We start from the raw sequence: 144,179 nt of genomic DNA, 5'->3' as shown, positions 1-144,179 counted from the left end.
TATTTGGGCTAAATAAACGACCATGGCTGGGAAAAACTGCTCACAGACAACATGATAAACCAACATGGCTAATTCAGAAAAGTAAACCATTATGACTTATTGTGTTGTGTGAACCCAGCCATTGTCTTCCATGTGAATAATGAGCAGCCATGAACTTAAATGGCAAGAGCAACAGAGTGAGAGAGGCTCTAGACAATTTAAAATGCCATAGGTGTAAATCCTATTGAACCCAGTGGGGCTGGGTTTATAGGGATTGCACTGTTTATCCTTATGTATGAAAACATGATATGGTCTCAACTTAGAGCAAGTTCAAATCTATTTGAAACTAATGTACATTCTGCTAATTTCAATGAACTGGCTTTTCTGTGTTAGGGCCAATGGGTTGATCCAGTCTAAGCTAGTCACACTTCAGTCCGGGCTCATAGCCAGCCTAAAATGTTCGTGGTGGGGGCGCCAAAAAGGTAGGGGGCAGTTCATCTCGCTTGCAGACCTTTTAAAGATAAAATTGTAAACTGTTTTTAAGTGTTTGCTTGTAAAAAAAATTTAATTGGGGCAGAGAAAATTTGGGGGGAGCAGGCCCCCCTACCCCACCCCTGGCAACAGGCTTGCTTCCGTCCCATTGAAATCAGTGGGATTTACGTTATCTGAGATGACTAACTTACCCCACTGATTTCAATGGGATGAAGGCACGACTAGTCTGAGTCCAACCCATAGGGTTTGTGAAAGGTGGGAGGAGGACTTCTGGACCGAAAGCAGTAAAGAGCAATAGAAAAAGTACATTGTGTGGAAATAACACCCCCAGCCAATGCTTTACATCTGTGTTGCGAGCTCGTTTGAAACAAAGCTGATTTAAGCCTTACTGGTGAAAATGGTCTTCGCCGTTGCTTTTTTTAGGAAAAGCAGAGGCTTTTGGGATCCAGCAGGAGTTTGTTCAGGGCATTGGCATCTGGCATCACTTCCCAATATTCCATTAAGGACCACATAGTCCTTGTGTTCCTCTTTGATTGTCTTTTTCAGACGTCTCTCTCGGCACCTGCCAGGCTCCCTGCCCCTCCTGATTTTTATCTTATTTTTAAAGATTTTAAAAATAAGATAAAAATCTTATTTTGATTTTTAAATTAACTGGGAGGCTGGCATGTTGCAAAGCAAAGTATCAGCCTCTCTAGCACCATCTTGATGTCCAAGAATGCCTCTGGGCCCCACATTTCTGAGCCTCAACACTCCTGTGAAATGAGCATTGGAGCAGAAAACTGTCGGTTCAGAAGAGTGGTTTTGTGTTTTGAAACTTCAGCCTTGTACATAGGCTTTTGAGCAAGTTACTTTTCTTTCTGTCTCACCAATTGGCCTTCTGGGAAATGGGTGTTCTATGCCCACCATGGCAGCCATTTTGTCACGGCAATGCCCTTGACATTCTTGACATTATGAATGTGGCCACTGACCCCAAAATGTCTGGGCTCCTTGACTTATTTGGTATCTGGTTTCTCTAATTTCATGGCCGCAAATTACTCTTCATCGTGCTGAAATATGCTACCCAAAAAGGTGACCTTTCACGTTGCTACCCAAATATAAATATGCTACCCAAAAAGGTGACCTTTCACGTTGGCTGGCTAGCTGTGTTAATTATCAAGTGGTCAGGAATCCTACTTTTGCTTTTAAAGACAAAATGGTTAACAAACAGCTGAAGTTGTGAATGCTTCAACTGTCATTTCAAGAAAAGCACTGGGCTATTATTGCTTTCTGTGTTCTTAGCCAGTGCTCTAGGATATCATGTGCTTCCAGGTAATAGCTATGCCTTCGTTCCAGGAGGAGAGTTATTGTTCTTGCACTAGGGATCCAGGTGTGCTACAAATTGTGTGTATTTGAAAACGGCAAAGCGACAGCATCCTGCAGTTTGAAATGCTGACAGGCAGACTGCTCTGACTTCTTCGGCGGTACTCAGCCTGAAAAGCAGCTTCCCGGAGCTATTCATAAACTACTTGAAGTGAAAGATTAGATAAATGGTAGATTTTTTTTTCACTTGTGGCTGGCTAAATGATTCTTTTGTTGCTTCTAGATCAGCCTTCCCCAACCTGGTCCCCCCCCTCTATAATTTATATCCTGCCTTTTTTCCTCTCGCAAGGAACTCAAGGCAGCTTACATTATCCTCCTCCTCTCCATTTTATCCTCACAACAACAACCCTGTGAGGTGGGTTGGGCTGAGAGTCTGTGACTGGCCCAAAGTCACCCAGTGAGCTACCATGGCTGAGTGGGGACTAGAACCTGGATCTCCCAGCTCCCAGTCCAACACTCTCGCCATTACACCACACTGGCTCTCAGAGTGGTGTAGCCTACAACTCCCATCAGTCCTAGCCAGCATAGCCAATGGTGAGGACTGATGGGAGTTGTAGGCCAAAGCACCTGGAAGACCACAAGTTGCTGATCCCTGGTTTAGTGCTGCCACATTTACAGTGCAATCCTTTGTATGTTTACTCAGATGTAAGTCCCACAGCCCTCCATTGGGCTTACACCTTAGTATATTAGGTCTGCAGCCTCAGGCTGCATTGCTATGCACACTTCATATATTTTTTTAAAATTTCAATTATAACAGAAACAGAAAGGGGGAGGAAAATAACTATATACTACAACATCAGCATCACAAAGAAAAAGAGGAGGGGGTATCCATTCCCAATAACATTTCACAACACCAATGATGAAAAAACAAAAGGAAAAAGAAAGACAAGGATTCTACACTTCTGTTTTAAATATATACATTAATAGAAGCAGTCCATATATCTGCCACTCAGTTTGCTTCTCTGGAAGAAGAAGGTATTTTAGCAGAAAGCAGTCAAGTGCAAGAACAGCAGAAATTCTGGTTTCCTTCCTCCCAGCATTTCAGTGTTCCAAGGGAAAAGCCATCCGAGAATGATGGGGCTGCAGCCTTTTGCCTCATTGCTCAGTGCTCTCTTGAGAAGAGCCGTGCGATTTTGTCCGTCTGAGCCATATGCTGCCACTCTGGCAGATGAACAAATGGAGGGGCCACGGGTTAAGCAGCTGAACGAAAACTTTGGCAACAGGGAGCAGCAGGGTTGTATGTTGGGTCAGAGAGTGGCCAAAATATTTCCTTATCAGAAGCAATTGAATGGTGACAGCCCTACAGGAGACTCTTCCTATGTTCTGCATGGCTGTAAGTGCAAAGCAGGACTTTCAGGGTGGTCTCCTCGCCTTGCATAATGTGCCATTTCAGCATCTTGGGGATGGGGGAAATGTGTCTGCATTAGAGCCCTGCACTGCGACATGTTACTCTGCTGCAAGACTAATTCCATAACGAGGCCATGCTGCCTTGTACGGATTGCCGTGTTGAAGGTTCTTCTGCAAATGTGTGTGTGCATGTTTGCTTTGACAGGACAGTGTTGCAGCCCACTGCTCCATTGTACAGAGTGAAGAAGTGATCTTTCCTAGGGGTAGGCAACCTGGTGCCCTCCGGATGTTTTGGACTACAATTCCCATAAGCCCCAGCCAACGTGGCCAAAGGTCATAGTTTATGGGAGTTTCAGTTGAAAGCATCTGGAGGTCACCAAGTTGCCAATCCCTGCTTGATGGGCACTGATGGTTGAACAGGCAGGAATTCTAAGAAATTAAAATCTTTAGTCACATAGACCAACTGTGATTGGAATAGTAGATTATTGTGTGGCTTAAATATATTGTGTTAATTCTGCCCTTTTAGTTGTTTAGGGTGTTCCCCTTCTATTGTCCATGCACCAACAGACTAAGTGCCACAGAGAGATTTTAATCCCCCATATTAATTGAACCTGAGCCAAATCCCAGTTGCCTGGAGGGCAGCAATGTTACCCCTTGGTTAGAGTATGCTTTTGTCATGGGATAAAGGCTATACACTATAAAGGGTTTGTTTTGGAACTTCAGACATGCTATAGAAGGAAATGAGTAAAACTTCTGCTTTCCTTCTGGTGTGCATGACAACCACATTTGGAAAAAAGTCTCCTAATGGTAAAATGAGTAGGTTTGACCTATTACTATTATTATTAGTAGGTTTGAGCCAGTGTGGTGTAGTGGCAAGAGTGTTGGGCTGGGAGCTGGGAGATCTGGGTTCTATTCCCCACTCGGCCATGGAAGCTCACTGGGTGACTTTGGGCCAGTCACACACTCTCAGCCCAACCTACCTCACAGGGTTGTTGTTGTGAGGATAAAATGGAGAGGAGGAGGATAATGTAAGCCGCCTTGGGTTCCTTGCAAGAGGAAAAAAGGTAGGATATAAATGCAATAATAAATACATACATACATACATACATACATACCTCTTTGTGGGTCAGGCCTAATGTACTTGCAAACACAGGATGAAGTGGTCCAGAAAACATTATGCTCCATCAAGGCCTGGTACAGGATTTGGGGGGACCTCACCTAAGAGAGTTGTCAGTGGGCTACCTTAACTGGTGAGGGATGCAACACAAACTGAGAGCACCCCAGTGTCTTCTGGGATCCATGCTCACCTTGAATGGTACTAGGGGGGAGGGGAGACCAGAGCTCAGTGGTCAAACAAATGCTGCACCTGCAGAAGGTCCCAAATTCAATAGCCTGCAACCCTAGTTGAAATGATCAAGTAGCAGGTAACGGATTGCCTATCCAATGTTAGTCCAACTCAGGCTAGCCCCATTGAAATGAATAGGACTTAACCTAGACCAACATTGGATACAACCCAAAGTGAAAGATCATCTGCCTGAGACCTTGGAGGCTACCGCCAGTCAGAGTAGGCAATACTGAGCTAGCTGAGACGTGGGCAGAAGGTAGACCAGGATCTACTGGTCGATCTCTAAGGGCTCCTTCACAAGGAGCTTTTATTCTGTGATTGGGATTGCTCCTTCACGGAGGTTTGTGGGCTCTTTACGTGACGCCGTGACCCTCCTGCACTAAATGTCTTTTGTTCCATTTTTAAATAGATTGCAGATAATGAGCTATCAAATTACGCCGTTGTGTGCTGCTTGAGTTCCCTCCTTGAAAAGAGGAAAAGCGGCAAGAAGAGGAGCGAGATCAATGACAGATAATGGAAGACTCAGATACGGGGAAGACAGGGAGATGGGGGGGGAGGGGGGGAAAGGAAGCGTGTGTAAAGGGAGTCAGTTGTGATCCTGCATTTAAAATGGAAGCAGGAAGCCCCGTTTTAAATGCAGGATTTTAGGCTGGTAGACAGCATAGTAAGAAGCAGAGACATCACCTTGCTGACAAAGGTCCGTCTAATCAAAGCTATGGTTTTCCCAGTAGCAATGTATGGCTGTGAGAGCTGGACTATAAGGAAGGCTGAGCACCGAAGAACTGATGCTTTCGAACTGTGGTGCTGGAGAAGACTCTTACGAGTGCCCTGGACTGCAAGGAGGTCCAATCAGTCAGTCCTAAAGGAAATCAACCCTGAGTGCTCACTGTCCTGAGTGGAAGGACAGATACTGAAGCTGAAGCTCCAATATTTTGGCCACCTAATGCGAAGAGAAAACTCTCTGGAAAAGACCCTGATGCTGGGAAAGACTGAAGGCAAAAGGAGAAGGGGACGGCAGAGGATGAGATGGCTAGATAGCATCACCGATGCAATGAATATGGACTTGAGCACGCTCCGGGGACCGGGAGAGAGCGCAGGACAGGAAGGCCTGGCGTGCTATGGTCCATGGGGTCACGAAGAGTCGGACACAACTGAATGACTGAACAACAACAAAGAGATGCCTTAGGTGATTTGTAGTAGATCGGCCAGGATTTCTGGGTCTCAAAAGTTTAACAATAGCACCAATAAAATGACCCCCACCCCTCCATCCCTAAATAATGCTCTGTGGGCTGAAATGAAATAAGCACGGGTGATGGAGGGGTAACCAGGAGTGGAACTTTGTGGTGAAGGAGTTACTTCAGTTCTGGTTCTCAAAACAAACTCCTGGGCTCAGAATTCTTTAATTGTAAACGTATGACTTTTGCACCTGACTGTAGCTGGCACATTTTGGGGCTCTAGTAACAACAACATCAACCGCCAAGTAGATCCCACAAGCTTGTAATCTGCCTGCCACTGGCCTAGACAGGCAAATAATCTGACCTGGTGTAAGATAACTTCCTACGTTCCCTCTCCTTAACATAAATAAATATGTTTTAATTAAGATTTAGGTTTAAATCTGTATTTATTGTTAGCCACTTTGAGAGCCATTTTTTTTTAATGGAAAGGTGGGATATTAAATAAAAATAAATCCCCCCTGGTATGGCCCCTCTGAACGCTTCGGAAAATGTGGTCTCTGCTTTCACACGGGATGCTCAAGAGCAACTTTCCCCAACACATTGTCTTCCAGACATGTGAGACTACAACTCCCATAATCCCCAGCCAGCATGGCCATGCTGGTTAGGGATGATGAAAGTTGTAGTCCAACACATCTAGAGGGAAGTCTGCTTGAGAAGAGCAGAGGTGATGTCAAAGAAATTGGGTGTACCTCATAGGGTGGCCTTGTGTCCTCTTTTACAGAGGACAGTCATCTCTTTGAGGGCTACCAGAGGACTGTCCTATATTTTGAAGGTGTCCCCTATTTGAAGGGCTGTTGGGTCCAAGTCCAGTATAAAGCTAAAGAACCCTAAGAAGGAAGAGCTGGACCTTGAAGGTGCCCATCAACAGAACCTGGACAGGAGACTGAGCAAGGCATATATGGCACCTGGGGGGTGTCTCCACAGCAACAGAAGGAGAAGCAAATGGTGGCTTACCTGGATTGTTCAAGGAACCAGCCTTGGTCTGCTCAAGGCTCCACAAACGAGTGCACTGCGCCATTCTAGGTTGCTTCACAGGAGCAAACTTCTGGGCAGGGTGGGCGGGGGGTTGGAGTGAACATCATCAGACTGGCAAGGGCCGTTCAACCAATAAGAGGGGCTCCCCCACTTCCAGGCTCTACCCCCCTGTCTCTTTCCCCTGAAGCTCCCATAATGCAAAGGAGTGAAGCTTCGCATTAATTACTTCCTTACAGCAACAAAGCAAACAGTAAAGAAATGAAGCATCGATATTTAGGGAACAAGCTTTATTGACCACAGTGGGAGATACTTCTGAGGAGACACCGGCTTCCCCAACCTATGCCCGATTCTGCCAATTTTGTTTTTATTTATTTCCCTTTAAAACCACATTAGCAAGCTCTACCCCCTATCTCCCTATCACACATTTGGCAGCAATTCCTATACCCGCTATATTCCTCGCTGTGGTGAGATGTACTGTGTTTCTGTTTAAATGATAGTAAGCATTTCCAAATTTCTATCTGTCTATCATTGACAGATTAGCACATGTAAATCTTATGCAAACTGCTGGCCTCTTTTTTGGCAATTCTTAAGTGGCCACCCTAGGTACATCCACCTAGTGGAGGCTGGTGGCTCCGATGGCAGTAGAGCAGTGAATCTGCTCCGGGTTTCAGTCAGAACCAGGCAGAACTTTAAAAGAGCTATTCAGGGTGCTGAACCCATTTTGGGGATAGGGTTCAGCACTTTGGGTAGCTCCTTTAGAGTTCTGGCTGGTTCTGACTGAAACCCAGTGTGGATTCACTGCCCCACTGGTGGTGCCTTGTATGGAGTGAGAAGGTTTCCACAGTCACATCACCAGATTGCATACTGGTCCCAATAGGGGCCCCTTTGTTGAATGCTGGCTTGCACTGGCCCATGCACTCCGTAAGGGTCTTGTTGCTGGGCTACCTTTGGAACACTTTTGCCATTTGCCCTGCAGTGTGACTTGAGGCAAATCCTGGGTGCTCCAGACAAGCTTAATTTACTTCTTGGGCTGAGAATGAGAAGGCTTAGTCCCCAATGAGAGTGACCTGAGGAGAAGGTTTTCTTCCTCATCTGTTGGAACTGCCACCAGCTTCCTCTTCAAAAGTTTCACAGTTTGGTGCAAATCCTAAGCTCCGACATCAAAGAGAACCAATTTCCTAATATTCACCTCCCCAGTCAGCAGCTGAATATAAAAGAGAAGCAGAGGGAAGCAAATAGCTTTACAGCACATCACCCAGAGCTGTTATTTCTTTTTTTACTGATTTTTTTAATATATAAGATGACCGAACCTTAATCTTAGGTGAGATTTTGAAGAAATTAAATCAAACTTTGAAGTTGTGAAGAACTCAAAAAGGATTGTCAGGCCCAGGCCTTTGTACGCTGACTGAAGAGAAGTGTCATGGTGAGAATCAATGTTCTAATGAGCCTTTGGGGGAAGAAAGGGCGGTGGGGAGAGGGGACTATTGTAATGATTCCTTTTAACTTGGGAAAGAACGTGAAAGGTCTCTGTTGGTCCAAAGCTGCAGTCAAAGTCGTTTGATGGTCAAAAACTGCAATTGATATTTGTTAAATTAAAGCCCAAACTACATGTTATGGGGAGAAGTCTAGATTGTGCCAACCTACATGTTGATGGGTAACGGTAAGTTGAAGAATATGTGACATGACTGGGGAGAGAGGCTGGAGATTAAGGGTCTAACACTTTAAAAATCCAGTGTTGCTTCCGCATTTCCTAGCAACCTACCTGGCATGTTTTCAGCATAGTCTATGCACAAAGGCTGGAATTGTCCCCTGATGGTTCCATCTGTTAGGTGTTGAGGGGAAATCTCTCCCAGTTCTCATGTCTTACACCGCCTTCCTGGATTATTGAAAGGTGTGAATGGCTTATTCCCCCAGTCTTTTCTGTGGACATGCACTGTTTCCAGTATCAAAACTTTGCTCCTAGAGCTCACATGGTCATATCTGATTGAAGGATCCAACTCCCCTGTAATCTCTAATGTAAATTATTGTCTTCTAACCATCCAAGTTGATTGCCACATTCCTGATGTATTATGAGACTCTGGATGCTGCTTAAATTACTAACAGAGCAGTCCTACATATGTCCACTTAGAAAGAAGTAAGTCCTATTGAGTTCAGTGGGGGCTGACTTCCAGGTAAGTGGGCATAGGGTTGCAGCCTAAATGACTGGGTTGGCCAGCTTTAAAGCTTTTTATTAGATTCATGATGCTGTTGGTTTTATCTCTGCTTAACACAGAGACACACACACCACATTTGTAGCAGGCTTTCTTAAACTGAATTTGGGGATTTGATTGTGTTTTTTTAAACATTTGCAATTATAACAGAAGCAAAGAGAAAGGGGAAAAAACAACAACAAAACAAATAACACAACAAAAAAGCCATTCATAATAACTGTTCACAACATCATTAATGAAAACGAAAGAAAAAACAGAGGATTCAGCACTTCTGTTTCAAATACAGTCAGGGCCAGAAATATTGGAACAAGGATAACTGTTTTGGCAGTTGGCCTCTGTACACCACCACATTGAAGGTGAAAGGAAACACACCCAGATGGGAGCGAAGTCAGGACTTTCAGCTGTAATTCAAGGGGTTTGACAAAAGTGGGGCACTAACCATTCAGGAAGGACAGCCAGTGGCATACACATACACCCATCATTGGTGGCTCATAAGTAATGGAACGAATGGCTGACAAGCAGCTGCATGGCCAGGTGTGGCCTGTTTCCTGGGTACCCCATGACCCATCAAGCAGATAAAAGGCCTGGAGGTGGTTCTGAGTGTTACATTTGCATTTGGTAGCTGTTCACTGGAACTCCCAACATGAGGTCCAAAGAGATGTCCATGCGAGTGAAGGAGGCCATCATTAGGCTGAGGAAACAAAATAAATCCATCAGAGAGACAGCAAAAACAGTGGGAGTGGCCAATACAACAGTCTGGAACATCCTGAAAAAGAAGGAATTAACTGGCAAGCTCAGCAACAGCAAAAGGCCTGGAAGACCACGGAAGACAACTAAAGTGGATGACCGCAGAATTCTGCTCATGGTGAAGAGGAACCCTTTCACAACATCTAGCCAGGTCAAGAACGCTCTTGAGGAGGTAGGCATGTCATTGTCAACATCTACAGTCAAGAGACGGCTTTATGAATGTAAATACAGAGGCTTCACAACAAGGTGCAAACCACTGGTAACGCTCAAGAACCAACAGGCCAGATTAGCCTTTGCCAGCAAACACCTAAAAAAGCCTGCCCAGTTCTGGAATAAGATTCTTTGGACTGATGAAACCAAGATTAACTTGTACCAGAATGATGGGAAGGGAAAAGTATGGAGAAGGAAAGGAACAGCTCATGATCCAAAGCAGACCACATCATCTGTCAAACTTCATGGAGGCAGTGTTATGGCATGGGCATGTCTGGCTGCCAATGGAGCCGGGTCACTGGTGTTTATTGATGCCCTGACTGCTGATAAAAGCAGCAGGATGAATTCTGAAGTGTATAGGGCTATACTTTCTGCTCAGTTTCAGCTGAATGCTGCCAAACTGATTGGACGCTGCTTCGTATTGCAGATGGATAATGACCTAAAACATACAGCAAAGGCTACCCAAGAGTTTCTCCAGGCAAAGAAGTGGGATGTTCTTCAATGGCCAAGCCAGTCACCTGATCTCAACCCAATAGAGCATGCTTCTCACTTACTGAAGACAAGACTGAAGGCAGAAAGACCCACAAACAAGCAGCAGCTGAAGGCAGCTGCAGTAAAGGCCTGGCAAACCATCTCGAGGGAGGAAACTCAGCATTTGGTCATGTCCATGGGTTCCAGACTTCAGGCAGTCATTGACTGCAAAGGATTTTCATCCAGGTATTAAAGGTGATCCTTCAGTTTGAAATGATCCTGGTTTGTTCTGTTACTTATGAGCCACCAATGATGGGTGTATGTGTATGCCACTGGCTGTACTTCCTGAATGGTTAGTGCCCCACTTTTGTCAAGCCCCTTGAATTACAGCTGAAAGTCCTGACTTCGGTCCCATCTGGGTGTGTTTCCTTTCACCTTCGATGTGGTGGTGTACAGAGGCCAACTGCCAAAACAGTTATCCTTGTTCCAATATTTCTGGCCCTGACTGCATATGCATTCTTATAAGCAGTCGATATATTTAAATAAATGTCCTGATGAAATAAACGAATGCAGGAGATACTTTCAAATGCTGCAGGAGCAGTAAGATCTAAAGAACACTGAATGATAGGTGGTGGTTGTTTTTCCTTCTGTACTTGAAGTCTCTGTGCAACAGTAAAGGCTCTCAGAATCCACTTTTGCTGTCCATCTTTAATCCCCACATCACAGGAATGTAATTTGAAAGCACATGAGCATCCACAATTATCACAGATTTTTCAAGAACAAAATTTATATGACTATGACTTCCAACCACAAAGGAGCCACCACTGGGCATGTCCACATCATCTGCCTCAACAAGGCACGGTCTGGATTGCGTCACCAGCATCTAGCAGAGCTAGCCAGATTCTTAACAAGCCACTACAGTGTCCAATATTCATGAAACATCAATTTCTGTTGAATCAGCCTCATTTTGAAATCTATAAAAATACTACTGTGGTATTGTGGTAAGTGAACTGCATGTTGGGAGTTGTAGTATGGGCATGGAAAGAAGTGGGGAGGAAGAGGAAGTGAAAGGGAGGAGACAGGAGGATTGCAGAGGGAGACTGTTTGCTTGAGTTTCAGTTTTAAGAAAGGCCTAGTGAAGGCCTAGAATAAAAAAGCATTTAAGCAGCTGTCTCTGGTGTCTTGGGATTCTTGCAATACAACAACTTGGCGACGAAGGCGGGTGGGCTCTTCTACCTTTGACTCCACCACCACCTTTCCTCCAAAGCCCGGCTGAGCCAGTGATTCCACCTACTTCTTGGACTAGAATGTTTGAGACCTCTGTGCTGGCTATTCATGATAAGAAACTTCCAGATGCAAGGAAGGGTGCATTACTCATCCATTGCCCTTGGAGCAGAAGCTCAGAGGATCTTCTATAATTTACCTGTTGTGGATGATAAATATGAGACAGCTTTGGCTGCTTTAAGAAACCTTTTTGTGCCGAAAGTTAATGTTGTGGTGGAACACTATATCACCAGAAACAAGGAGAAACTACAGACGAATATATTGCTGCTTTGAGGGAAATGGTTGTTAGTAACTTGTTACTTGTAATTTTGGAGATATGGCAGAGGAAATGATTCGGGATCAGATGGTAGAGAAGACAATGATGCCCCGCATCAGGGAACGCCTCTTGCTAGAAACTGATCTTACCTTGCAGAAAGCCATGACAATTGCCAGCCAGGTAGAAAGTGCAGTGGCAGAGGCAAAGCTAATGGATCAAGGCAAGACAGAACCAGTACAGGTTGTGCAGCCTCCCCCAAAAAAATCCTGAGGTGTATGGACAAGTTTAAAGATGGTACAAATAAGTGCCTAGAGCCCTCAAAATGTGCACAGAGAGTATGCTATCATTGTGGATCAACACAACATACAGCAAATTATGCTAACTGCCCTGCAAGGGAGGCAGTTAGCAAAGGAAAGGACATTTTGCTAGGGTATGCCGGAGTGCCCAGTATCAACAATCTATACGTGAAGCTGCTGTGCCAGAAGTTGCTGTCGGGAAGACCTTGCTGAAGCTGCTACAGTGGACAGAATGACATGCGTTGTTACAGTGTATGTTCCTACAGTAAGGAAGTCCCAGGACATTGAGTTGATGTTAGATACAGGCCCTGCAGTCTCCATACTGCCCAAGTCTATTTATATACAATACTTCAGTAGCTCACCACTTAACAGCACCTAAATTGTATCTCATAATTTACTCAAGGAACCCAATTTCAGTTCTTGGTTGTCTATCAGCAAAAGTAGCATTTGAGACAAATTGTGTGGCAGCTGAGTTCTACGTTGTACCAGAGGGAACTCCCATCCTGGGCAGAGATCTTTTTGTTGCACTGCGCATGCAAGTACTTAATGGGACTATCACCTCCATACCACACAACAATACTACAGTTCATACTTCGCTTGCAGCCGTAATAGTTCACAACACAGAAGGAGAATTAGGCTGCGCAAAGGGCTCCATTCACAAAATTAAAATTAGACACAATGTGAGGCCAGTACAACAGAAACTGCACCGCTTACCATTTGCTGTGAGAGATGCTATATCACAAGAACTTAAGAAATGAGTGCAGAATGACATCATTGAGGCTATTTATTATTCTGAGTGGGTTTCCCCAATTCTTGTGATTACAAAGAAGACAGGAAATATCCGTCTTTGTGTGGACTTGAGGGAGCCAAAGAAGGCCGTGGTGGTTGATTGCCACTCCCTCCCTCACACAGAAGAAATCTTTACTGAACTGCGGGGAGCCACATTATTTTCTGCCCTTGACCTACAAAGTGCATATCATCAAGTCTTATTACATGAGGACACTGGAGACCTCACTGCATTCATCGCCCATGATGGCTTGTTTTGTTTTAAACGTGTCCCATATGGTTTAGCATCAGCCCCCAGTGCCTTTCAAAAGATGATGACTCTGATTCTTAAGAATCAGCCAGGAGTTCAGTGCTATCTGGATGACAGTATCGTATTTGGACAGACCCCAGCACAACACGAAAAATGTCTGCAAACTGTCTTGCAATGCATAACAGATGCAGGACTAAGTTGAACCTTTCCAAACGTGTGTTCAGACAAGAAGGAGTTACCTTTCCTTGGGCGTATTATATTACAAAATGGATTGAAACCTGATCCTGACCATGTCAAGGCAGTTACAGATGCTTCACCACCTAAAAATGTCCAAACACTGCATTCCTTCTTAGGCCTTACATCTTGGTATGCAAAATTTGTGCCACGTTATGCATCTGTAGTAGAACCCCTACGTCTGCTGCTTCATGGACGTACACCCTGGATGTGGACATCAGCTGTACAAACCAGCTTTGAGACAGTGAAATCCTTGATTGTACATAGCCCAGCATTGCCTTATTTGACCCAGCACTACCTACCATTGTGACTACAGATGCCTCTGACTATGGTCTTGGGACTGTACTTACCCAAGATCATAGAGACAAGAGTGAAAGGACAGCTGCTTTTGCATCCAGAACTTTACAAGGGTCAGAAAGATCTTACTCTATAGTTGAAAAGGAGGCACTGGCATGTGTATGGGCTACAGAGAAATGGCGGACCTATTTGTGGGGTCGTGCATTCACATTGCATACTGATCAGAATCCACTGACAACCTTGCTTACAACTAAAGGTTTGGGGAGGGCAGGAATGAGGATTACCAGATGGTCTGCTAAACTGTATTAATTACATTAATACATTAATTAAATGTATTAATTAATTAATTTATTACATTCTGTACTGCCCCATAGCCAAAAGTTAGGGCAACTTTCCACTGATTAGGCTGTATAGAGCATTCCAATTCCCTCTTCCATTCCTCTGACATTCCATTCCTCTGAACATCTACTTTCCAAAAGACATTTACAAACAGCTGTTGTAGGCTTAGTTTTCTGTAAAGAACCAATTAATTCCCCCAGCAGTGTAGGAGGTGCTGAAGCACTCAATGTCGATGGCCTGTATACAGACACAGACACCAAAAGGTGCTGTAGTTAAGTATATTGCCACCTAATACTAGATGGTGAGTAGTATCTGAGCCACAATCCTGAAAATGCTAAAAATGCTTCATTCAATCCTATTAACTGATCTAAACTATAAACTAATACTGTAAGTTCCTCTACAAAAAACACCGCCTCTGTATTTTCAAATCAGGATTCTCCCATAAAGTTCAACATGAGAATATGGATCAAACTGCAGCTGATGAGACATTATATGCCATATTTCTCTAGCTGCTGAAATTGCAGGTGGAGCATTTCATTCTTTTTAATATACCTAGATCCTAACGTCAACCAGTCAGAAAGGGGTGCCAAAAAATGGACTTCAGAAAACCCATGGAGGAGTATTAACAGGAAAATGTATCTTCCAATCATATGTACGACTGTTTGACTTCATACACTCCAGGGAACTCCCTCTCCTGTGTTAGGACAGCCTTCCCCAACCTGGTGCCCTCCAGATGTGTTGGACTACAACTCTCAGCTAACTACAACTGGGAGTTGTAGTCCAACACGTCTGGAGGGCACCAGGTAAGGGAAGGCTAAAGTAGGCATTCCTTGCTCATTCCTGCAACACGTGTAAATCAAGGACAAGAAAGGATGAGCTGGATTCACCTTGTGGTGTTGAGAGAATAGCAGTTGGAGGCTGCTCCTCTTTTGGAGCAGTATCCAAGAGCGTCACTCCGCAAACTCAGATAGCGCCAGCTCCACTGGTTCTTTCATTTGAACAAGTGGCTGCCCATTATGCTTGCAAGCAGTTGCACAACCAGTTGGACAATGGGTTCCGCAAGTGCAGGCACAACTACAACTGCTTGCACAACCACGCTTGCACAAATGTAACTTCAGTTGTTACGTATGTGCATAGTTTGGAACCTAGTTTCCACCAGCTAACGGAATGACGCCATTGGATACTGCCCCTGGTCTGTAAGTGTCCCGGAACCTTTAAGAGCTTCCGGCACAGAGGCTATAGGGTTCAAAGGAAATGGTGGCCACAGAATTCCAGAGTAAGCTGGCAACCTTTAGACGTGACGCAGGAATCGGCTGTAGCCCAGCAGCATTCCTGACCTGGCAAGTTCTTCACAAAAGAGTTTAAGGCCTTCAAAGACTACGGTTAGTACGTGGGATGGAATTAAGATGAAATCAGGTTTGACGTGGGGTGGCCACTTACACGTCGCCAAAAAAGAGGAAGTGCATCACCACCCACCAAAAAAGGGAACAAAAGAGGACACTAATTTGCATTACATATACAAAATTATATGTGTAGGAGCAAATTTAAATGTAAATATTATTTCCCTAGAAATAAATGACATCTCACCATAGTGGAGAGAACTGACGAGGTGAACTAACCAGGTACTAGCTGCTGATGGGCAACTTCAAGGGCCCTGATCCTCCTCCTTATGGTTCTTTGACTTTAAAATAGGCTTGGACTGGAACGCCCATCAAACAGAGGACATCTTCAAATAGAGGGCTGTCCTCTGCCAGCCCTCCACAGTAGAGGACTGTCTTCTGTAAAGTAGGACACCTGGCCTCCCTAATTTGACATGATCAAGTTACAGTACAGCTGGACAGTAAGGGCTTAAGAAACACATAGGGGTTCATCACACAGAGCTTTTATCCTGCTATTGAGATGGCTCTCTCTCGGACGTTTGTGGGCTCTTTAGGTGATGCCGTGACCCTCCAGTGTGTCTCCCGCCATTTTCCCCAGCCTATCCTGTGTTTTCCCCAAATGCAAAAAATGTGGCATTTTTTTCTAGCCCACGGAACAGGAGTGCCATGATCTCCCAGTGAAATTCTCCAATAGCGGAAGAAACCGCTATGTCTGTGGGCTGTGGGCGTTTGTTTTCAGTTGTTGGGGGCACGGTCAAGGTGACAAAGGCATTAAGGATGGGCTGCGGGGTGTGTTGCACTCGGGAGATCCAGAGTGGGGTTGCATGGAAGGAGACAGAGCAGATTTGACAGGCATGATGGCAAGAATCGCCTGTCAGTTGCAACTCCTGCCTCTGCTCAAGTCTTGCTGAGGAAGGACTTTCCTTGATTCAAACCACATGTTTGCCATGTAAATGCTTGAGCACATTTCTCAATTGGAGGGAGAAGAGGGCAAAATGCCTCCCTGCAATGAAGGGAGACAGATCTGATCCCCCGCCCCACCAAGCTCAGAAGCAACATCCTCTGTTGATTCAGAGCACCCCATTATGTTCAATGGGGCTTACTTCCAAGTAAGTGTGCCGAGGGTTGCAGACTTACAGCACAACAACAGCGGGGGGGGGAGCCAGCCACTATGTCTTCTCGTAGCCCACCTTACAGGGTCGTTGGGAAGCCAGAATAAAGGGGAAGAGCAGCAACAGCACAGGAGGGGAGGGGAAGAAAGCCAGTAGATGGGAAACCTCCTGTGGAAGCACCACGAGGATGCAAGGAAAAGTATCTGGAAGGGGGGTTCCCTCCACCTTTAAAGTCACTAGAAGGGCTTCTGGCTTCCGACTTCCATCCTGCTGGGAGGAGTGGAGAGATGGGCAGAACCAATGATCAGCCTTCTGTCCTGATTTTTCCATGCAGCTGTGAAAAGTCATAGGGCTGAGGAAAGAGCTATGAGAGAGTAGATTTGTAGCGGGATAAAATGCCAGGTGTGAAGAGAGCCAAAGGAGCCAATCCTAACTGCGCCTCAGAAACAGAAGCAAAATGGTCTGATAGGGCTGCGGGATTTTCTGTTAGTGTAGAGACACTCACAGTCTTCAATGGCTGTAAATCCCAGCCCCACCAGTCTAAAGAGCTGAATGCCTGTGGGCATTTCCACACGACCAGCCTAAAATCCTGCATTTAAAACGGGGCTTTCTGCTTCCGTTTTAAATGCAGGATCACCACTGACTCCCTTTACATGCGCTTCCTTCCCCCCCTTCTCCCTGTAACTGAGTCTTCCATTATCTTCCATTGATCTCGCTCCTCTTTTTGCCACTTTAAGTCTTTTCATGGAGGAAACTGAAGCGGAACACAACCAGGGGTAATTTGCTAGCTCATTATCTGCGATCTATTTAAAAACAGAACAAAGGGCATTTAGTGCAGGAGGCGCCCTGGAGGGTCACGGCATCATGTAAAGAGCCTGCAAACTTCCATGACGGAGCAATCTCAATCACAGGATAAAAGCTCTGTGTGATGAGGCCCTATGTCTGGTGACTTCTTAAAAAAATGGGAAGAGAGCTCTCTTTCCCCTCCTTCTGAAATTTGGAAATCCTGTTGCAATCCTGCTGCTATTGGGAGTGCAACGGAGCCTGAAATGCTGTCTCCCAACCCGCACGCCCATATCTGAGCTCTCCCTGACCCTTCCCTGCACCCAAGATGCACCTTGCAGTGGTGGCAACCAGAACGCCTCTCTGTGAGGACTCCATTCCTCACAGGTGATGGGAATGCTGAAATGGCAGTGTCTAAGGTGCCGGAGTCCCTGGGAAATGTATTTTTCCAGGGCACCTGTGGCTCAAATAGGGATGTCACTCTGGCAAAGAATATGTCCCAAGGTTCCTTGCTGGCCTGCACATGTTTAGAAGCTCAGTTCACATGAGCCGCAGAAGACCTTCTCAGGGAGATGGTATGTGATTTGTAATGCAGTCACGTGTTACAAATTGGAGAAACTTGTACAAGTTGGAGAAATTTATATTATCAAACAAGATAATTCACTTTGTGAAATCACTACCTGTGCTCTGCTCCGATGGGAGAAAGTTGCTAAAGTGCATAATGCTGGTGGGAAGGAACAGGACTATGCAAGGGGCCAAATAGGAAGTCCACTGGGGCTGAACTGAATCCCTGGGACAGTAGTGGCCAGTCAATGTAACATTTGTCTTCTCTCCCCCAACTAAGACCTGCACTGCATTGCACTTTTATGTATCACATTTGTATCTGGCCTTTCTTCCAAGGTTCTGGGGGGCAGCCATCATAGTGTTTTCTCCATTTTTATTGCTGCAATATAAAATGGGCAATAAAATGGGCTGTGATAGCGATGGGCCCAGAATCACCCATGACCTTCATGGTTTTCCTGGTGGATTTCCACTACTTCATCCCCTACTCCCGCTATCCCTCCAGCTTTCAATATATCAAAACATGTCTGGATGTTTTTTCAGGTTAGTTATGCCTGAGGAAATACTACAGTTCACTTCCAGAATTACAAACGCCTCTTTTACTGAATAAAACTGCTATTGTTGCAATCCTATGTGTCTGGGGTAAGATGACTTCAATCTTGCATGGTCTATTGTATTTTAAATTGACTCCCTGTGATGCCAGGTGTATAAAATATATAAAGCAAGTGTGCATACTCGGGATTTAACAGTTAAGGCATAACAACGAACTAAGTAATCTGTGTTAAAGTGATCTTGCTGAGAAATGTGACTCTTGCTGTTAAAAAGTGACTGTTAACTTACGGACATACAGGGCTGGCTGTACCCTGAAGCAAGCTTCTTCAGGTGGTGGAATTTAGGGAAACGGATGAAGGCAGGAATTGATATTTTATGACACCATTCAGATTTTTTAAAGTGTGTGTGTTAGAGTGGCCACATGTCCTACTTTACAGAGCAGTCTTCTATTTGGAAGGCTGTCAGAGGTCAGCCCTCTATTTTGAAGGTGCCCTCTGTTAGAAGGGCCATCCAGTCCAAGGTTGGTTTAAAAATAAAGAACCATATTAAGAAGGTCAAGCAGGGGTCTTGAAATTGTCCCTCAACCAGGACAGCAGACAGAGTAGGCACACAAGTTGTGATCTTCCTCACTGTGGTGAGATGTGGTGACATGGTTGACACAAAGTGACAAGCCAGAGTACGAGTTCAATATGAGTTGAGTGTGGGTTGTCTTGAACCATGGGTTGTTGTTGAATCATGAGTTGTTGTATTGTGTGAACCCAGCCATGCTAACAGACCATGTTTTGTTAATCACAAACAACCCAATAACAAACCATGGGTTCTCTTTGTGGGTTGTCCATGGTTAACAAACCATGGTTTGTTAGTGTGGCTGGGTTCACGCAACACAACAACCCACGATTCAATGACAACCCACAGTTCAATGACAACCCACACTCAATCTGTACTGTGTCTTGTCATGTTGTGTGAACCCAGCTATTGTGTTTCTATTTCAATTATAGTAATTATGTCCACATTTGTATCTACACCTATACATTAGCACCTCAAACGTTATGCAAATCACACCCCTCTTTTGTCCTCTTTTTTGGTGATGTATAAGTGGTAACCCGTGTGTGTGTGGGGGGGTGCCATTTGGTGTTCCACTTTAGACAGAAAAATGTCTTGGGCCAGCACTGAGAAGCTATGCCTTGCTGGATCAGACCAAGTTCCACCTCATTCAGTATTTTCCCTGAGAGTCACAACAACCAGCAGATGCTAACCTCTCCCAACAGCAATCAACCTTCTGCTCACCCTACCATTAAACACTAGCCATAAAACATCCACTAGCAAAACGGGGATACTTATGAATAAAAATAAGAGGCACACAGGGTGCTTGGTGTCAAAACATTTGTGTGTGTGTGTGTGTGTGTGATAAATATATCCACTCACTTTTGTATTTTCCTTTCGCATTCTCTACTTTGTCAGAAGGCAAGCCAAACAGTAGGAGAAGAAACCTCAGAATACCATGCTGTTCACCAAAGTTCAAGTTGTTTAAACCTTTTCAGTCCTGCTTGCATAATTTACCATCTCTCGTATAGGATTTCCTCCCCTTTTGCAAGGATTGGAGTCCTAGTTACTGCAGAAGTCTCCTTTTGAAAAAGAATTCCAGCAGCAAGGAAATGGTGCACTAACATTTTGGAAGAGGGCCAGTTAATTAGGAGAATACCATCTGTAGTTATGGTTCATTATCTTTGTCTGGTCCAGCAATACAAGTAATCAGCAGAGAATATTGCCTGAACCGGAGAGGACTTCCCTTCAGATTTCAAACTGTTCTACAGCCTTTGCACTTACATGATGTACCTTTAATTCTGCTGTATGTGGACATTATTTCATTCTCTCTCTCTCTCTCTCATGCAGCCTTGCTCTGTGTTTCCTTGTTTTACTGACATGACATCATCAATATGAGCCCAGAGAACAATGGTAAATAAATAAATAATGGTAAATTCTCCCAATGGAAGGATGTAAACAGTGGGGTCCCACAGGGATCTGTACTGGGACCAATGCTTTTCAACTTAAATGATCTGGAATTACGAGCAAGCAGTGAAGTGGCCAAATTTGCTGATGACACCAAATTATTTAGGGGAGTTAAAACAAAAAAGGATTGCAAGGAGCTCCAAAAGGATCTCTCTAAACTGGGAAAATGGGCATCAACATGGCAAATGCGGTGTAATGCAAGCAAGTGTAAAGGGATGCACATTGGGGCAAAAAAATCCCAACTTCACATATAAGCTGATGGGATCTGAGCTAGCAGTGACTGACGAAGAAAGAGATCTTGGGGTTGTGGTGGACAGCTCGATGAAAATGTCAACCCGGTGTGCAGCTGCTGTGAAAAAAGCAAATTTCATGTTAGGCCTAGTTGGGAAAGGAATTGAAAATAAAATTGCTAAGATCATACTCCCCTTATACAAATCTATGGTGCCACCACTTAGAATACTGTGTACAGTTCTGGTAACCACACCTAAAAAAAGGATTTTGTAGAGTTGGAAAAAGTGCAGAAAAGGGCAATTAAAATGATCAAGGGGCTGGGGTTACAACAGTTGGGACTGTTTAGCTTAGAAAAAAGGCAAGTAAGGGGAGACATGAAAGAGGTGTACAACATTATGCATGGTGTGGAGAAAGTGGATACGGAGGCATTTTTCTCCCTCTCTCAGTACTAGAACCCAGGGTCATCCCTTGAAGCCGATTGGTGGGAGATTCTGGAAAGAGAAAACAAAGTACTTCTTCAGCAGCACATAGTTAAACTATGGAATTCGCTTCCACAAAATGTAGTGATGGCAACCACTATGGACGGCTTCAAAAGGGGATTGGACAAATGGAGGAGGAGGAGGCTATCAATGGCTACTAGTTCTGATGGCTATATGCTACCTCCAGTATCAGAGGCAGTATGTCTATGAACACCAGTTGCTTGGGAACATGGGCGGGAGGGTGCTGTTGTACTCATGTCCTGCTCGTGAGTTTCCTGTGGGCAGTTGGTTGGCCACTGTGTGAACAGAATGCTGGAGCAGATGGACCCTTGGCCTGATCCAGCAGGGCTCTTCTTATGTTCTTTGAATAGAGCCTTTTCTGTGGCGGCACCTACTGATGCAATGCATTGCCCAGGGAGATCTGTCAACAGACATAATTGCATTCCCTGTGTTAGCAGATGAAAACTTTATCTTTTCTTAAGCTTTCCGAACTACCGTCTGGTGTGACATTACATATAAGTGCCTTATGCCAAATCAAAACATGAGTTCATCTAGCTCAATATTATTTATTCTGACTGGTCTTGGTTCTCCAAGTTTGTAGGCAGATGCTGTGCTAGCTCCAGATTTCTGAGGGCCCTTGGAGAAGACACCCTCAATGGGCCTCTTCCCTCACTGAGTCTACCTTCTCACTGTCATCACCACAAGTTCCTGTTCTTCCTGATCCTCTTTCTCATCATTGCTACCACTTGCTTGCCTGACAGGCAGAGACCCACTGAGGAAGCAGGTGGTGGCATCTATTGTTCCCCTTCTCATCACCACCATTGTCTGGGCCAGAATGAGAGGCAGGTGAACAGGCAGGTTGAAATGGTGAAGAGGAGGAGCATTTCCGGGGCTATCTTGTCATTGGGTCCCTGCTGGGGTGTGGGCCTTTGGCAGGTGCCTGACCATGCCTACTTTTGACGCCAGCTCTGGGCAGATGGTCTTTCCAAGCTCTATGCATGCTTATACAGAAGAAAGGCACACTATGTTTAATGGAGGTTACTCACAGGTAAGTATGCATAGAATTGTAGTCTCACGTATAAATACTGAAAACAATGGATTGTTGTATACAGTATATACAGGAATGATTCTCTAATGTTGTAGATTATTGTATATAAAAATTTTCATACTGCACATTTTGAGTAAGTAAAACCTTGTCTTAAACAGTATTTTATTCATTCCAAAAGAAAAAATATTTCACAAAAACTTTTTTCCAATGTTCCTTCAAATTCCTGATATTTCCATTGGAAACATTCAAAAACATTGTCAGGAAAAAATGGGATGGGGAAATTTCTCCAGAGTTTTCCATTCCCCCCTCCGAGGCTGCATGAGTCCCCTGTGTGCTACTTCTGACAGGGTGGTCATGTGTCCTACTTTCCAGGGGACAGTCCCCTGTTTGAAAGGCCAAGTCTCCTTTAAAGATGAAGAACAGTAAAAAGGGTGAGTACTTTGAAGTTGCCCTTCAACACTTGGCACCTGGATGGCACACTAGTAGCAGGCACACCGGTCATCCGGTCACGGTCTTCTCTGCTATGGTGAAATGTATTGCTTTTCTGTTAAAATGATAGTCATTATTTCTAAATTTGCATCTATACACAGAAATTAGGATATGCACATTTTATGCAAAATGTGGTCCCTTTTGTTCTCTGTTTTTGGTGATGCACAAATCGCCCCCATACCACCATCTTTGACATGCCCAGTGCAGTGAAAGATCTGTGCTCCCCACCTCTTTGACCTTTGTGTTCTGAAGAATCATATATTTGATTTTAGTTTGTGCTGGGTGACTGGAAAAGTTGAAGGCAACGTAAGTCACTTGAACAGAGTGAAATGTTTTGCTGAAACTCTTACGTTGTTTTGGCAGTACCTTATCCCTCTCTGCTTTTCACCATCGATCCATGGACTCCTGCCATGTGGCACTAAGGGCATATTTCCATTCCAAACTCTATTTAGTTTTTGTACTGGTTTAACTCCCATGGCTTCTTTCCCATATTCCTGGGAATTGTGGTTTGGTGATGGTGCTGATAATGATTTGAGAATCTGCTCTTCCTGCCCTCGCCATTACAATTCCCTTGCCAAAAGGGAATTAATATTCAATAACTATCATTAGTTGTAACTACAGGCATCTCTATCCTTTAGACTAAGTCCTTGTGGCACTTAGAAGTCCCTCACACTTGAGCTTGACTCCTTTGCTAGGTGCAACTTTAATTGCTGCAGTGTGTCCACATTCCAGGCGCTCTAATACCTTTGGCAGTCCTCAAAGTGGAAGGGGAAAAAAGGATGTCGGATGGTTAGGCCAGACTCAGTTATGTCTACTTGAAAAGAAGCAGGATGGTTTTAGGTTCACCTGAAAAGGAGGAAGATAGTATCTCCCCCCCCCGCCCCCAATTTTGAGCACTAACCTTTGGGTGCTCAAATTAACAGCTTGATAACAGATACAGGGCTGTCCTATGTCAAGCTGAAGTCAAGAGCTGATTATTATCAGTGGCTGCCATTATGCTCCTAGCATGGTGTTAGGCTAACATCGGGAGAGATTCTCACTTCATCCAAGACATAGAGATTATACTTCTTAAAAATATTTTTTAAAATGCAGTTGTTGTTTTATTAACCATAATCCCATTTGTATCCTGTTCATCAACTGAACTCACGATAAATTACATGTGGTTTCCCTCAACCCCTTTTCATCCCCCTCAGAGAGGCAGAGTATAAGGGATGGACTAAAACGAAGGACAAAAATCTTCACTGGAAACCACGGGAGCTCCCCGAAGGGCCATAGGAAATAAATAAGGCCAAGGGTGAAGGAAGAGGGTGGCTGACGAGGATAGAGAAGGGGGTCAGCTTGGAAGTCACATACTGCGCTTTGCATCCTATTTGCACATGCGTTTTGCAGATATTTATTCGTGTCAGAAGCATCACAATTAAGAAACATACTATAACACATAACATTTAAAATATAAAATGTAGAAGTTGAAATATAGAAATTAGACAAATCTTGCCCCCAAACTAGCAACATTAATTGCATTCTGTCGCGCTGTCATAAGGTCCTCATGTGTACATTGGTCAGGGCGCAAGGGACAAGTATACATATGTGTTGTTGACATGAAAGGTGCCTCCACGAAGAGTGTTAATGTACTCGGGCGTCCCCTGGGCAACAGCTTACAGCTGGCTAATCCTTTCAATGCAGAAGCATCTAAAAGTGTTTTGCAGAAATACATACTACAGTCATTTCTGTAAGATCTATGAGCCAGGGCAAATTGGATGTGGTTATTGGGGAGATGTCAAGATTAAATATAGACATTTTGGGTGTCAGTGAACTGAAATGGACTGGAATGGGCCACTTCACATCAAATGACCACCAGATCTACTACTGTGGACAAGAGGACTACAGAAGAAATGGAGTAGCTTTCATAATTAATAATAAAGTGGCTAAAGCAGTGCTTGGATACAATCAAAACAATGACAGAATGATCTCAATTCGAATTCAGGGTAAGCCATTTAACATCACAGTGATCCAAATATACGCCCCAACCACAGATGCTGAAGAAGCAGAAGTAGATCAGTTCTATGAGGATCTACAGCACCTCCTGGATAGTACGCCAGAAAAAGATGTTATTTTCATTACAGGAGACTGGAATGCTAAGGTGGGTAGTCAAACGACACCTGGAATTACAGGCAAGCATGGTCTGGGAGAACAAAATGAAGCAGGACATAGGCTGATAGAATTTTGCCAAGACAACTCACTGTGCATAACAAACACTCTCTTCCAACAACCTAAGAGATGACTTTATACATGGACTTCACCAGATGGTCGACACCAAAATCAGATTGACTATATCCTTTGTAGCCAACGGTGGCGGACATCTATGCAGTCGGTAAAAACAAGGCCTGCAGCTGATTGTAGTTCAGATCACAAACTTCTTATTGCACAATTTAGAATCAGACTAAAGAGAATAGGGAAGACCCACAGATCAGTCAGATATGAGCTCATTAATATTCCTCATGAATATGCAGTGGAGGTGAAGAATAGATTTAAGGGACTAGATTTAGTAGATAGGGTCCCGGAAGAACTATGGACAGAAGTTCGCAACATTGTTCAGAAGGCGGCAACAAAAAACGTCCCAAAGAAAAAGAAAACCAAGAAGGCAAGATGGCTGTCTGCTGAGACACTGGAAGCAGCCCAAGGTAGAAGGAAAGCAAAAGGCAACAGTGATAGGGGGAGATATGCCCAATGCAAAATTCCAGAGGTTAGCCAGAAGAGATAAGGAATTATTTTTAAACAAGCAATGCGTGGAAGCGGAAGAAGATAATAGAACAGGAAGGACAAGAGACCTCTTCCAGAACATTAGAAACATCGGAGGTAAATTCCAGGCAAAAATGGGTATGATCAAAAACAAAGATGGCAAGGACCTAACAGAAGCAGAAGAGATCAAGAAAAGGTGGCAAGAATATACGGAAGATCTGTATAGGAAGGATAATAATATCGGGGATAGATTTGACGGTGTGGTCAGTGAGCTAGAGCCAGACATCCTGAAGACTGAGGTTGAATGGGCCTTAAGAAGCATTGCTAATAACAAGGCAGCAGGAGATGATGGTATCCCAGCTGAACTGTTTAAAATCTTGCAAGATGATGCTGTCAAGGTGATGCATGCCATATGCCAGCAAATTTGGAAAAAAACAAGAATGGCCAACAGATGGGAAAAAATCAACTTATATCCCCATACCAAAAAAGGGAAGCACCAAAGAATGTTCAAACTATCGAACAGTGGCACTTATTTCACATGCCACTAAGGTAATGCTCAAGATCTTGCAAGGTAGACTCCAGCAATTCATGGAACGAGAACTGCCAGATGTACAACATGGGTTTAGAAAAGGCAGAGGAACTAGAGACCAAATTGCCAATATCTGCTGGACAATGGAGAAAGCCAGGGAGTTTCAGAAAAACATCTATTTCTGTTTTATTGACTACTCTAAAGCCTTTGACTGTGTGGATCATAACAAATTGTGGCAAGTTCTTGGTGGTATGGGGGTACCAAATCATCTTGTCTGCCTCCTGAGGAATCTGTATAATGACCAAGTAGCAACGGTAAGAACAGACCACGGAACAACGGACTGGTTTAAGATTGGGAAAGGAGTACGGCAGGGTTGTATACTCTCACCCTACCTATTCAACCCGTACGCAGAACACATCATGCGACGTGCTGGGCTTGATGAAGCCAAGGCTGGAGTTAAAATCTCTGGAAGAAACATTAACAATCTCCGATATGCAGATGATACCACTTTGATGGCTGAAAGCGAGGAGGAGCTGAGGAACCTTATGATGAAGGTGAAAGAAGAAAGTGCAAAAGCTGGGTTGCAGTTAAACCTCAAAAAAACCAAAATTATGGCAACCAGCTTGATTGATCACTGGCAAATAGAGGGAGAAAACGTGGAGGCAGTGACAGACTTTGTCTTTCTAGGCACAAGGATTACTGCAGACGCTGACTGCAGCCAGGAAATCAGAAGACGTTTACTTCTTGGGAGGACAGCAATGACAAATCTTGATAAAATAGTGAAGAGCAGAGACATCACACTGACAACAACGGTCCGCATAGTTAAAGCAATGGTATTCCCCGTAGTAACCTATGGCTGCGAGAGCTGGACCAAAAGGAAGGCTGAGCGAAGGAAGATAGATGCTTTTGAACTGTGGTACTGGAGGAAAATTCTGAGAGTGCCTTGGACTGCAAGAAGATCAAACCAGTCCATTCTCCAGGAAATAAAGCCAGACTGCTCACTTGAGGGAAGGATATGAAAGGCAACACTGAAGTACTTTGGCCACATCATGAGAAGACAGGAGACCCTGGAGAAGATGCTGATGCTAGGGAACGTGGAAGGCCAAAGGAAGAGGGGCCGACCAAGGGCAAGGTGGATGGATGATATTCTGGAGGGGACGGGCTCAACCTTGGGGGAGCTGGGGGTGGCGACGGCCGACAGGAAGCTCTGGCGTGCGCTGGTCCATGAAGTCACGAAGAGTCGGAAGCGACTGACCGATAAACAACAACAACAGCACTACAGTCAAGACGGGCCTGCTCTCCTAGAGCGGGAGAGAACCCCGAGCAGCTCTGCTACTCCGCGCTAAACGACCGCGTAAGCGAAGCACTCGAGTCAACAGCAACGGCCGTGCCGCAGAGGCTTTCTGGGAAATGTAGTCCCTCCGCCGCTTTTCTCCCCTCGGATTGGCTCTGCTCGCCTCGGGGCTGTTCGTCAGAGGTTTGTTCCGCAGGCCAGCTCCCGGGGATTGGTGCGCCGTCAGCCAATCGCTGGGCAGGCTTGGCGGTGGAGCGTCCTTTCATTGGCTGGCCTTTCCTTCTCTCTGCCTTCTTAGAGCTTGCGCCCGGCGGAGGCAGCCGCTTGCGCGCAGAGCCCCGGTCCCGTCTCGTCCTGCCGCCGGCAGAGGGAGGATGCGGCTGCGCTCGGGGGTCTTCGCCTCGTCCTGCCTGCTGGTGCAGGCGCTGGGCGTCGGGCTGTTCCTCAGGGGCTTCTTCCCGGTGCCGGTGAGGTCGCTGCCTCGCAGTGGGGCGAGCGCCGACCCTCCGCCAGAGCCGCCTCCCGCAGGTACAGGCAGCGTGCTCCTCCTCCTCCCCCAGCGGAGGCTGGCGGCTCCGAGGTCAGTGGGGCGGTGAATCCGCTCTGGGTTTCAGTCAGAACTCTAAAGGAGCTGTATAAGGTGCAGAACCAGTTCTGGAGCTAGTCCAGCACCTTGGGTAGCTCCTGTGGAGTCCTGGCCGAAACCCAGAATGGATTCACTGCCCCACTGCCATTGGAGTCACCAGCTTCCTCCTCCTCCTCCTCCTCCTCCTTCCTGGTGCAGATCTGCTCTGGCCCAAGAGGAAGTGGGGGGGCGGGCCTGTTTCTTCTCAGCCTGCCTTGTTGAGATTTGCCAGGTGGGCTTTGCAGGCCCTTAGTTGCAAGGTTACGCCAGGTCCTCTGCGAGATGCCTCTGGTGGGATCCCCACCTGCTTCCTGTCCCCCTCCAGTGGGCCCAGTTCTGCCCATCACAATACGGGACAGGGGAAAGAGAATGATTGAGTTGGCAGTTTACATGCTGTGTCTCTCTGTCTCTCTGGGGTGTATCTGATGTTAGTCTAACTTAAGTCCCATTCATTTCAAAGGCTCTAATCTAAATAGGACTAACTTTGGAGATCTCTCTCTGAACTGCATCACAGGGCCCAATCCTCCCCCCACCATGACTCCCAGAGAAAGAGAGAACTTCCACCTCTGCCCACTTGCGTGGCCTCTCTTTTTCTGAGTGGTACAGCAGGCCCCAGTCCTCACCACCCAGAGAGAGAGCGAGAGCGCGCGTATGCAGGTATGCAACAAGCCAAGGTGGCTGCTTGTGTAAGGAGTAGCTCCCTCATTGCTTCGTGGGCTTGCTTGTGCTCGCTCTCAGGGCACCACAGCAGCGGGGACTGGGCCTAGTGACCCCAGCCGTCCCTGCTGTGCCACCCAGAGAGGAGAGGGCAAACAAGAGGAAGCAGCATGGCTCACCGTCATGTAGCAACTTGTCAGGGTGCGTTGGCACAGTGATGGTTTTGGCAGAAGCGGCTGCTGCCACCTCTGATCACTTGCCTGACCTCTTCCTCTGGAAGGCTACCTGTTTGCTCGCCCTCCCTCTTTGGGCAGCATGGTAGGAAGGATTAGGGCCAGTGGGCTTGCCCAGGGGTTTTTAAATCATTATCACCCTCCCTCGTTCATGGAATTTTATGGCCAGTCCAGACATCATCATCTTCCACTTGTGACCCTCCTGTGTTTTTCCCTTGCTTCTTCCATCTTCTCGCCTCAGAAAATCCTTTCAGGAGAAAAAGACAGAAGAGCTGCACAATGCCTTCTAGCTGGCAGCACTAGGGGGGCCTCTGTCTGGAAGCACCCCTGGAATGAGCAAGTGAGCAAGAGGAGCTGTGCAACCCAGAGGGAGGATGCAAGCAAGGGAGAGAAGAGGAGGCTGTCCTTGCACAAGCAGCCACCTTTGCAGGTGTGCTATCTCCCTCTGGGCAGTGCAGTGGTGGGGAATGGGCACAGCAGGTCCAATCCATTATGATGGCTGCCCAGAGAGAGAAAACAAGTGGGCAGAGGTGCATGCATGCTCTGTGCCCAGTCCACTGCAACACCCACAGAGTGGCTGCTTCTTGCTTGCATGTTTTCTCTGGGCTTCCCTGCTGGGGCCAGTACTCCCTACCATTCCTCCCAGAGAGATGGGGGAAGCGGTCAGAAGCAGGAAGCAGCAGCCATCTCCTCTTCCTTACCTGCTCACCTGCACCCTCTTTGTGGGTGGTCCTTGCCACTGCATCTGCCAGAGGGAGAGGGCAGGTGAGTAACTGGAGATGCTCCTCACAGCCCCCATTCTCTTGGATGCTTTCATGGTGAGCAAGTAGTGGCTGGTTACACTCTGAATCTGGGTAGTGCTGATGGGGGAGGAGTTGCACAACCCAAACCTCCCAGGGGCTACTGCATCCTGGGTTGTGTAGAGTTGCATCTGAATCCAGACCTCTGGCTTGTCTCACCCCTGACATGCTTACTCGTTCCCAACAGCCCAGGGTTTAAAACACACACACGCCTGAGTTGTTGTGACATCTGAACTGGGACAGTGGGTGGGTCCTTACCCATTACCCTATCATACCTAGAAGACTTTGTGGTAGCAGTTAAGTGAACTGGCTCTAAGGAGTAGGGCTGTTCTCCATACTGCTTTTGCCCTGTAAGTTGTCATTTACCGAATGCTGTCTTGTGCTGCTGATTTGCACGCTTGCTAATGCTTCCTATCTGTAAACTCCTCTTCCCTGTTGTAGATTCCATAAACTATTGGTGCACTTGGTAGACTACCACTATTTCTGGTAGTCTGTGGGAATATATTAGAGTATTGAGCATGTTCAGTGCCTTTTTTCTCTTGCTGAAAAACTGCAACTTGGGCCTTCTGCACACGAGTAAGGAGCGAGGGTTACAGGACAAATATTATGGCTCTCTCCTGCATGTCTGAGTCCTATTAGGAGTTAAATGCCACCTCTATAACCCTTGCTAGCATACTGTACACTATCATAGAATGCAAGTCTTTCTCCCCACCAAAATCCAGTTCTGGTCTTCTGATAGTGTGGTTTAAGCTGCTCAGTACAGGAGATAGCTGTTACAGTCATATGAAAAAGAAAGTACGCCCTCTTTGAGTTCTATGGTTTTACGTATCAGGACATATTAAAATCATCTGGTCTTTAGCAGGTCCTAAAATTAGGTAAATACAACCTCAGATGAACAACAACACATGACATATTACATGGTGACATTATTTATTTTACAGAAATAAAACCAAAATGGAGAAGCCATGTGTGAAAAACTAAGTACACCCTATGGTGCAATAGCTTGTAGAGCCACCTTCAGCAGCAATAACTTGAAGTAATTGTTTTCTGTATGACTTTAGCAGTCTCTCACATAGTTGTGGAGGAATTTTGGCCCACTCTTCCTTACAACATTGCTTCAGTTCATTGAGGTTTGTGGGCATTTGTTTATGCACAGCTCTCTTAAGGTCCCGCCACAGCATTTCAATCGGGTTGAGGTCTGGACTTTGACTGGGCCATTGCAACACCTTGTTTCTTTTCTTTTTCAGCCATTCTGTTGTAGATTTGCTGGTGTGCTTGGGGTCATTGTCCTGTTGCATGACCCAATTTCGGCCAAGCTTTAGCTGTCGGACAGATGGCCTCACAGTTGACTCTAGAATACTTTGGTATACAGAGGAGGTCATGGTCGACGCAATGACTGCAAGGTGCCCAGGTCCTGTGGCTGCAACACAAGCCCAAATCATCACCCCTGCACCACCGTGCTTGACAGTTGGTATGAGATATTTGTGCTGATATGCTGTGTTTGCTTTTCGCCAAACGTGGCGCTGTGCATTATGGCCAAACATCTTCACTTTGGTCTCATCTGTCCAAAGGACATTGTTCCAGAAGTCTTGTGATTTGTTCAGATGCAACTTTGCAAACCTAAGCCTTGCTGCCGTGTTCTTTTTAGAGAGAAGAGGCTTTCTCCTGGCAACCCTTCCAAACAAACCATACTTGTTCAGTCTTTTTCTAATTGTACTGTCATGAACTTTAACATTTAACATGCTAACTCAGGCCCGTAGAGTCGGAGATGTAACTCTTGGATGTTTTGCAATTTCTCTGAGCATCGCATGGTCTGCCCTTGGGGTGAATTTGCTGGGACGTCCACTCCTGGGAAGATTGGCAACTGTCTTGAATGTTTTCCACTTGTGAATAATCTTCCTCACTGTGGAAATGGACTAAATTGTTTGGAAATGGCCTTATAACCCTTCCCAGATTCATGGGCAGCAACAATTGCTTCTCTAACACCATTACTGATGTCTTTACTCTTTGGCATTGTGTTAACTCACACCTGAATGCTCGAGACCAGCAAACTCCTGAGACGTGGGCTTTTATAGAAGTGGCCACACTTGCTGATGATCAGTTAATCAAGGGCATTTGATTAGCAGCACCTGGCTGCTACTTAGCCTCTTCATACCTATGGAAGCAGTAAGGGTGTACTTAGTTTTTCTGCTTCCATAGGTATGAAGATTCACCAAAAGGGCAGACCGTGCAATGCTCAGAGAAATTGCAAAACATCAAAGAGTTACATCTCAGTTAGCATGTTAAATGTTAAAGTTCATGCCAGTTGGAGTTAACATTTAACAGTAGGAGTCATGATTTCTGGAACAATGTCCTTTGGACAGATGAGACCAAAGTGAAGATGTTTGGCCATAATGCACAGCGCCACGTTTGGCGAAAAGCAAACACAGCATATCAGCACAAATATCTCATACCAACTGTCAAGCACGGTGGTGGAGGGGTGATGATTTGGGCTTGTTTTGCAGCCACAGGACCTGGGCACCTTGCAGTCATTGCGTCGACCATGACCTCCTCTGTATACCAAAGTATTCTAGAGTCAACTGTGAGGCCATCTGTCCGACAGCTAAAGCTTGGCCGAAATTGGGTCATGCAACAGGACAATGACCCCAAGCACACCAGCAAATCTACAACAGAATGGCTGAAAAAGAAAAGAAACAAGGTGTTGCAATGGCCCAGTCAAAGTCCAGACCTCAACCCGATTGAAATGCTGTGGCGGGACCTTAAGAGAGCTGTGCATAAACAAATGCCCACAAACCTCAATGAACTGAAGCAATGTTGTAAGGAAGAGTGGGCCAAAATTCCTCCACAACTATGTGAGAGACTGCTAAAGTCATACAGAAAACAATTACTTCAAGTTATTGCTGCTGAAGGTGGCTCTACAAGCTATTGCACCATAGGGTGTACTTAGTTTTTCACACATGGCTTCTCCATTTTGGTTTTATTTCTGTAAAATAAATAATGTCACCATGTAATATGTCATGTGTTGTTGTTCATCTGAGGTTGTATTTACCTAATTTTAGGACCTGCTAAAGACCAGATGATTTTAATATGTCCTGATACGTAAAACCATAGAACTCAAAGAGGGCGTACTTTCTTTTTCATATGACTGTAAATAGCCAATGCAAAAAACCTCTCCATCCTTTCTGGAGACTAGGACCAAAATTCTGAGTGTCAGAATTAAATTCCTAGTTGCTCTTGTTATCACAGTGACTGTATTGCTTCATACCTGTTTCTAAAGGGGTTTTTACGAAGTAAGAGAACATTGAGACTAGTATTGTGGTTGAAAACCAACCATGGGCTTAGATTAATGCCTCATACATTTCTTTTTTTAGGATTATCTTCCAACTGGACCAAGATTCCATCTCCTCTCTTTAAAAAAGCTGTCATAATGTTAATCGATGCCCTGAGGGATGACTTTGTGTTTGGCTTGAAAGGTAAACAGTTCATGCCCTATACAACGCAGCTGGTGGAAAGAGGAACATCTCATAGTTTTATAGCAGAAGTAAAGCCACCTACAGTCACTATGCCTCGAATTAAAGTAAGTTCTGATATTTGGAAAATGCAACGTGCTGTACCTGATGCTTTTTTGATTTCTTCATCCTCTGCAGAGTTGTCATACTCTAACACACACACGCTCCACAAAACAAGAATAACGACACTGAGCTGCTTTGCAGGTCTGGTGTAACCCACACCTTCTCAGCCACAGCCCTGCCTCCTGCAATATGGATCTAATAATTATGAACTTTATCTGCACATGTTGTCAAGGCATTTTTAAATGTTTATAAACTCAGAAAAAATATTAACAAGAACCTGAGTTAGTAAGATCATGGACTCCTCTCTTTGCTGCTACTGTTTGTTTTTTTTGGTAGACACACTACTATCCAAACCCAGCTGCAAGATACTCCTGGATTTCTAAATTGTTTTTCTGAGGCTGCAATTGCTTCCTAACAGGGAAGAACCCAAAAAAGGCTTAACACCCCCAGAAGGCTTAACACATCCAGATAGTGGGTGTGTTAGCCGTTGCGGTGACTTCATGCATAGGCTAAAAATGCTAAAAGGTGGGAGCCAGCTAGTTTCTCATAAATAAATAGCCAGTATAGCAGCTTCACATTTTGCCTCATCTCTTTGGTTCTGCAAGGGCTATAGACATACCTTTTTAAAAAACTGAAAGCTGGGAATCTGGATGCTATGGCTCATCCCCAGGGGATCACTTGCCCCTCATCTCCCTTCCTGTGGATGTCCGTGAGCATGGATGAAATTTGGAATGGCTATCCTCATAAGTTGGTAGTTAGCCATCTCTCCCTTTCCTTTATTTTTTTCCCCAGAACTTTCTGAGGCAACGGGGCATTAAGGTGCTTTCATATATCAACGTTAACAGCCCAATCCTATGCATGTTTACAAAGGGTGGGTTTAAGCCTCAAAAAGTCAGTGTATATAAGGAGTGCATCATCCCTTGTGATTCTGGGACTGGCAGGGATGGTTCTTTCAAGGAACACCCCCCCTTCCCAGATGGGTGACATTCCTGATTTCTCCCCCCCACCACCTCACCAGTAGGCTGGAAAATGACTCACTGGTTCACTTTAAAGTGAACTCAATCAGGGGCCCATGCCTGGTGGAACAGGATGGGAAGTCAGTGATTTCCATAGTCACAGCGAGTGGTGCTTTCGAGGCAGACGCTCCTGCAGGCTACCAAACTGAAGGCCTAACAGGCTGCGGTGCCTCCTGGCTGGATCTGCGAGAAAGCCAGCCTCAGTGATACTTTCAGGTCCACATTTATTTATTTTATTTCATTTCTATACTGCCCAACAGCTGAAGCTCTCTGGGCAGTTCACAAAAATTAAAACCACAAGGTGCAGAATAAAACAATATAAAATATGAAAGTGTAAAACCACAATATAACCTAGCAGCAATGTGGAGATTTAAAATACAGATTTAAAACAGAGCTAAAAGACTAGGAAGCTAAAATACTGGGAAAATAGAAAGGTCATCACCTGGAGCCAAAAGGAGTACAACATAGATGCCAGGCAAACCTCTCTAGGGAGCTCTTTCCACAGCCAGGTGCCACAGCAGAAAAGGCCCTCTGCCTGGTAGTCACCCACCTCACTTCCTTTGGCAGGGGCTCAGGGAGAAGGACTTCTGAAGATGATCTTGGGGTCCTGGCAGGCACACATGGGAGGAGGCGATCCTTCAGATAACCTGGCCCCAAGCCATTTGGGGCTTTGAATGTTAATACCAGCACTTTGAATCAGTCCCAGACATGGACTAACAGCTGGAAAAGTACTGGTGTAATGTGATCTTTTTGGCCAGTCCCTGTTAACAGTCTCGCTGCCCTGTTTTGGACCAGCTGAAGTTTCTGGACCATTTTCAAAGGCAGACCCACGTATAATGCATTGCAGTAATCTGGACTGTTTTCAAAAGCAGCCTCAGGTCTAACGCACTGCAGTAATCCAGATGAGAGGTTAGTAGTTGTTATACTAGCCTAAGCTGATAAAAAGTGCTCTCTGCCACTGAGTTCACCTGTGCCTCAAGTGACAGTTCTGGGTCCAAGAACACCCCCAAACTATGAATCTGATCCTTTAGGGGGAGCGCAGCCCCCTTCAGAACAGGTTGAATGTCACCTAGCCGGGCAGACGAACCACCCACTAACAGTACCTCCATCTTGTCTGGATTGAGTTTCAGTTTATTGGCCCTCATCCAGTCCATTACCGTGCCCAGGCCCTGATTCAGAACAGCCACTGCCTCACCTGGGTTTGATGAGAAAGAGAGGTAGAGTTGGGTGTCATCTGCATATTGATGGCACCTCAGCCCACACCTCTGGATAACCTCCCTCAGTGGTTTCATATAGATGTTGAACAGCATAGGGGATAAAATAGAGCCCTGTGGATCCCCATGCCATAGTTACCAAGGCACAGAGCAATAATCCCCCAGCACCACCTTCTGGAATCGGCCATCCAAGTAGGAGCGGAACCACTGTAGTGCAGTGCCTCCAACTCCTAACCCAGACAACCTATCCAGAAGGATACCATGGTCAATGGTATCGAAAGCCGCTGAGAGGTCCAGGAGAATCAACAGGGTTGCACTTCCCCTGTCCCTCTCCCGGCAGAGGTCATCCCACAGGGCGGCCAAGGCAGTTTGTGTTCCAGAACCAGGCCTGAAGCCCGATTGAAATGGATCTACCATTTGCATTGTATCAACTCTCAACTGAGCTCACTCCGCCCCCATCCCAGGTTTAATTTACTACCCTGCCCTGGCTGGACCTTGTTTGCCTGTGTTGCGGGGAATTGGAGAGTAGAGGTAGATGGGGCAGGCGTGTGCAGCATGGGGTACTGTTGCCACTCTCGGAATGGAGCTATTTCAGCGTGGAGGAGCCTGGTCCTCCTGCTACTACCTCTTTGCCCTATAAGGATGCGTTCCCGCGGCACCAGTTAAACCCAAGGGCATCCCCTACTCCTGTATTTAGTGTACTGACCTCCTGTCCTGTCCTGAGCCTTGCCTGTGTGGCTGGAAACTGGAAGTGGAGATGGATGGGGCAGGTGCAGCACAAGTAGCCGCTGTTGCCACTCCCAGAATGATGTCATCACTGGAATCGGGGGGGGGGGGCAGCTGCACCTCGTTGCCCCTGTGAATGGATGCCCATGCCCTTCACATAGAGCATGTTGCAGTAGTCTAGTGATTAAGGCACGGATTGCTGTGAGCAGGTCCACCTTCCCCAGAAAGTGGTTTGACAGGTGCACCAGTCAAAGCTGAGTAAAGGTGCTCCTGGCCGCAGCAGTCACCTGACACTCTAGGAGCCATGTTGGGTCCAGAAGCACCCCCAAGCGACAAACTTGGTCCTTCAGAGGGAGAGCAACCCTGTCCAGAACAGGCGATCCTGGATTTGCTTATCTACTGACCAACAATACCTCTGCCTTTTCTGGATTGGGCCTCAGTTTGTTAGCCGACATCCAACTCATCACTGAATCCAGACAGCGGTTCAGGACTTTCACAGTCTTCTGGGCATCAGTTGAAACAGAGACGGAGAGCGAGGCATCATCAGCATAAAGAGACCCAACCCTGAAACTCTGAATGGCCTCCCCCAGTGGTGTTGTTTGTTTATCTGTTTAGAGCGCAATCCTATGCAGGTTTAGACAGAAAAAATGTCTTACAACTCCCAGCATTCCCCAGCCAGCAGCTGGCTGGGGAACGCTGGGAGTTGTAGGACTTTTTCTCTGCCTAACCTGCATAGGACTGTACCCTTATTTATTTAAAACATTTAAATTCTACCCTATATCATTAGGATCTCATGTAGAGGTTAAAAAGCATAGGGGACAAAATAGAGCCTAAAGGAACTGTCAGGGTTGGATCCGGGCCATAGAGCCCCAAAGCAGTTCTGATTCTGAAGAAGAGATAGAAACAGTGGGTGAGGAACCCGCACACTGTTCAGAGGTGCCGCCGGAGGGAGAGTCCCTCCCTGCTCGCATTCATGAGAGCGGTAGTGACCCTGGCAGGCAGGGGGAGGGACAATTGGAGCTTCGGGACACTAGGCGCTGGCGAAGGGACAAGCGGGAGAAGGAGGCACTCAGCCCGCTTGGCGCAACGTCGACAGCTGCGCCTCGATGCCCCACGGGAAAGGGGCGGACTTTCGCCTCCTAGCCCTTAAATCCAGAGGTTTCCCACCTCTGTCCTCCAAACAGAGATCAACTGATTTCACTAATGCTAGAAACCTCTGGTAGGCAGCTCTCTAAAGTTTCCCTCATTAGGCTCATGCAGTTAGCTTCTGTAAGCATCATTAGGTTGAATGGAAATAAAGCCTTGGAAAAGAGCCCTATTGTCTCTGTGTTGATTCTGGCTACTTGAGGATTTCAGAAGGCAGCAAGGGCCTTCCTGACAGCAACCACATAGGTCAGGAGTGGGCAACTTGTGGCCCTCCAGATGTGATTGGATTGCAACTCCCACCTGTGGCTATGCTGGCTAAGGCTGATGGGAGCTGAGGTCCAACTATATCTAGAGGGCCACAAGTTGCCCGCCCCTGCCATAGGCCAACTGCCAAGGGGCTAAGTAATAGTCCCCCGGCACAACCTTCTGGGCACCTTCAGCCAGGTAGTATGGGAGCCACTGCCTCTAGGTCCCATACTGGCCAAACACTCCAGAAGGTTGCCATGGTCTATGGTATCAAATGCCGCTGAGAGGTCTAGTGGAACCAACCCGAATACATGTCCCCATCTAGTTCCTGGCCTCAGTCCTCTGCCAAAGCTGCTTGTGTCCCCAAACTGGCCAGAATGCAGAGTGCAAGTGGCTGGACCCCTTGTTTTTAGGTTGCTGCTTTTTAACATGCTGCACCTTCTCTGTGTTTCTTGCTTTGCCAGTTTTGTTGGATGTTATCATTGGAGCTGCCTCAGTGGCTGGGAGTACAAGGGTTGGGTGGGATTCAGTTCTTAGGTAATAAATCAGTACAGTAGTTTACTCCCTAGGAGGAAATTGAAATCCAGCAGAGGACAGGCCCAACCTCCAATGGGATGGAATGTTGGAGGCTCGTGGCTCCAATTCAGCCAGAACTCTAAAGGAGCTATCCAAGGTGCTGAACCCAAAATGGGTTGGGCACATTGGATAGCTCCTTTAGAGTTCTGACTGAAACCCAGAGTGGATTCACAGCCCCACTGAAATCAGAGCTGCCAGTGTCCACAGGTTGGGGAGGTAGGAGCTGTGTTGTCTGTGCAGATCTGGAGTTGCCATTGGCAGCCAGGCACATAGATCTATGCTTGTGGAATGAAAGTTTCAATTATCAGTAAATAATATATTCACATGCCCCAAAGAAATCTGCATAAGAGAAGATTGTAACAGATGTAACAGAAAGCTGTTGTGGAATAGCTTTCCCTAATCGAGCACCCTGCAGATGTGTTGGACTACAAGCCCCATCAGCCCCATGCCAGCTGGGGATGGTGGGAGTTGTATTCCAACACACCTGAAAGTTGCCAGGTTGGGTAAGGCTGTTGTGGAGTAATTCAGAGGATGTTTTACCTGATGAAGTGCACAACCACACAAAGCAGACAGTGTTGGCAACTAATTCCACTGGCAAGGCAGACTTCAGATTTGTGGTTGCCATAATGGCTGACTTATTGGGCTGTGAAAAATTTAGGAATGAGAAAAAAAGTACATACCTAGTACCTGATCCATTCTAAAAATAAGTAAAATAAAAATAAATAAATACAACCCTTAGGATGCCTATAGCAAGGAATATGGAACACTGTTTTGTGCATCAACCTATTAATTCTTTAGTACTAATGTTAAATGAGTTTCTAATTAAGTACTCCAACATTGAGAAGTGTCTTATTTTAGCACGTAATGAGCGGATGCAATTAATTTATCCTTATGCCCTTAAAAGCTACTGCGCGCTTCCCAAAATAAGACTTTGCAATCTGTATCCCAAAATAGATGTTGGTGAGGACTGATTTCTGTTTTAGAAAAGGACAAATTGTGCAAGAAGCCCTAAGTATTGCTTTATTTTATTTTGATGAATGGGTTCTGTAAGGGTTCTCCCAACACATTTGGAATTTGGGGGAAGTGTCATGGGTGCTATAACAGAATGACTGCCATGGGAATGGGGAGCGGAGACCAGATCGCAAATTCGCTCCTGTGGTCTGTCACAAAACACCCGTTTCCCAGTCTTTCCATCGAAAAATCCACTCTAGGGCATCATATTGTTGCTGATAATGTTAAACAACTGGGAATCAGAAATCCTTGCCGATCTATTTGATATCACCCAGGAAGCTACCAGTAGATCCAGATCTTACTGTTTCCCATCCCTGCTCTAGAGGGAAAGTCAGAATTTGCCCAGGCCATATGGTTTCACTCTGGAGGGAACTGTCGAGCTGGGGATAGCTGATTTAAATGAGGGGGTGTGAGCATCTGTTACCCAGCAACTAGCAGGGCTGGGGAGCAGGAGACCCTCATTCCTGCTGTTGCTCTCAGCAGACACAGTGGTGTTATTAAAAAGGTAGATTTATAAAAGGCTGTTCTTTATTTCATTGAATATTTGGCAGTATTTGATGATGGGCAAATGCTGACGATATTTGCTTGGTCATTTGACCACTGGCAGGGGTGGGGAACATGGGGCCCTCCAGAGGTTGTTGGGCTCTAACTCACATCAGCCCTATCAAGTATGGGCTAGGGTGATGGGAATTGTAGTCTTAAAACCTGGCAGGCCATAGGGTCTCCACCCCTGATGTAGGGCTGTGAGGTGGATCAGTGGTCAGGGATTGCTTGTGCAGTTGTGTTCTAATTAATCTGTTGACTGTTTTACTGAAGTTTCTTGGAGTTGGCTTGTCATCCACACATGCATGCCAACTTCATTGTCCTAAGGCAGGACTCTCCTCTTTTCAAACCCTATGAAACAATTTTTCCCTCTTCTTTTGGGACACCTATTTTTTCAGGCCCTGACAACTGGCAGCATCCCGGGTTTCATTGATATCATCATGAACCTCAATTCTACAGCCTTGCTGGAAGATAACTTGATCTGGCAGGCCAAAACAGCTGGGAAAAGGATAATCTTCTATGGGGATGACACTTGGGTTAGACTGTTTCCAAAGCAGTTTGTGGAATATGATGGAACAACATCTTTTTTTGTCCCAGACTACACTGAGGTAAGAAGTCAGTTAGGCATGTTGATGTAAGAAGGTGTGTAGTTGGATCAGTGTGCGAATAATTATTGGCATGGAAGTATAATTTTGTATGTCTCTTAAAAAGCAACCTTTTGTCTGCTAGTTGAAAACTGGATTTTTAGTTAGAAAATGTGTAAGTCACTGCTTATTTCTAAAACTGGTAATTACGTTTTCCTTTTCCATGTCTCAGTTGAGGGTCTTTTGCCATTTCTTTGGCAGTTGGAGGCAGCCAGATAATTGGCACCCCACCGTGGTGAGCTTCTAAATGTTCCATATGCGATCTTTACAAAATCTCAGGCCAAATAAGCTTTTCTTCAGCCTGGGCAAAACTCCCCAAAGCTTTGGAATGACCGTATAATAAGTTCCATTGGTCTCCATTTGTTCTGATGGGCAGTGGTTCTCCAGGCAGAGGCCTTTCCCAGCCCTTTATTTGTTTACCACATTTATATGCCACCTTCTTTTGCCAAAGAACTCAAGATGGCTTGGGTCTTCGGAGGAAAATAAGTGAGTTCAGGTATTGGCTCTTTCATATTGTTCCATAAAGACCAGGTAGAGAGGTCACTGCAGGAGATTCCTCTGGCAGGGGAGGATCCAAATAGTACTTGATTTTGCCTAACTGGCCTCTTCCCTTGCTGCAGCCAGATGGAATGGTTTTTACCTCGGGTCCTTTTAACTGGAGATGCCAGGGATTGAACCTTTGACTTTGTTTGTCCAAAGAATGTGCTGTACCATTGATCTCTGACCCTTTCAGAGTTTATGGACTGGACGGTGTATGTGTGGTATGTGCATGTGTGTGCTTTGTATCCTTTATTCTTTACTTCAATTTCATGAGTTTAAGGGTGCAATCCTATGCATGTTTAGACAGACGAAAGTCCTGCAGTTCCCAGCATGGCTGGCTGGGGCATGCTGGCGGTTGTAGGACTTCTGTCTGTCAAAATATGCATAGGATTGCACTCTAAAGCTACCACTGCTGTTTTGGCACACAGCAGCATGGAAATGAGCACCCTGAGTGTGTGGATTGCTGTTGATTGTGCTCTGATTTGGAGAACCAATTGCCCACAAAATGCAGTGTATAGAGCAGGAGTGGGCAATATATGGCCCTCCAGATTTTTAGCCAACAATACTAATCAGCCCTAGCTGGCACAGGCAATGGTAGTTGTAGGCCAAAACATCTGGAGGGCCACGAGTTGGCCTCCCCTGGTCTAGAGTCTTAAAGGTACCATTAGGTTCATATGGCATGCTTATTTAATTCTTAACTCGTGGCTATCTGGTGAAGGATCAGATTATGCAGCCAGCAAAACAGGTGGCAAAGCTTTCCTCGGTCTGTGTTACTTCAGGCTGCAGTTGAGGGGCAGGATGTTTGAATGCTCTGTTGTTGAAAACAACGCCCTGTACTTGGAAAGTTAGCATGTCTGAGAGATGTGCTTGGCCTAGCCTTCTCCCTTAACGTGCTAGTTTCCCTTTGCGTCAGAAGCTTTAGTTTCCATAAGGAACCATTCTATTGTACAGCATCCACCCTTCCATCAGAAGTTTGATGACCGAGAAAGCTTTTACTGCTTGATTCTACAGACTGTATAGACTGGAAGAATGAATTGTGTAGTGAGATTAAGTACCTTTGCTTTTCCTTTCTCTCTAAGGTTGATGATAATGTCACTAGACACTTGGATAATGTGCTGAAAAGAGAAGACTGGGATTTGCTTATCCTTCACTACTTAGGGCTGGACCATATTGGTCACCTGAGTGGACCAAACAGTCCTTTAGTAGGGCCAAAGCTTTCTGAAATGGATAACATCATCAAGAAGATTCATACTTCTCTCCTTTCCAAGGTGACATTTTCGGATGTGAATCTAATTAAATGTGAGAACTGGAATTGTGTGTGATGCATCGGGCTCCAGTCCTTACAGCAGGGGTGTTGAACCTCTTTCAACCCAAGAGCTGTATTCCATTTCGGAGAAGCTGTCAGGGGCTACACTGCAGTGCTGGGCAGACTGGAAGGAAAAAGGGGGCTGGGCCAATGGCAAAAAGGGCAGGCCCAAAATACCAAAGATACCAGCATATTTAGCTTCCAACTGTTACTGCCAGTAGCTAAGCTTTAAGAGAGGCATTCCAACCTTTTAGAATGGGAGAAAAAACTGCACAAAACCTGGAAGACCACCAAATGGGTGCTGGTCAGGGGAAAGGGGGTAGGGTCAGGGGGAAGGGGGCATCGCCCTCTGGGGAGCACTAGAGGGTCAGATTTTGCCCCCCTTGGGGGGGGCTTAGTTTTGCACCCCTGACTTGCAGTCTGACCTGGGGCATGTTTACTTGGAAGGAAGTTGCATTGTGCTCAGTGAGGGTTGTTGCCTGGCAAATGTACATAGGATTGCAGCCTTAGTGTAGTGAGTTGATACTGCCTTTGGGTTTTGGGGAAGCTAAACTGATGCCGTTGAATGGATTGAGCAAGATATTAAGAACGCGTGTTCTTATTATCACTGTTCTCCTGTGACGATGTACATAGCACATTAGAGCGGGGGGAAATTCAGGTTTGCCACCCATGCATGCACTCCACATGGAGCTGCGCCCACTTGCAGGTAACCGATTAGTGGGCCTGTACATCATGCACATGTTTGTTGTCTTCACTTTTTTTCAGTAAAACTATAATGTGTTGAGTGACCACTGGAGTTGCACAAGCAAGGCAGGCAGGGGGCTACCTCAAGAAGCCTGCAGTGTAAATTTTGAATGGGAGAAGTAAGCGAAGGCAAAATTAACAAGGGACAAATACGATCCAGGTATATTTGGGTTTCTAGAAAAAAAATGCCGCATGCTTATTTGTATGTAGAAAGTTAGCTTGTTTGAGACATGTGTTATGCCTAGCTTTCTCCCTTAACATGCTACATCAGCCTTCACCAACTTGGAGCCCTCCAGATGTGTTGGACTGCAACTCCCATAATTCCCAGTCCAGCACATCTGGGGGCACTAGGTTAGGGAAGTCTGTACGTGAAGCCCTGTAGATGTTGTGTGCCAGGCTAGTTGGGGTTTATTGCTGCTCTGGTGTCTTCGGTCAGGTAATTGACTTGGGTGGGTGGCAACCATTCCTGAAAACCTTTGACTTCCGATCTTAAATCTGTGAGGTAAGGAAACAAAATGGCTGATGAAGTATGTCAATGGAACCTCCTAAGCCCTTGGCAATTTCCTTCCCTTCAGGTGGAGGGAGAAGTGGCTTTGTCCCCTTTACTTGTTGTGTGTGGAGACCATGGAATGTCTGAAACGGGGAGTCATGGAGGTTCCTCAGAGAGTGAAGTGCGCACACCCCTCCTTTTGGTCAGCTCTGCTTTTGACAAGATAAGTGGTAAGATCTGAATTTCTTTGGCTGGTACTATTAGTTCAATAAAGAAAAGAAGGGCCTCTTCTGTCCCTCAGCCAGCAGATTTGTAGGCCTTTTTTCTGTCTAAACATGCATAGGATTGCACCCTAAGCTGCTTTGTTAAAAATTGTTCTGAAAGAATAGGTGACTGAGTTTGGGTTGTATGAATTCAGAATGCATGTGGGGGCTTGCATGATTAAACACTCCTCTGTACAAAAAAAAAAAAAATTCTCTGTATGTAGAAAATTAAATGTCAGGGAGAAAGCCAGGCTAACACCCTTCTCCCTGACTTCTAGCTTTCTATGTGTGGATTTAAAAAAAAAAATCATGTGAGCCCCCACGTGCAGTCAAAAGTGGTACAGCCCAGGTGCGGGTTCACCACCACAGTGAGAACTAGGCCTTGAGAGTTGTTTTATTTAGAAAAGTATCTGTTAGCCTAATTCCAGTATCCATGTTAAGGTAATGCCTTTATTAGGCCAACTTAAAGGTCACTGAAAATGTGCAAGCTTTCAAGATCTCTAGATCTCTTCATCACTCAAGATGTTACAAAAAGCAGGTTTGGTGGGGGATGGAATAGGGGAGGGCAGGAAAGGCTGATTTGATGTTGAAGTCATGAAGTCTGCACAGTCATAGTATTAAGATGAAAAAGATGAGGAAGAGGTTGCAGACATCAAATTACACTCTACCAGTTGATGTGATGCTTTCAGTTCGCACCTGCGACTGCCTCTAGAACTGCTGGGAAGGAAGGCTGTCTTCCTGGATGGAAAGCTGTGCCGAGCTTCCAAAGGAAGTGTAGGACAGAAATAAAAACTGGCATCTTAAAAATGACAACTGCCCAACCAGATGGGCTTGTGTTCCTGAACAGCTGCTGCCTCATGCCATACTTGTGAAGCTGAGGCAACTTTAGAGTGTCATCTTTTTCAAGGGGAGCAACTCCACTATGTGGGAAGGTTACAGCAGCTTGGATTGTTTAGTTTGGAAAAAGGGCTAGTAAGGGGAGACATGATAGAGGTGTACAGAATTATGCATGGTGTGGAGAAAGTGGATAGGGAGATATTTTTCTCCCTCTCTCATAATACTAGAACCCGGGGTCTTCCCATGAAGCTGATTGGTGGGAGATTCAGAACAGATAAAAGGAAGTCCTTCACACATTCACTACCACAAGACGTAGTCATGGCCACCAATTTGGATGGCTTTAAAAAGGATTTTGAAAAGGACACAGCTATCAATGGCTACTAGTCCTGATGGCTATATGCTACCACCAGTATCAGAGAAAGTATGCCTGTGTACACCAGTTGCTGGGGAACATGGGCGGGTGCCGTTGCACTCATGTCCTTCTTGTGAATTTCCCCTGGGCAGCTGGTTGGCCACTGTGTGAACAGAATGCTGGACTAGATGATCCAGCATGGCTCTTCTTATATTCTTAAGGAGTCAAAGATCTCCCAGGCCATGGCATGATAGCATAATATCATAGATTGTGTACAACTGTAGCACTTTCCTACCTTAAAAAAGTAATAATGGGGGGCAACCTGAGCTGTTTCACTGAACTGCAGCCCTGAAGGGGGGAAAACATTGTGTAACAAGTCTCTTCAGTAGAATGTATTTTTGGGAAGGCAAACGAATCCTAACCAGTAGTTCCCTCCTTTTCTTAGGTCCCCCGAAACCTCCAGAACTTGTTCAGCAGACTGACCTCGCAGTCACGTTGGCAATCAGCCTGGGCTTGCCAATTTCAAGGAACAGTGTTGGGAAGCTTTTGCTGCCTGTTGTACAGCAGAAGACAATGAGAGAACAGCTACGGTACTTGCACTTAAACAGCTTCCAGCTCAGCAGACTTCTCCGAGAGAACATGCCTGCCTATGAAAAAGGCAAGTAAGTTAATGATTGTGCTGGTAACTAGCAAATGTTCTCTACACTTTTTATAGTAAAAAGAAACACGTAATATTTGGATAATCAGGGAATTGAAATAGACTATTTACAACATGAATGGAGGGAGATGGAGCCAAAAATAATGATTGGCTATATAGTATATTAGATTTGGATGTCAAATCTTAATGAAAGAAGTGAAACTTTGGATTATTATGTTTCTAGCGCAATGGGCAAGAAAGCCCATTAAAGGTGTGAAGGAGTCCTTCTCAGTTCTTTTCAGGTTGTGCAGAACCTATTGATAGTCTGTGAATGTCAGTTTTTGGCCCAGTGCAGGCATAACTCTGCACTGACTCACAGCAAATTGGGATCCAACTTTGGGGGTGAATTTACCTCCCTTCCCTTGTTACCATTAACCATGGCTTGGAGTTGACATTAGCACAGACACATATCTGGGCTTCCTTGCAAACCAGGTATGGGCTTTCTTTGAGGGCCGTGCTGCTGTGTGACTGGATTCTGGTCAGTGATTCTGCTGGGAAACAAGGCATGTTCTTCCCACTTTCCCAGAATCACTGGGAATATGCAGAATTGCTGAGAATGCCACTTTTGTGGCAGCACAGACACTTATGGGGTGTGTGTGTGGCCCACAATGGATTCCTGGGAGGGGGCAATTTGGCCCACCCCTGTTGTAAACAATGTGTCAGATTCTGGTTTAGTGGATCAGAACCCATAGTTACAAGGAAATCATCCCAATTCTTCATTAAAAGTGCAATCCTGTGCATGTTTAGACAAGAAAAAAAGGCCTATAACCTCCAGCATGCCCCAGCCAGCATGGCTGGCTGGGGAATGCTGGAAGTTATAGGCCTTTTTTCTGTCTAAACATGCATAGGATGGCGCCCTAACAGAAGTAAGATGAATCCTTCCTATAGAAGGCCTTGGATAACTTTCTGATCTGCATTCATGTCTCGTATTACTAGATCCTGGATTCGAACGGTTTAAGGTGGCAGAAAAATCTCATGGAAATTGGATCAAGCTTTATTTGGAGGGGAGTACCTTGGAGGTTCTCGAAAATCTTGGCAAGAAAGTCCTTAAGCAATATTTGGAGGCTCTCAAGGTCCTGAGCTCTTCCCTAAGCAAGCAAGTGGCACAGTATGACATGTATTCAATGATAGTGGGAACAGTGATTATTCTGGAGGTACGAACTGGTATATTGAAGTCCTCGTCATTGTGTGTGTTAGCTCAGTTAAATAATGCCCTGCATTAGCCCTTTTGCCCTGTTTACAAGCATCCTGTTCATACTCTGAAACTAGCCTACACAACACCATACCCTTGGTCACATATAGATGGCGACATTTCAGCCAGGAGCACAGAATCCAAGCTACTTCGGGTGCACCAAGAGGCTTGGGCATGCCCTGTGAGGTTTTTGGTTTTTCTCCCGACCTTCTCCCGGACAACAGAGGCTGGATCGCAAACTCTGTCCACAGTTTCAAAGGCAGTTTGCCATGTGGCACTGCTTGGGCGTGGGTGTGCTCTTTGAGAAGCACAGGCCTGGAATTCTGGGGGAGAGGTGGAACTACTTGCGCTCTTCTTTTGGATCCTGTTTTTTCTTGGAGAATCTGTAGCTGCAATTAATGTAAAAGGAGAGGTGGTCTTTGCTCCTCAGAAGTTCACAGTGCTGATGGCAGTAACAGCAGTAGTAATAATGTACAGGACCAGTAGATTCAGAAGGATCACTATTGTATGCTAACAGTTTTGCTCAGTGGACTGGATCGTTAGAAAACTGACTGACCTGTATATTGTGCAGGGTATATTGCACTTGACGGGAGATAGTGCAAGTCTCTACTGCTCCCTCCTTCCCTGGTTTTGATTCATAGCTGCTCCATTGCCTCTCTTCCCACCCCCTCCTCTTCCCCTCCCCATAGGTGCTGCTGCTACTCCTCTTGAGCACTCCAAAAGCGCTGAGCAGCAGGGCGGAATTTGAAGTGCCCCTCTCTCCCTTGTGTTCTCTTCCCTTCTACCTGATGTGTCTGATGCTGTGTGCCATTCATGTCGTCGTCTGCACCTCAAGGGAAAGCTTATGCTATTTCTGCAGCATTTCGTGGCTGACGGCAGCTGGAGTGATCATGATGATTTCTGGGCTCCTGTGTGTCATTCTGTCCGCCATGGAAAAGGCGTTTGTGAATCCAAAGCAACCAGTGAAGGTAAGATGTGCAAGAAATATAACTGAAGCTGTTCTTGGCTGTTGTGCTGTAGCTCTTTCCTCTTGTGCCTCTTTGTTAGTCTGAAAATCGCCACACTTTCCTCATGCTGCTTTAACCTTTGCAGGGGAAAAGTTATAGGCACCCCTGTAGTTTCCTTTCCAGGGCTAAAAGTAGCTGGGTGTGTGTGAGACGTTGAAAAGAACCCGGGGAAAGCATCATGTTGTTTTTCTCCCTCCAGGCCAGTCTTGTGCCTCAAACTGCAGTGGTGGTAGCTGCAGTGTGCCTGTGTGTGCATGTGTGTTAAAGTCCAGAAAAAAAGAGTTGCAGAATCACCTGTAGTGTAGTTTCTTCCTAAGATGTAGAAAGAACAGCAGAAAACATTATTTAGAACAATGTCCTGGACCAGAACCACAAACCCACATCGTCAGAGGATCCTGACCCCTTGTCCTCTGAAGAAGATGCTCCATAGTTAATAGTTCAGGGAGAGGATTCAGTCATGGAAAGGTGTCACGAGGCTTCCAGCTCCCCAGGAAAATCCCAGGTGTCAGCTCCCCTGTGTCCAGAGGAGGCTGCCTTGGTATCTTCAGACCTTGAAGACTCTGGCCATGAGGACCATTGCATGCCACAGCCAGTCCCATGTCATCACAGCTTGAGTTGGCTAAAACAGGCCAAGAGCCTTTAAAAGACAAAGCCTCAGTCAGTATGGAAGTGGAGCAACCGAGCCTAAATGCAGCCAAATGTTAAGGCTCACTCTTGATCTGCTCCTTGTTGGAGCAACTTACAGGCGGCCCTGTCTGGCTTCCAGCCTCAGCACCGTTCATAGCTGTCCATGGTGCTGATTTCTTCTCGTCTTGCTTCCCTAAGAAACCTGGCCTAACCTAACCCCAGCGAAATATCTGACCCATAGCAGAACCCTGCAGCCCAGTTTACAGTGCAGAGCATCAACAGAATCCAGCCCTGAAATGGTACAAATAGGAAGGCAATCCCATGCCCACAAGATGTTTGGCATTACAACTCACATAATTTCTGCCCCTTGACCCTGCTGGGTGGGGCTGATGGGAGTTGTAGCCCAAAACATCTGGAGGACACCAGGTTGCCTACTCCTGACTTGGAACACTAACCATGGTAAATCGATCACACATCCACTTTACCGGCATAACAGTCCAAGTTCAATAAAACACATTTTTAAAATTTGCATTGCCTGTTGGTATCCTGTCTTTCCACCTCCAAGATACATAGGCTGTCCTCTGTGGGGCCTATCCCAGTCTATCTTTGTGATAACCTTGTGAGGTTCAGGCTCAGAGAGAGGCCAAGGTCACTCAGTGAGCTTCAATGAGGATTTAATTCAGTACATTGATCTATCCTGAAATCTGATGTTTTTAACTTTTTACTTTAAAGTCCAGTGTTTTGTCCAATTCTCATTTAAAATTAGTCAGTCTCCCCTGGAAGATTGAGTGGTATTTCCATCTGCCACCTCACCTCCATTTCTGCTCTCTACCAAACCTTGCATAGCTGTTCTTTCTCCTCAGGGCCAATGTTAACTGCGACTGCTACATTAATGGTAAAACAGCCAATCCTTTGCTCTAATATCCTTTTAAATTTCCTAACCAAACCACCACTTGATCTCACTCTCCTGTGCCCCCACCCCCTGTCTGTCACCTGTAACCAGTGTTAAAAGCTTGTGAATGGGGGTCGTTGTCCACCTGGTGGCTCCTCCCCCACCCCCCAAAAGCTGTATTTGGACATTAAAAGGCTCCTACTTCATTGGTTGTTCATTTGTCTGTATATATTAAAAAAAAACCACTGCACAAAACCTGTTAGGTTGGGGTGGTTTTGCACTCTGATGCTGTTAGAAATGATCTGCGCGTGTCAAATTCTGAACATTGATTTGTTATGGCGAGGGTATTGCTGCCGAAAAGGTAAGATGTGCTCAGTTGTAATGACTAAATTATCGGAGTCTAAGAGCATAGTTCAGGGAGATTAGTGGCGGGAGTGCTGCTGGCTAGACTGTCCCACAGGGCTTTGATAGGCATCTTTCAGTCTCTGAAAATCACTGCATGAAAAGCTTTTCTTCTAGTAATCCACATTATCCGAATTTTATAATGGAGCAATAATAGAAATCCCAGTTTTGAAGTGGCATTTATAGATTCAATTTAACTGGATAAAATGTGCTGCTTTAACAAGCAAGTTTATTGCAGATTACTTTCAGAATAGTTTCATATAAAAGTGGTATAGTCTTTTTTTTAACTGGCATATAATATGGGGAATGAGAAAAGGAAATAAACTTCTTAGCTGGAATGTGAACCCATTTTTATCTGTGTAGGCAGAGATATGAAAACTAGCTAGCCGTAACTCTTAACTGGTAGATGAATTAGTGAGGGCCAAAATCAGTGTTTCAGTGAGTTAAGAGCAAATTTTTAAGGCTAATTTGGTTCTGGTGTGTTACTGTATTAGAGAGTGAAAAGAAAAAATTGAAGATGCCTCCCCCCCTAATGGTGAGTGGTAGCTTTTCTTGACTTGTGAGATACTGTACACTTTCTTCAGTGTCTGATATGGACGTTTTGATAATATGGAAAGTGAAATGGTAGATCAGCCAGTTAAATCTTTGGCAACTGCTTATTTGTCCTAATGAAAAGCTAAACTTCATGTAACCTCTCCTGGGTTTCTTCAGGCCTCTTTAGAAACGGCAATAGGGAAACATGAGCAACTCATGCTTCCTTACCCACCACATCTAGTTCTTGTGCAAAGGGACTGGGGAAGGTGGAGGCTCTCTTGATGTGGAGATGGGATGCTTATGACACCTGACGTGATAGCAGAGGAAACATGAATCACTCTTGCTTCCCTGTTTCCACTTCTTTGGAATGTCTGAAATGCCCCCTGTCTTGTATCACGTCTCCAGTGTTCTGTGGATAGCAATGCATGAAATGATGCTATGAGCAGAACATGAAAGTAGGACGTATGATATTCTGGAGAACTATGCAAGAAATATATAAGCACACGTGCGCGCACACACACACGCGCACACACACACACACACACACACACGTAAAATACAGTTTGTATATAATATATATCCGTGTGTGTGTGTGTGTGTGTGTAATGTATGTGTGTTTTATTTTTAGGCACAAAACCATTGTAGGTCCCCTCTCTCCCCCTCCACCCCCCCCGCCCCCAACATCTTTTTTTAAAACGTTGTTTCTCAGTAAATCCTGCAGTCCAGTAACTGCTTGATTCTAGGGAAATCCAGAAGGTACATGTTACAGTGCAAGAAAATAAAACCCACAAGAGGACATACATTCTCCTTTTTGGGTCCCAAAGTGCATAGGGCTTTAAAGGTTAAGAACAGCACTTCGAATTGTACTCAAAAATGGACCAAGTGAAGCTGTTTGAAGAACAGGCATAATATGTTCCATCTGACAAGTGTTCTGCAGCTGCATGTTGCCCTATTTGCTTGCAACCTTTCAGAAGTGATGTAAACATTTAGTATCTGGCAATTTCTAGGGGACCTAGAGAAGCTGGAGGCTTGCAAAATTATATTTGTTTATCCAACGCCTGTCCTAATACAAGTGCACAAAATCTCAAAAAGCTAGCAAAATAATACTTTATAACTAACTAAGAGTTACTTGAGCTTATTGCCCATTCTGAACAAGATTTTTATATAAAAGCTACACAATTAATTCAAGAATGACCTCATAAAACTGACTCTGTCAGTGCCGAGATATTATATAATGCAAGTGAGAACAATTTACTCTTCCCAAGGTAAGATATTTGGTTTTCTTGAAGATGGTAATTTGTAAAACTGTTTATGTTTAGTGTTAACTTAATTATGAGCTTTAAGTAAGAAATATACATACAAAAGGGCGAAGTGATGAATAAAATCGTTCTTTTCAACTAGAAAAGTCCCATACTTCCAGACCTTCTTATGCTGTTTCCCAGGGGTTTTTCAGCAATACTGATCTGCTGCAAACAAGTCCCTTTATATGCTGGTAGAAGCTGCAGAGTTCCACATGGAATACAATGTACAGTTCTCAGAAAGGATATTGTAGACTCTGAATGTTGAAATTCAATGAAGTGTGTCAATATTCTTACTCCTTATCCTGCTTTTATGCTCAGATATTACTTCTCAAGGCCCTAGTTGTTTTGTACGTGTGTCCCAGGTCATACCTACCAAGAATACTGTAAATCTCATTGTGACTATTACAGAGAGTCCCCTTTCCTAGCTGGTACTTCCTATTTGTATACTGGATTTTAAAAGATTTAATTTGTAAGGGCTGGGACAGGAGTTACAGTGTCGACATGGGAAATGGGACTAGTCTAGGAACGGTCTCCATGTTTCCCTCATTCAAAATATCGGATTGTGCAAAGAGATCAGCTATAACTTTTGTGTGCCCATGAACAAAGATTGGAAGTGGTGGGGCAAACATTCTACTTGAGTTATTTCCCTGATGTCTTCTGACAGGCTAAATATTGAATACCTTCAGCCCTTGGGTAGATCAACAGTGTAGCAGGAAGTTCAACCCTTCTTTTCAGGATATACATCAAGATCTTTCAAGCTCTGTCTGTGCCAGTGGTTGGCAACCTGATGCTCTCCAGATGTTTTTTGGACTACAACTCCCATAATCCCTGGTGATTGATCTTGCTGGCTGGGGCCTCTGGGGATTGTAGTCCTAGACATCTGGAGGGCACCAGCTTGCCTCCCCCTGCTTTATGCTCTTTCTAAGTCTTCATGAAATGGGCTGATGGGCCTTCCATTGAGTGATGCAGTCTATGACATTTGGATGATTGAACTGCCATTTGTGAATCTTTTGCACTTGGTTATCTCTCTGTGTTCTGTAATACTATTATACAGAGATGATCCCTGTATTTTTCTTGATTGTGTTTTTCCTGAGTTGTCATGTTTTTTATGCAACTAAGTATACATCAATTTATTGAAAATGGCGCATCAAGGATTTTTGTAGCGTTTAGCTTTTGTTAAATCAGTCAACTCTAGAGCTATTAACATATACAATATCTGTTTCTGAGGTAGCCTTGCACGATGACAACTTATGAAATAAATGCATCGTTTCAGTATGTGTAACGTCATAACCAGCAAATCCATATTCTGCTTACAGTGGCTCTTAAGCTACATGAATGAATGAATGAATGAATGTAGATTATTTTTTCTTGCATTGCAACATGCTTGAAAGTCGATAGACTGAAGGAGATGAGAAAGCAGCTCTCTCCTTATCTCCGTTTGAATTTTACCATTGCAAAATGAGTTCTATTTTTAGCCCCACACAAGCTGCTTCCTACTCTGTTGCAAGACTAGAGACAATATGAACTTTAAATGTTACACTGGTTATTCAGAGAGAAGCTGCGTGCGGTCCTTGAAGGAGAATGTGCCGCTGTTTCAATGGCACAATTAACAGAGTGTTGACAGTAACTCTGAATTACACTGAAATTAACCTTGTTTCAGGCTAGGAATATAGGAGAATTACATAAAATACCACCAAAATACAGTTGTCATTGAAGCAGCAACTGTAAGCAATTTTATGTGCCGACGATTCTAATGATATGTTGGATTCTTCCAAATTATATCACCAACACATTTTTCTCTTCACAGAATCCAGCTGCCTCCACTTCCAGCTGGTCTGAATTAGATGTGCTCATCCTAGCAGGCACCATTGGCCATGTGTCAAGTCTGGCTGCTAGCAGCTTCATTGAAGAAGAGCACCAGACGTGGTACTTTCTCATCAATACTCTTTGCCTTGCCCTGTGCCAGGAGACCTGCAGACACTATTTCTTAGCCAAAGAGTGTGATTTTCAGCTTCTCTCTGCAGTTAGACCAGGTACTGGAGAAAGCAAGGGAATTTCTTCCCTCTGCAAGGCCGACGTTGACTTCTTACAGGGTGATTTGAAAATGGGCAAGTTCACGTCCTCTGCAAACATAACTGGCTCTGAGAAGTGGATGGCCTTATCAACTCCATGGGTCATTCTTATTTGCTGCCGGTTCCTTCGTTCGCTAAATCAGACTGGAGTTCAGTGGGCTCATAGGCTGGATTTGGGACACTGGTTGACAAGGTGAATATTTCACTTGTTCTGTAATTAGAATTAGATTTGTTCTGTAATTAGAATACTTATGGTTTGTAAACAGCTACTCGCCTGTAGTGATGTGTGGAAACTTTTCCAGGTGACCAGGCAGGGGGCATAACAAAAGGTTATGTCTTTAGGGCCACCTCACTTAAATTGGTATGTATGGGCAGGAGAGCGAGTAACTCTTTGTGGAATAATTTGCAGATATTTGTAATATGTAGTGTCTGTATAGTGCTTTGGAATGTTCTTTCATGTTTTCTTGGTGACCCCAAAAACAACGTAAAGTAGGTCAGTCTCGTTTATTTATTCAGTCTCCTGGTTCATCCCAAATTTCCTGAGCAGGTTACGCTAGTATTTATTTTTTTTCATTAGACTATTCTTTTTCTCTTTACCTTCTCCATCCCTCCATCCTTTGTTTTGGGGGTTGCTGGGAATGTGAAAGGAGAAGAAATATTGATGGAAGATGACAATCTCTCCGCTGACTGGTGGCTAAGGCTGGAGTAACATTCCCCAACCTGGTGTCCTCCAGATGCTTTGAACAAAGCTCCCAGCATTCCTGACCATTGGCCATGCTAGGTGGGTCCTGGGTCTGATGGGAGTTGTAGTCGAGCACATCTGGAGGGCACCTGGTTGGGGAAGGCTGCTCTAGCATTTGGGGAGTGGGGGAAGGGGGAGCAGGCTCCTGGCAGCTGTTGGTCTTCTGTCCAGCCAGACTCGATGGTCTTGTAGGCCCCTTCCAACCCTATGATTCTATGTCTATTATCTCCATTTTGCTAGTGGGGTAAAGAGAGGCACTGAGAGGCAGTGTCTTGCCTAAGGCTATGTTCATGGCAGATAGCAGATTTGAACTTGACTGCTATCTCATTTTGCTACACTAGATCAGGGGTGGGAAATGTCAGGCCTAGGGGCCAAATTTGACCTTCCTGGGGTTCCCCAGGGGGCCACACCCCTTTCCCCTAACTGCCAGTCATTAGATGGTTTCCTGGCTTTTGTGTGCCCTGCCCCCCCCATTCTAAAAGGTTGGCATGCCTCTCCTAGGGCTGAGTCACTGGCAGGAAGAGCTTGAAGTTACAATATGCTGGCATTTTTGGCCCCGCCCCTTTGCCTTTGGCCCTGCCCACCATTGGAACACAGCCCCTCAGAACTTCACTGAGATAGAATTCGGCCCTAGGTCTATGAACACTTTTGCTTGGAAGTTGTATCAGCCTAAAACTTTTCTAAGCTGTGGCTCATCAGTTTCTGCATCCGTTCCCGAAGCTTCCCTTTCCACCTAGCAAGGTGTTCTACGCCTTGAGTGTCAGAACTGCATCTTGTGACACAACATGCCAATTCCTGAACCACAATGTTTTGACACCAAACCTCCTCAGCTTTCAAAATATGCCTTTTTAGAGCGGGCTGCGCCATTGGTGATCCGCTACGTTGAGCGCCGTGTGCCAGCCATCTCTGGCAGCCATCTAAAGGCCTGATATATCTGCTGGGTCACTTGCCACTGCTGGGATCGCAGAAACAAGGTGGGTGGGTGTGCCAGGCATCCAGGATACTCCGAGCTCTGTGCTAAAAATAAAATGGAAACGATGCACCAAGGCCACTCGAGTTCTGTGATGCAAAAAGCTCCTCAGAGGGCTTGCTCCTGGTGGTTCCACATGGACCTATGGCCTGATTGGAGTCCACCAGGAGAAGAGCCTTCAGTGTGACAGCCGCCTTTCTTTGAAACTCCCTGCCCCTGAGGGTCAGGCCCGCACTGACTGGTTTTTAAAATCATAATTTTAATCTGGTGTTTTAATCTTCTTAACCTTTTACTGTTTTATCTCTTGTGTTCACTGCTCCGGAATCTGTTCTAGATATGGAGCAGTATACAAATATTGTAAATAAATTAAGAATAAAAAAGCTAAATTCTGCTGCTTGCATAGATGGTGTGAGCTTTGGAGATTTCTCTTGTCTTGCATAATTCTGTAACTCTGCAGTTTGATACTAGTTTTGTACTGTTTGCTCTGGTCCTGCTAGTTGAAAGGAGGACGGAGATGACGCCCTGAGATATGCAAGCATATCTTTGCAACCATAATGGCTAGAAAGTTGCTGCTCTTTAAAAAAAGAAAGCTCAGATTCTCAGGAAGCTGAGGATAATACCACTTTCGCTGCTCTTCTGAGCAACTGATGAATTGTGGCAAGCACAGATAAGTGCAGGACTGTTTGCTTGTTTGATGGGTCTGGCCTGTTTTAGAGAATGATCAACTCGTCTCCCTGGTGAGAAGCTGATCTTGACATCTTGTCATCACAAAGGAGGGACATTGCTTTTGAGGCAGTTCAGTGTATAATGATAGCTTCTGAATTTCATTCAGAGCAAGAGATGCCAAGTTTGCTGCAAATGGGATTCCTTGTATCAGACTGGGGGCACAATTCCAGCTTCTCCAGAAAGGAGGGAAATCCCTTCTCTTCCCATTAGATGTTCATCAAAACTGTTTGGGAGAATGTTTTGCATGATGCTGTTATGGAATATCATTATAGCTATCCAGATTCCCCAGGTGGCCATACCCCTTTCTACTGGCCCCACCCCTTTTCCTCTGGCCACTGATCATTTGGTGTTTTACTGGCCTTTGCATATTCCACCCCGCTTCTAAAATGTTGACATCCCTCTCCTAAGGCTTAGTTGTGGGTAGTAGGAGCTTTGAGCTAAAATATGTTGGTATATTGGTGGCTTTTTTCTGTATTTTGGCCCCACCCCATTCCTCTTCTGTCCCCCCACCACCACCACTGGGGTGTGGCCCCTGAGAGCTTTCCTGAAATAGAATTTGGCCCTCGGGTTGAAAAAAGTTCAACACCCAAGCTATAATGGAGTTGGGTGTGGGTTTTTTTCTCTCTTGCAAGCTTATCAGCAATTCCTCAATGAGATCAGGAATGACAGAGAAGCTTCCCTGAAAGACAGCTTGCCCACCACTGCCAACCTTCCCCTGCCACATGGACCTGCAGATCTTGGGATGTGTTCTAGGGGCACACTCCGGTTATAGCGGGTGATGGTAAGGCTCGAAGGGCCAGGCCGTTGTGCATCCCAGAATATGCCCCGGAATCCTCTGCAATGTGCAAGGGTTACATGACACTGATTTATGTTAAGTCTTCTGAACTTTTCAGTTTACAAAATATCAGGGTGACTTTACAAGAAGGTGTATAATAAATAAGAAAACATAATAAACTACAAAATAACACAACTAAAGGCAGCAATAAAACCCATCCATCAATGATTCAAAAGCCAGGGGAAATCTTTGCCCGGTGCCTAAAAGATAGAGGTGTAGGTGCTAGGTGAGTCTTCCTGGGGAGAGAACTCCACATGTGGGGCACCATAATTGAGAGCTCTCTCTGGTTGTCCTCTGCTTCAGCTTTGGTGGGGGCACCTGGAGGAGGACCTCCAAAGCCCATTACAATGCCTGGGCAAGTTGATGTGGGAGAAGATGTTCCCTCAGGGGCCTCTGGTCCCATGTCTTTTACAGTGTTAAGGGTGAGTGCCAGCTCTTTATAAATTGGTAGGCACTTCAGGTTTCCTGACAAAGTCATGTGGAAGGTGCTCACTGAAGTTAGGAAGTGTTGAAAGACCCCTGCTGTAATGTGTTGTGTGAGACTTGAGATGTTCAAGAAAACGTTTCTTGAAGCAAATACATGCATCCTTCAAGGGTCACTTTCAAGGTGTGGATATTATTGCACTATAAAACAAATTTGTTTTTAATTGTGAAGGTTCTAGAATGGTAACATAGACAATTGTTTGGTTCCTTCTTGTATAAAATGTAAAATGGTACATTGCTTACTTAAGGGACTTCATGAAAGCAGAAACGATGGGTATGAGGATTCTTTCTTTCTTTCTTTCTTTCTTTCTTTCTTTCTTTCTTTCTTTCAGGAATTGAAACTCGATAACCTGTCTCAAAGGTCTTAGCAGCCTGTAGTTGCAACAAATAAGTGAACTTGCTGTAGCGGAATCTTGTACAATGGAATTAATTGAAATTATTATTTTGTGTCTTACAGTTTTGAACATAAAGCTGAACTTTCACTTCTGGCAACTGTATCCCTAGTTCTGACCTTTATTCTTGTTCAGCGGAGATGTTCTCTGGTTTCGAAAATAGCCATGGCACTTGGACTCTTGGGAGTATACAGTTACCGGGCAGCTATTGGAAATGTGGAATTTCCATGGCAACAAGAAAGCAAAGATATTTCAAAGTAAGTTCATTAGCAGCTATGTAAATGTACTTACCACTGTGAGGTCTAAAAGGAATGTTATGAGCAAGGGCTGTACTAGTTCAGGCATGTGCTTTAAAACAGTGGTGGGTATATTTGTTGCTTTTGGGATCTACATCATTTTTTTACTAGAACCCCGAGGTCCACTGTTCAGAGTCTGGTGCAAAAGACGTACACTTAGAGTTAAAGAATTCTGAATCCACAAATTTGTTCTGAGGACCAGAACTGAATGCAGCTCATAATCTTTCCACACACAAATCCACCCCTGGTTACCCCACACTTCCTTCGTTTCAGGAGGATAATTTAGGGAGGATGGGGAGTCATTCTATTCCTGTCATTGTTAATTAATTGGAAGTTGGAAATCTTTGCTGATCAACTGCACAACACTCAGATCTACTGGTAGATCCAGATCTAGTGCAGGTTGGCAGGAAGCATGAAAAACTGGACACTTTCCCAAAGACTGACAGGCTGTGGGCTTCTTCATACAGAGCTTTTATCCTGCTATTGTGATTGGTTACTCACAGAAGTTTGCGGGTCCTTTATATGATGTTGTCAATCCCCAGGGCGTCTCCCACATTAAATGACCTTTCTTCCACTTTTTAAAAGATCAGAGATAATGAGCTATCAAATTACAGCATTTGAGTTCCTTCCTGAAAAGAGGAAAACCCTCAATAAGAGGAGCTAGACCACAGCACCATCTAGCGGTTGTGTAATGAAACATATCGAAGACTCAGATAAGGAGGAAAAGGAGGGGGGAAGGGGGGGAATGATCCTTTATTTAAAACGGAAGCAGAAAGCCCCGTTTTAAATGCAGAATTTTAGGCTGGTGAAGAGATGCTCTGTGACTACTTGAGGCCTGTTCAGATGGTACTTCTCCATGCCTCATGAGAAGGCAGGCACACTTGTGTGCTCCCTTCCTTGTCACCCCTCGGCTTGGAAACTGCACAGGGAGGAACTTGTGACTTAAAACCTACAGGTTCTTCTCTGCTAATTCTAAATCCCACACAGTTGCTTTTATTTATTATTACATTTATATCCTGCTTTTTTTTCTTGCAAGGAACCCAAGGTGGCGTACATAATCCTCCTCCTCTCCATTTTATCCTCACAACAACCCTGTGAGGTAGGTTGGGCTGAGAGTCTGTGACTGGCCCAAAGTCACCCAGTGAGCTTCCATGGCCAAGTGGGGACTAGAACCTGGATCTCCCCAGTCCCAGCCCAACACTCTAACCACTACACCACACTGGTTAGAGAGATTCAACATGTTTCCTGGTGCAGTTTTTATGTTCCACCCACAGGCCTGGATCCGAGTTCTTCCTTCTGTGAAGAGATTTCCCATTCGTGAAATGGGGCCTTCCTGCCTCCCTTCTCCCACTGCAGCTCCCTGTACCTGCCAAAAATGTGCTCCTGAGAGTTTGGGATGGTGTGGGAAATGCAGATAAAGGGGGGCAGTTGGTAGAAATTGCCCCTTTCCACATATATGAATGGAGGAGCAACTTAGGATCCAAGTTGTTTATTTATGTATTAGAATAATTGTATAAGCCTCCTCTCTGTTTAACAGAGTAGCACTCAGGCTGGCTAACAACCTTCAAAGAACAATAAAACAGTCATCAGTCATTACAGAATTAAAAAGCAAAGCTATAGAAACAGCATGGTAAATAAATTTTTTTTTAATTGAGAGTCGGCCTAAAATACCAATGTTAATAAAAAGCTCCCCTGAACAAAATTGTCTTATGTCAGAAGCTAGAAATGGGGGTGGGGGGTGGGGTGGGGGTGTCCACAAGCCATAGTGACCGGTTTCACACGATCACCATGGCAGCCCACATTTTGAATGTTCAACCCCCGGCGAGGAGTTGCCATGGTTTGTAGTGTTGTCTGAACCCAGGCAGCAGGCATTGTTTGAGGGCTAAACAACCCTCAAATAACCCATGGTCTGTTGTAGGGTTATTTGACAGTTGTCTAATCCTCAAACAGCCCATGCCGCCCAAGTTTGGACAACACAACAAACCATGGCAACCCCCCGCCAGGGACTGGATATTCAAAATCGCTTCCAACACATGCCGCAACCCACCATGGCATAAAGAAGCCACGGTGGTCTTCAGTGATTGTGCAAAATGGCCAGAGAGATGGACCAGCAGGGGCCACAAGGCATGCATAAGCTTGAGCTCCCTTCTTATTTATTGCTGCTTGTAGTGAAATGCCCGTTATTTCACTAGCCCTGACAGGATTTGTGTGTAGGGATGGCCTGTACACAACAAGAACCCCGGGGATGGTGCAGTGAGTCATCCTTGTCAGTGGGAAACAGGCCGGTGCTAGGGATAGGTGGCAGGCTTTGCGCTCATTTCAACAACATCCCCAAGTGCAGCGCGTTCTTTTTCCTCCTCGGAATGAATGGCAGCTGTTCACTTACCTAGGAGAAAAGTACAAGGGTGCATTCAAGGGCAGCACTGGGATGGAGATCACACCTCCTTCTTGCCAAGGAACCCAAGCCTTAAGAATCAAAGTTGCTTCTAACTCTATAGCTGCACTAAAATCTTGGGTTTTGTTTCTTGGTCAGTGTAGAGCAGGGGGCATCCTCTTTTGGTCTGGGGGCCGGATTGCCTTCCCCCCCAACCCTGGCAGGCTGGATGATGATAAGGGGGCAGGAGCCCACCCGAGGGTCACTCCTTTCCCATGATCTCCTTGACGGCGCCTTTACCTACTTCTTTCATGCAGAGAGAGATATGGAGCTCCATGCCTCTCTATGCACAGAAAGCAACTAAGCTGGTGCCTGCAGAAAGTGACTGAGCCAGCGCTTGAGTTGAATGCCTCATTCCCACTCTGCTTGTGTCCCAGTCGGGGTGGGAAGGGGCTCAGCTGTGGTTTGCAGGACCTGGTCCTGAAATTCCAGCTGAGTACGGGGGCATCTGCTTATCAAACCATCTCTGATCGGAGATAACAAAGGCATTCCCCCTTGTTATCTCCCATCAGAGATGAGATATTCCTCTCGCCCGGCCAGGTGGCAGGGCTTGGAGAGGGAATGTGCCCAACTCTCCGCGGGCTGGATTTAGCAACCACGCTAGCTGGATTAGGCCCACATGCCAGAGATTGCCCTCCCGTGCTGTAGAGTGTGATGGAATGTTGGGAACTTGCATGCTGTAAATGCTTCCGCCTTCTGCATATGTGTACTCTAGTTGTACAGCGCCATCTATGTTTCAGAATTTTATAGCCAAGGAGTCTACAACTTGCTTTATGGCAGGCATCCCCAACGCGATGCCTGCAGGCACCCAATTTGTGGTTTTTTATGTTTTATTTTTTCCATTTTTTTCACATACGTACATACAACTTTCTAGCAATTATACATGGACTGCAACAAAAGTGGACCAAATATCCAAATGAGTATCCATTTGAAGGTGACATGTATATGCCACCCCTCAAATACTGAAAGTGTTGTAAGGTCCTCAATCCATTGCACTATAGGAGGTGAGCGTTTATCCTTCCAGTGTTGTAATATTATTCTTTTAGCTGTCAAAAGGGTGCAGAGAATCCATTTACGCTGACCATATGTTTATTTCCATGAAGCAGATAAATAATTTAAGAGAATGTGTACATCAATGAATGTTAAAGACTATTCCAGTACAAACTTTTTCTGTGTAATAACTTCCCCACAGAAAGAAGCAACCATTGGACGTTGCCAAAATTTGTGTTTAAAAGAAGCATTAGCTGTATTGCACCGCCAGCAATTAACTGAATTAGACAATCCCTTATTAAAGAGATGTTGTGGTGTTCCATAGTCATGAAGCAAAGATTTTTGCTGAATAAGATGCAGCTTAAGATACATAGATGGGAAAGGTAGACAGATGCCACAGCGGCTGGCTAGGCATATTGTGGTGGTGCCCACAGCAGTATCTCAAATTCCCAAATGCGTCTACGGGTCCAAAAAGGTTGGGGACCCCAGCTTTATTGGGAGGAGCCATAGCTCAGTGGTAGTGCTCATGGTTTGTGTGGTTCCAGGTTCAATCCCTACTGTCTCCAGTTAATGGGATTGGGTAGCAGGATTGGGAAAGGCCTCTGACTGGCAGCAGCTCCCCAGGATGACAGGCAGAGTAGATAATACCGTGCTAGAAGGACAAAGTCTGATAAGGTATAAGGCAACTTTCTATGTTCCAAAACTGCAAATTGAGAGGAAAGTATAACGGAGTGAAGCCAGAGACTTCACAGAAGAAGAGTGAGAATTGGGGAAGGTTCTGGAGAAGGGGAGAGAGGAAGGGACCATGTTCCAGTCATAAGGGGCAGCAAGAGAGACTGTAAGGAGTCATTCCAGAGAACCGGAGGCACTGAGACAGCTAAGGATCCTAGAGTTTATCTGTGAACAGTATTTGTTTGCCGCCCTATAGCTGATGTTTTCTGGACAGTTAACAATAAAATATAAAACCATAAAGATTAAAACAAGTGAAAAATCCAAACAGAATAAAACAACCGGAATGCAAGTTAAAACAAAAGCCACCAGCAGCAAAACATTACTACATCAGAGCTAAAGGTGCTAAAAAGTCTTAAGGCTAAAATGTCTGGGAAAATAGAAAGGTCTTCTCTTTCTGTTTCACAGTGCTGAAATGGCCTGATCATGGGCACCTGGAAAGTCTCTGGGGAAGGGATTCCACAACTGGGGTGCCACCACTGAAAAGGCCCTCTCTAGTATCTACCCATTGCCTCTCATTTGATGGGGGCACCTGGAGAAGGGAAGATGATCTTAACGTCTGGGTAGGTATGTGTGGGAGGAGGTGATCCTTCAGCTAACCTGCCCCCAAGCTGTTTATGAGTGGTGAGAGTGTATGTCATGGGCTGGGATGTATTGGGAGATCAGGCAGAAAGAGAGGATGGGACAAGCCTGCAGAGAGCTTTGAAGATAAGAACAAACTGTTTGTGCTCAGTGTAGGAGGGGATTTCACTCATATAGAGAGGTGCTTTTCCATCTACACTGGCTTGCCTGTCTGTTTCCAAGCCCAATTCAAAGTGCTGGTTTTAATCTTTAAAGCCTTAAATGGCTTGGGGCAGGATACCTGAAGGAAAGTCTCTTGTCATATTTACCTACCCAGACAGTCTCCTCCAGGTGCTCCCGTCAAATGAGGCAAGGCGGGTGGCTGCAAGAGAGAGATCCTTTCCAGTGGTGGCACCTCATTTGCACAGTGCTGTCCCCAGAGAGTCTCGCTTGGTGCCTGCATTGTGGTCCTTCTGAAAATGCCTTCCCCACACATTTTAAGAACTATTTTTTAGAGCTTTTAGTCCTCCTAGGGAGCAATTCTGTGCCCCCTAGACAGAGTCTGGGGAGCCGTAGGACACTTCGGATTCCTGGATCCGAGGTCGGAGACAATGCTCGGAGCAAGGAGCCTGAGTGCCCCTCCCCATCTCCCTCCCCCTTGCAGCCGGCGCGGAGAGAACCACACAGCTGCCTGCCTCTCCAAGGCTGCAAAGGCAACCTCAGAGAGGGGGAAGAGGGGGTGTGCCAGTAGGAGGGGAGAGGACTAGGGAAGCCAGGATATGATGTATCCCAAGGCCTCCGCAGCATCCTTTGCTCCTGTCTGCCACTCCTCCTACTCTGCATAGAATGCCCATAAGCCTTTGAGTTCAGAGGCTGATGGGCCTTGCCATAGGATTGCACGCTTATTCTGCTGTTGGTTTTAATTTGGTTTTATGATGTTGTAATGGTTTTATTCGTTGCTGCTGGTTTTATCTTTATTCTGTGCTGTTTTTCTTTTGTTGTTGTTGTTGTTTTAATGTCTGTACTGTAAGTTTTTAATGTATTGTACACCATCCAGAAAACGTTGGGTATTGAGTGGTTTTAAAGTAAATAAATAAAAAATAAATAAAGGCTCATCTGAAAAAGATCCTTGAAGCATTGTGCATTAAACCTGCTCTTAATCTGCCAACTTTCATACAGAAAAATAGATTAAAGATGAGATTGTGTTTGCAGTCTCGTTGACCTGTAGTCTTGTCTAGTTCCTTAACAAGCTGGGCTGAATGGGCTTATTCCTAAGCAATGTGAAACAGGATAGCACCCTTAGAAAGAACTTCTCAGGAGGTGAAGGTCTTTCGTGTCCTAGCCCTGCCATGCTGCTGCCCTTCATTCTCCCCAGGAACTGTAACATGTCTCTCCAGATTGCTAACAGATATGGAACATCCTATGTACCCTTGTTGAATGAAGGGAGTGTTCTATAGCTGCTAAAATATATGGAGAGCCCTGCTGCATCATGCCAAAGATCCATCTAGTCCAGTATTCTGTTTCCAACAGTGGCCAGTCAAATGTTTCTGAGAACTTAGAAACAGGGCAAGAAAATGCAGCTCTCTATTGTTTGTCTGCAGCTTCCAGTATTCAAAGGCATCTTGCTTCTGAGGCTATGTTTGTGGCACACTCTTTCTCCCTTCTAGCCAGTGCAAATAGCTCTAAGCCTAGGAGGAAGAGAGCGAGAGAGCGAGATTTCCATAATGTAAAGCTCTGTATCCTGTGGCAGTGAAGGTGCGCCTGGTCGCCTGGAGGCTATTGTTTTTTGTCACAGGCGACCGGCCGAGTGTTAAATATCAATACTGTGTATAGTTAGGAATCAATTTGGGAACAAGGTTTCAGAAGTCTTTCAATTTTCTGGTTAACAGCTAACTGCTCCATGACAAATGATTGGCGGGGGGGGGGGGGCAGGTTTCTAAGCTTGAAGCATAATCCTCTGAACTTTCAAAGCTATAATTCAGAGCCTGGTTCTTCCTCCCTTGGAACTACTGGCTTAATATTGCCATTGCAGTGTGAAGGGCAGTTCACGGATGCATGCAGTTTGAGGCTTCTGAAGTACAGCTTGACAATGCTACTTCTGTATATCCACCAGAGCATTCATTCTGATAGCTTGACTCTGGAACCATTTGTGGCTGCGAGGTAAAAGTGTGTATGCAGTATAACGCTAGCATAGATTCCTATAACGTTTGGGACAGGGGATAGAATGGATGTGTATGTTTGTTTTTAAACTATACTCAGTGGTCACTTGATTTATGATGCCAGCTGGGTACATTTTTGCTCAGACTGGGAGGACCGTGTTCCAAAAGAAGTAATGAAATTCAAAGAGCGAATCTAGCTCTTCCTCTTTCCCATTAAGTGATTTTTCACCAAACATTCCTGTATACTTATGTGCTCCTCTTTCCCTCTTTTTCATGGCTTTTTGCTTGTTAAGCTGGCATAGTTTTGCTCAGGCAGTTGTATGCAAGACAGGAGGGGTAGGACTGGGATAAGAATAATGTTAGATTTGCAGTGTATTCATATAGTAGACATCTTCAGCAACACTGATTGTAGGAAGTGGAACTCCTTTTCCTCTTTGTAATTTTTTTAAATTGATAAATAACAATCTTCTGCTAGCTGGTAAGTTGAAAAAAGAGCGAATAACTGGAGAGGGGGAAGAGTTATTCTTGCTTGACACTTCTGAAAATAGTGTGCTTTAAATAGGGCTGGTTCACACGGGTCTGGGCCGATGAGAAGCCCCCTAGTGACTAGCCATTTTGACAGCTGCATGCTAAAATGCATAGCAAGTACACAGACCTGCCTCTGATGGCTCCAGTACAATCAGGATGTTAATTCCAGTTAGTCTAGACCAACTTTTCCCAACCTGGAACCTTCCAGATGTTTCTTATTCTTTTTTTAGACTACTACAGTTCCCAGCATTCCTGGTTATTGACCATGCCAGTTAGGGCTGATGAGAGTCGGAGTCCAAAACATTTTGAGGGAACCAGGTTGGGGAAGACTGGTGTAGACTAGAATATATGGTCTTCAATACCATCGTGCTTTTCCCTTTGGCATATAGTGATTCACTTCAGTGGCTAGTCTTTGATTATGCCAGGGGTGGGCAACCTGGTGCTCTCCAGATGTTTTGGACTACAACCCCCATAAGCCCCAGCCAGCATGGCCAGTGCTTGGGGATTCTGGGAGTTATGGTCCAAAACATCTGGCTGGCACCAGGTGACCTTGATCTGGAACATGCAGTGATTTTCAAGATGTCTTCTGGAAAAGCTATAGAGTGTTTTGCCATCAACTGGAGTTGAAAGAACCTTTAAATATAATGTATTTCATAAAACTGGGCAAGGTTTGGTATGTCTAGCAATAAAATATAACTACAGATGTGAGCCCCTGAAAATATTGAATTACTCCATAAGCTTCTGCATCTCAGGTCTTTGACCCCACATACAGGAGTTCATGTTTACCTACAAAACTGAACATTTTTGTTTATATTTGAAATTGAAATATTTTAGCAATTTCCATCCTGAATATTGTTTTTTTAATTTATCGCTTGTAGTTGGGGGATACACTTTTTTTCTGCTGGTTTTGATTTTCCTACGTACTATATTCTGGGACACCTGGCCACCCTAAATGGGGCAACGCGGAGGCCTACCAGGCCTGGCCAATGCTGCTCGTGAATAGAGTGTGAGCCGTAGGACATGCTGGCGGCGGAGTCCCACGACAGATTTTCAGGCTTCCTCAGCAAATGAGCTGTTGTGGAAAGCTTTTCCAGAAGGTAAAAAGCTTGAAAGCCTTAAATGTGACTGTTTAAAGTTTCAGCTCTTGTCATCTTTTCTTGCTCAAAGTCCCTTAAACTCTTAGAAAGTGCAGTTCATCAAGTCATAGTGTGTTACAGAAGAACAGCTCTGATTCATCGTTTTTGTGTGCGAAGTCCCAATTTCTGCTGGGGCTCAAAAGGCATGTGAATAGTGGAAATCACTCCCATCAAAACGGTCCCCTTATTTTTAGTCCTCTCATCCCTCTTGAGGTACTTGAAGGAGTTTGGCAGGGGTCTGATTGCCATCAAATGTCACACCTTCCTTGAAAGTGGTTTCTCCAGGGAGGGAGATGGGGACTGTGCAACCGTGACTCTCCTCCCCAGTTCTTTATTGGGAAGGACGCTCTGGACATGCCCTGGAAATCAGTCACCAGTCAGTGTACATATAGGATTTCAGCTTTGTGTTGTGACGGGAGCAACGTCCCCTTAACAGCTGTGGTGGCTCCAGCTTTCTGTAGCTGAATAACCGATGCAACTGTCATGAATGAAAGGGAAAGCCTTGTGTCAGCTATTGTAGGGGTAGTGGTGGTGGCTAGGCATCTGAGCTGTGGATCAGGAAGTCCCCAGTTCAGATCTTGCCTCAGCACCATGACGCTGTACAATCTGTGGTATGGGAATAATACTGACCTCCCTATCTGGATTGTGACCATAGACAATGTGGATTTGCCTTCTCTCATGCTGGGTAACTTTTATATAATGCGGACCAGTGAGTGTTCTGAGGTTGTATGATGCCCTTCTTATGTTACCTACAAAGAGTCTGTGTTGTGCTCCTAAAAGCTTTTGAATTATTTAGTTACCCTTCTCTCTCAATTTTCCTCAGAGAAGCTTAGTGTGGGCTTCCAGACACTGACCACACCAAGACCCACTTCATAGTTATTAGTGTAACAGCACCACATGCCCTTAGACTAGAACATTCAAGAGCCAAAACAGACATTACTTTAAACCTTTGTGGAGCAGGGTTTTTTGTTTTTTCATTTTTATTCCAGAGTAAGTGCAGGGCCCCCAATTTGGATCTTAAAAGCTCCCTCTGCTCACCCCATGCTAGAGTCCCTAACCAAATCGAGCCCCTGCACCTACTCTAGAATAAAAATGAGGGGGAAAAAAGTGCAGCCACAAGAACAGATTCAAAGTAATGTCTGCTTTGGTCCTAGATGTCATGCCCTACCTCTCCCAGGCCCTGCAGCCTTCAGGGACGATTTAGATTCAGATTTGGAGGAGGCTGATTTAGAACCTGTTCAAGCTTTGGACTGTAATGAAGGTGAGAGCCGGACTCTGACTGCCTTCCCAGAGGAGAGCAGGCCAGAGGAGTCTGATACTCCCTGCCAGCTGCAAGATTTGACTTTGAGTGAGAGGCCTACAGCTCAGGAGGCTGACAGCCTTTCTGTGGGAATCAAGCAAGCCAGAGACTCTGTTGAGGATGGAGGGGTTCAAACCTGTCTCCTTGGGAACAGAGGCATCTAAAGAGAGTGGAATAGAGATTGGAATAGAGACACCCACTTAGGTGTAATTCACATTTTCAGACAAAGTTTGCATGCAGAGATAGGTGGACTGGCGAAGAGTTGTAGGTGCCCTGCCTCTGTTTAAAAGCAGCTGCAGAGCTCAGGGAGCTTTGTGGATACAACATCTTTAGTACTGGAAAACTGTCTTGTTTGGACTATACCTGAACCTTGATCTTTTGGTTTGCTTCAACTTCCATGTTCATGGGACCTTGTCTTGGAAATTATTTTTGAATCTTGAACTCTTTTAAGTCTAAAAATCTGTGCCTTTGAAACTCTGTCTTAGACTATACTGCTGGCCTTCAGAATCCTGCTCCCAGCTTCTGTTTGTATTGTGTCTTGAAACTTAATGCTGGATTTTACAACCCTTTCTGTGCTCCTGACTGAAGTAACTGATTTCTTAGGGCTGTAACCTCTGTGATATTTCCATGCCACGGACTCTAAAGGATTGCTTGTGTTTCCATCTCACTATAATCGAGTTCGTTGTTTATTTCAACCTGTGCTAAGTTGTTGGTGTTACAAGAGAACTGGGCCTGATGCTAGGTTGCTAAACTTACAGTGCAATCCTATGCATGTTGACTCAGAAATGAGTCCTGTTGAGCTTAATGGGATTTACTTTCTGGTATAGGATTACTACTTTGATCTGTTCCTTTCCCCAGAGCTCGCCTAAGACATTTTACTGCCTGTGGTCGCCCACCGGGAAGTTTTCCTTGCAAAACTCTGTTTATTTCAATCATAGCATGATACTTCTTGATGGAACACACCTCATGGGTCAACTATGCAAGCAGTAATGGTGCCCCCCTCCCTGCCGCCTTTGCAGTATTGCTTTTTCTGGGTTCCTCCTCAGCCCCTTCAGCAATACATATTTTGGTTACAAACAAAAGCAGATCTGTCAGATGCTGAATTCATTACATCCTCTCTCTCTCTCTCTCTCTCTCTCTCTCTCTCTTTTCAGGGGCATAATTGAAGCACGTTTCGTTTATGTCTTTGTTCTTGGCATCATCTTCACAGGCACCAAAGACTTGCTCAAATCTCAGGTTCTCTCAACAGACACGAAGATAAAGTTCACAGGTTTGTGGGAAATATACAGTGGGCTGGTCTTGCTGGCAGCACTCCTCCTCAGGCCTCACAACTTGCCAGTTTTGGTCTTCTGTCTGCTCATCCAAGCCATGATGACAAAGTACATCTGGAAGCCACTGGAGTTCGATGCAGCTCAAGTTACTATAATGCATTACTGGTTTGGTCAAGCTTTCTTCTTTTTTCAGGTAAGCTAAGAACATCGTGTCTTTAGAAGGAAAGCTCAGTTAGTTATTCCTTAATTAACTAGTTTCTGGTCTCAGTTCGAAGTGCTGATGCTTACCGCTAAGGTAGGAGTGGGCAATTTGTGGCCCTCCAGATGTTTTGGCTGACAACTCCCATCAGCCCTAGTCAGCATGCCCATGGTGAGGGGTGAGGGGAGTTGTTGGCCAAAACATCTGGAGGGTCACAAGTTGCCCAGCTTTGTGCTAAGTTCTTGGTAGCAACTAGTGTTGCCAAAGGGCTCCTTTGAGAAGGGCTGGGTTGGCAAGTCCCATTACTACAGCTGCCATTTCCTCCACACCTCTCTCTTGCCTGATTTAGCCCAAACACCTTGAGTTGTAGATTCCTATCCTCAACTGCTCTAGAGCCAGGATACCGCATGGAAAGCTTTTTCCCCATCTGTGGTCCAGTATGTCCGAGTTGGGGGTGGGTGTCCAAGATCCTTGATCTTATGAGATTTGCTTGAGAGTGATAAGAAGCAGAGTCTTCCTGTGGAATTCTAGCCTGTCTGGGCATTCCACACTGAACGAAGGGGGAGAGTGGGAATGTGCAGGTTGGTCCCACCCACTCCACCGTGTTCCCTTTTCCTTGGCTGCACTGTCTTCCATGCTGTGTGGCTGAACGTCTGCAGTGGGGGGAGCCTGCGGGGCTTGTGTAGGTTCCCTGCACAATTTAAAATCTGCATGGCCCATGAAAGTTTAGGGCTTTACAGGTAAAAATCAGCATCTTAAATTGGTCTTGGAAACCTATTAGAAGCCAGTGTAGTTGTTTGAATACCACTGTTGTCTGGCATGTGCTTTATAGACACATATAAACAGTCTGGCCGCCGTGTTTTGCACCAGCTGTAGTTTCTGAACACTCTTCAAGGGCACCCCCACGTAGAGTGTATCACAGTAATCTGAGAGGTGCTCAATCACTGTGGCCAGATCCGCCTTCTCCATCAAAGGGCACAGCTAGTGCACCAGCCAAACCTGGGCAAAGGCACTACTGGCCCTCCAGAAGCATGGCTGGGTCTAACAGTACCCGCGAGCTGCAAACCTGATCCTTCAGAGGGAGTGCAACCCTATCCACTCTCAATCTCAGCTTGGCTTTGAAAGAAAGCCATTTGGCTGCTGTTTTCAGGCTTTTCATAAGGCATTTAAAACTTTCCTCTGTTTCAAAAGGCATTTGACTTGGTTAGATGACATGTTTTTCATTTATCTTAGCTAGCTGCCAGATTGTTCCATGTTTATATGTTTGTCAATTATATTTATCTGAATTTAAGTTGTTTTTTTGTTTTTAAACTGGAATTTTCTGGGCCAGAAGGCAGCCTTTAGAAATAAATGTTTCGATGGTCAATGTAGCATCGTGGGAGCCTTGAGTACTTTTTAGGCAAGCTTTATTTTTTGGTTAAAGCATGTCCTGTCGCACCCGAAGTCTCTTAAAACCACTTAGCAGGAGATTTCAGCAATGGCAACAATGTCCAAAACTTACCAGCTTAATTCAGTTTACAGAAATTTGGATGGAGTCCTTTTCAAACCTTAATTGTAGTGCTGCTATAATATTTCCTTATATGCAAGGGAGAGAAGTGGCATAAAGAATTTCAGTGGTGGTAATTGTACCTTTTGTATTTGAGAAACATTTGCTTGTGGAGACCGGCAATTTCTTTTGAGGAACAGAAAATCCCAAAATACAGAAAATTCCTTTTGTAGTGCAGAACACACTGATATCTGTGGGGCTTATGAGGAAACTCTCCCTTGCAAATTCCTTGCCTGCGGTTTCACTACTTAAAAGTTCTTAAATAAAGCAGAGACCTGTTAGCCCACTTGTCTACTCATGGAGGCACTTGGAACAGCTTCCAAGAAAGCACATGTTCAGGCTGATTTTATAATACCTGCTGCAGGATTAGCAATTCTCGCAAGGGAAAGGAACCCCTTGAGGTTTTATGCCCACCATTTCTACTTTAATACCCATCCTGGTTCCCATGCTGGTGGGTATAAAAATCCAAAATCCACAGTTGGGCAGTGCCTTTATTAGGATCAACCGAAATGTCACAAAACAGTGTGCAGGTTTCAGAACTGATGATCAGGCTAGAAGATGGTACAAAAAGCAAGTGTGCGTGTGTGTGGTGGGGAGGGAACCTGAAATAGTGTAAAAATTAGTCCAGGTCTTGTTTCCATGAGTTCTGCCATTTAGATGTGCTCTCAAGATGGAGGCTGCAAACTGAATGAATTAGTCGCAGGTGGGTGTTGTAACAATGCATTCTGGGACAAAGAAACAATGACTGACCCTAATTTCTGAAAACAAGAAGGCTGGCTGTAACTCCGTTCTGTCCCTTTCTCCGGCCAAAACTCACAGGTTCCTGGGGAGGCAGAGAGCAGACATAAAGAGAAAACATGACAGTCTTCACATTAGCAAAGCTGGAGATTTAATTTTAGGTGGTGGACTAGCTTAAAACAATGAATTAAAGTCAAAGTGTAGTTTCACTTAGTAGCTGGAGGGAATGGAACCCTCAAAATGGAAAGTCCCTCTTCAGATGGTAGAAAATCATCTTCCTCGGGTAGTAGATTCCATCCTGAACAGCTTAATACTGTACTCTTCAAGGCACTGGTAGGCCTAAGCTCTCTTGGTATTCCTTCGCTATTAATACAAGTGCATCCCCCAGCCCACCCCCTGGAAGTAATTAAGCTTTCTTCCCTTGTGTTTGCATTAAAAGAAGCTTGACGGATTTACAGGCAATCTGTTTTAGAAAAATAGTTCATGTGATCAATCCTGTAGTAGAAATTTGAAACTTTTAAAAGCCTTGGGAATACTATTTTTGGAATACTATTAAATTAAACGCTTGCATTTTCTCTTAGTGCTCTTGTATTGAACAGTTAAGAATTGAGCAGTGTTGACATGTATGCAGATTGTATCTTTACTAATTATGGAATTCTCTCTTTCTTTTCCATTAGACTATATAGATAGGTTTGAGTTCATACTTTGGGTTTAACTGAATTCCCCATTACTGACTGCCCCCAATTTCCCTGTAAACATTTTGGCTAGTGACCCTGAAATTTTGAGGTAGCAAGTAAGAATAGCTTTAAAGCAGACAATTAAAATTTCCCGTTAAAAGCATTGCTTCTATCCTCCCCCCCCCCCATCCTTTACTTCAGGGGTAAGCAACCTGCGGCCCTCCAGAGGTTTTGGCCTACAACCTCCATGAGCTCTAGCCTGTGTAAGCCAATGGTGAGGGATGATGGGAGTTATATACCAAAACACCTAGGACCAACACGGTGCCCACTCCTATCCTAGATTGATGGCTTTCAAACTTCTGCCTTCAGGGAAACCCTTTGACATCAATTTGCCAAGGAATCCCTGTGCCTCAGGATCCTGGTGATAATTTTGGAGAGTATTTCAGGGCATGCGTACAGAGGTGAATCCTGACCTGCTGAGCATCAGCATAACTCCAGGTGAAGTGAGTGTGCCCTGCGCTGCACTCAACGCCTCCCTGTGGCTGTGTGTTGCAAGGGGAGATAAATAGCTGTTGGCAAGCTGTGTTTCAGGAAAGCTTGTCCACCATTATTAATCATCTCCATTGAGGAATCCCTGATAAGCTTCTGAGGAACTTGGAGTTCCCCGAAACATTGTCATCCAAGCCAGGGCCTTTCAAGCTTTCTAGTTCCTTCCAGGCCTGTGATTTTGGCCCAACCCCTTGCCCCCCAGCCTCTGATCGTTTGATGGTTTCCTGGATTTTGCACGTTTCCCTCCCCTCCTCATTCTAAACAGTAGAAATGCCTCTCTCAAAGCTCAGTTCCTGGCAGTAAGAGCATTGAGCTACAATATGCTGGTAGTTTTGATATTTTGGCTCTCCCCCCTTTGCTCCACCCTATTTTGCCTTTGGCCCTGCCCACCCCTGGAGTGCAGCCCGCAAGGGAAAAGGGCAACCAGAATGAGCAAGGGGCTGGAGCAGCTCCCCTGCGAGGGAAGGTTACAACAGCTGGGATTGTTTTGCTTGGAAAAAAGGCAAGTGAGGGGAGACATGATAGAGGTGCACGAAATTATGTATGGTGTGGAGAAGGTGGATAGAGAAACACCTTTCTCCCGCTCTCATAATACAAGAACTCGGGGATCATCCCATGAAGCTGACTGGTGGGAGCTTCAGGACAGATTGAAGGAGGTCCTTCTTCACACAGCACATAGTTAAACCATGGAATTCACTACCACAAGACGTAGTGATGGCCACCAATTTGGATGGCTTTAAAAAGAATATTCACGGAAGAGAAGGCTATCAATGGCTACTAGTCCTGATGGCTATATGCTACTTCTAACATTAGAGGCAGTATGCCTCTGTATCCCAGTTGCTAGGGAACATGTCGCACTCACGTTGTGCTTGTGGGTTTCTGTGGGAATGTTGCAGCAGGGGATCATGGGCGGGAGGGTGCTGTTGCACTCATGTCCTGCTTATGGATTTCCCTTGGGCAGCTGGTTGGCCACTGTGTGAACAGACTGCTGGACTAGATGGACCCTTGGTCTGATCCAGCATGGCTCTTCTTATGTTCTTAAGAGCTTCTCTGAAATTGAATTTTGCCCTTTGGCAGAAAGAGGTTCAAAACCCTTAATGTAGACCACACTCACTGGAGTGGTTTGTTAAGTGACTCTTAAAGTAACATGATAGAGATGTTGAGTATTTTCCAAGACACATAAAAAACAAAAACAGCTGCACTGGCCTATGTTGCAGGTATCAGATTAATTTTAGGTGGTCCACTAGGTAAAAAAAGCCAATTGAAGCCAGCGTCTGTAGTATTGCCTAGCAGTTGGAGGGAATGGGCCCCTCAGGGTGGGATCTACTACTAGAGGAAGAGGGTTTTCTACCACTTGAAGAGGGACTTTGCATTCTGTGGGTTCCATTCCCTCCAACCACTAGGTTATACTATAAAATTTGGCTTCAATTGACTGATCTACCTAGGGGCTATGGTGGCTGGAACTGATGGAAGTTGTAGGCCAAGACATGTGGAGGGCCACAAGGTGCCCACCCCTGTCCTAGTGCAACACCTAAACTTAATCTCAGCTGTTGCTAATAAAAAGCCAGCCATACTTTCTCTTTACTTCTGCTCCTTGGCTACCCAGAGACTGGCTTGTATTTCGCCCAGGGCAAGATACAGACCTGAGTTACAGCGAGCCTTTATGTTTTCAGAAATGGGGTGGGGTGGGGCAGCCATTTCTTCTTTGTCCCGGAATGCCAGCTGTGATCTGATACCTCCAACAGCTAAGAGTGACTCATTCATTCAGGCTGCAATCTCCATTTTGAGACTTGAGTCTAACCTCAGGGCCGCCCACAACATCTTGCCTAATTTTTGGACTTTTCAGTTTGTTTCCCCGTCCCTTGCTTTTTGTGCTACCTGGCCTGATGGTGAGTTCTGGGGCTTGAACACTGTTTTGTGGCATTTTGGTAGGTCCTCAAAACAGTATTGCGCAACTGCGGATGTCGCGTATTCGTTATTACACACTGTAATGTGCTTTCCTTTCGGACGGTTTCAGTCTACCTCTTAATATAGAACCTAGTCCTTATTAAAAATGACTGCTCTGTTGATTTCGTTTCTAATGCACATTCCAAAATTTATAACGAACAAAAGAAAACATTTGTCTGCCCAGTTAGACCTGCTGTTGTAGCAGATAGATATTGTACGGCAGCTGCTTCCGTACAGTACTCCCATCTGGGTGGTTTGTCATCTGAAGGCAAGATTTGTATATGTTCCTGAGTTTAGAGTACAATGGCTTTCAGAAGCTGACATGCTCCTTGAAATGAAATTTGCACGGCAGAGCTTAAATATTTAAAATGTAATATCTGTACAGTACAAGGTATTCCTCGTTCTAAATACTTGCTTCAGGGTATTCCCAGTTCTAAATTGCAAACTCAAATGAAGACCAAAAAACAGATTTACTTAGGGGAGTATTTTAAGTCTTTATATAAAGAAAACTAAAACAACCAACAAAAATTAACACATTTGTTTGTGTGTAATACAGAACCCCGGTTTGCATGCCTTTTTTAAAACCAGAGGTTTTTAAAAATATTATTTAAAACCAGAGGTTTTAAATATTATTGTTTACCTGTATTAGCAACTAATTTCCATATGGGCCATATTTTCCCATATGGGCCAGCAACATGCTTTGCTCACTGACCCCCTTAATCCCCTAGTCCACAGTGTGAACAGCATAGCCCCCCCCCCCCCACACACACACACTGACTTCCATATGTGAGCCAGGACACAGGCAAATAGAAATGAGGAGCATAACAAGAGCTCCTGAAGGCTAAATTAGGAGGGATTGGAGCCAAATTGTATGCCCAAGCTGCTATTTACCCTCCATGGTACCTTTTGATTTTCCCTGTGAGACAAATATGTAGCGGGGGAGTACGGGAGTGGATTTGGATTGGGAAAACTGTAACAAAGGATTAACCCTCAACCTCTATAGCGCTGTGGTGCTAACTAGAGTAATCTTCCCCACCCACCCCGTTCTCTTTAGCGTTTAAAAAAATGGTTATCTGATCTCCTGATGTTTCATCTAGCTTAGCTCTCAAGGGCCTTTCTTGCTGCTCAGAGTTAAAGAGCCCTTTGCTTGTGTGTCAGCTTAAGAAAGTAACAGTGGAGGGTTCCCTGAGACTGGAGTCTGAATGAGTCCCCAGGTTGCTAGTTGCCTATTCCTATTCCTAAATGATGATGGCTACTTTTCCCTTTCATGGCTGTTCATTCATCTGGTATGTGCACTGTCTCTTTTTTATTCAGTATTTCCCTTTTCTTCCAGGGTAATTCAAACAGCATTGCCTCATTGGACATTTCAGCTGGTTGTGTTGGGCTAGACAACTATGTAGAAATCCTAGCCATCTTCTTGACTGGATTTGCAACATACTCAGGACCTTTGCTGTGGGCCATTCATTTGCTGTGCTACTTGAGTTCCGAAGTTCACAGGTAATCTCCTTTACATTGATTATTGCTTATAATAATCCCAGATGTTTAATTTCCATTCTCCCCTGTATCCGGAACGTCCTGTGAACTACATGTAGGAATGCACAAATCAGCAAGACATGACTTCGCTTTTTTGCGTGAAAATTTGTGCATATTTTTCCAAATGTATGCATCACTTGTGTGCATCTTTGAAATGCACACACTTTTCTCTCATTGATTAAAGCATGTTTGTGCGCATTTTTCAAACGTGCACATGCTGTTGAACACTTCTTCTTTTTTTTGGTCCATGACTCACATTGCAAGCTCAGAAATGTATTATGATTGTAAGCCACCTTGACTGCCATTTTTCTTGTTAGAATGGCAGGGTACAAAACAAACAAACAAACAAATGTATGTACGGACATTGGCCATCCATTGCGTTGAAGTCCGTGTTCAATTTAGGAGGTGCAAACTTGGTAAATCCTGATCAAAAACAAACTGAAAACAAATTTCTCATACTTTCCTGCCTAGATAATGTGTTGGCAAATACATGGTCTCAACCTTATTTTGGCAGAGATAATAGCCCTTTATGTGAATAGGGTATCCATGGTGAAAGGGGCAGTGGGACTGTATTTTAGCCCTGCCCCCAAAGTTATGCTGTTTCTTCTGCCCATCCCCCTGTCACTGTATTCTCCATAATTTTCTCAGTGGGACTGTTTGCACATAATGGCAGCTAATCATAGGTTAATTAACCCACAATTGCCATGGTGTGTGCTGCACGTGTTCTGAGCCTTTTAGAATATTCAACCCCTGATCAGTGGTTGCTGTGTGACATTCAAACCTGGACACTATTTGTTAATTGTGGGTTAAACAACCCACAGTTAACCTAACTACTAACTGTAGGGTAACTGTGGGTTGTTTATCCCACGATTAACCTATAGTATCCAGGTTTGGATGTCATACAGCAACCCCAATCAGGGTTTAAATATTCAAAATGGCTGCGGAATGTGCCTGGCACTCACTGTGGCAAATTCTGCATTAATTAGTTAACCCCCAATTTGCCACTGTTATGTACGACCAAGGTCAATGTGTGTGGGGACTTCCTGTACATGTGGAGGCTCCCACACAATTTAGAACCCTGCATAATCAAGCAGAGTGCCCAGCCAGCCACACTACCTACCCACTATTCCCTCTGGAAAGTCTGGGGTGGAGGAGGGGATTTGCCCAGAGGGGAAGGGGGGTGACAATTTCAGCTTTTGGCTTGCAGACCCAGAGATGGAGACAGAGAGATATATAGTGTGTGTGTGTGTGTGTGTATCTTCTTTTTTTTATTATTGATTTTAAAATATTTTCAGGCCATCTTTAAGGGTAGAACCATACACACACACACACACACACACACACGTGTGTGTGTGTGTGTGTGTGTATCTAAGCCAATACATATATTGGCTTTTAGGCCTATATATATATAGTTGCAACAATGCGCTCTCTCTCTCTCGATATACATTCAGCAGCAAGCTCTTTATATATATCAGCTGTTAATATTGATCACTGACTTCAAAGCATTCACATTCGGATCTTTTGCCTTAAGCTCTTTTTAAAAAAATATGAATTCAGCACAGACAAATCTAAAGTACTGGAAACAAAAACTGAAAGTGTGAATCTAAACTGAGGGAAGATTGGGTAATCTCTAACCAAGGAAGAACCGAGAGATTATAATAACAATAATTCTTAAGGAGTTAGCAGTGTGTTGGTTCAGCAAAGAAGAGCTTCCTCCATTGGACAGTATACAGGAAGCAGGGTTGGTATTAAACTGTCAGGTGCTACCTTTTCTCTAAAGGCATGCTGTGGTACTTGTGAGTAAGCTCACTCCTTTTCATTACATGCTTCGAGTCTCAGAGTATTTGAGATAAAGACAAGGAGCAGTCCTTCCATGCAGGCACTCCACTTGTACATAAACTTACTGGATTTAAGGCTCTCCAAGATAGGCAAGGACGTTGGGACATATTGCTTCTCTAGTGCGGTGTTTTACCCGAGGTAATACATGTGTGTGAGTGGCAGGGCTTATTGTGAAAACTCCCTCAGTTAAATACCTAAGTTGTTAGAAGGCTGTCATGGCAGCCCCCTCCCCAACACTGAGCTTTCCTGGTTGTATTTAGTTCACGGATGGCTTTGCGGCAACCATTTGGTCTCCATCTTCAGGCAGCAGCCTTAGCACAATTTGTCTGTTAGGCCAGTAATTCATGAATGATAAGTTGGGATCCCACACTGGTTCCCAGCAAGGTGTCTTGTTGGAGTTGCAAGGCTGCTGAAGGTGAGTAGTGGTGACTGTCTTAAATGAAGGGCTATGACAAAGGTCATCCTCAAGTCAGTGTCAGTTGGATGGATGAGTCGTGAGGCTCATGTGAATTGGTTGGTAGATTGCTTGGCCTTTTTCATTTTCAAATATGTTTGTTCATTTAATACAATTAAATACATTATTAAATAAAGGCACAAATTTATATATAAAACAGGCATGTGTACACCTCTATCCCCTATAAGGACTTGGAAGCAATTCAGAGTATAAATATTGAATAAATGCAGGATTAAAATAAACTCTAAAATAAAAGCAAAAAGACAGTAAAAATAACAATAAAAACAATAGTAAACAGGACAATATAACAACACCAAAAAGCAGTCACATCAAACCTGATAATACACCTTAGCCATCTCCAAATGCCCAGTGGAATTTTTATAATGAAATTCTTAACGTCTGTTTACAACCCGTTACAAAGCCATTTACACTGCAATCCTAATTGGGGTTGGGAGCAAAGTGGCCAATGGTCTGCCCCTTTCAAAGCCCTGCCGGCTGATGCCAAGCAGTGGGAAGAACGGTGGGCTTACCTTGCCTTTTCCCCCAGTAGTTGGTGGGGGATCTTAAACAAACAAACAAACAAACAGTGGAGGGAATTAACTGTGCCACGTCTAGGTGGGCCTAGTCAAAGGGCCTGATCCTGTTGCCTCTCAGAGGAATGGGGTGGGGGCTTTGGATCCAGCAGATGCAACCGTGTTCCTGGAACACCCAATTTGGGACTGTACCACTGGTGGGAACACCACTGTCAGTAGATTTGTGGCATGTGCCCACAATGCTACCTGGGGGCATAACATCATCATCATTATCATTATTTACTGCATTTCTGTACCACCCCATAGCCGAAGCTCTCTGGGTGGTTTACAAAAGTTAAAACATTGAATACAATATAAACTTTGGCTTTCAGGGTGGACCTGCCCCAGTCCTGTCAGGATTTCTTAGAATTAGGATGGTTCTGCCTATGCAATAACTCAAGGGCCACTTAACAAAAATATGATAAACTTATTTGCAGTATTTCAGATATAGTTTGAATTATTTTTAAATCTTCTGGTATCAATTCTTGACGAAATGTTTGGGTCAGCCCTGACGGGATGAAAGTGTTTTCATTTGAATTTTAAATCTGCCTATGTTAAATGCAGACACTTCCTATTACAAACTCAAGACATAGAACAGCCACCCAAAGTACAGCGAAAAGATTAATTACGTTACACGGGAGTGTCAAAATTCCTGCCTGGACTGCTTGATTACACTTCCTATATTCCAATAAGCTGCGAATATTCAGGTTCTTAAAATAGGTTCTGAATCTAATTGTGTAAGTGTCTCCTCTCCCTTTCTGAAACCTCACCAAATGGGGTGAACTTTACCATAGATAGTATAATTCAGAACTTTTTTTTATGAAACAAAACACCAGTGCTCTGTTGAAGGCCTCTCTGCAGATTTCCCATGACTAGCTAATTCAGTTCTTGCAGCAAGAGTCATACGAACACCAATTTCTTAATGTCTTTTTTTCTAATACCTTTAAATAGATAACTAGAAAAATAACTGATGGGGAGGGAATGGAGATGGGGAGGGAATGGAGAATTGTGTGTTTGCCTGGTTCGCATGTAACGACAACCTGGAGTATGGGTTGGGTATGGGTTGAAAATGGGTTGTTGTTGAGTCATGGGTTGTTGAATTGTGTGTTATCGTTATGTGCAAACCCTGCAGTGTGGTTTAACTATGGGTCGTTAACCATGCACAACCCAGGAAGAGAACCCAGAGTTTGTTGTTGGGTTGTGAACTCTGGATTGTTCATGGTTAACAGCCTTTACCTGAACCTTAGTGCAGGGTTCGCATGTAATGACAAACCATGAGAAGCAGCAGCTAGCAGGTACGTTACTTTGCTGTTTCATTAAAACACAACTTCTTTATTGATTTTTACCTGTTGGCTTTGAGGTGTGGGATCCATGGCTTAGCACTAACTGTTCTTTTCAGTTGCAGCATTCGGTCCTTCATTATATGAAATAATGAGATGAGTGCCTCTGAACAGGTACAAAGTGGCTTTCCTTCATTCATGAATAGCTGCAATTCACAGTGCAATCCTATACATGTCTACTCAGAAGACATGTGTATTTGCTTCAGTTTGCCTGTGTGAAATGGGTTTCTGTTCTGTCACACACACACACCCCCGGCCCATTTTAAATCTTGAACAAGTGGACACTGCAACTAATTGTTGCAGTGTGGAATGCTTCTGTTCAGTGTTACAGCAACCCAGCCATGTCCTTTTCTAGGATAACACATTGCACCCTTCCTCCCCTCAACCCAGCTAAGATGGAGGACAGAATGGATCCCTGATGCACCTTGTAACAAGTGCCATATGGCTGAAGTGAAGTCCCCCAATGCCATCTTCTGGAATTGGCCCTCCACGTAGGAATCATGCTTCCAGCCACCAATCTCCAATCCAGTAAGCCTATCACAAGGATACAAAAGGTTGATAGTGTTGGAACACTATAGAGACACAGTAGAATCAACAAGATTTCGCTCCCCCTTTCTCTTTCCCAGTACTGGTTATCCCATTAGGGCAGGTGTGGGCAAAGGGTAGCCTTCCAGATGTTTTGGCCTACAGCTCCCATCAGCCCTAGCCAGCATAGCCAGTGGTGAGGACTGATGAGAGTTGTAGGCCAGAAATCTGGAGGACCACAAGTTGACCACCTCTGCATTAGAGCAAGCCGGGCAGTTCCAGTTCCAAATCTGGGCTGGAATCCAAACTGAAATGGATCCAGATTATCTCAGTGATCCTTATAATGTGTTAGGCCGGTCCCTGTTATCTCTATATTGCAGACTGCATGAGCGATGGCTTGAGTGAAATGGAATTTGAACTGGGGACTTCTAGTTCACAGTTCTGTTGGAAGGAGCCCATATATCACTACTTATATTCTCCACTTTTAAGAGTAAGTGAATAAAATCTGGTTTTGAATTACTGCAGATTACATGGAGTGTTTTGTGATCAAAAAGTAGAGCCAGACTCTTCAGTTTGTTGCCTGATATGGAAATCTATTTTTAGGCCTACAACAACCTTTGCTGCGTTTGTACCCTTCCCATTAAATTTGATGGTTAGTATGTTCAGTGGTGCATTGCTTAGTTTACCAAATGCTTTGGTATTTCATCACTACAGAACTGTTGGGCACCTATTGTGCATCAGAGAGATTGCCTGTGCGTGTGTAAAGCTGTTTTGCATTGCAAAACAGTTATCTCATTTCCCATTCCCCTCCAATCCTTTATTAAACTTAATAAGCTGGTTTCTGTGCAGTACACAATTCCAGCTTTGGCTGGATAACCTGCATAAATATGTTCTCCCAGGATGCAGAGGCTGTGTTGTCAAGAGTCCCGTAGCAGCAGCCACCAAATCACAAGATCTTATTCACTGGAGTGCTAATGCTCCTCACGCATACGCGCACATGGAGGGCTGTTTCACTGACTGTGGTTCATCAATAGGCTAATGGAGAAGGGGAAAAACTCTAGTAAAGCCCAGCATTCAAGCGGCCTCATTTCAGTTAACAAATTGCAACGTGTTCTGCATCTTTCCTCCCACCTCCTGAAAATAGGAGTGGGGATCTTTGCAAGGAGCATGCCTGCCCATTGCTGTGAGAGCTAATAGAAGAAATATATGTAATGTGTACGTTGACAGTTTCTCTGAAAGCATGGCTGAAAAGTGGCTAATATAGGTTTTAAATACATTAAATATGTAAGAGTGACGTACACCTCTGATTTTTAATCCAGAACAAAATCTGTCCCCCAGATATCAAAGCTGAGGAAACGCTGGTCAAATTTGCAATTGGAAAGCAATGGAATGAATGAATCTAGTGTCCCTCTACGTCCACGCTCTGTTATGTGAACTACTTTATCTTTACCTTGAGTAGTTCCTGATGCACAGTTACATTCATGGTAGCTGGCATGTGCCTTGATTATCATGTTGCCCAAGTAGGTCCCCCTGATGTGCCTCCCAGCTGATACTTGGTGATGAGCTCTAGAGCCATGCATAGAATCAAAGTTAGGAAGTCACTATTCCTTTAAAACTATCGTCTTGTGCGCATTGCAGCCAGGGGGAGGGGGGCCTTGTCATGTTGAGCAAATGGAGAGAACTGCTTCTTTTCTCTCAACCCTTGAGGAGCAAATTGGCAAAAGACCAATGACTAGCAGAGAGCCAAATGGCTCAAGCTGAATAGGATAGGCTTTCTGCCACTTTGGTGGCTATGATCTTAACTCTTCAGTCTTTATTAATGAAGTAGGATTGGCCTATCACCTCTTGGCACTTAAACTCAGATTCTTCCATAAAACGTAGTGGGCTGTTGAGTCTTTTGCTAAAATCAGTACAATCTCCCTTTGGCCTCCTTGTATTTGGCCTTGAGTGTTAAACTCAAACTGGAAAATCTTGTCCAGTAACCTGGTATGAAATCCCCCTGGCAATCCATGTGGAACGTCGCTCTGCTGACTTCCCGTTTCAAAACTTGAGCAAAGGAAACCAGCTGAATGTCCTCACCTATTGAAGAGTACCTGGATTCACAGTACGGATCAATTACAATTTCTTAAAACTTGTTTGTTGAAAGGAGAGGGCAAACAGGGAAAATGTTCAATAATATTCAGGTTACAGTTTGTTGCAAGATCACCAGAATGCCTTGATAAGGCCTTTGGCCCCTCCCCTAAAAATGTCTTGTTTGTTACTGCAAGGGGCTATGACAGCTGTGGGAAAGCCAGAGGGGGACAACTTGAGCAGGAGAGCTCAGAATGCTAAAGTGTGTGATGGGCTTGTAGTGCGACCCCCCCCCCCCGCCCCCAGCCAGAGTTGTATCACTAGCATCATAAGGCATAAAGGGAAGGGGAAGGGAGAATCTGAAAACCCATAAGGTGACTTACTTCCAGGTGTTAAATACTTTCCTCCTCCACAGTTGTAACAATAAAATTGGTCAAGTTCCAAGGCGTTGAACCTCTTTCATCCAGACAAGACAGAGGTGCTCCTGGTCAGTCGAAAGGTCGATCAGGGAATAGGGATACAGCTTGTGCTGGATGGGGTTACACTCCCCCTGAAGACACAGGTTCGCAGCTTGGGTGTACTTCTGGATTCAGCCCTGAGCCTGGATGCCCAGGTTTCAGCGGTGGCCAGGAGTGCATTTGCACAGTTAAAGCTCGTGCGCCAGCTGCGCCCGTTCCTTGAGACGTCTGACTTAGCCACAGTGACACACACCTTAGTTACATCCCGTTTGGATTACTGTAACGCGCTCTACGTGGGGCTGCCTCAGAAGAGTGTTCGGAAACTTCAGCTGGTTCAAAGAACTGCAGCCAGACTGCTGACTGGGGCTGGTTACAGGGAGCATGCAACTCCCCTGTTAAAACAGCTTCACTGGCTTCTAGTCTGTTTCCGGGCACAATTCAAAGTGCTGGTTATGTCCTATAAAGCCCTATACGGCTCGGGCCCAGGTTATCTGAAAGACCGTATTCTCCCTTATGAGCCTACTCGTGCCCTGAGATCTTCAGGGGAAGCCCTTCTCGCCATCCTGCCATCATCACAGGCACACCTGGCGGGGACGCGGGAGAGGGCCTTCTCGGTGGCTGCCCCAAGGCTCTGGAACTCCCTTCCCAGGGAGGCGAGAGTGGCACCCTCCTTGATATGTTTTCGCAGGCATGCAAGAACTTTTTTGTTCCAGCAGGCCTTTGGGGATAACTAGTTTTATACAGTTGTATTTATATTTCTATGTATAGGTTTTAATTGTAGCAGTTTTAACGTAAGGCCGCCTTGAGTCCCAGTATTGGGAAAAAGGTGGGATATAAATAAATATAATAAATATAATAATAATAATAATTTCAGCCTGAAAGCCAAACTGAGTTTTGAAGATTTGGGGGCGGGGGATTCCAGAGGTGGGTGGGTCCAAAGTCAAAAGGGGCAGGGGCAAAAATGCCAACAATATCAGCACATTTTAGCTTAAAGTAAAGAGTCACACTAGATTTAGTGTTCACGCTTGACAGACTAATTTCCGCTGGAGATCCCCAAGCTGGTGATGACCAACTTCTTCAGCTCAGGCAAAGATTCCCCCAGTCATTCTGCTTCCCCATCAGTTTGACCAGGGAGAGTCTCTTCCTCACAACTGAAGAACCTGGCAGGCAGCTTCTCACCGGGTGAGAAGCATCCCTCTCCTCCAGAAGTGGGCAGCTGCCCCAGGGGTTTCTCTATCATTGCAGCTCTTGGACTGGCCAGCCCCAGTCTATGTGCTTAAAGAGAGAAGCACAAGTAAAAAGCACTGAGTGAGGCTGTATTTCTCATTCCACTGGAAGGAAGGGAAGGGCACCGGACAGATATGAAAAAGTCTTGTTTCCACTGGGAAGGGCACCTGACAGGACAGCTATGGCCCCTTCCGTATCTCTCCCACGAGGAGAAACAATTTCAGCAGGGGCTACATGTTGCCTACAGACCGCCTGTTGACCAAGCCTCCTCAAAGCTCTCAGTTCTTTTGAAAGCTAGTGTTGTGGACCAGACGATAAAAGGAAGTCCTTCTTCACACAGTGCGTAGTTAAATGATGAAATTCAGTTCCACGATATAGAGTGATGGCCACCATTTTGGATAGCTTTAAAAGGGAAAGGGACAAATTTCATGGAGAAGGCTGTCAGTGGTTTCTAGTCCTGATGTCTCTATGCTACCTCCAGTATTGGAGGCAGTATGCCTATGTACACTGTTGCTGGGGAACATGGGTGGGAGGGTGCTGTTGCACTCATGTCCTGCTGCTGGGTTTCCCATGGGCAGCTGTGTGAACAGAATGCTGGACTAGATGGACCCTTGGTCTGATCCAGCATGGCTCTTATGTCCTTATGGTAGCGTTATGCTTAGTTTGGACAGATCTGGGCTGAAATCCCCACCCAGTCATGAAGCTCACTGGGCAGATGGACAGTTTTACATAGACCACAGCAGTGCCCCATAATCTGCATGGGCACGCTGCCTGCCTTTTTAAAAAAACTTAGTTTATTTATTTATTTATATTCTACATTTCTGCCAAAAATGTTACTCAAGGGGACCAGTAGTAATAGAAATACAGATTAAAACAGAATCTTAATTAAAACAGGTCAATTAAAAGCACAACAAAAGAAATAAACAGTACTCAACCAGTTAAAACCCCCTTCATCACAAACCGGCTTACATGCTGTAGGCCTGCCTTAATAAAGACCTATTTGCCTGCCAGAGGAAAGCCAACAAAGAGGGAGCCAACCCTGGCTTGCCTTGGCAGGGAGTTTCAGAGCCTGGGATGGACTTGTTTGCAGAGGCACCCCTGCATGTGTTATGGAGTCACCGTCTCACAGCCTAACATCCCTCATGGGTCTGTTGTGAGGAAAATATGCAGTAATCTCATACACACTGCCCTTGACTCCTTGAAGGAAGACCATGGATAGGAATGTGGTAAATTCCATTACCTAGGCACTTTCAGCAGCCATTTTGTAACAAAGTTCCGGTGTTTTGTGTCTATGCTTTTCTGTGAATTTGAAATTTTGGATATCAACGGAAGGTAGCTAGAGGAATGTAGCTAGTTCAGGGAGTAAATAAAAAGTTGATTCTGTGGTTGCTTAGGGATTTATTAGAAATTAGCTTCAGTTCATTTTTGATCAGGATTTTACTCGTTAGCACCTTCCGGACGCAATCTGCGATGGAAGTCCGTACGTTTCTGAGCTTGCAGTGTGATTCGCAGACCAAAAAATAAATAAATGCTTTCAACAGCATTTATTTGAAGTGAGTACATGTTTCAATTATGGAAGAAGAATGTGCACATTTCAAAAATGCATGCAATTGATGCGTACACTTGGAAAAATACGCACAGAACTACACACAGATTTTCATGTGAGGGAAAAAAAAAAAAACAGCTCGCACTCTGATACGGAGTCAAGTTGGACTGAGCTTCGAGATGGAATTTGGAGAATTTCAGCAAGCTCAAGTTTTGCTGATTCGCACGTCCCTATGGTTACTACATTTTAAGATACTATCTACTACGTGTAGTTGTTATACACCTGCAGCCTGGAGCATTACATGGACCACAGGATGTGGTTAAATCACATTTTGTATGTACACACTCCCACCATTGTCTTGTCTGCTGAGGAACCCTAGCTTCTCTGCCATGGAGTGCCTGCGCATTGCACTGAGTTTACGCAGAGCATTATCCAGCCCTGTTGCATCTTGCCATTGGCCTGTGAGAACTGATACTATACCCAAGAAACATGTAATAGTTGTCATGGTCTGGGGTGGCATGCTGCCTTTGAAGGAATCTTCTTCAGAGGAAGAGCCAGAACTCCTGGAGGAAGATCACAATGAGGAGCAGTCCATGCCAGGAGAGTGGGAGACAGACCAAGAGGAGCCTGGGCCCTTAGGGGAGATGTCTCTGGCTCCATACTTGCAAGCGGAGGAGGGGTCTGCATCTGAGAAGGAGATTGAACAACCACCTGGCCCTTGAGAATGGTGGTGACTCAAGAGCCATGTCAGAGCCACCACTGTGAGAAGAAGTGTCCAGTTGCAGAGGAAGGCTCCTCATGAGTAAAGAGCTCCTTGTGAGTAGGGCCCTCCTCATGAGGAGAGCTTCTTCCATAAGCCTCTGATGTGTTCTAGCTGAACCTGGGTGTGGGCTTGGGAGGCTTGGCCATGTAGGTCTTCAGTTGAGACCCACTAGCTGCTGGAGCAACATCTTAAGTTCAGCTCCCAGTACACTGAAAACCTTGCTTCTCCTTGGACTGAACATCTGTGCTGTTGACCTCTGGACTCCTGGTAAGACCCTGCTTTTGGACTGCCCTTTTTTCTGGATGGGGAATACTGTCCTTTTGACCTTTTGCTTGCTTGTTGACTTTGCTTAATGGATTTGCTCCAGAGCTGAGCCTGACCCAGCCATAGCGGGGACAATACTTTCCTGTGGCCACATGTTGCCAGGTAATGTTCAGTAATGCTGGGTCATTCAGGGAAGCTTGTCTGCCATTATTGATTTCCTCACTGAGGAACCCTTGGCATTCTTTCAAGGAAACGACGGTTTCCCTGGAACACGCTTGGAGAACCACTGCTGTAAAATCTTGTTGCTGCTTGGCAGCCGTTCCCTTCAGACATGTCGCCTTTGCGTTCTTCCCCAATTCCCCATTCAGTGAGAGCTGTCTTCGTCCATGTATGAGCAGGCTATTATTCCTTTTATTTCCTGACTCGTCCTACGATAAAGCCTTCTCTTTAGGGTGGGGTTGCAAAGTGTTGTGTGTATATCTCCGGAATGACAGATGCACAGTTATGAGCGCGCCAGTGTGTGGAGTTTGGGGGTGGGGGGTGGCAGCAGTTGTGGTACTGCTTCTGTAACTGCCATATGCTGACTGCCAAATGGTTTCTCAAGCTGTCAAGCAGACATCTGGATATTTGTTTGGCATTGGATGGTTCCCATCACTCCTGTCATTTTCTTGGGCCTGCTGTGAAACGTAGCAGCAGCAACATATCCATCAGAAGCCCCTACGAAGTACAGAACTGCGCAGCCCGTCAAGTGCCAGAATTCTCCATATGAAGCATGGAGAGACATAGTAGCTCTTGATCAGTGTAAAGGCTTAAGAAATCATTTATTTCCCACTGGCAAATGGACCTAGCTTCGCATGGGTTGGAAGAGCCCTTAGTTTGATACAGCAAAGCATGCAAACGCGCTTACGCAGAGTGGACGCCTTGTGGCTGCCCCATCTGAGCAAAGCTATGCCCACTGGCAACCCTAGGCACAGCCCTTGCCAAGGTGCGCCCCCTGTGGGAGAGGCCTGCTCACTCCATTCCCCAGAGTGGGAACTGCCCCACAGCAGGGGGCAGGCATATGGTTCTGCCCCTCGGCCTGCTAATCTCCCCCGGCTCCAAATTGTATGGGTTGCAAAGGTATGTGCTGGTTAGAGAGGTCTGTTTCTAGTGGCTGAAGATGTTACTGCAGGCTTCAACCACATGGACACATTGAAATCATTGTATGCATTTTAAGGGCAGAATAACCCCGAGATGCATACCCCTAGGCTCCCCTTAGTATGCACACCGAGTTTCAGGAGTCTGAGTTTCATAGTCTCAGCTCAATGGTTGCGACAGATGGACAGATAGACACACATCCTCTTCTGTTATTATAGATTTATATCTCACATACCAGTAGCGAACTCATTATCTAAGTACAGATTCTTATGTAGCCAAAATGGTACCATCCACACACAAAAGGGGGAGGTATCAGCAGGGTTGGGGAGGAACCCCATGGTTTGCAGAAGTACAAATAATATTTAGACTTCCCCAGCAAGAACTGAGACCGTCTTCAGTGGCCACTAAGGCTGTCCACAGAATGCTGGCTGACTGGATGGGGGAAACTAGGGAGGATGTGAAAGGAATGGAGTGTCCTAAAAGACTTGGCCAGGTAGAACGCTGAACAGGACGCTCCATACTGCAACATTTTGTTGCAGGTTCCACTTGCAGAGATTGTTGTAGGGACTCTATGGGGTTGGATGTATTTATTTGCACACTGACACCTTCCCCCAATCCCTCTGTTGGGACCAGGCGGCCTACCCAGATGGCAGATTGTGATCCCACTACAACAGAGTCCCCAAGTGCCATTCATTCTGGAGGGAGGAAAAGATGGAGAAATAACCATCTTGATAGGTGAGAATAAGGGTTAGCAGTTTGGAGTGTTCTACATTTTTTACATACATTTGTGATCGTTACAACAGCCCTGTAAAGTAGATTAGAGGATTAGACGTCACTCATTGTTTTTCGTTATGCAAGAGTAGGATAGAACACTGGAAACTGGTCTGTGTTCATTTTCTGAATGCTCTTCATCTTTCATTTATCACAGAGGCTTTTTTATACTGGCACACTCCTAAACAGATGTGAAGAACATTACAGAATGGGGCATTAACGCACACTCAAATTGAACAGATTGCATTTTGTGACATTTTTTAATTTATTATTATGGACAGGAATTCTGCAGCGATGGGGCATGGCTGTTTCTGTTACGTACTGCTCCGTTCCATCCCAGTTGCGGTGTACATCATCTTGGTCACGAGTCTGCGCTACCACCTCTTCATCTGGAGTGTCTTTTCGCCCAAGCTTCTCTATGAGGGAATGCACGTCTTCATCATGGCAGCCGTGTGCACCTTCTTCGCGGCAATGGATCAGAACCACTTGCATAAACTCAAAGACTGAAAGGAACTCTCAGGCAGAATCTTTAATAAATTTTATCAGCTGACTGCATTTCTACTGTATAATGTGGATTTTTGCCTCTAGATTATCCAATGAACTTCAAAGATCAATCTATTTTTAGCAAAAACATGTTTTATATATCAGCGATGTTGCAAGGAGTCCGTCCTGGAGTGCTGTTGTGGAGATAATGAGAGTTATCTCTAAACTGCAATTAAAAGGTTGTGAACGATTTGTGAGATGGCACACTCCCATCCCCTTCCCCATTGCCACTTCTCATGGCCCTCTTTAACCTCAGCTGAGCATTACATCAGCATAGATGTTAACTGCAGTGAAGGCTCTCTACTTAATTGGGATTCTTAACTAGAGTTTGAATCTGGTTAAACACGGGTTGACTTGGCACTTGGCTAGCTTGACGGTTAATATACAGTACATGCTGGCACCTTAACAATGGTTTTGGTGGGCAGTGGGAATTGGGCTGGAAGAGAGAGAAATCACAGCCCACTCCCAGCCTCTTCATTGCAGTTGAGAGATCACCCCTGATGCATTTGCACCAGGTTTTGGGCATCAGAACAGGAGTTGCCCTAAGGAGTTCTTACTCATTTTCATTCATTCATATTGGAGTTCTTCCATAGCAGATGAAAATCTACCAGGCTTTAATCGATTTGGGGTTTGGGGTTTCTGTCTGCCCCCAGGGTTTATATGTTGACATTTTATTTCCCTGTTGCTCCCCATCTCTCATTTGCTAAATGTGAATCATCTCTTTAGGAAGTTAAGTTTAATGTCCTCACCCAATTCTGTGGACAGCTGGCTGGTGGTCCTTATGCAAACGCTTAAAAACTGTGAAAAATAGCATACCTCGGGGGTCAAAGATGCAACACTAAATCAACATAATGGGCATTGAAATCAATTTATAAGTTCAGGGACTGAGATTTTAAAGAAGCCCTCTGAACTTGAGAGAGAACAGTGTTTCCATATAATGGGTTGGATCTGGATTTAAGCTGGATCAACCGTGCAGAGGGACCTTTTGCGAGGCAGCAATTCCTGGATCCAGACCACTCTGTTTGAACTGATAATTTAATCCATGCAAGTTGAGGGTGGGGATGCTATTTTTTGTCATGCCCCCACTCAGCAGTGCTGCTTCCCAAATCATCCACCTCTAAGTCATGCCATGTCATAGTGCCTCCCAATTGCCCAGAATATAGTTTGGGAACAGGGCGTGGGTGAAAATAATATGCTTCACTCTCCCAGTCCCCAGAGCTGGTTTCAATGGAGGCAGGCAATGCATCCCAAAGCTAGATCCTCGGTTGCAGATGGAGGAGAACAAATCAGAAAGACATCACTGCACCTTCCAAACCAGGCCCCAGGTTTAGGGGACACAGTGCATCTTTAAAATGCTGCTTCCCCACAAGCCAATTACCTGCCTTCTGTTTGTTTTTGATATACTCTGAACATGATGGCACAGTGTGACAAGATGTTATAAACTGGAGATTTTATATAGATATGGATATATAATGTGTATGTGTAATACAATATACACATAGTGGTTATATGAACATAGCTTAGAGTTTCCTGTAGTTTGCTTTGATTGTTATTTCTGTAAATAGCAGTCAAAGAATATGAAAGAGCTCTGGCAGGCTTAAACAGCTGTCATATCCGAAAATGTGTATGAAATTCCTTATGAGCATTAACTGACCATTTTCTAGGTAAAAGTTACTAATTTCATTATTTTTGATAGCTGAATCTTGGCATGGAAATGTTACATATTACATATGTAATTATATAAATTGCCTTCCTACCAAAGCATGCCGGTACACTTGCAACTGACAGCAAGCTTTGTATAAGGTAAGTAGTGTAAAGTCGGTTTTTGAAAAGGAGTTATATTGATATGCTGTTTGTGGTAACTTTTATTCTCTTGAATTCAGACATTATCCTTCCTATACTGGCCTGACCAGATGCTAGGGTGTGTTTTTTTCTGAGAGTCTAATCAGAGTGGTAGGAATGGGTGCCAGTTTCAGGCCCATCATGTTTGAACAGGGGCCTGCTGCATTTATCTGAGCCAGCCTTGTGACCATTCTCAGATTTCAGGGAGGGGTGAACAAGTCATGGAGGCAGGAAAAGCCCACCTATACCTTAATCGCACTTGGTGGTCTATATTGCTGTGTGCTGCACTGGGGAGAGAGACCAAGAATAGGTAACACACCGATAGTGCTTCCAAGTACTGTCTAAAAAAGGTAAAAGGCAAAGGTGTCCCCAACCAGTCGTGTCTGACTCTAGGGTGCGGTGCTCATCCCCGTGTCTAAGCCGAAGAGCCAGCGCTGTCCGAAGACGCTTCCGTGGTCATGTGGCCGGCATGACTGAGCACTGAGGTGCACGGAACGCTGTTACCTTTCCCGCCGAGGCGGTACCTATTTATCTACTTGCAATTTCTTGCTTTCGAACTGCTAGGTTGGCAGAAGCTGGGACTGAAGACGGAGCTCACTCCGTCACGCAGCACTCGGGTCTCGAACTGCTGTCCTGCCGACCTTCCGGTCTGCAGTTCAGCGTCTTAACCACTAAGCCACCGCGACCCCCAATAAGTACTGTCTAAGCACGCCCCAAACACTTAAAGGTTCTCTTATATTCATCAAGAGTCAGATCTAAATGCCTTAGTAGGATACTTGTTGCTTCTCCTGTGCAGTGGGAAGTAAATGCTATGAGCACTAGTCATTTGCAAGGTCTTTTTATTGTATCTCTACAGAGATACAAATGAGGAATACAGAAGAGCTAACAATGGGTTTTCTCTAGCATCTCTGTATTTGCAGCTGTGGATCTCATTGTTTTAAACCACAGAACTCTGAAAGCACTTGATTATTTACATCTTACTGAAAGCTGTTAGAATGATAAGCAGCGACAGAGCAAGTAACCCTGCTATGGCAAAACGGGAGCAGCGGTAAATATTTTCCTCGCTTTTCAAACGCCCTTTCGTTATCTTTCTTGGACAGTGTTTTCCAAACGGAACTGACTGCCTGCACAGGAACCCCCCGCCCCGCCCCTCAGCACAGGGGTTTCCAAACTTTTGGGGTCATTGGGCACATGGGGAGTTTTAAGAGTGTAATGGGCGCACCAACCCTTTTGAGACTTCCGGTCGGAGCCAACGTCTCCCTTGTAGCATTCCGTGGAGTCTCCATGGGATGCTATCTCAAACAGCTTTTTAAAAGGTTGAAAAAGATTTCATCTCTCCCCTGGAATTAAAAGGGGAGTCAAGGCAGCATCTGGATGAAGTCTTGGTAAATTAGTCCTCTAGGCGAAGCGGCAGGGGGGCTGGATTCCGAGACTACCCTCCCAGAGCTTAATCATCACCAAAAGTTGTTTTGAAACTCCTATTTAAATAGGAGAAATTAGGGCTGATGTGCTCCATTATAATTTATGGATTAAGAAATACCAACAATATCTGAGGAATGGTTTAAGAAATATTAACAATATTTGAGGATATTTGAGGAACTGCAAGATCTGTTTGAAGAGAAACATGGGTACAGCAAGGAGAAAAAAAGGAAATGCATCTCCGCCTACTCCCCCCGTACCTCCTTTGGCAAAGGCGCTGAGATCTGAAAATATAGAGGGAGTTATTTACTCTGATAAAAACATGGTCTTCGCAATTAGCTGAATAGGCTAAAAGGCTGGACGTAATTCAAAATTCCATCACTTCCCTGCAAGGGACTGTGGATTTAATTAACACTTCTTGGCAAAAAATGGAGGCGAAGGTTAACGAGCTGGAAGATAGGGTGGCAGCCAACAAAACTGCGTCACAAGTTTTTAACAACTCGCTTGTCAGAATTTCTCATCTGGAGGCTTTTACGCGCAGGGCTAATGTACGTATAATTGGTATTAAGAATGTGCCTAGTGATGTAAATTTGTCTACTTTCGTAGATAAGCTTTTGCATGAGATACTCCCTGTGTGCCATCTGATTATTTACTTGATATTGAGCAGGCATTCCGTGTGCCAAATGCCAAAGGGACTGGCTATACGATTATAGTCCAATTTGCAAGAATCTCCACAAAAAATTATATCCTGTGTTTGGCAAGAGGGGGTGGAAATCTTTTTTGGAAACAAGATAAAGTTATGTTATTTCCAGATTACACCAAAGAAGTTGCTGAGAAAAGAAGACAATTCATTAAGGCGAAAAATCTGGCAAAACAAATGAACTTACAATATCACTTAAAATATCCTGCTACATTGTGCATTGTTTCTGAAGGTCAGATGAAGAAGTTCCCAGATCGTGAAATGGTGGAGGGGTAGCTAAATGCAAAAACGCGTGAGATTTCTGTTACAGCCCTATGAACTGGAATCCACAAACATGTTTTGTTAACTGGTTATGTTTCGTCTGAATGACTCGGGTTAGGCCAGAGTTAATTGCTTATATATATATATATATATATATATATCTGTCAGCTTTTTCTCATTTTTCTTTCTCCTTTTTTTAAAAATCCTTTTTCTTTAAAATGGATATGACATACTGTACCTAAATATACTGTTTGAGGGTGTATAGAAATGTGCACACTCATTTATATATCTGGTATAAAATATATTACTGATTGTTGTAATGTTGTTTTTAACCTTTATTATCATATAACATTATAAAATTTATTTGTGATTTGTTATCATTATTTATCCTTCTTAATCTCCTTCCTTTTTTATTATTATTACTATCCTTTTTATGAGACTGGCTGTATGGTCACTGGAAATGAATTGTAGGCCTGCTTCCTTGTTATAAGACTGATGACATGATAAGATTAATCATGCTGTATTGAATTGTAATTTTGCCAAGGTTATAGGTATAATTTTTAAGTAAATGGAATTTGAAGCCCATGTGTATTGGAGTTTAAATTTAATCATTTTAAATAATTTTTTTCCCTCCTTTTTGTTATTCCTGTGTCCTCTTAAGAATATTGTATTGTTGGGAAACTGCAGCTACCAATTAGGTTGTTGGTATTGTTTATTTCATTTATAAAGATAAAAAATAAAATAAAAGTTGTTTTTTTTTAAAAGAGTGTAATGGGCACACCCCCAAAATGGCTGTCATGGTGGCCCCTTGTCCATTTATAAAACGGCTGCCATAGCGGGCACGGCTGGTCACAAAACACTCATTTCCCAGAAGGCAAATTGGTGAGACTAAAGGAAAAATAACTTGCCCACAAACCTAAGTACGAGGCAGAGGTGGGGTCTGAGCTCCCAAACACAAAAACACTCTTTGAAACAAAACAAAGATGGCACTGGAGCATCACTGTGCTTTGCAGCAAGCCAGCCTCCCAGTTAAAGAAATAAATAAAAATATCTCAATAAAATAAAAATCAGGAGCCTGGCAAGTGCCAAGAGGTGCCTGTGGCAGGAAGCAAGCCCAGAGCAATGACTCATGCAGAGATGCAAAGAGCAGCCGCCTCTGAGGACAGGCAGTTCTGCTGTGCGTTGAGCCGTGACCGAATGATCCAACCATGGTCGCTGCAGAGATGCGGCAGAATGATGCACTCGGGGCCAGAGCAGTGCATTGTACAGACAGGTCAGGCGGTGGCACCCAACATCCGCAGGCAACTGCTGCAGGCCCCACCAATACTGGCTTGCGTCAAGCCTTCCTGCATCCCCAGGCCTGGTCTCATCCGATGGTAGTAGCAGCAGTTGGGATGCTGCAGGGATAGCGCAAGACGCTTGCCTGAGGCAAAGGACAATGTGGCGCCCCCTTCCCAGCTACAGGAGCTGACCAAACTGGCAACTGAACCTTATTTCAGCTATGACAACAGGACAGCACACCTGAAGGCAGCTGGTTACCTTATGGCGCACCCCCAGCTCGGTCCTCCAACACCTCACTGCTGCTCACTGCCCCCAGCACCTGTTGCCTGAGGCAGCTGCCCGACTCAGCTTAACGGTAGGGCCGGCCCTAGGAAGCTGCCATTTTAGACTGCTCTGTCAGGGCATTGTGGGTAGTTGCAATGAGGGGAGGTTCACAGCCACTCACTGCAGATCGTGGTGCTGCTGCTTTCGGGAAGCTCAGTGGGAGGTGCATCGGAGGGCTCCTTTAGGGGTGTGGGGCTCACACTTCAATCCAAGCCTGCATGTAGAGAAGAGGCATGGCAGGGCCCACAGGAGCCTTTGATTTGTTTTTGATTTTTAATTATGTATCTATTTATTGCAGCACGTTGTTTATTGCAACACACTGTTAGGGAATTGCCACACAAGGGTAAATGACCATTTCAGCCTTTATCTAATAAGAAAATAGATTATGAGAAACCTTTAATACTGCCACATTTAAACGATGTTTGAGTTTATCCAACTAATTGTTCTGGCCTGTATATATGTTAATATTTTACATAGTTTAGCAGTTCTTCAGGCACAGAGTTTTTTGCTGGGTAAATAAAAAAAACCTTTGTGTTTTTTTAATTTCAGTTATATTAAAAGGCTCTTAGAGCCCAATCCTATGCATGTTTAGACAGAGAAAAGGCCTACAACTCCCAGCATTCCCCAGCCAGCCTTTTCTCTGTTTAAACATGCATAGGATTGTGCCCTTAGAGGCCAACTATGTGAGATGTAGGAGATCCTGTCACAGACCTTTCACTGTTTTTCTATTTTTTCTTCATTGCAGCAATGCCGGACCCCTGAATCTCATTGCGGTCACAGCGCTGGTGGGAAAAGGGGTCGACTCCTTTCTCCTTGAACCATTTCCCCACTACAGCTATGTCATTATTTGCCCTCTGGGGAAAAACATAAAAGTACCTGTAACCTTTTCTCTAGAGAGCAAATAGCATCAGGGACATGACTTAGGGTTAATTTCCCCTTCCCCATGCTACAGCCTAGTCCTTGGGCTCTGTTGCCAGATCTTCCGCATCATGTCTAGTTTGGACTATATCCTGGTGGAAAATGAAACTTCAATACAATATAAGCATGTTTTAAATCTACCTTAATAATTTCATTTAATACTTGAGTCCATGATCATCTATCAAATAACCTGACCCAGTTCAGATGCCACATACCCCATCCAATGTTCTTAGAGAAATTGTGGTTTGAGTTCCTTCTACAAACCAGGATTGCAAACCAGGATTGATCCTTGGTTTGCAATCCTGGTTTATAGGGAGGGCTCAACCCACAGTTTCCCAGTTTGGATGTCATGGCAAACTTTGGTTTAGCAAACCAAGGACTCTTCATAAACCAGGCACACAAGGGGAGGAGGAAATGTATAAGTACATGGTGCATTCCTATTCCAACGAACCATGGTTTATTGGGTTGGGGATATGACATTTCAACTGGGCCAATGAATGAAAGCCTCATTTTCTATGTGAAAGAATGAACCAATGGCAAAAAATATCTAACTTCTCAGGTAAAGCATTATAAGTATAGCACAATAATTCATGTATTATAATATTGTGTGAATTATGAATATTTAGATAGTCATCCAAAGAGCACAAGTATTTTCATCTTCCTGGAGAATTCTTGCCCAGTAATTATCAGCCCTTGCTTCTGAAAGTTTTGAGCACTAAGTCTTCAAATATGTGATCTAATCTTGCATAGTGTCCTTGCATACGTACAGAGAGAGCCAAATAGAAATCTCTAATTTCCCAATGGCATTTCTATAAATGTATGTAAACCCTGCAGTGCCAAAGTTGTGGGCTGCATGATCCTAGGTAGTATGAAAGCGCTATTTACTTAGAAATCAATATGTTTAATTGTTACAGCGGCCAATTAGCATGCATCCTTGTTCAGGAAATATATGAATTAGCAACTTTATTTTAAATCAATGATTTTTAAATTGGCCCTTTTTTCTTGGCGATGTTTAAATCACTTGGATTTAAATAAGTCTACTTCTGGTTTTGAAAGTACTGGGCTCCTGGAATTGACTGGAACTTTTGATATTTTACCAGGATTTGCTTAGCTAAGGGTGCTTCCAGAAGAGCCTTTTATTATGGTATCCTGCCTTAAGCGTGAAATTTTACAGGGGATCCAGATGACAAAATCTTTGATTTGTAAACCTTCAGTGTTTTCCCATGCTTTTCCACATCCTTCTTATGACAGAAAATCTGTTAAGGAGGGAAAGATGAAGAAGCACCGTAATGTGTCTTGATTGGTAGCACTAGGAGCTGTCCATCTGGAAGCACCCCAATGCTTCGCCAGGTAAAGGAGCAGCATCAAACTAAAAGAAGCAACTTCTGCAGTTCCTATACTATGCTTACAGTGCAATCCTATGCATGTCTACTCAGAAGTAAGCTCCGATGACTTCAATAGATGTTACTCACAGGAAAGTGTGTTTAGGATTGCAACCTTGATTCTATTTTCCCTAAAACTGTCCATTACGCAGAGACGGCTTGGACTTCAAAATGAGTTAAGAGAAATGAGTAAATGCACGGTATTCCTTCAGTTTCAATTGTATACTAAGGGCCTCTTTTGCACATTAGATTGTGCAATCTAATTTTGAGCATGGCTTATTTTGATTGTGAGAACTGGCTCACTCTGATCACCCTCAAAACAACTTCTGTTCACTTTGGTGTCCAAGCAGTTGGGTACGGTAGAGACACCATGTTCTGCCACAGCTAGCACTCCACATGGTTTTGGGAGGGTCTTCATCAGAAGACCCCAAATGTGCAGTGAAACTATGGTTGTTTGTCAGGCTAAGCCCTGTCCTCACCGGGTGCAGTAACTGCTTGTCACATTGCAAAGCAAGAGGTTGGAGGGACAAGGAAATTGTATTAATCATGATTGGTTTTGTGCAGACGCAATGCTTTAACCATTGTTTACAAACCCACGTCAAGACATGGTTACATACCCTGGTTTATGGCCAATTTTTAACCACTATTAAGGTATTCAGACAGTGCCGTCTCCAGGTTTTGAAGGGCCCTTGGGAAAGATGCCCTCAACAAGTCCCCTCCCTCAGTGAGCCTGGCTTCTCACCACCATTGTCTCCAGCTGCTATTGCTCCTCCTCCTCTTTCTCATCATTGCTGCCACTTGCTTGCTTGACAGGCAGGGAGCCAGGGAGCAAGGAGGCCATGGCATCTATTGTGCCCACTTCTCCCGAGCACCATTGTCTCGGCTAGATTGAGAGGCAGGTGAACAGCAAGTTGCAGTGGTGAAGAGCAACTCCAGGGGGCTCTTGTCAGTGGGCCCCTACTTGGGTTTGGGCCTTTGGCATGTGCCCAACCAAGCCTACCCTGGACACTGGCCCTGTCTTCAGATGTAATGTAACACTTAACCAGAGATAAGGCATCCAAACCATAGTAATGTCTGCACAGGATGTTACTCTTTCATTAGAATTCAGTGATCTTGCCTTCTTCAGCTAACTTTAGCTGGAGCTGTCACGGGCGAATCTTAAATGGCCTTTTCACCCTGGGCTTTGCTTTTGCATCTTGAGCAGGCAATCGAATAAAATGTAATACTCTTACGTCTCTGCTGTACGGTCTTTGCTTTAGAATGGATGTAAGAAAATCAGCGTTTCCAATGACTGAAATGTGTTTAACTGGCTCTGTGTGCATGAGACACACTGCTCCCAAGGGGTTTGTCATGCAAACTTGTCAGGCTTTTGGTCTAACACGGGAAGTCCTCTGGGGAGCAGAAAACAGCAAAGCTGCCCCTTTCGATTTGCTGAGAAGAGCAGATGGGCATGATTATTATGCACAATTGTATCGGCTGCAGGAACTCTAAACTGTTTGCAAGACACAATCTCTTTTCTCCTTTTGACATTCAGGTGAGTAGCTCCATTGTGCGTTCTTCAGGTCACAGCGCAATATTCCATGTGTACTTTGACGTTCAGGACTGCTTTAGGGACGGACTTCTTCAGGGGCCCTTTTGCTTTTTGCTTCATCATAGCTCAAATTCTCCACTGGTTTTGGAAAAAAAACCATTTCAGCGGAAAGGTGTGCTGATCTGAGAAATGAGATGCGGCCCACTGATATAGGCTGGCTTACAGAATCAGTAGAATTGTGCAACAAAGTGGGCTGTGGCACTTGAGGGTGCAATTGTTTGCAAGTCATGTGTCAGGAGGACTGTTTGGGTTGCGTCCAATCCCAATCATCTGCCAGTGGAACAGAAACTGCTGGCATCTTGTTGCATGAGCAGATGTCTGCTTGCATGATGTTGGATTTAACCCATTATTTGTATGCTCCTCCAAGGTGAAAAAATATTTCTCTGCATATATTTTCTGCGTATTAGAAAAAAACAACTATCATGTCTGGGAGATGGTTAAACTGAACCCTTCTCCATGGCATGATCACTTTCTAGAGCAGGGGGGCCGCGAAGGTCCTCCAATGGCACCTGCCCCCTCAAATTATCTTTTTATGTTTGTCCATTTTTTTAATGTACGTACATGGATTTGTATCTATCCATAGCAATCAATGCATATGAAATGCATACACCTTTCTAGCAATTATACTTCGGCTTCAACAAAAGGGGACCAAGTATTCAAATAATTATCAATTTGAAGGTGGCGTATGTCACCCGTTCAAATATTGAAAGCGTTGTAAGGTGAATTGGAAGTGAGCGGCGAAGTCGCCAAGTTTGCAGATGACACCAAATCATTTAGGGGGGTTAAAACAAAAAGGGATTGTGAAGAGCTCCAAAAGGATCACTCCATTGTAGAAAATGGACATCAAAATGGCAAAAACAGTTCTATGTAAGCAAGTGTAAAGTGATGCACTTGGGCGGCGGGGGGAATCCCAACTTCACTTGTATGTTCATGACTGCCCAAGACAGAGATCTCGGGCTTATGTTTGACAGTTTGATGACAATGTCAACCCAGTGTGCAGCTGCTATGAAAAAGGCACATTCTACATATTCCAAGGCATAATTAGGAAAGGAATCAACTTGGCTGAGGGGATGGGAAAATGCTGCAAAGCACTGATGTTTCAAAACACTCTTAAAGGCTCCCTCCCCCCTTCCCAGTCTATCACTTTCTGGTTCAAGTCAGGCAAATATTGTATAAGGGCAGTAATTTCACATCTTCTCAGGGCAATTTCTGGGGATTCAAACAAAAAGAAAAGTGCACACTTCCCAGCAACACAGGATTCTTTGTACAACAGAATCAGAAGTATGCCGTATCGTGCACTCAGACAGTTTCATTAATTTTTATCACAGAAGCTTCCACGCTGCCGGTCACTTTTCCAAAACTACTTTTGAATGAGAGATATAAATTGAAATTGTATGCAAGCCTATTTATTTATTTATTTATTTATTGCATTTTATTCTGCCTTTTAGCTCAAAAGTATCCCAAGGTGACTTACAATGATAGGAAATAAGACAGCCCCTGTCCACAGGCTTACATTCTAAAAGACATAACACAAAAGTAAAGGGGATTGGGAAGGAGGAAGAAACAGAGCCAAGATGGAGAAGCCATGTGGTGTAGCTGTTTCTCATTGCACATTGCATGATGCATACAAGAACACAATGAAAAAAGAGGACCATCAAATCAAACATACTATAAGGGCTCTGGACAAGTCAAGTTTACAACCCAACAAACCACACGCACGTTGAACTCAAACAGTAAGTGAAGACAATTCCCACATGCAGGCTTACAATCTAAAAAGACATGACACAAAAGGGAAAAAGAATGGGGAGGAATGGGGGGGGGAATAGGATGCAATCCTAGGCACGTTTAGGCAGAAATAAGTTCTACAACTCCCAGCATTTCCCAGCCAGCCTTTCAGTAGGAATGGCGCTGCTTCTCACCCTCATCTCCCTCAGCACAGCCTACTGGAATGGAATGTTTAGGCTGCCTTTAAGGGTAGAACTTATAAGAGTAGAACTTATAGGATAAAAAAATACCAAACTCTACAAATGGACACTTCTTTATTCAAACGAATAAAGGTGTGAATCATCTCACAGTCAGATTCTTCTAGCAATACAGTAAGGCTCAGATGCTTCATAAAGCAATACAGGACTGGGACAACATGGAGCATCTTTGCTGGTCCCAGGCACTCCGTCCTCCCAATCTGGATTTGGGACTGAAAGAACCCCTGAGGGCTTCCAACCCTTTTTCTGACTTTGTGGAGTTTGGACCAACGTGAGATAGCCTTATCGTCTGGTCTTTTAAACCAGCAGGTTTTTTGATGATTGGATATATACTATTTGTGGGGGCAGGGGGGGGGGTCTGATGGAATGTATCTCTTGGACTTGAGATATCTACTATTGTGAAGGATTTAACACTTGTGGAAAGTCACCCATGCAAGCAAAATTTGAGGGGTACAGACTTGGATATTTTATTTTTTTTAATGTGAAGAGACTACAGAAATGTACAATTCTGATAGGGAGTGGAGAGGTGGTAAGCAGCTTAAGCATAATGGAGAAAAATTGGATTCTGCATGTGCTGAAGGAGTGAGGGGCTGAGTTGAGTATGTGTTTAGTATTTCCCAGGCTGAAGTGAAATCTATGGGTACTCTAGTTCCAGAATAACAAACTGAATTGGTATTTAATAGTACAACTCGAATCTGCAACATTAGAACTGTAAGATGGGAATAATGTTTCAGTTCAGGAACCAGAAGTACAAAGAGTATTGCTAGAGCTGAAAGGATCTCAATTGGGACTGTGGGTGACAATGACAGCCATCTAGGCCACAGAAAGGAAGTAGCTAAGGCCCAAGCAGAAACTGAATGTGCTGCAGGAGTTGGTACAACAAGCATTTCAGTGTTAGCAATGTCACTCTTTGTTCCCGGCTTCTTTCCTAACTGACTTCTAACCCATGTTTTCATTCACTGTTGTGTGTTGGGGGTGTTGGTGTTAATTCTATTTAAATAAAATGTTCCATATTGACTTATTTGGTGGTTTCAGTCACATTGCTTTAAGAATGCTCCCATCTTGAGCATTATCTAGAAACCTCTTTCAGCCCATGAGGTTCCTAGATAATGCTAGGAACCCTGTTCCTAGTATTTAAGAGAGGTTGGAATGCCTCTCCTAAAAGGATAACTAATCCTTTTAGGAGAGGCATTCCAACCTTTTAGAATGGGGAAAAAACTGCACAAAAGCCAGGAAGCCACCAAGTGAATGGTGGTTGGGGAAAAGGGGGTAGCACCAGGGGAAGTGGGAGTGGCCATCTGGACAACTCTGAACAGCTGGATTGGCCCCCAGGCAGGCCTGAATTGGCCCCTGAGGTTTGCCGCCTCTGATCTAGGCTCTTTCTGAAATCCTTCTTGGTGCACTGCCCTTCCTAAGGTTGCCACAAGACTGCAAGCTTATCTTGTGCCTCCATTCCCCACCACAACCCTCACAAAAATGCATCCTGCTTCCAAATCAGAGGCACTGTGGGAAGGGGATACCACATTTTGGGAGCCCCCTGATACTAAACTCAAGTATACAATAACAAGTGCATTTTAAGATGGCTGGAAGGGATTGAATTGACGGGATCTCAGCAGGCAGGCAGCATTGCAAATGAAAGAGGCAGCCAATGCAAACATATGCAAACAAGAAATGGGAGCAGAAATCCACAGCTCATCAAGCAAAAAAAGATAATGGAGAGTACAGGGAAAGTGAAGAAGAAAGATGATGAAAGCATCATGGAATAGCCAATAGCTTTTTATAGGCCTATCCTCCACAGATTTGTTGAATCCCATTTTAAACTCGAAGCACAAGGAATCTGTCTCAAATTAGATATATACAGGGAACAAAGATAGCACTAAACTATAAGAATAACAGACACAGACACAACATAATTGGAAAAACAGGCGACAATGACAGTCTTTAATAGTTAACTTTTACAGGAGATGGACAAAAAATGTTGAAAATACAAAGACCAAATATACATGCAGCACGTTATTAGAAATAACATCCACTGTCCAATGTAGGTATAAAGTTGCTCATAAAACCATTGATGCAGCTGAGATCTTCTAATATTCTGAGTAAATCCTGATAAATGGCTGGTGTGTTGATCTGTTTGGCATGATTCTTATTCATAAGAAAGACAGTGCCATGAAACAAGCCAATGTACCATATGTAGTAGGCATTAGTACTTACTTCAAAATTCTGCTCATGGCAGACTTGCATTGCTGTCTCTCAGGGCTTTTAAGAGCAACACATTCAGTATATAAAAGATGCATTCTCTCCTCCATGAATGTCTGTGATTGTATACTAAGGTCATAGATGGACTCTGGCAATTACAGATTTTTTTTCAAGTTGAATCTTGCGCACAAGATTCTACTTGGGGAAAAAAAATCTGTAATTGCCAGCATCTATCTATGACCTTCGTAGACTGTGAGGAAGTGAATTTCTTCCAGTCGAAAGGCGATTCATTGGTTTTAAATGGGTTGCTCATAGTGATCTGAGTGGGCTCATGCTGCAGTCTCTCTACCAATAGAATGTTATAGCTCCACAGTCCAAACTACTAATGTCCCGTACATTGCCACTGATTTACAAAGGGATGTTTGTTTTCCTTCTATCTTTCCCATGAATAAGGATCATCTGAAAGAGGTCAATGGGCCAGCTTCTCATTGGGATTTATTTAGAATATTAAGAAATCGGGTCTGCATCGATGGACTTCCAGGCAACTTCATATCAATGTTGGACTGTGGTATTTCTATCATGTGCTATATGTATTTCTGGTAGTTGTAGTCAGTGGTTTTTTCCTCTGTTTTGTATATGTGAGCTACACTATAAATTATTACCAATGAAGTTTGTTTTTCTGACTCTGCCAATACAATGTTAATATTGTTCCCTAGCATTTATTTGTTTGTTTGTTTTGGAGTACATCCTTTGTGTTTCCAGTTTCGTCCCTGTTCTGACAATTCTCTCCCACCACACCCTTTTTTTGGTGGTTGTCCGAATCCCTCTTTTACAACATCTATGTTGCTGCCCATCGCTGCATGTGGTGGCCCTGAATTCCATTGGCTGATTATGCAGTGGGTGAAAAAGTACTTCCTGTGTCTGCTCTCACTCAGCTAGAAGTGTCCTTGTATCCTAAGGTGAGGAAGAAAATATGCGCAGCTGGAGTCTTGACTGGGGAAACTCTTCTTCACTGGTAGGCTTCCCTAGCTGATGCACTAGAGCAACTTAAGAGAGGGAGACATTTTTCTCCCTCTCAGAATACTAGAACCTGGGGTCATCCTATGAAGCTGATTGGTGGGAGATTCAGGACAGACAAAAGGAAGGACTTCTTCACACAGTTAATCATAGTTAAACTATGGAATTCGCTACCACAGGATGCAGTGATGGCCACTAATTTGGATGGCTTTAAAAGGGGGTTAGACAAATTCCTGGAGGAGAAGGCCATCAATGGCTACTGTCTTGATGGCTATGTGCTACCTCCAGTACCAGAGGCAGTGAGTCTATGTACACCAGTTGCTGGGGAACATGGGTGGGAGGGTGCTGTTGCGCTCATGTCTTGCACGTGGGTCTCCCATCGATAGCTGGTTGGCCACTGTGTGAACAGAATGCTGGACTAGATGGACCCTTGGTCTGATCCAGCAGGGCTCTTCTTATGTTCTCATGATGAAAGAAAAAAGATTCAATAGGTCCAAAGCGGGGTGGGGAGAGAGAGATTTCTTAAAGACAACTACAGGATCGGATATATATGGGAAACACATACAAATATTGAATATAGATACTTGAATGTATCAGATGGTTTTTTAACAACCAGTTAAGCCTTTGCAGCAGGGCGACTGAACCTCTTTCAGCTCAAGGGCCAAGTTCAATTTTGGAGAAGCTGTTGAGGGCTGCATCCCAGTGCTGAGGAGAGCCAAAGGTAAAAGGGGTGGGGCCAGAAGTATTAAAAATGCCAGCATATTTTAGCTTAAAGCTCTTATTGCCAGTCTTAGGAGAAGCATTTCAACCTTTTAGGGCGCGATCCTATGCATGTTTAGATAGAAAAAAGTCCTACAACTCCCAGAGTTCCCCCACCTGGGAAACTACCAAGTGATCAGCAGTCAGGGGAAAGGTGGTTGGGCCAGGGGAAGTGGTGAGCATTTCTTGGGAATCCTGAAGGGCTGGATTTGGCCCACATTTCAACCCCCTTGCTTTGCAGGATATCGCTTCTCCCAAGACATACCTCCAAGGACCATCATGTGTTTGAGGGTCTGACTTGGCCTCCAAAGTAGTTTTGAACATCTCTCCGTCTGCACTAGTTATGTCTGCCATTTCACCACCCCCTGTCCTGACGGCCGCTAAACCAAAACAAAACAAAGGTAAGTTCATTATACAGTCGCAAACCTGTTCAAGGAACAAAGACGCGCCCCAAATAATCAAGTTGAACATAAAATAAGTTACAGTACGTGGAATGAAGTAAATAGCAAAGTACTTTCAAATCACCAAGATAAAAATGTGACATACTAAATTAAAATATACATGCTATGGTATACGCTTCAATAGATTAAGATACGTGGACTAAAATATATAGGATAGTAAATTAGGATATAGAAATTAAAATATATGGCAATGAGCTACGGAAGAGACAACGCAAGTTGGATTCAAGCAGAGAGAACCCTTTTATGTGCATCGGGGGAAAAAAATCTGGCCACTGCTTCTGCTGTTATTTTTTCTCATAAATGGGATCTACCCGGATATTTTGACAGGATAGGAGTTAATGATCTACTTCAGTCATCTTTATCAAAGCTACATACAAAAAAGATATGGGTGAATGTTTCCATGGCCCCATCTCTATGGGGACAAAACCATTCATCCTGAGGAATAGCCATCCAATGCAGCAGAAGACAGACAGTTTATTTTTTTATCATTTTATTATTGCATTTATATCCCGCCCTTATTCCTCTTGCAAGGAACCCAAGGCGGCTTACATTCTCCTCCTCCTCCTCTCTGTTGTATCCTCGCAACAACAACCCTGTGAGGTGGGTTGGGCTGAGAGCCTGTGACTGGCCCAAAGTCACCCAGTGAGCTTCCATGGCCAAGTGCGGACTAGAACCCGGATCTCCCGGCTCCCAGTCCGTCACTCTCACCACTACACTACACTGGCTATCATCATCATCTTTTGGAAGGTCAAAGGGCAAGCCTAAGTGGAGGCCCAGAACATGTTTTCTGGGCTGCGGACAGAGAGTACTGTTTGTCCATATCCATAATCTGGAATTTAATACTGGATTTTGCCTGACGGGCCCAGCTATTGGAGGAAAGATGAGCCTTCCACTTAATATGGGCACATTATTGCCAAGAACACTAGAGAAACCTAATCTCATAATGGACGCAAGCATATTCCTTCATGTCTGACAAACGGGCCTGAATAATATACCCATTCCAAGCTGATCCATACTTCCAGGTACATCATTTGATCCTCACTCCCTGCTGAGTTGCAGCTGAATGTCTGAACAATACTGAACAATACTTGAAAGGTACAATGTGAGGTGATGTCTGGTGGTGAGATGAACATTCCATCCATGGTGTTAGATCTATGATGGGTAGTCATTCAGGCAAGCAAGTTGCCGCTTGCTTGAAGATGCTGCAGTTGACAAGCACTAAAACTTGACTGGGGAGGCCAAGCATTTAAGATGGGTTCACCCCAGTCAAGTTTTACTACTTGACAGCTGCAACATCTTCAAGTGGCAACTGCTAACAGAAGCACATACTTTGGCTCATAGCATCAGAAGTATGTGCATGCAAGCAGGCAGCAAGCAAGCACAAAAGCAGAGCTAGAAACTTGGCTATTTGGGGGGGGGATGCGAAAGCATCGGGAAATGGATTCTTGGTACAGCAAACTCTTCATCTCAATAACCCATTAGGCCCATTTTTGGTCCTTGTGTGGAACTGCCCACTAGACACAGCCCTGTATCTTGTGCCCTTATTGATGGGCCAAAGGAATGTGGTACAGATCGGCCTTCCCTTACCTGGCCAGTGGCTGTACTGGTTGGGGATTACCGGAGCTGTAGTCCAACACATCTGGAGGGCACCAGGATGCATTTTCCTTGCCTACCCAATGCCAAGGTAGACCTCAGGACCCCCACGTTAATTTTAGCTTGCTAATAATGGCTCAGCCTCACCTTGCTGATGGTGATTGTTAGAATGAGGCTGGATCATTAGGGTCTCTTGAGCTTTTCAGAAAAGGCATGTTTTACCGTCTTAATGAATGCCATGAACTGATATGGAAATTGCCAAATTGCTCCTAATGAAACCTCCTCTAACTTCACACTGTAATGTAATTGCTTTTAATTGCTAATTTTCTCCAGTGCCTTGTGCAATCAGGAAGCTTTTGTGTGCATGTGTTTTCCTGGCCTCCTTTGCCTGCTGTAAAAAGGGGGGAAATTAGATGCGCTTGTCTGGAAGTGTTCAGAGTACACAGACCCGGGCTTTAGCCCACATTTAGTTTCCTCTGCCTCTGCCAGAGAGGTGGCTGTGGATGCGTTCTGTCCTAGGGTGTGCTCAAATACTTTTAACTCCCAGTGAGTGGGTGAGCGGGTGAGTGATTTCTCTCTAATCCAGCCAGATTACATCTTTAACATCTGCTTGATACAGCAATATCTGTCTTCAGATGGATTATCTATCAATATTTTTCTTCGGGCCTCTTCAGCTGCTAATTCCCCTCCCTGCTCTTTGCATTTCATTTAGGGATGATTTGAGATCAGACGTGGTGGGTCTCACTCTTGGAATTAGCTAAGATCCAAACCAGGCCAGTGGTCCTAATGGAGAACCACTGGTGAGCGAGTGCAAGAAGAAAGGGCAGTCTTGTTCTGCCACCCCGGCAGCACCCCACCGATTCCCTAGAACAGGGCTGGACAGACTTCATGCCTGTGGGATCTACCCTGCTTATTGACTGAGATGCACCAAACAGAGCCTAATGCAGAAAATGTATACTCAGAATCAAAGAATTCTGAGCTCTGGAATTATTCTGAGTACCAGAACACAATAGAGCTCACAGTCCTTCCACACAAAAATCCATGGCTGGTTACCGCAAGCTTTCTTCATTTCAGCAGTATCTGGGGGGGGGGCATCCCCCTCCCCATATTGCTAAACAACTGGGAGTCAGGATTCTTGCTGATCTCCTGCAAATCATCGAGAGATCTACCACTAGTTTCAGATCAGTGTAGCTGCTGCTCAGGAACAGTAGGGATGAGCAGGAGTTAAGAACTCCAAAGGCTTTTGGATCTCAGCTCCCAGGTTAGGTGCCAGCGGGTCACCTTTGGTGGAGGTCACATTAGTCAGTGTCAGCACCGGGCCCTCCGGAGCGGTCAGCAGCAGCCCCAGGTACATAACACATTGCAGTATTCCAGCCTTCCCCCACGGGGAAGTACCCTCTGGGTGCCAGCTTCCATCATCCTCACCCAGCGAGGTTGGGGATGACAGGACTTGCAGTAAAACACATCTGGAGCGGGCACCAGGTTGGGGAAGCTTGCGGTATGCTAAACAGGAGCTTTTCTAAGCACGGGCATGTGAGGCTGCTTTTCACGCCCCAATATCACATGCCACACGGCTTGGGATGAATATTAGTCTGCTCGTATCTCTCCAGATTGTCTCAGGGAGGAATGAGTGGCAGGCTTTGACCAGGTGTGTCATGTAGACAGAGGGCTGTAACATGACCAACTGGATAACATCTGCATCAAACCGAGTTCTTGGATTGCGCAGCGACTGGGGAGTGGGGCTGTGTCCCTGGACTTCCCCCTGATCTTGAGCATGCCACCTGGCCCTGCCTGTAGGGTAGATGGACACATGTTAGCATGGCCATCTTGGCCGGGGGAAAGGTGCCTAGGCATGAGCAGCTGCCGGTGCATCACCTCTGTCCCTGCAGATGGCCGTTCTACTGTGCATATGATGTCTTGAGGCAGGCCAGAGCCAGGCATGTAGCTCTGCTCCCCAGTAATCCGACGATGCCCCTTTCGGCTGAATAACACATGAAGCGGGCTGCTGTGTGATTGAAGATGGGAGCCAATGCCGGTGCAGTGAGAAAAGGGCTGTCTTGGCTCCCACTGAGTTCTATGGGGCAAGGTCATCAGGCTGTAATTTGTGGCACAGTTACGGGGTGAGGCAGAAGGCTCTCTTTCTTTCCCCAAATTGGGCTCCCCATGAATAGGATGCTGGTTTAGCTCCCATTCCAATGGGGACCTCCCCTCCTTCCTCCCATAGAAGTTGAATGAGCGGCGTGGAGCGGGGGTAAGGCTGGCTCAGGACTGCAGATCCTACCTGAGCCACCCAACCCCTGTTACAGCCCCCACTTCTCAGTTGATGCTACTCTTGGTTGAGAAGCCCCCCAGCAGGCTCAAGCTGACCTCCAGCCAGTGGAGGGGCAGCCCCTTAGCTGGCTCCTCCATCACTGCAAGCTGAGCTGAGCCCTGTTCCCATTATTCACCTTCCCCCAGTCTAAGCTTGTCGCAGCAGGGCGCATAAGGGAATAATTCCGGGGCTGGTCAAAAGCAGTCAACCCCCAAGTTCCCAAATTAAGAAGCTCTATTAAATCAGGGATACGGGAAGATGGGGACAACCCATAGTTAGCAGGAAAAAAAAGAAACAAAACAGTTTACTCTTTACAAAACAGTATTTCAAAAACCCCATAAGCCAGACTACTTTACTTGAGGGGAGCAAGGATCACCCATGATCACAATTTTTCATCGGAAATAATGCCCATTTCAAACCAGAGGCTGAGGGGAGAATTGAATCTTCCAGTCAGTTACAACTGGAAGATTGTACCTTAGTGAAACAAGGTGTCTACACGGTGGGGCAGCAGGACATCCCATTAGGAGTGGAGTTTTGATACTAGGGCAGGGGAGGGGACTGTCCCCCCCAGATGTTGTTGGGCTCTAACTCCCATCAGCTCCATCCCACATGGCCATTATTAAGGATGATGGACATTGTAGTCAAAGAACTTCTGGTGGGCCACAGGTTCCTCACCCCTGTCCTGGGAATGTGGCAAGTCTGCACATATGCAGAGGAATCCCTGGGGTGATGGGTTATTGGCACGCTTCAACTCTCCAGGAAGATGGACATAAAAGGTGAGGTCTGGGAGAGATTTCCAATGTACTCCTAGTAGACTGAACCAGGGGGGGGGGGGAATTCTTGCTTGTATGCATGGAAGATGCCTGAAACCTGAAATACATGCTGGGTCTGGAAGGATGCGTACAATTGTACAGCCCAGCCCTCACTGCAGGGGTGGTCATCTTGTGGCCCTCCAGATGTCTTAGCCTACAATTACCATCAACCCTAGCCAGCACAGCCAATGGTGAGGGATGCTGGGAGTTGTAGGCTAGAACATCTGGCAGGCCACACGTCGCCCACCCCTGCTTACTGCCAGAGAAGCAACATGGAGCACATAGGCGAAGATGCTTCTTCAGAGATGACCATTCACTCTTATGGAGGGAAAGCAGAGCACTCCGCTTGACGACACCATCGTAGGGAGGGTAAAGCCTGTGTCTCACTCTTGACAACCAACTGACGTGGCAACCAGCAAATGTGACTGCAGTGGCCGAGCGGAGGCCTTACCTGAGAGCTCCCTGCAACACCTGTCTTCTCTCTCCAGACGTGCCCCACGTGTCATAATGATGGAGCCTTGACCAGCGAGAAACAAGAAGCCATTAACGCTGGAAGCAGCAGCCGTTAATATGCTTTCAGATACTGGCCTATCATTAGTGCAGGAAAGGCGAACATCTTTCATCTAAGGAGATCTAACTGATAAAAACGGAAAGTTGGCTCAGATGCTTTGCCAGCGAAAAGACGATGGCTTGGCGTGCCGCGAATGGGCTGTGAATATGATGGGGGCCGGGGTGCGGTACTGGAAGAGGAGGAGAGTAAAGAGGGGGCCTGAGGACGGAGCCGCACGAGGCCGGAAGGGAGCGAGGTCCGTGCGAGAGGTGCGGATTGGGAGGGCGCTCCGCTCCCGCTGCGGCCAGCCTGCGCCAGCTGCCAGCTCCTCTGAGTCAGCGCTTCGTCGCCCCTCGTCAGGGAGCCCTTGCTGGGCTTTAGCGCTCTTGAGCGGCTTTCTCATGCGCAACTGCTCTGTTGGCCGATCCTTGCTGCTGCTATCCTTGCAACACCCGGACCGGGGGGGGGGGGAGCGAGTTAATGCTGCCCACCCCCCTTCTGTTTCGTGCAGCAGCCTGGGTAAGCTAGCTGGCTTGGAAAACAGACTTGAACTTTTGGCACGCAGAATGCCTGTAAGCTTCTTTGAAGGACTTTGCAAGTAGCCAAACCTTGGTGAGCATGAAACAGTATTTATGTCTTTATTTAATAAATTGATTTCACTTGAAGCCCTTTTATCCCGCTCCGCAGCCAAAAAGATTCCGAGAGCGGTTCAATGCAATCCGTAAAACAAGGTAGCCCCTGCCCGCAGGCTTGCAGTTTAAAATGGGTGGGCAACACGTGGCCTCCAAGCTGCAGGCAGCTCCCGCCACCCCCTGCTGCCCCCCCCCCCCCAGTGGTTACTTTTGTATTTTTTGTTTTTGTTTTTTAAAGGTGTCTGTAGAGGCAACAGAACACCAAAAGAGTCAAAAGCTCACTGCAAGCTAAGTTTGACTCTTGTAGTGTTCTGTAGCAACTATGGAACACCAAAAAGGTCGAAACTAGCTTGCAACCAAGCTAATTTTGACCCGTTCGCTGCTCTGCAGCTGTAACAGGTGCCATATTTTTTCCCCAGTGCCAGTGGGTGGAGGTGTAGCCTGTGGAGTGGGGCCACAATGCCCCACTCAGAGCTCCCAAAGCTGCCCATCCCTTATCTAAAAAGACACGGCATACAAGGAAAAGGGGATGGGAAAGGAAGAGGGAAAAAATGAAGTAGTCGTTTAGGAGGACTGGCAGAATAGCTCTACTTCCCATCTCATCTCCCTTTGTACAGCCTGCTGGAATGTGGTGTCTTGATTTTTGCTGCGATACAGGCGTGCTTTCACGTGTATCACAACAGTGTGGGGAGATACCTCCCTGTGGTGTGACCCCTTGCTGCTCTGAGTGCATGTACTGGGAAGGACCACATGGGTGTGGCGAATGATGTGGCTCAATCTCCCATGAGCATCCAAATGCGCCTAGAATGATGTGGGCAAGCAGCACAGGAAAAAGGCTTCCACCACACTGCTGTTGTGGGTATACAGGAGTCAGCCCACAATGAGCTCCAAAAGATGTGTCTGCCAACAAGCGGGGCAACAGAACTGGCAGCTATCTGTGTGGTAGAGTGTTTTGCAGGATATAAAGAAGCAGCCTTATAGCTGAGGCACACCATTGGTCCATCCAAGCCAGTCCCAACTAATCTGGCCTTAGGACACGTAACAGTGAGCAGCAATGGCTAGCTGTGGCAAAGCATTTTGCCCATGTAGCCATGTTCAGGGCTAAGTTTAGGGCTGCGTTTAGGGTAGTAGCAGAAAATTATAGGTGTTCTGGTCAGAAAACTACGTTTGCTTCTGTTACAGCTCTCAGGCTGAGTCCTCTTCCAGCACTGCTGCCTCCTTTTAATGAAAATGTCAGAGACTGAACCTTGGATCATGATATATGCACAGCATGCGCTCTACCACTGAACTATGCTCAGAGCTGTGTGTACTTTGTGCTAAAAAACGGACCGTTAAAAATTAACATTCTGCTCTTAGGCATACCAGATTCTGCACCGAAAAAGCAAGATCCTGTGACCTGTATAAAGTATGTAAGTTGAACAAATTTGCAGGTGGTCTTATTTTGCATAATTTGTTCTGTTTCCATTAGTTATGGGGAAGGGCAGGAAAATATGTAGGGCACAGATGCCCCATTCTCAACCATTGGGACTCCTATTCAGCCACCCTTCTGAGATTTCAATAGGTTGTTTCCCGCATGCTTTCATGCTACCACAATGCTACCGCATTAGCCATGAGGGCTAGAAACTTTCTTTCTTTAAAAAAAGAAAGAAGGCAGGTATTCTCAGGGAGCTGAACTGTCTGTCCAGTACTACATTCTGCATGACAAATATCTGATTAATCCTGAAATTGGCAAGCCACACTACTGGATGTTGAGTGATTATTAAGATGGTCAATCTCTATATTATCAGATGTACCAGACAGCCTGAACATTTCTGAATATTCCCTTGTGATTGTTGAAAGTATCTAGGTTTCAGACTTTTTGACATCTCTATTTGGACATTATATTTTTGTATTTTATAGTTTTGTTTTGTAAACATCCTAGAGAGCTTCAGCTATTGGGCAATATAGATTATTCACACGCGCGCGCGCGCACACACACACACACACCCCTCTAATAAAATCAATCTGTGTGCTCAAGAAATCCAAATTCTGTGCCGCCACATTATATAGTACATTTTAACATCTTTCTTGGCCCCGTTGACGTTGGGTGTGGGAGTTGAGCTGGTGTTCATACTTGAAATGTAGAATAGTGTTCTGAACATGCATACCAAATTTCACTCTGATTTCTCAATGTTAAATAGAGTTTTCATGTTACAAGTGTAGATGTAATGCCAAACATACAAGGCGGTGCTTGGCAAAAAAATGTATTTACGTCATCATGCCCTCAGTGAAAATTGTCCGTATTTATTTTTTTTAATGTATTGACTTGGCATAAAAATACGTTACATAAACTGCTAACTGAGAGGAGCAATACAACAGTGCTTCATTGACATAAGCTTTGACTGGTGTGGGTCCTTAACATGCCTGTGTACAAAAGATACTCATCATCTTACAAGACGTAATTAACCATTTCAGAGAGAAAAGGAGTGGGGTGTAACAAATGCTATTTTGTGGCACCATACAAAGAGAGATGGATTGCTATGCCTTTGTTTAAGTAATAGCTAAATATGCTTGATCAAAGCACACTAATGGCGAGAAGATGCTTGCTTAATGAGTTTTGTCAGGTTTATAGACTACTGAAGCATAAATCCCACTTTCTGTGAGAAAGTGGCTGAGAAGTCAATTAGGTATTCCATTTTAAAACAATTCCCCAAAAGGCAAAGTGAGTTTCCATCACAAGAGCTATCTCTTCTCAAGGGAGAATTAGCAAAAGATGAGTGCATATTTAAGGACCCTGGTTAAGCTATCTGTGTTTATAGTGGACATTTATTTTAAAGCTTTATATGTTCAGGCTTTAAAAAGGAAGAGTAGAACCTATAGATTTGGGGATGAAATAAATGAGATGTGTTAATTGGTCAGAGATTGTGCCATTCATTTGATATAAAGATTTTGGGTCACATTCTTATTAAAAATGCTTCATTATTTAAATAGGATTGTTATATGTTTTAACTGAAATAGTTCTCTCCAGATATTGAGTCTATGTTAATTGAACTTTGTTGTTGTTGTTGTTGTTCAGTCGTTCAGTCGTGTCCGACTCTTCGTGACCCCATGGACCATAGCACGCCAGGCCTTCCTTTCCTGCGCTCTCTCCCGGAGCGTGCTCAAGTTCATATTCATTGCATCCGTGATGCTATCTAGCCATCTCATCCTCTGCCGTCCCCTTCTCCTTTTGCCTTCAGTCTTTCCCAGCATCAGGGTCTTTTCCAGAGAGTTTTCTCTTCGCATTAGGTGGCCAAAATATTTCAGCTTCAGCTTCAGTATCTGTCCTTCCAATGAGCACTCAGGGTTGATTTCCTTTAGGATGGACTGATTTGACCTCCTTGCAGTCCAGGGGACTCGTAAGAGTCTTCTCCAGCACCACAGTTCGAAAGCATCAATTCTTCGGCGCTCAGCCTTCCTTATAGTCCAGCTCTCACAGCCATACATTACTACTGGGAAAACCATAGCTTTGATTAGACGGACCTTGGTCGGCAAGGTGATGTCTCTGCTTCTTACTATGCTGTCTAGGTTTGCCATAGCTTTCCTCCCAAGGAGCAAGCGTCTTTTAATTTCATGGCTACAGTCACCGTCTGCGGTGATCTTGGAGCCCAAGAAAGTAAAATCTGTCACTGCTTCCATTTCTTCCCCTTCTATATGCCAGGAAGTGATGGGGCCAGATGCCATGATCTTCGTTTTTTTAATGTTGAGTTTCAAACCAGCTTTTGCACTCTCCTCTTTCACCCTCAACAAGAGGCTCTTGAGATCCTCTTAGCTTTCTGCCATTAGGGTGGTATCGTCTGCATATCGGAGGTTGTTGATAATTCTCCCAGCAATCTTAATTCCGACCTCTGATTCATCCAACCCGGCATTTCTCATGATGTACTCTGCATATAAGTTAAATAAGCAGGGTGACAATATGCAGCCTTGTCGTACTCCTTTCCCAATTTTGAACCAATCGGTTGTTCCATCTCTGGTTCTTACTGTTGCTTCTTGACCCTCGTACAGGTTTCTCAGGAGACAGGTGAGGTGGTCTGGTACTCCCATCACTTTAAGAATTTGCCACAGTTTGTTGTGATCCACACAATCAAAGGCTTTAGCATAGTCAATGAAGCAGAAATAGACATTTTTCTGGAATTCTCTTGCTTTCTCCATGATCCAGCAAATGTTGGCGATTTGATCTCTAGTTCCTCTGCCTCTTCGAAACCCAGCTTGTACTTCCGGTAGTTCTCGGTTCGCATACTGCTGAAGCCTAGCTTGTAGGATTTTGAGCATCACCTTGCTGGTATGTGAAATGAGCGCAATTGTGCGGTAGTTTGAACACTCTTTGGCGTTGCCCTTCTTTGGAATTGGAATGTAAACTGACCTTTTCCAGTCTTGTGGCCACTGTTGAGTGTTCCAGATTTGTTGGCATATTGAATGCAGCACTTTAACAGCATCATCTTTTAGGATTTTAAATAGCTCGGCTGGAATACTGTCATCTCCACTAGCTTTGTTGTTACTAATGCTTCCTAAGGCCCACTTGACTTCACTCTCTAGGATGTCCGGCTCAAGTTCAGTGACCGCACTCTCATGGCTATCAGGGACATTCAGATCTTTCCTGTATAGTTCTTCTGTGTATTCTTGCCACCTCTTCTTAATCTCATCTGCTTCTGTTAGGTCCCTGCCTTCTTTGTCCTTTATCATGCCCGTCTTTGCACAAAACGTTCCCTTGAGATCTCTGATTTTCTTGAAGGGATCTCTAGTCTTTCCCATTCTGTTGTTTTCCTCGATTTCTTTGCATTGTTCATTTAAGAAGGCCTTCTTGTCTCTCCTTGCTATTCTCTGGAACTCTGCATTCAGTTGGGTATATCTTCCCCTTTCTCCCTTGCTTTTTGCTTCCCTTCTTTCGTCAGCTACTTGTAAAGCCTCATCAGACAGCCACTTGGCTTTCTTGCATTTCTTTTTCTTTGGGACGGATTTCGTTGCTGCCTCCTGAACAATGTTACGGACCTCCGTCCATAGTTCCTCAGGCACTCTGTCTATCAGGTCTAATCCCTGAAATCTATTCCTCACCTCCACTGTATATTCATGAGGGATATGATTTAGGTCATACCTGAACGGTTTAGTGGTTTTCCCGACGTTCTTCAATTTAAGCCGAAATTTTGCAAGAAGCAGCTCATGATCTGAGCCACAGTCAGCTCCAGGTCTTGTTTTTACTGACTGTATGGAGCTTCTCCATCTTTGGCTGCAAAGGACATAATCAATCTGATTTCGATATTGACCATCTGGTGACGTCCATGTGTAGAGTCGCCTCTTGTGCTGTTGGAAAAGAGTGTTTGCTATGATCAGCATGTTCTCTTGGCAAAACTCTATTAGCTTTTGTCCTGCTTCATTTTGTACACCAAGGCCATGCTTGCCTGTTATCCCAGTGATTTCTTGACTTCCTACTTTAGCATTCCAATCCCCTATGATGAAGAGGACATCTTTCTTTTTGGTGTTAGTTCTAGAAGGTGTTGTAGGTCTTCATAGAACCGATCAACCTCAGCTTCTTCGGCCTCAGTGGTTGTGGCATAGACTTGAATTACTGTGATGTTGAATGGTTTGCCTTGGATTCGTACTGAGATCATTCTATCATTTTTAAGATTGTACCCCAGTACTGCTTTTCCCACCCTTTTGTTGACTATGAGTGCTACTCCATTTCTTCTAAGGGATTCTTGCCCACAATAGTAGATACGATGGTCACCTGAATTAAATTCGCCCATGCCTGTCCATTTTAGTTCGCTGATTCCCAAGATGTCGATGTTCAATCTTGCCATCTCATGTTTGACCACCTCCAGCTTACCTTGATTCATTGATCTGACATTCCAGGTTCCTAAACAATATTGTTCTTTACAGCATCGGATTTTCTTTTCACCACCAGACACATCCACAGCTGAGTGTCCTTTCGGCTTTGGCCCAGCCGCTTCACTCTTTCTGGCGCTACTTGGAAATCCCCTCTGCTCTTCCCCAGTAGCATATTGGACACCTTCCGACCTGAGGGTCTCATCTTCCGGCGTCATATCTTTTAGCCTTGTGATACGTTCCATGGGGTTTTCTTGGCAAGAATACTGGAGTGGGTTGCCATTTCCTTCTCCAGTGGACCACATTTTGTCAGAACTCTCTGCCATGACCTGTCCGTCTTGGGTGGCCCTGCACGGCATAGCTTATGGCTTCACTGAGTTACGCAAGCCCCTTCGCCACAACAAGGCAGTGATCCATGAAGGGGTAATTGAACTTTACAAGTTAGTAATGATTTAACTTTTATTGATTGCAATGGAAACTAAGTTCAACAAACTTAGATTGGATCGAAGGTTAAATCCAACGTCACACTAGTGGAACGGGATTTTCTCCCTCTCTTCTCCATACAGCAGCCCCTCGCACCACCCAAAAATCTGCTCTGGAGGATTTTCCAGTGCAGGGGCTCTGGGGAGGGGGAATTGCCCCCTCCCGGTTCTGCTGACAGAAGTAGTTCCATCAACATAATTACACCACTGGATCCAACCCTCTGTCTGTTTGCTTTTGGGAAACGGATGCTGTTTTAAACACCAGCACTGTCTGTCTGGGTGCCTGCTTGCTTCCTCCTGCTCAGATAATATCTTTGTAAATGAACAGATATTATAGAAGCATGATAAATCTCTGCTCAGAAGGACCGTGATTCAGTAACATGCCAAGCCTCTAAAAAGTAGCCCCTGAAACCTCCTGCAGCTCAGCAGTGAGAAATATGAAATGATACTAAATATTGGGTCTGTCACCCAGTTAGTTGATTAGTCATGTATAATCATCATGTGGCTTGATTAAACTGCATAAGTTTACATATGCATAAGCAAACATTCTGAAGGATAAGGTATCTTCTCTTTATTTTGGCAGCATGGTAGAAGAGGCATTCCCTCCCGCTGTGAGTGAGAAAAGGGAGAATGCCTCTTCTAAGATGGCACCTACTACCTATAGTTTCTAAAGTACTTATATAGAAAACAGTTAAACTATTTAGTAAAATGATGATGATGATGATGATATAATAATAATAATAATAAAAAATACTGTCTGGTTATTCAGAACTGTTTTAGTCTGTTAGATCTTCAGTGGCATTGGAGGCTGCTTTATACCCGGTATGACCACTGCTCCATCTAGCTCAGTATTGTGTACTTTGTACTGAGCAGCAATGGCTCTCCACCATTGCAGATGATGCTCTTTCCCAGCACTACCTGGAGATGCCAGGGATTGAACCTGGGGCATTCTGCATGCAAAGCATGGGCTATGGCCCATCGTTACTATTTTTTAAAAATTGATTAATCGACCAAATGTAGCAGCACCACACAATATATAATGGCCACGTAAATTGATATTTGCCTAAGGCTGGCCCCCTTTGGGTCCCAATCTGGCCCTTCGGGGTTCCCCAGATGACCACCCCCTTTCCCTCCACCTTCAATTGTTTGGTAGCTTCCTGGCTTTTGCACAGGTTTTCTCCATTCTAAAGGGTTGGAATGCCTCTCCCAAGGCTTAGTTATTTATTTATTAGATTTATAAGCTGCCTGTCTGTCCAGCTACCTGGCCGCTCTAGGTGGCATACAATATAAATAACAACACAAAATACAAGAAATTTACATAATCAACTGAACAAAACAACATTGCTCTAAAAAACCCTAGCCCACCCCAAATGCCTGCCTGAATAGCCAGGTTTTCCAGCGGAAGCTCATCAAAGAGGGAGCATGGCGGAGGTCACTAGGGAGGGAATTCCACAGAGTGGGGGCCACCACAGAAAAGGCCCTTTCCCTAGTCCTCACCAGCCTAGCTGTCTTGGCTGATGGGACAGACAAAAGGCCTTCCGAGGCTGATCCCGTTGAGCAACATCCCTGGTATTGTTGGTGTGTGGTCCTTAAGACAGACTGGGCCAGAATCATAAAAGGTTTTAAAGGTTGATGCCAACACCTTGAATTGGGCCTGGAAAACAACTGGTAACCAGTGCAACTCCTTCAGCACTGGAGTGGTGTGATCTCACTGACGGCTGCCTTTAATCAGGTGGGCCGCCGCGTTCTGCACCAGCTGCAACTTCCGAACCATCTTCAAGGGTAACCCCACATAGAGCGCATTACAGTAGTCTAGCAAGAGGAGACTACTGATGGGAGCAGATGGTTAGGGAGGTAGGGGTGCAGCCAATGTATCAGATAGAATTGGTACAGCGCTGCCCGGCTCACAGCTGACACTGAGCCTCCATGGACAGCTGGGAGTCTAAAATGACCCCCAGGCTGCGGACCTAGTCTTTCAAGGGTAGCTGTACCCCATTCAACACCAGGTCAGCATCCCCCAACCTCCGCTTGTCTCCCACCAAAAGTACTTCGGTTTTGTTGGGGGTAAGTTTCAGCTTATTCCTTTCCATCCAGCCACTCACCGACTACAGACACTTGGACAGGGTTTCTACAGCCAACCTTGGCAAGGATTTAAATGAGAGGTAGAGGTGTGTGTCATCCGCATATTGGTGACACTGCACCCCAAACCTCCTGATGATAGCCCCCAGCGGCTTCACATAGATGTTAAATAACATTGGGGAGAGAATAGAATCCTGTGGCGCCCTGCAAGTGAGCAGCCAAGGGTCTGAATTCTCCCCCAGAGCTACCCTCTGGTACCTGCCAGAGAGGAAGGACCGGAACCACTGTAATACAGTGTCCCCTATGCCCAACCCCTCCAGGCGGTCCAGGAGGATACCGTGGTTGACGGTATCAAAAGCCACTCAAGAGTTTGAGAAGAACAAGGAAGGAGGCCTCCAAATGTACACTGAAGACTGCCCCTATCCAGAACCCTCCTCATATCATCCACCAAAGCAACCAAGGCCATTTCTGTCCCATGCCCAGGCCTGAAGCCTGATTGAAATGGATCCAGATAATCAGCTTCTTCCAAGTGTGCCTGCAACTGCAACGCCACCAACACTCAATCACCTTGCCCCAAAATGGCAGATTCAAGACTGGGCGAAAGTTGTTCCAGTCTTGGGGATCCAAGGAGGGCTTCTTTAACAGTGGTCCTATCACCGCCTCCTTGAGGGCTGATGGCATCACTCCCTCCTCAAGAGAGGCATTCACCACCTCCTTGATCCCCTCCCTAGGTCTCTCCCTGCAGCGCATAATGAGCCAAGATGGGCAAGGATCGAGTGAGCAGGTGGTCGCCCTTAAAGATGAAAGCACCTTGTCCACTTCCTCAGAAAGAAGAAGCTGGAACTGATCCCACACAACCGCTCTGCCACTGGCTGCCCCTCGTTCACTAGCTGTATCCACAGCACATGGAATGGCACTCCTGATCTGGTCGATTTTATCCACAAAGTGCTTTGCAAACTCATCACAGGAGGCCTTAGAATGCTCCATTTGTTCTGGAACAACTGGACCGACCAGGTTCCGGACCACTTGGAACAGCCTCCTGGGACAGCACTCTGTGGATGCGATAGAGGCAGCATAAAAATCCTTTTTTGTTGTTCTTATTGCCACGTGGTAGGCTGAAGCTACAGCTCTAACCTGTGTCCGATCCGTCTTCGGAGCGAGATTTCCGCCGCCAGCATTCTAGCTGTCTCACCTCCCACTTCAGAGCTCACAACCATGTGGTGAACCATGGTGCAGTCTGAGCTCTGTTCAGGGGGAGAGGGTGTTTTGGAGCCATCCAGTCTAATGCCCTGGTGATTGCAGCATTCCAGCCATCCACCAGGGTCTCGACCAAGTGGCTTTTTCCATGCTCCAAAGAATCCCCAAGCGCAGTCAGGAATCCATTTGGATCCATAAGACACCTGGGGCGGAATATCTTAATGGGTCCTCCACCCCTGCGGAAGGGTTGTGGAACCAAGACGTCCAACCCCCCCCCCCAAGTAGTGATCTGACCATGACAAGGGGACAGTGGATATACCCGATTTCCAGATAACTCCCTGCCTCTCCAGAAACAAACACAAGGTCTAACGCATGACCAGCTACATGGGTGGGCCCAGTTGGAATAGGGTGCAGCTCCCAGGAAGCCATGGTCTCCATGAAGTCCTGAGGTGCCCCCACGAGGGTGGCCTCCCAATGTACATTGAAGTTCCCCAACACCAACAAGTTTGGGGACTGCACGTGCACAGTTACTGGCGCAAGAGCTTTAAGCTAAAATATGCTGGTATTTCTGGTATTTTGGCCGCACACCCTTTTGCGTTTGGCCCCGCCCACCCCTGGAATGCGGCCCCTGAGTGCTTCTCTGAGATTGAACTCAGCCCTTGGTGTGAAAGAGGTTCAGCATCCCTGGCCAAAAGGAAAAAGCTACTGGCTGTCCCAGCTGGTTACAGGATTAGAGAAAAATCCCAGTGTTAATGTAGCCAGCAAAGGGGAAACATCTCAGAGGAGAAAAAGAGGAATCTGTATTCCTAGCGGGTACTGGAAGAGGGCCCAAAGATGGAGAATTACTGAGCTGGTCAAAGGCCCTGGTGTAGTCATAGTGATTTAACTTAAAGGAAGTAGTTTAAACTGGAACCAGTATACAAGTTCCTGGAAATGGAGTACAAGTTCAAAGAGATGCTTAGAGTACTTTTCCCTTCTAGCAAGAGCAGGGGTTAAAAGGCAGAGAGGCACAATATTAAACTAATAAAACAATAGGCAGGTCAGGTCGGAGAACTTAAATTCTGTATTGACCTGCTACTGTGGGAGCACAGAAGGGAACAGTTATGGATGGTTTTCAAGCTGTTAAAGTAGAAAATTGGTTGGGAAGTCGAGGCCTTCAACTCTCTGCCTCGTGCAAATAGCCTTGCAGAAACTCGATATACAAGAAAGTCGACTGTACCCTAAAGACCTAAGCAATGCAAGGAGGTGCTGGGGAAGACAATCTTTTTAGGGGCACCAAAACATCATCATGCAATCCCAGACTTGCAATTTTGCAGAGCTACCAAGCCCAACTTTAGGGCTGTGTGGAGAGAGATGCACACATCAGTCTGAGGGTTGGGCTCCAGCATTGCAAGGGATCCTGAGGCGAGCCTCTCAGGTTGTGTGTTGGGGTGTCAACATTTTATTTTATTTTATTTTTTTACTTAAAACATTTGTATCCTGCCCTATAGCATTAAGATCTCAGGGCAGCGTGCAGATAAAATCAATGTAAACACTATAAAACAATACATAATTTAAACAGCTAAAAACATATTAAACATGACACAAACTAATACCAATTAAAATCTAAAACGATAAAAAAGTTAAAATAGTGTGCTACTTTAAGGAATGCATTTAGCCCTCAAAGGCTTTGGTAAAAGGCCATGTTTTTACTTGGGGTTGAAATGAAATCAGTGTATGTGCCAAGTCGGCCTCCAAGGAGAGGGCATTCCACAACTGGGGTGCCACAGCAGAGAAGGTCCTCTCCCACGTCCCACCATAGTGTATGTCTCGCACTGGTGGGACACAGAGGAGGGCTCCTCCTACAGATCTCCGTCCTCAGGTAGGCCCTAAAACCCTCCCCTAAGTGACCCTGAGTTCTCATTCACAACTGTCAGAATCTGAGGGCTGTGTATGTTGTAAGCAAAAGTTATCAAGGTAGAATAACTGTTATATGGTAATGTAAAGTACATGAGGTAATGCACTGACTTTTTGTAAGAAAACACAAGCAAAGGAGAATCTTGCCCAAAGTGGACATTTAAATGATCAAACACAGCTGTCTCAGGAAGACACACTGGCCTACAGAGGTAGGGGAGGAGGCTGCCAGAGTGGCTGGGTAGAGGGGTTTAACACTGGAGACCCCTCTCCCTTTTCCATCCTGGCAAGTGACCCCAAATTGAGAGGTGCCCACAACTAAGCAGAGGACAGGATGGTGGCCACTTATGCATCACCACAAAATTGGACACAGAATTGCATCAAATGTGCATATGCTAATTAATATGTATAGATGCAAATGTAGACATAATGTCTATAATTTAAAGAAATACACTACGTCTCACCATAGTGGGGAGGATTGTGACCAAATGGCTTGTCTGCCTACTCAGGCAGCAACCCAGGTGTAGCTGTTGATGGGCAACTTCAAGGCCTTTCCTCTCCATTCTTATTTAAACTGGACTTGGTGTGGATACCTCTCCAAACAGTGGACTGTCCTCTGTAAAGTAGGACACAAGGAGGCCACCCTAGGGGACAGTCACAGGAAAGGTAGAACGGAGGGCTTTAGTTATGGTCCTAATTATGGAGCCTGCCTTGCTTTGGGCTTTGAACCCTCTACGTGCCCCCCCCCAGCATTCCTCTTCCCCCTTACCTTATGAAACAGGAAACAGCCCTAATCACAATTCCTGCATAAGCATCAGTGGGCTTTAAAGCTGTTGACTTCAGGAATCTCCTTTACCCACAGAAGAAACCATTGTTGCTGGAGATAGTAGCCCCTTTCATGAGTTTATCATGCAAAAGAGGACCCATGCCTGAATGGCAAGCAAGGCCCTGTTGTTGCTGGCCCCACCCCTGCAGTTGTATGGCTTCCTTGCCCCACCGCCCATGTCCACAGGCTGAGCATGGTGTCATGGACATCTGCAGCAGTGCAGCCTATGCACATGGGCCTCTGAAATCCCGCTTCTTTTTGTGTTTAATAGTTCAAGTGGAAAACCATAAAGGACTGGAGTGGTGGGGAATGGTTGGAAGGGGAGTGGGGTTGGCAGAAGGTGGAATCACTAATCAGAAATACTGCTTAAATTCTGATTCCTGGAGTACCTTTCCATGTGCATCACCCCCAGTCCATCCAGCGTTAACTGTTGTGCTGAGGCTTCCAGTCTCTGGCCTACCAGATGAGTTTGTCTGCCTTTTCCTGCTCCTTCCAATTGCCTGTTTTTTGAGCACTGGTTGCCTAGTAATAGATCATGTCACATTTCCTTCCAGACTTTGCTTACAGCAGAAAACACTGATCAAGGCAGAAAGGCTGTTATTAAATAGTACTTCATGTAGCTAAAGAACACTTACCTCATAACCGAGGGAGGGAGTGGTACTAAACATCTGAACACACCATTCATCCCAAGGTCAACAAGTTGTTTCTTCCTTCTCAACCATTTAACTGGACTACGATTAAGCCTCTTCTATTTAGAATGGGTTAATAAGGCTACCATTTTTCAGGACTGAAAATAAATAGATGTTTTACGTTAGATCCAGATTTAGGTGCATGCGACTGGGCTGGTGGAAGTGGACTTCTCCACTCCCGCCTCCCCACAGCAGGCCCTCCAGCCCCTGAAAATACAACACAGTGGGGACCCTTCTGAATGGGGTGAACTATGGTGAGTGGGGCGGGAGGGGGATCCCCCCACATTGGGCAGAAGGGGGATCCCCCCACATTGGGCAGAGGCACCTTCTGTGAGCAGAGCTCTTCCATCAATTGAAGGCAGATCCTGGATCCAACCCCATGGGTTTTATGGTTACGAGATATATAAAGCTTTAGCATTACAAAATATTCTTCATCCAGCAGGAATAAGTCCACTCTCTTAAAAAATGTATTTACTACATTTCTATACTGCCCCACAGCCAAAGCTCTCTGGGCAGTTTACAGAAGTTAAAACAATATAAAAAGTTTAAAAGCCATTTACATAAAGCCCACAGACAATATACACAAACAACATATAACTAAAAACAACTTTGAACAAACAGTCAGTCATAACTAAAGACACATCCAGGACCGATTAAAACTCACCATGTGCTGCCAAATGCCTGGGAAAAGAGAGAGGTCTTAACCTGGCGCTGAAAAGACAACAGTGTTGGCGCCAAGTGGACCTCATCAGGGAGCTCGTTCCACAAATGGGGGGCCACCACTGAGAAGGCCCTCTCCCTCTCCCTCTCCCTCATGTTACACTTCTGCAACTGATCAGAAATCCACTTGGCAGGATGATAAAGGTAACACACGCACACTGTGGTAACTCCCTTGGAAGCCCTAGTGGGAGAAATGCAGGATCTATTTTTGTAAAAAACAAAAACAAATAAACAAACCAATAAATAAATGGCTGGCTGTATTCACCATATTGTTGCATGGACTAGAAGGATTGCCATATATCAAGCATTCATTAACTCTTTAGTACTGTGATTCAGCTATGCAGTAGTTTGAGGATTTTCTCTCCTTAAAAAAAGAAAAGAAAAAAGGTTGAATTGCCTCTCCTGAAGCTCAGTTACTGGCAGGAAGATATGACAATATGCTGGTATTTTTGAGATTTTGGTCCTGTCCCCTTTGCCTTTTTGGCCCCACCCCATTTTGTCTTTGGCCGCCACTGGAATGAGGCCTCTGAGAGCTTCTCTGACATTTCAACCTTGGTCTGAAAGAGGTTTAACACCCCTGGTGTACAACCTGTGACTTGGTCAGAGATGCAGGACGCAATCCTATCGGGATAGGTGGCCGCCTCCGAACTCGGAAGTGGCCACCTATCCAATGCAAGGCAGGAGAAGCACAGATGGGATCGATTTTGGCTGTCTAGCTGCGGGAAGGTAGAGCGGGGCTGGGGGAGTGTCAGATGCTGGCTGATGCATAGGAAGCGTCGGAATGGCACTTCTGCCCTCCCAGCTCCGGCACACTCCCCGGAACGCCCCATTTTTGCCACTCCACGCTCCTCTTCCAAGAATGGAGCTGCCTACAAGGCAGCATGGAAGGGGGTGGAGGTTGGTCCTCAGGGAACCGGCCTATCCTATGGCCGACTAGCCACTGACTAGCGGCCATGGGATTGTGCCCTTAGTGGCTCTGAGTAATAATTATGTCTAGAGACCTAACCTAACTTTGCTAAATTGGTGGCACTTTGGGGTTTAATATGGTTTCATTTGCCCATTGATTCTACATGTTGCTGCTCTTTCTAAGGATCGTTGCCTTTTCCACTCTGAGTATGAGCTATCTCTCATATTATGTAACATTCACTATTTTTACATCTGCTTCCAACACACCCTTTTGTGTGTAGTGAGCTCTATCCTACGTAACTTATTTATAGCCAACCCATATCAAACATTCATGGGTTTCTTCACACTTCTTTTCAAGAACATGGTATTCTATATTTTAGACAGGCTGTCTTTTAGACCACACTTAGTGACCTGGTTCACATGTAATGGCTAACTATGGGTTGTTGTAGCTGCATGGCAGTTTGTTGTTGTTTGTTGTAGCTGCATGGCAGTGAGCAAGTGCACTGCTTCCTGCATGCTTGTTGCTTCCACTTTCAATCAACAAGCCAGGAACGCCCCATTCCTGGGTTGTTATCATGACGTCTGAACCCAGAGCTCTGGGTTGTTTAGGGGTTAAATAATCCAGAGTTAAGCCAACAATTGCCCATGGTTTCTTGTTGGGTTAACTCTGGATTGATTAACCCCCAAACAAGCCAGAGTTCTGGATTCAGATGTCATGATAACAACCCAGGAATGGGGTGTTCCAGGGTTGTTAATTGCAAGCTGAAGCGACAAGGATATGGGAGACAACCTAGGAATTGTCGTTACCTGCGAACAAGGTTGTTATCACTAAGAGATCCTTGTAATGTTACATTTTGTTGTTTGTGTGCCACTGCAAGCATGGCTTTTTGCTTTGTATTTTTTTGGGGAGAGGGAGAACCAGGGGGTTACACGAAAGTCCAAAAAAAATCTTTGTCATGTTGCTAATGAGGGTAGGGAGGGAGATGAAGGGGGCAGGGAGATTTGGCCATAAATCCTGTTGTTGACTTTACTGTTATGTACTTTTTGAGAATCAATTAAATGTTAACAGCAACAACTCCTCCTCCTCAGTGGAAATCTGAGATAATCCCACAGGAGCCCTTCTAATGTTACGTTTAGCAGTGTAAGAACCACAAACTATTGTTTTATCCTGTTCCCTTGAGCGTCAATGTGTTGTCAAACAGTTGCTGAAATGTCTTGGTTTTAACACAAATGCTAATGATCCCTTCAGGAACCTACTGAGTGTCCTGTAAATTGAAATGTAAAAAAGCATTTAATCTTTCAGTTTTACAGCGAAAGCATCATGCCTTTCTGTGGACACTTATGACATTTATATTTTTCCTATTGCAGAATGTCCTTACCTTCTTCCATTCCTGGCATCCTCCAGAAGTGTTGCAGTACAACTCCCATCATTCCCAGTCAGCATTGATAATGCTGGGAGTTGGGCATCTTGTTCATAGGACTGCACCCTATGAAGATGGGTATCTTGTTCTTCTCTGAGAATTCTACAGGGTGGTTCCATACTCAAAAAAAGGAAGAGGGGGACTTCCTTCCTACAGAGAAATGAGAGTTTGACGCAAGAATACTTCATTTTCTGCTGGATTTGAGGAGAGAATACCCTAAATCAGTTATAGGCTGTTCTACAGCTGGCAATATATATATATTACTTTAAGCTGGAGAACCTTGATACAGATTGTCAAGAAAATGGGTGGGCACATCAAATGACCGGGGTTGCATTGTTGCAAGGATCCTTTTAATGTGCAGAATGACCGTCTTTTGAGACTTTTGTATAGTTAGCAAGTTGGGGATGATCACTCAAGGTCCTGATGGTCAGGGGATTGGGGTGGGTCTAGCTATTGCACATGCACCCCACCTGTTCGGGTGGGGGACCGGCTGAAGGAAAGAGTTTGTTGGTTGTGATGCAGCTGGCGAAAGAGACTGAAACGTGAACATTTTGCAGCTGGCTGGCAAGAAGTAGTCTTGAGGCAGGGAAGGCGGGACCCAAGATATACTGCTGACCTTTGAAGGAACTGATGCTGTTTTACAAGCCAGCGCTGTCTGGATGCTTGCCCAAACCCACCCCATTCTAAATGTGTGTACTTGTGTGTGGAAGCAAAGAGAGGTTACAGAAACGCTTGTTTGTCTCCAGGATTCTCTTCTCACGAGGAAACTTAGCCTGGAACTTCCTACAGCTTGCGGGAATGAGGCTTGCAAACATATCAAGCTCCAGTGTAATTGCTTCTAGTGTTTGACAAATGTTTGGAGTCCGTGGTGGTATGGGTGTTAAAGGAGATCATCCTAGATTTAGAGTAAAATTGTTTGAACTTCAGTGCAAGTGAAACAAACTCGATGCAGCCTCCTCTTAGGTTTGTAGAGCTTAGGGATGTATGGATTTTGTAAAAATCCATTCCAAAAAAAATCCATTTTTTTGTAAAAAATCCATTCCGTCTGTGTTTCACAGATTGTCAGGTGCCTTTCATTCTGTCGTCCACTCATTGATGGAATAGGAAATCTCTTATACAGAGGTATTTTCCAATTTCACGAATTTGTGCAAATTCACACTTGTGAAAATGCACCCCCCCACACACGCGCATTTTCATGCTTTAGTCTGTGGACGAAATGCACATTTTTGGCCAGTGGTTGGGTTTCCCCCCGCTCATTTTACGTCATTTTCTGTGACTGAATTTGTGGAAAATTCTGGAAAGTAAAAAAAAACAAAAAACGTGTGCAAGTCAGCAGAATCCATGCAACTTGGGAAAAGCTGGTCCACTGCGGAATCTGTTGGTCAACTTCATAGAAATCCAAATTCATTTGATTCCGTTGCGGATTTCGCCAACATCCCTAGTAGAGCTCTTCTAATCTTTAGACCTGGGAGCAAGCAGCCCTAGTTAGCACACCCAATGGTGAAGGCCACAGGTTTCCCACCCTTGTATTAAGGAGCATCTCAAAGACCCCCTTTTCAGCCCTGCTCAGCTTCTCAATTCCCTGCTCAGGGCTGTTGAGGTGTAGTGGCTGAGGATGTGAACTACAAGCTGGTAAGTCCCCAGCTCAAACCTCAGCTCTGCCACAAGCTCACTAGTCAGCTTTAGACAGTGTTTGTCAGACTGTCAGTTCCCACATCTGCAGTATGAGGACCCTTTTGGAGGATAGGGTTCAGCACCTTGGATAGGTCCTTCAGAGTTCTAGCAGGTTCTGACTGAAACCAAGAATAGAATCACAGCCCCACCGAAATCGGAGCCACCAGCCTCCACTGCTTTTAGCATTACGGGGTGGTTTGCCACAGAGTTCCAATCCCCCCCCCCCCCGTGTGCCCCATGGACTGCACAGAGATCCATGCAGTGCAGTCTGTGGGGGGAGGGAAAGATGGCCCCAAACCCCCTGAATTTGCCCACTCCTGGACTACTGAGACCATGTGTGTGACGTACATAGGAACAGGACTCTGTAAATACAAGGTATTTTATTACTGTTGTTTAGGATTGCTAGTCATTATTGGTACTTATACAGAGAGGCAACATAGCCACATATACACCAGCTTTCTGCTACTAGCTCTGACAGGGATATAGAAGTTGCCTGTCCTCCCAATAATTCAGTACCTGTTGCAGCCTGATATAAATTCACTTTATCACTGGACAAGGGGACTTGCCTCCTGTCATAGCAGACCCCAACCATTTGTCCAAACTGAGGGAGTGTAGCGCTGTTGGACTTTTATAGCAGGCGGTAGCATGGGATTGGCTCTCAAAGGTCACCTGAGTTTCTGGAGAATTCTGGCCTAGGATGTTGGTCCGCCTGGCTTAAGTGCCTGCAGTTCCTCCTCCATCCAGTCATCTTGTTGGTGCAGAATGTCGGGAACTGATCTGAGTCCTATGGCAACTGACATACAGGAAGTGGCCCTGATTCAGACAGCTACAGCAGGGGTGTTGAACCTCTTTCAGCCTGAGGGCCGAATCCATTTCGGAGAAGCTCTCAGGCGTTTCTCTCAGATCTCTCCAGTGGGGGGTGGAGCCCAAGGCAAAATGGACGACTCTCAAAATATCTGCATATTTTAGCTGACAGCACTTACTGCCAGTAACTGAGCCTTGGGAGAGGCATTTCAACCTTTAAGAAGGGGGCGGGGATGTGCAAATGGTAGGAACTACCAAACATCTGGCAGTGGGGGGAAGAGGGTGTGGCCAAGGGCAAGGGAGTATGGCAATCTGGGAAGCCCTGGAGGGTTGGATTGGGACCCAAGGGAGCCAGATTTGGTCCTTGGATCTGAGAGGCTGTACCCCTGCCCTAAATGACTAATGCCACCCGAATGAATTGCTCCTATAGTGAGATACTCTTTGTTGCTGGAATATAGAAGCCCTTCTGAATCCTGTGTAGCTTAGAAATTTCAGAGAAAAAATTGGGACAATGAAGAATGCAGACAATTTGTGTACGTGAGTACAGCACTCCCTAAGCTATTAATGCTACATTTCTGCAGTTCCTGTGTGAGGCTTATGCACTCCAATATATTTAAGGTACAATAGAAAACTGTCATTTTCAATAGGTTTTTTTCCCCTTCTCCCTGGCCCTCCAGGGGTTGAGCAACTAAATCTCATCTATGTTCCCTTTTTTATGCTTTACCTGTCAGCCCGTGTATTCTCTGTGGATCCTGTTGCTTTTTCCGATGGCTCTGCTTCTAAACACAGACCCTTGGAAGCATGTAATGAGCAGCCAGCCAGGAGCTTGAGCAAAGTGACTTCTCAGGTCCAGCTCATATTGATCCCATAGGAAGCATGCAAAAAGAAAAGGCGCTCTTCTCTGCCTCTCACCCCTGGGAAAATGCACGGATGCTGCTGTATAGCTAAATCAAAAGGAGTCGGTTTCTTCCAAAACCATATGAAAAACTTAATCAGTATGTTTGCAGTTCTTTCGATTTGAGGTTTTCTTCTTTTGGAACATGTTTTCATACCCTCTTTTCTCCCCCCTCCCCCCACTCCTTTTACATTTCTATCTTAAGATGAGAATCTTTCTGCCTTGTATTAAATTACTGCACATTTTCCTGGCAGGTTCAAGTCAGGAAACTACTGAATAAGAAGCACTGAAATTCTAAGGCAGAGGATTTCGCATTGTGTTTCAGGAAATTAAACTGGGCTTCCTCGGGACCTTATCAGGGTTTCTTCAGGGAGAAGATCAATAGTGTTCGGACAAGCTTCCCTACTGTAAAACACTCTCCCACCCACCCCAAATTCTCCTCTGCAATCCACTGAGTACTAGTCTTGGGCATGGCGGGTGACAAGGGTAGGCATGGTTGGGCACCTGCCGACGACCCACACCCCAGCAGGGGCCCACTGACAAGAGTCCCCTGGAGTTGCTCCTCCTCTTCACTACTGCAGTGTGCTTGTTCACCTGCCTCACGTTCTGGTCCAGACAATGGTGGTGGCGAGAAGGAGGAGCAGGAGATGCCAGGGCCTCTTTGCTCCTTGGCTCCCTGCCTGTCAAGCAAGCAAATGGCAGCAATGATGAGAAAGAGGAGGAGGAGCAATAGCAGTTTGTGAGAAGGGAGACTCACAGAGGAAGGGGGCCACTGAGGGTGTCTTGCCCAAGGGCCCTCCAAACCCAGGAGCCAGCACTGGTGTTGGGTCTGGGCTGCACATGCAGCAGAACGTGGCGGGAGAATGGGCTGTATCACACAAGGCTGCAGGTGGGAGATAACATACTGTATTTCGAATGCTTCCCTATATTCAAAGTTAGATTCCAAACTAAATTAAATTAAACTGTAAATTAAAAAAGCAGTACAGCTGGTGAATTGCTGGGACATAATTTTTTCTCCCTGCTGTGTAAATGTTGTTGTATTTGTATCAAGGTGTATTTGTTTAATGTGGAGGTGCATTCAGAAATGGAACCCCTGTACCTCCAGTCTGAAGTGGTAGCACCTCATTCTCCTGCATGTGTAGAACAGGCCTTGGCCAATTAGACCGGCCTCAGGGAGGGGGGGGCACGGCCCATGGACTACAAGTCCATGGTCCCCAAGACCTTAACTTCAGCCTCCATGGCCTGTACTGCCTCTGCCATTGAATTCCACCCCCACCCCCGCCAATTTACCTCTTCTGCTGACAGCACCTCTGCTGCAGGTTTCCTTTGCCTAGCTGAGTTCTGTCTGAGACACTACAAGGCCTCTCAGAGGCCTCTATGCTCCTGCCTTCTATGAGTGGCTGCCAGCGCATCTGTTACTCCTGCTCTGTGAGTGCTGCTGCTGCTGGTGATACGAGTGACAGGAGCAACTGTTTTAGACAGTGCGCGTGTGTGCGCAGCCCCTGAGCCAGCATCGCATTAAGACCTCAGGGTCAAATAGTTTGTGTACCCCTGAACTAGGGCATGCTCTCAATTTACTTGGGGCAATGGTAAGTCCTATGTCCCTGAGCACCATCCAGATTAACTGAGTATGCATCCTAGAACAGGCTAAATAATATTAGGCATACTTCAGGGTTGCTGAATCTACTTTGTTTTTCTTACAAGAACCCCAAGGCCTACCTACCAGAGCCAGGTGAAATTCGTGGCTCAAGGGGATCACACTGCACTAAGGAACGGGGTGCCTCTGAGCCTGTGGAGCTGAACTGAGCTCACAGCCCTTTCACCAACAAATCCACTCCTGCTTTCCCCCCATTTTTTTGTTTTTGTTTCAGCAGTCTCATGTAGGGGGAGAGGAAGCGTTCTTGTTCTTGCCATTGTTAAACAATTAGCAATCAGGAATATTTGCTGATCTGCAGCAGATCTCCCCAGAACTACCAGTAGATCTTAATCTACCTTCTTCCCATCCCTGCCCTAGAATGTGCCTCAGAATCCTCTGGAATACACTGGGTGCCCTGTGGCTGATGCGCAGGGGTTTTCTGGCAGTTGGGTGGCCAGGTGTCCTCTTTTACAGAGGGCAGTCCTCTCTTTGAAGGTGTCCTCTCTTTGAAAGGCTGGCCTGTCCAATTCCAGTTTCAAGAACTGGAATTATGGTTTTAATGAACTGTAAGAAATGTTGCCCATCGACCATGAGCACCTGAACAGCAGATTGACAAGGCAGACCCACAGGTCACCTGGTCACAGACTTCCACTGTATGATGAGATGTACTGTATTTATATTTTAATTATAATAATTATTTCTAAATTTGCATCTATACATATAAATGAGCACATGCAATTTTTATGCAAATCGGCATGCTCTTTTGTCCTCTTTTTTGGCGATGCATACGTGGCTACCCTACATGGAAAGGATTTCCTCAAGTTAGGAAGTTTGAAAAGCCCCGTTGGAAGGTAAAAAATGGATGCATTCTTCAACACAACAGTAGTATTCTTAGCCAAGTAAGCATTCCTTCTCTCCCCACCCGTCAAGTAGTAATCCCCGTTGCAGACCTATATAATTTGTGGCCCACCAAGCCAAATGTTACCCACCACCTATGTGATGTGTGCCATTCCACCAGGGCTTTGTTCAGGCTCCCATTTTTGCTGCCTTTGTGAGACTGCAAAACCCGGCGGGCTGTAATACATGGCTGGTGGGTCGAATTCAGGCTGGTGGGGCACCAGTTGTGCTGGCCTGCCTTAGTATGATGAAGCCACCCTCCATGTGCCTGCTCGTCATCTTTTCCTTCCAGCTAGCAGCCGTTGTTCTTGTAAGCGTCCATTCTGGTCATTGACTTATGCATAGGGTGGCCATTTGCCCATTCCTTAAAAGAAGGAAACGCATCACCCCAAAACAGCAGTTTGCATAAAATTTGCACATGCTAATCTATATGTATTGCTTTTGAACTGTGGTGCTGGAGAAGACTCTTACGAGTCCCCTGGACTGCAAGGAGGTCAAATCAGTCAATCCTAAAGGAAATCAACCCTGAGTGCTCATTGGAAGGACAGATACTGAAGCTGAAGCTCAAATATTTTGGCCACCTAATGCGAAGAGAAAACTCTCTGGAAAAGACCCTGATGCTGGGAAAGATTGAAGGCAAAAGGAGAAGGGGACGGCAGAGGATGAGATGGCTAGATAGCATCACCGATGCAATGAATATGAACTTGAGCACGCTCCGGGAGAGAGCACAGGACAGGAAGGCCTGGCGTGCTATGGTCCATGGGGTCATGAAAAGTCGGACATGACTGAACGACTGAACAACAAATCTATATGTATAGATGCACATTTGGAAATAATTACTATAAACAGAAATACAATATATCTCACCATTGTGGGGAAGATTGTGACCAGACGACCTGTGTGTCTTCTCAGTCTGGTGTCCAGGTATTAACTGTTTATGGGCAACTTTAAGGCTTCTTAGAGTTCTTTAGCTTTAAACTGGACTTGGAGTGGACTTGGACAGCCCTTCAAATACAGCACACCTGCAAATACAAGACTGTCCTCAGGCAGCACTTCACATAGAGGACTGTCCTCTGTAATGTAGGACACATGGCCATCCTACTTATATGGCTACCATGCTCATGGGCACTTCACTCTTGAAATTAGAAGTATAGTTTTTGTTCAGTGTACTTGGCTCTACAGAACACACATTCCTTAGGTGTACACCTGAAAAAAAAAGTGTAAAGTAGCCGGAAGCTTTCTGTTTATTATGGATAGACCTCTCAAAATACGAACAAGCCACAGAAATTATGAATGGGTGACAAGACTACTTGTGATCATCCTTCTTTGAGATGGGGAAGGGAGAAACAGAAAAAATATGATGAGCAAACATTGAGCATAAATCACACAACATTCCTGGTACTGATCTCTTACTTTCCAGTAATTCATTTTTCACAGTATATCCATTAAGAGGATTGATGAGACGTACGTTTCTTATGAAAAATGAGTGGAAGAGATAATCATGAGCATTACCCAAGCTGTGCTGTGATAGCGCTGAGCATAAGGGGTGTAACATTCGTTTCCAATGATAGAGTGAATTTAAACAGCCTGATTATTTTAAAGGTTTTGCCATATGCTCATGATGCTTTTGGGGGTGGGTAGGTAGGAGAAATGGAATATATGGTGCAAGTGATGGCTGGAAGCTTTGAATGAAGAAAAAAAGTAAAAACCACACACGCGCACACACATGCACACAACTTAATCAAGAAGCCTTGCAATGAGAAGTTTTTCTCTCTCTTTCTGATGCCAGCAAATTGCACTTAAAACGTTTATGAGCCTTAATTGCTAGTATTGATTTGGTGAGGGAGGAAATCAAGGCACAGTTATAAAACAAGTTCAGAAGAGAATATTTAGCTTCAAATATAAGAACGTAAGGAGAGCTGTGCTGGCTCAGACCAAAGGCCTATCTGCAGGGGTGGCGTGGGTGTCCGGTTGGGGCTCGAAGCCCGGCGAGACATCGTTGGTTTGGCCCCCCAGACACCAGTCTGCAGACCCCAGCGCTTGCCTGGCTTGGTGCACGCTGAGCTGGGCGAGTGTGTGGACGTCCTCTTCCTTGACAAGCGCCATTTTCCATGGAAATGGCTGCTTGTTCTTTTCCATAACTATCCCATATATGCAAATAGGGGCCTTAAAGGGGCCATGTCCACACCAATATAGGCGTTTTTGCCCCTTTAAGGCCCCCCTTACAGTTCCCCATCCTGCTGCCTCCCGCTGAGCAACCACACCTGCCTCTGTTGGTGCCCAGCAGAGAGAGGCGCGGTTACTTGACAGCAGTGGCGGGATGGGAACTGAGAGAGAAGCGCCTCCCATCCTGCTGCCTCCGCCACTGCAACCAGCCACAATTGTGCACACAATGGTGGCTTGTTGGGGAAGTGGGTGCTGGGGCTAGATGGATGCCTGCAGAACTCTGGGCAGCTCGCACTCTGGTGCGAGCAGGTGTGAGTGGCTGGCGGGGATCTGATGAGTGGAGGGCGAGGTGGCAGCAGGTGAGTTCGTCCATCCCTACCTATCTGTTCCTACAGTAGCCAATCAGATGACCATGAGAAGCCCACAAGCAGGACATGAATGCAACCGCACCACCCCGCCCCCCGCTCATGTTCCACAGCCACTGTTCTGCATACTGGCTCTGATACTGGAGCTGACATACAGCCATCATGACTGGTAGCCATTGACAGCCTTATCCTCCATGAAATCCAGCTGCTGGGATGGACATTTCAGCAATGTGTGGCCAGTTCTGGAGGGCGGCGAGGTCTGGCACTTGTCACGGCCCCAAGGTGGCCAGAGGGGCTCATCTCACCAGCCTTGTCACTGTTCTTGCTTTCCATGGGGTACCCTGAAAGTCTGTAGCAACGTGAGAAAAATCTCCGTTTGTGTATCCCTCCTTGTTAAGGGAGCCCACTCAGGATGTTTTGTCAATAGCTTCGAAAATCCTAGACCCAGCAGGATCAAATATATCTGTATCTATGTCTATATCTGTTCAGTTCTGTGGGTTCAGGGAGGGGGATGCTGAACCCAGACACTTAAGCCTAGTTCTCAGTGAGATGGTAAGCCTGTGTCTGAGCTGTGCTACCTCAAGACTGCAGATGGGAACTCGCATGACTGAATGGTCTTCCATGTGAAAATCCCCCTGCCCTTTAGAAAATTAACTGACCCTTCTACCTGAGAGGTTCTGTTTTGTTTTTGTACATTCAACCATGTGAGCAGCCATGGAACAGCTGAAGTGGCACAGCTGCAGGTTTACCAACTCAGGAAGAACTAGTTCTTGGAAGGAAACCAAAAAAGTTGAGTTTGAACTTTTAAAGAACTTCATGGCCTCAGACAGTCTTCCCCAACCTGGTGCCCCCCAGATGTTTTGGAGTTTAACAGCCCCAGCCACCATGGCCAAAGATCAGGAATGCTGGGAGTTGTAGTCCAAAACATCTCGAGGGCTCCAAAGTGGGGAAGGCTGGCCGAGGAGGACCAGCAGAAGGCCACACCCTATATGCTTACCATACCTAAGGAGATCATCTGGTGTGGCCTTACCTTGGAGGGACAGGGCTGTGACTCAAGGGTAGAGAACCTGCCTGGCACTCAGAAGGTCCCAGGTTCAATCCCCAGCATCTCCAGGTTAGATGAACCATGAGTCTGACACTCAGTATAAGACAGCTTCCTAGGTTCCTATGGAGTTTGCTTTCCATCAACACAGGAAGTTAGGAAAGTCGGGATCCTAAATGAAGCCTTGACCTCCATAGCCCTAAGGTTATTCCCTGAGGAAGCCTGACAGTTGATGTCTCTCCTGACTTTTTGGCAAAGGTGTAATACCTTAACGATTTTTAGGCTGTTATTTTATTTGCTAGTATATGGGGATATGGATTACCTTTTTTTTACACAGTTGCTCTATTGACCCTGTTCAGATGCATATTAGGGCAGGGTGGTTAGGCTAATCATGCTGCAGGGTGGCTAGCCCTAACCACTGTGAAAGCCCCTCCCACACAGGCAGATAACCATGGCCCACAGTGTAGTTAGCCTAACCGCTCCCTAACCACCCTCCCTCCTGCAGTCAGTCCTCTAGCTCTCCCTCACAAATCCCAGCAGCCTCAGCAGCTCACATGGCCATTACAGAAGCAAGGCTGCTGATGGCTGTTGGCGGCCATTTTCTTCTTTCTTTCTGATTCCATTACATAAATAAGCAAAAAATAAATAAAAACGGCAGAAAATTGTTGCAAAAATCACCGTGTCAGTAAAATACACATTTGCGCATATACACAAAATCACTGTATATCGCTAAACCATGTGTTATCCCCATATATTGCTAAGATGTGCATGTGTACATAATTGCTATATTGCTATAGTGATTTTGCGCACATGCGCAAATGTGTATTTTAGCAATACACAGGGATAATGAGCATTTTAGCGATATGACAATTTTTGCACATTTTTCTGCTGTTTTATTTATGTTGTGCTTATTTCTGTAATGGAATCAGAAAGAAAGAAGACAATGGCCGCCAACAGCCATCAGTAGCCACGCTTCTGTCATTTTTGGCCGCTCTTGCTGCGGAGGAATATGGAAGCGCTCCATTAACCATGGGGGCCTGGTCAGATGTCACACTAAGCCATGGCTAGTGCCGCTAACCATCTTGCAGCAGGTGGTTAGTGAGCATGGTTTGTGCGTGGTTAATAAATCACCATGGTTGGGTCTGATCCCCATTCAACATCACGCTAAACCAGCATGGTTAGCTTAAAACTCCTAACCATCATGGCTTAGTGTGATGTCTGAACAGGCTCACTATCTTCAATATATATATATAATTTTGTAGTGGTGGTGGGTGTTTTAAAATTGTTTGTAAGGTACCTGGAGTGCAAAGAGATATGGGGTAAAATGTTTTAAATGAATCAAAGTAAAGAAATTAAGTGTGCTTTTGGGTTGATGAGAAGAACTGGCATGAAGGATTAATAACTGGGAATTCTAGGCAATATTAGGATGTCTGCTTTTGTTGTTGTTGTTCAGTCATTCAGTTGTGTCTGACTCTTCGTGACCCCATGGACCATAGCACGCCAGGCCTTCCTGTCCTGCACTCTCTCCCGGAGCGTGCGCAAGTCCATATTTATTGCATCAGTGATGCTATCTAGCCATCGCATCCTCTGCTGTCCCCTTCTCCTTTTGCCCTCAGTCTTTCCCAGCATCAGGGTCTTTTCCAGAGAGTTTTCTCTTCGCATTAGGTGGCCAAAATATTTGAGCTTCAGTTTCTAGGCTTCAGCAGTATGTGAACCGAGAACTACCAGAAGTACAAGCTGGGTTTCGAAGAGGCAGAGGATGTCTGCTTAGGAATCAGCAAAAAAGAGGACACAAATATGCATACGCTGATGTATATGCATAGATGCAAATTTAGAAATTAGTATTAACATTCAAATAGAAATACAGTATATCTCCCCATAATGTGGAAGACTGTGACCAGGTGACCTGCATGCCTTGCTCAGGCTGCTGTTAATGGGAACTTCAAGGCCCAGCTCTGCCTTTGGATGGTACTTTATCTTTATGCCAGACTTGGACTGGATGGCCCTTAAAACAGAGGACTGTCCTTTGTAAAAGAGGAGACATGGGCAACCTAGGATATATGAACAACAAAGAGAGAGCTCCAATCCTAAAGGCGGCCTACACATAATTTAAAATAAAATAAACAGGAAAACAAAATGCTGGGAATCTCAAAGTGCTGAGAGACTTGGACTGGCCAGCCAGACAAGTGTATGAATATTCTAAACCTCAGAAGAGGTTTGGTTTCATCTTCCATTCTCACATCATTCTTTACTCCAGGCTTGGTAGTACACCTTCTCCTCTACTCTGAGGCTTGAAGTGACTTCCTCACTAGGAATGGCCCAGTTCCCCAAGTACTATGGCACTCATGTCCCACTCGTGTGTTTCCTACAGGCAGCCAGTTTGTGAACAGAATGCTGGACTAGATGGAAACTTGGTGTGATTCAGCCTGGCTCTTATGTTCTTTGCTTAGCTGAGGATTTTGTTCACAAGTTTTGGCATTTACCCATCCACAGAGAACTCCTAACATACAGTCAGGGCCAGAAATATTGGAACAAGGATAACTGTTTTGGCAGTTGGCCTCTGTACACCACCACATCAAAGGTGAAAGGAAACACACCCAGATGGGACTGAAGTCAGAACTTTCAGCTGTAATTCAAGGGATTTGACAAAAGTGGGGCACTAACCATTCAGGAAGTACAGCCAGTGGCATACACACACACCCGTTGTTGGTGGCTCATAAGTAATGGAACAAACCAACATCATTTCAAACTTAAGGATCGCTTTTAATACCTGGATGAAAATCCTTTGCAGTCAATGACTGCCTGAAGTCTGGAACCCATGGACATGACCAAATGCTGAGTGTCCTCGCTCGAGATGGTTTGCCAGGCCTTTACTGCAGCTGCCTTCAGCTGCTGCTTGTTTGTGGGTCTTTCTGCCTTCAGTCTTGTCTTCAGTAAGTGGGAAGCATGCTCTATTGGGTTGAGATCAGGCGACTGACTTGGCCATTAAAGAACATCCCACTTCTTTGCCTTGAGAAACTCTTGGGTAGATTTTGCTGTATGTTTTGGGTCATTATCCATCCACAATATGAAGTGGCGTCCTATCAGTTTGGCAGCATTCGGCCGAATCTGAGCAGAAAGTATAGCCCTGTACACTTCAGAATTCATCCTGCTGCTTTTATCAGCAGTCAGGTCATCAATAAACACCAGTGACCCGGCTCCATTGACAGCCAGACGTGCCCATGCCATAACACTACCTCCATGAAGTTTGACAGATGATGTGGTCTGCTTTGGATCATGAGCTGTTCCTTTCCTTCTCCATACTTTTCCCTTCCCATCATTCTGGTACAAGTTAATCTTGGTTTCATCAGTCCAAAGAATCTTTTTCCAGAACTGGGCAGGCCTTTTTAGGTGTTTGCTGGCAAAGGCTAATCTGGCCTTTCTGTTCTTGAGCGTTACCAGTGGTTTGCACCTTGTTGTGAAGCCTCTGTATTTACATTCATAAAGTTGTCTCTTGACTGTAGATGTTGACAATGACATGCCTACCTCCTCAAGAGCGTTCTTGACCTGGCTAGATGTTGTGAAAGGGTTCCTCTTCACCATGAGCAAAATTCTGCAGTCATCCACTTTAGTTGTCCATGGTCTTCCAGGCCTTTTGCTGTTGCTGAGCTTGCCAGTTAATTCCTTCTTTTTCAGGATGTTCCAAACTGTTGTATTGGCCACTCCCACTGTTTTTGCTATCTCTCTGATGGGGTTATTTTGTTTCCTCAGCCTAATGATGGCCTCCTTCACTCACATGGACACCTCTTTGGACCTCGTGTTGGGAGTTCCAGTAAGCAGCTACCAAATGCAGATGTAACACTCAGAACCACCTCCAGGCCTTTTATCTGCTTGATGGGTCATGGGGTACCCAGGAAACAGGCCACACCTGGCCATGCAGCTGCTTTTCAGCCATTTGTTCCATTACTTATGAGCCACCAACAATGGGTGTGTGTGTATGCCACTGGCTGTCCTTCCGGAATGGTTGTTGTTGTTGTTGTTCAGTCGTTCAGTCGTGTCCGACTCTTCGTGACCCCATGGACCATAGCACGCCAGGCCTTCCTGTCCTGCGCTCTCTCCTGGAGCGTGCTCAAGTTCATATTCATTGCATCGGTGATGCTATCTAGCCATCTCATCCTCTGCCGTCCCCTTCTCCTTTTGCCTTCAGTCTTTCCCGGCATCAGGGTCTTTTCCAGAGAGTTTTGTCTTCGCATTAGGTGGCCAAAATATTTGAGCTTCAGCTTCAGGATCTGTCCTTCCAAGGAGCACTCAGGGTTGATTTCCTTTAGGATTGACTGATTTGACCTCCTTGCAGTCCACGGGACTCGTAAGAGTCTTCTCCAGCACCACAGTTTGAAAGCATCAATTCTTCGGCGCTCAGCCTTCCTTATAGTCCAGCTCTCACAGCCATACATTACTACTGGGAAAACCATAGCTTTGATTAGACGGACCTTTGTCGGCAAGGTGATGTCTTTGCTTCTTACTATGCTGTCTAGGTTTGCCATAGCTTTCCTCCCAAGGAGCAAGCGTCTTTTAATTTCATGGCTACAGTCACCATCTGTGGTGATCTTGGAGCCCAAGAAAGTAAAATCTGTCACTGCTTCCATTTCTTCCCCTTCTATATGCCAGGAAGTGATGGGGCCAGATGCCATGATCTTCGTTTTTTTAATGTTGAGTTTCAAACCAGCTTTTGCACTCTCCTCTTTCACCCTCAACAAGAGGCTCTTGAGATCCTCTTCGCTTTCTGCCATTAGGGTGGTATCGTCTGCATATCGGAGGTTGTTTATAATTCTCCCGGCAATCTTAATTCCGACCTCTGATTCATCCAACCCGGCATTTCTCATGATGTACTCTGCATATAAGTTAAATAAGCAGGGTGACAATATGCAGCCTTGTCGTACTCCTTCCCCAATTTTGAACCACTCGGTTGTTCCATGTCTGGTTCTTACTGTTGCTTCTTGACCCTCGTACAGGTTTCTCAGGAGACAGGTGAGGTGGTCTGGTACTCCCATCACTTTAAGAATTTGCCAGAGTTTGTTGTGATCCACACAATCAAAGGCTTTAGCATAGTCAATGAAGCAGAAATAGACGTTTTTCTGGAATTCTCTTGCTTTCTCCATGATCCAGCGAATGTTGGCGATTTGATCTCTAGTTCCTCTGCCTCTTCTAAACCCAGCTTGTACTTCCGGTAGTTCTCGGTTCGCATACTGCTGAAGCCTAGCTTGTAGGATTTTGAGCATCACCTTGCTGGCATGTGAAATGAGCGCAATTGTACGGTAGTTTGAACACTCTTTGGCGTTGCCCTTCTTTGGAATTGGAATGTAAACTGACCTTTTCCAGTCTTGCGGCCAGTGTTGAGTGTTCCAAATTTGTTGGCATATTGAATGCAGCACTTTAACAGCATCATCTTTTAGGATTTTAAATAGCTCAGCTGGAATACTGTCATCTCCGCTAGGTTTGTTGTTAGTAATGCTTCCTAAGGCCCACTTGACTTCACTCTCTAGGATGTCCGGCTCAAGTTCAGTGACCGCACTCTCATGGCTATCAGGGACATTAAGATCTTTCCTGTATAGTTCTTCGGTGTATTCTTGCCACCTCTTCTTAATCTCATCTGCTTCTGTTAGGTCCCTGCCTTCTTTGTCCTTTATCATGCCCGTCTTTGCACAGAACGTTCCCTTGAGATCTCCGATTTTCTTGAAGAGATCTCTAGTCTTTCCCATTCTGTTGTTTTCCTCGATTTCTTTGCATTGTTGATTTAAGAAGGCCTTCTTGTCTCTCCTTGCTATTCTCTGGAACTCTGCATTCAGTTGGATATATCTTCCCCTTTCTCCCTTGCTTTTCGCTTCCCTTCTTTCGTCAGCTACTTGTAAAGCCTCATCAGACAGCCACTTGGCTTTCTTGCATTTCTTTTTCTTTGGGATGGATTGAGTTGCTGCCTCCTGGACAATGTTACGGACCTCCGTCCACAGTTCCTCAGGCACTCTGTCTATCAGGTCTAATCCCTGAAATCTATTCCTCACCTCCACTGTATATTCATAAGGGATATGATTTAGGTCATACTGCTTTTCCCACCCTTTTGTTGACTATGAGTGCTACTCCATTTCTTCTAAGGGATTCTTGCCCACAATAGTAGATATGATGGTCACCTGAATTAAATTCGCCCATGCCTGTCCATTTTAGTTCGCTGATTCCCAAGATGTCAATGTTCAATCTTGCCATCTCATGTTGGACCACCTCCAGCTTACCTTGATTCATTGATCTGACATTCCAGGTTCCTAAACAGTATTGTTCTTTACAGCATCGGATTTTCTTTTCACCACCAGACACATCCACAGCTGAGTGTCCTTTCGGCTTTGGCCCAGCCGCTTCACTCTTTCTGGCGCTACTTGGAAATCCCCTCTGCTCTTCCCCAGTAGTATATTGGACACCTTCCGACCTGAGGGGCTCATCTTCCGGCGTCATATCTTTTAGCCTTGTGATACGTTCCATGGGGTTTTCTTGGCAAGAATACTGGAGTGGGTTGCCATTTCCTTCTCCAGTGGACCACATTTTGTCAGAACTCTCTGCCATGACCTGTCCGTCTTGGGTGGCCCTGCATGGCATAGCTTACAGCTTCACTGAGTTACGCAGCCCCTTCGCCACAACAAGGCAGTGATCCATGAAGGGGTCCTGAATGGTTAGTGCCCCACTTTTGTCAAACCCCTTGAATTACAGCTGAAAGTCCTGACTTCGCTCCCATCTGGGTGTGTTTCCTTTCAACTTCA

At 45.2% G+C, this 144,179-nt stretch overlaps 1 protein-coding gene across 3 annotated transcripts; it reads left to right on the top strand.

Annotated features, from left to right (window-relative positions):
- The first annotated feature begins 27,614 nt into the window (after positions 1-27,614).
- Positions 27,615-94,780, top strand: PIGG (phosphatidylinositol glycan anchor biosynthesis class G (EMM blood group)). Of its 3 annotated transcripts, none has more exons than XM_084834833.1 (13): positions 27,615-27,846; positions 33,005-33,106; positions 40,082-40,291; positions 41,947-42,135; positions 43,493-43,637; positions 45,305-45,517; positions 46,493-46,710; positions 47,438-47,716; positions 53,319-53,776; positions 57,797-57,988; positions 69,019-69,328; positions 76,125-76,288; positions 89,572-94,780. In XM_084834833.1, exons 3-13 carry the CDS (start codon positions 40,124-40,126, stop codon positions 89,795-89,797), a joined length of 2,562 nt encoding a protein of 853 aa, XP_084690959.1. In that variant the 5' UTR covers positions 27,615-27,846; positions 33,005-33,106; positions 40,082-40,123; the 3' UTR covers positions 89,798-94,780. The 3 variants fall into 3 exon arrangements, with proteins under 3 accessions (XP_084690959.1, XP_084690957.1, XP_084690958.1); XM_084834831.1 differs by having other exon boundaries at positions 33,005-33,210; XM_084834832.1 differs by lacking the exon at positions 89,572-94,780 and adding an exon at positions 89,448-89,565 and having other exon boundaries at positions 33,005-33,210.
- Positions 94,781-144,179: the final 49,399 nt, after the last annotated feature.

This window comes from Heloderma suspectum, chromosome 2, assembly GCF_057233095.1.
Source record: "Heloderma suspectum isolate Gila_16-S chromosome 2, 16-S_ref, whole genome shotgun sequence".
Lineage (NCBI taxonomy): Eukaryota > Metazoa > Chordata > Lepidosauria > Squamata > Helodermatidae > Heloderma > Heloderma suspectum.
The sequence above is the reverse complement of the archived record's forward strand: the minus strand, read 5'-3'. Positions and strand labels throughout refer to the sequence as shown.

Coding starts and splice junctions, on each gene's coding strand:
- PIGG (XM_084834831.1), top strand. CDS start 27,693: ATGCGGCTGCGCTCGGGGGTCTTCGCCTCGTCCTGCCTGCTGGTGCAG. Junction 40,292..41,946: donor TTGTCCCAGACTACACTGAG/GTAAGAAGTCAG, acceptor TTTCTCTCTAAG/GTTGATGATAATGTCACTAG. Junction 53,777..57,796: donor TTGGGACACTGGTTGACAAG/GTGAATATTTCA, acceptor TGTGTCTTACAG/TTTTGAACATAAAGCTGAAC.